We start from the raw sequence: 144,179 nt of genomic DNA on the forward strand, positions 1-144,179 counted from the left end.
TTGTGAAGACTCTCCTTGAAGTATAGTTGAAAACTTTGAAGGACCCTCTTCTCAATGTAATATTAATAAAAGATCTAACTTGCTTGTGGGAGCTTGGGATTTCTCCCATGGTATCCTATCTCCCCATTTAGAAGGATGCTTCTCTTGGGTGGATTGACATTTGCATGGTTTAAGCTTTCATACTTCATTCACTTGCATGCTTTAATTTGGAATTAACACAACTTCACTATCACATTTCATTAAGTTAAAGTTTTTTACAATTTCATTTGAGCTTTGCATTATCTATCTCATTGTTGCTTGAAGCTACAAGCTTACACTTTACTTTGGGCAATTCATCCTTTACATGCAAGCATTTTATATTCTTAACAAACTTTGATTCGTTTCCATTTACCTTCGTAAATTGTTTCATGAGCACTTGAATACATGCTTCAATTTTATGCTACATTGTTATCTTGAATATTGGAGCAATTTATTGTCATTGTCTATTTGAAACAAATTTTACTTTCAAGCAAATTACTTGTATCATTTTAATTCATTGATGAAACACATGCCACACTTGTAAGCTAATTTTATTCCTCTAGTTGGAGTTATAATTGCAACTTATGTTGAACACTATTTCATTCTCAAGCCTTGCAAATCAATCTTTTTGAAGCATTTGCATGTATCATTATTTTAATTTGAGGAATTAACACAATTTGCATTTCATCTAGGCATTTTAGTGTAGGAAGGCCCCAAGCCTCATTAAAATTTTACCTCCAACATAAGTTGGTTGAAGTAGACATCTTAAGGATCCTCTACTCGTCTATTGACTCCTCACTGTGAGATCCATATCATTGAACGAGGATGATGTTTGAGGATTGAAGAGTTAAATTGTAATCTTGTTGTAGAGCTAATTAATAAAATTAACCAAAAGCACTTTCCATTACATTTACTTTACTTGTTTCTTGATGGTTTGAGTTTTCATATGCAAAGTCTATTCCAAAAGCAAGTATTGTAATCATTTCAAACAAGTGTTTTCTTTTCATGTTTCGAGTCTAATTGCATATTGATGTCTTGGTTTAGCACTTCCTTTCTTTTACATTTCCAAGTTAATCACTAATTTTTGTATTTTGGCAAGATATGTTTCACATGTTTTGATTTATAAAGTTGATTATCTCAAAAACATTTTGTATCTTACATATCTTGTGCTAATAATTCTTATTTACATTTCAGGGTGACTTTGTTTTCTCCTTTGAGAGCATTGCATTTTACTTTGAGCAAATATAACTTTAAACTGTTGCGCAAATTCCTTATAAGGCACTGGTTTTATGGTTTTTAATCAGATTAATGTTTGTCATTGTTATTTCAAGTTGCTCACTTCATATTTGTTCATTAATCTTTAAAAGTAATCCATTTTCACTATAACACTCTCCCAGAAACTCACATCTGTTAACTTAACTTTTCATTAGGGACCACCCCCTTAGTTAACCTAGGAAATAACTCAAACGGAGAGAGTCAGGATTAGTGTGACAGCCCCTTCTCTGAGTTCTCTACCACCAACCACACCTTGTGGGGTTGAAGGCTTTTCTCACTGACTTGTAGGTAGGTGTAGGCGACAGGGTCAACATCTTTGGCGTCACTGCTGGGGACAAGCTTTCTTGTACCTAGGAAATACGACTAACTTTTGGTTTTTGTATGTTTGATTTTAGAGTTAGATTCTTGTTCAAGTGGCGACTCCACTTATTTCATTTTCTGCAAAGCTTTCTACTTGAAGCTTGTTTCTTGTAGATTTCTTGCTAATCTTGGACAGGAGCCTCTCTCTAGTATCCATTTTCTCTTTTTAGGGTCAAGTGAGTATGACATCATGAATAATTTTTTCACCCCTTATGAATTTACTAACATTTTAGGCTATCCGAATTTCATTCTAGATGAAGCCATTGAGGCTATTGAAAAGTTGCCTAGTTTTGTAGGTGACAATGCCATCAGTATTGAAACTCACCTTAGGAATTTTCACCTTTGTGAGAGCAAATGGTTCCATGATACTAACCATAAGGATGTTAAAATGAGACTTTTCATTTTTTTCATTAGATGGCGATGCTATGGATTGGTTCATAGACTTACCTGCTAATAGTTTTGATTCTCTAGAATCAATCCTTGGCACTTTTGAAGAAAAATATGGAGATGAAAGGAAGATCAAAGTGAAAGCTAATGAGAATGATAAGGATCTCATCAAGGGGTTGACTCAAATGATTAAAAATATGCAACTCAACCAAATTCAATTCATTAAGACCATGGAAGAAAATCATGCACAAGCAATAAAAGCCATGGAAGTCAATCATTCTAATTAAATGGCCAGTTTTCAAAATAGGTTGCTCACCATGGAAGAAAACAAGTGCAAGTAATCAACACTATGGAAATGAATCATACCAAGGAAATAAGTGTTATTAAGGTTGATCAAATCACTTTTCAGAGTAGGTTACATGAAACGGAAAGATTACGAGTACAACAATTCCAACTTAGGTTAACTGACGAATGGGAAGAGAACAAAGAAACAAATCATAAGCCTCCTGGTCCACTAAAGCAATCTTCATCTCATTATGAGGAGTTCATTTACTCCATTGAAAAATGGCTAATTGATGGAGACTTGGATAGCAAGGAAACTAAGGGGAATCAAGTTTATACTTGTGAGATTGATCTATCACCCATGTCAGAGCAAAAGTAGAATAGAGAAAAGAAGGTCAAAGAAGTCTTAGATGCTTCGAATTTTCCATTTGAGTGTCTTCAAGGTCGGGCAGAATGGTCTACTTTGATCACATCAACATCAACATCACAATCTGTTAAGAAGAAAATAAAAAAGCGAAAAGGATTTGGTAAATCTAATGGCCATGTACAACACAATGTTGGGATTGATCAAAGTCCTCAAATATTTAGAATTGGACAAGACACATCATAAAATCGACCTATGGATCTGCCTGAAAGTAAGCAGGTTCTCAGCGTGAACTTAATTAAGGACATCTGATGCTATGGGGCATCTTTCTATATCATATTTCTAATTTAACCCCTTGTCATTTTATTTCATGAATAAATTGTCATTTATGCTTTTAGAATAGATTTTCATTTCTTCGTTTCTGTAATTGATTCTTTTCATGATATTTTTTAATGGATACTGCCGATATATCTTTCGTCAATAGATGCAGATTCCAGGTTCTTGCACACTATTACATTGTATCTATCGTGCATCCCCGTATGGAGCCAAATGTTGACCACTAGAGTGGCACCTGATGATTATATGAAAGCTCCATGCCCAAGGATGATCCAGAGGACACTTATACCATCAGATATCATCAATCAACAAAGTTTTTTAGCTCTACTTCTATCTTCTCATCATCTTTCTTGTACCTAGATTCCACACTCTACGGGAAATTGTAATAAGTGATACTAGTAATGATGAGTTTTGAGTTTGCAGCAGGCCTAGGATGTTGGGACTCGATCAACAAACGAGTACACCTTGGAGTGTTTTTTTTATCTGGTTAATTATCCCTTCTTTTTCAGAGGCGGATAAGTTTTTAGGTTTTTTCACTCACGTTTTACCCCAAAGCCGAGGTGACGGTTTGAAGGTTGAGCCCCTGACACATCTTAGTGTCTAGAACCGATGTATATTACCATACTAGATCACACAAAAAAATTCGTGGAATTTGGTTAGGCCTAGGTAATCATTTTTAATATTTTAGATTTTCCGCATGTCAAAAATTGCATATAAAATTGTATTTAAATTGTAATAAGTGTAGTCTATAGAAGTTGTATGGGGTATGAGTAATCAAATTTACACATCTCACCCTCACCTTTCTACTATGACACACTTTGAGGGGTTAATAATGTGTTTTGGACGCTCAAAACCCTCTTTTCTTAAGTTTAGTGGAAATTCTGGCAATTAATTAAGTCAGAGATTAAATAAATGGAGATAAATAAATATCCACACACACTAAATGTTGTGGAAATGAAGTGGAAAATTACGCGGGAGTTAAAGTGAAGTCCCAAGGTGATGTGGACTCCTAAAATCAAGGAAAGGACGTGCTCAAATAAAATCAAATTTAAATAAAAAAAATTGTTTGGAAATTCGAATTTGTGAAGTTAATGCACATTTGGAAAGATTTGGGAGAATATTTGGTGGAGATTTTTGTGGGAAATTATCCCCACCTCGGTTACCACCCCTATACACTTGTCATTCCACCATAAAATTCAATCTTGGCACATAAGGGAAGAAGAAAATGATGTCCACTTGCCAGAATTCGATTTTTACACTTGGCATTGGAGCTCCATTCAAAAAATTTGAATTTCTCTTTGGGATTGTCACATCATGCCACTTGTTTAATCACTTTTACATTGGTATTGGCTCCAATACCATTTGTCAATGTTATTCTTCATTGGGATTTGCTTCCAAATCTCTATATAATAGAGTCATGGGCTCTCACATTGTAATAAGGTTGTTACTAGTTATTGTGCTTATAGAAGAGTTGTTGCCTTGTACACTTTCAGAAATATCAATAAAGACTTTGGGGTTACATTCATGAGGTGTTCCTCCTTTTCGAGTGTGATGAATTGTTGAGCATTGATATAATTCCTTTTACTCATGCTTTGATCTAATTTGCTTCCTTATGCTCTTGTAAATTTATTAATGTAGAGCTATCTTGCATTGACATTTGATTTAGAAGTATGCTCTAAGTATAGAATGCTCTAGTTGGTTTTAAATAAATCTCTAGAGTTTCTTATCATTGTTTATTGCTAAATCTATATGGAATTAATTCTTGATTGAAGTTTTGTAGAGAGAACATCTTGTTGGGATTATAGAATCAAGCGCGAGGGGAAGTCTTTGGAGAGACCAACCCACTCTTGATACATTCTTAAAAGAGCTCTCATTTGTTCTTTGAACCTTCATAGTCTTATCTTATAAAGTGGTTTTGCAAGGATTTCGGCACATAGCTTGTACACAAGCCGAGAACTTCTAAATTTAAATACCTTTTAGAAAACATTGTACTTCATTTCTTTCATTTGTTATCTAAGAGCTTGAAGATGGCTAAGCAAAAACGAGAGTTTACTCTCATTCTTTAGCTTAGTCTTTTTGTAAATTATAATTGTACATATACATTTTATCTTGTTGATTTATCCATTAATACTTAACTTTTTTTGCAGTCATTATTTGGATTGTTTGCTGACCCTTGTGTCGTAGATTTTGAAGAGCAACTTCCCACAACATCTAACAAGTGTTTGCAAGACCTTTGGCAAGTGTTGGAGGTTCGATTTCCAAGGATGTTGTGAACCCTTTTGAGGCTTATTTTGGCCAAGTCGAGTTCACTAGAGGGTTGCCCATTTTCCTCTTTAAGTCGTAGGCATTTGGAGGAAACTACACCTTGTTTCCCTTGCATAAGTTTTGTGAGATCTTGTCACTACTTTCTCAAGAAATGGGGTCTAGTGTCCAAGTTTCAAACAATTATTGTGAGGACTCTCCTTGAAGTATAGTTGAGAACTTTGAAGAGCCCTCTTCTCATTGTCATATTTATAAAAGATCTAATTTGCTTGTGGGAGCTTGGGATTTTTCCCATGGTATCCTATCTCCCCATTTAGAGGGAGGCTTCTCTTGGGTGGATTGACATTTGCATGGTTTAAACTTTCATACTTCATTCACTTACATGCATGTTTTAATTGGGAATTAACACAACCTCACTATCACATTTCATTAAATTAAAGTTTGTTACAATTTCATTTGAGCTTTGCATTATCTATCTCATTGTTTTTTGAAGCTACAAGCTTACAATTTACTTTGGGCAATTCATCCTTTACATGCAAGCATTTTATATTCTTAACAAACTTTGATTCGTTTCCATTTACTTTCGTAAATTGTTTCATGAGCACTTGAATAAATGCTTCAATTTTATGAAACATTGTTATCTTGAATATTGGAGCAATTTATTGTCATTGTCTATTTGAATCAGATTTTATTTTCAAGCAAATTACTTGTATCATTTTAATTCATTGATGAAACACATGCAACACTTGTAAGCTAATTTTATTCATCTAGTTGAAGTTATAATTGCAACTTATGTTGAACACTATTTCATTATCAAGCATTGCAAATAAATATCTTTGAAGCATTTGCATATATCATTATTTTAATTTGGAGAATTAACACAATTTGCATTTCATCTAGACATTTTAGTGTAAGAAGGCCCCAAACCTCATTAAAATTTTACCTCCAACATAAGTTGGTTGAAGTAGACATCTTAAATATCCTCTACTCGTCTATTGACTCCTCACTGTAAGATCCATATCATTGGGCGAGGGTGAGGTCTAAGGATTAAAGAGTTAAATTGTAATCTTGTTGTAGAGCTAATTAATAAAATTAACCAAGAGCACTTCCCATTACATTTACTTGTCTCTTGATGGTTTGAGTTTTCATATGCAAAGTCTATTCCAAAAGCAAGTATTGTAACCATTTTAAACAAGTGTTTTCTTTTCATGTTTCGAGTCTAATTGCATATTGATGTCTTGGTTTAGCACTTCCTTTATTTTACATTTCCAAGTTAATTACTAATTTTTGTGTTTTGGCAAGATATGTTTCACATGTTTTGATTTATAAAGTTGATTGCTCAAAAGTATTTTGTATCTTACATATCTTGTGCTAACAATTCTTATTTACTTTTCAAGGTGACTTTGTTTTCTCTTTTGAAAGCATTGCATTTTTCTTTGAGCAAATATATATTTAAATTGTTGAGCAAATTCCTTATAAGGCACTGGTTTTATGGTTTTTAATCATATTAATGATTGGCATTGTCATTTCAAGTTGTTCACTTCATATTTTCTCATTAATTTTTAAAAGTAATTCATTTTCACTATAACACTCTCCTAGAAACTCACATTTTTTAACTTAACTTTCATTAGAGACCACCCCCCTTAGCTAACCTAAGAGATAGCTCAAACAGAGAGAGTCGGGATTAGTGTGACAACCCCTTCTTTGAGTTCCCTGTCACCAAGCACACCTTGTGGGGTTGAAGGCTTTTCTCACTAACTTGTAGGTAGGTGTAGGCAGCAAGGTCAACACTTCCAAAAGTTGAAATTGAAGATAAAATGACCTCAACAAAAGGGATCAAAACTAAAATTCAAAATATCATCAATCATGAAGTCTTATTAATGAGCTTCCAAAAGTTAAAGTTCAAACAACAATCCAATGATAAGGAAGCATCCATAGACTTAGTGAAAGTTGACCTACCATTATAAATTCATATCAATTTGAAAGATGATGTCACCCACAAATATTAGATGATGGACTCAGTAACTTACTTGAACCTCTGAAGTGGACGCTAAGGCGAAAGCTTCCTCACATCAACCTGAGATATACGCGGACTAACGAGACTCTTTCGCTTCTCCAACGCACTTTACAATCTCACTCCTTAAGATGATCTTGGAACAGAACTGTCCTCAGACAGGCGGCCCAGCAGGCTTCAAAATTAATTCAAGCAAAATGTTACATACCAAGTTAAGCCTCAAGATTAGAGCTTGCTAGTCTCTGGTCTTTGAGAGCTCAGATTACAACACACACTCACACTCAAACACTCGATGCCTAAACTATCTACAACACACTTATTTATAAGACATATGAGAATAATTGAGGGTCCTTGTCTGACATTACTTAGTCATGACGGTGTCTACCCAATATTCTCGAGTACAAATAAAGCAAACGCACTCATAAAAAGAAAACACACTACCAAGGTCCTTTCGGACTTCGGTCACTATCATAATCTGAAGCAAACTCGGAATCTGGCGGGGTCCTTTGTCTTTCCCAAGATGATGTAAGCCACGATAAGTAATCTTTTTCCCAAGTGGGGTCATTTGGTACATGTCTACGAACATGGTTTCTTTTTCCTTGGATACTTTCTCTTTACCTTTTGAGCTGGTTATGACTATTGAAGATTCCTCTTTGAGTGGTGCCCGTGATGATTGTCCTGTGTCAAAATTTACCGTATCTGTCGTGACTCTTAGATTCTTTTGAGGAAAGAGATAATCATCTTTATTCCATCTGTTAACATAAGCAAATGGATCAATTTCGATATTAAGAAAAGAATCTTTTTTACTTTTCCGAAAGTCGGGCAAGGACTGAACTGACAACTCCACTCCATCCAACAATTCCCATTTAAAGATCTGGAACATGCTGACTGATTGCTCGATGGCTACTTGTACCCATAATTTGCAATGATGACTGATATTCCCTCGTTCTTGCCAATTTACTTCAAACATCATGGATGAACATACCCTATTAGATAATAACATATTGATCAGGCATACTACATCATCAGACCAATTACCTGAAGAAATACTAATCGTGATTAGTGCCTTTTGATTGATTATCAGTCTCATTACTCCATGTCTGCCTTGCAATGGTTCTAATGTTTTGATTAATGAGACTTTCTCTGATAGTTTCAAAGTATGAAACTCTTTAAGCCAACTTGACACTTTCTTGATTTCTTATGAATTAGTAGCAAGAGTATTTTCCCCCATACTGTCAGATCCATAGACTTCTGAAAAAGGATTAGGAATTATGGGATTTCTGAATTCCATGCTTTGATAATCCCATGGTGATGAAAAGGTTCTCAAATATTGAAGTGTTCTCTCAATACATTGAGAGGCTCGAACCTGGATCTTCTTCTGACACCGTCCCTCTTTAAATTCCCAATCAGCAAAGGGTGCAAACAATTTGTATTGTGGAAAAGAATCAATACCTGCAAAATTCTCATCATTTCGTTGCAGAAAAGCAGCTTCCAATTCTTCAAATAAATCAGGGATTCTTAAGGACTTTAAGAATCTTTCAACTTGTTCATGCATATTTATCTCTTCCAGATCTAGCATTTTTGCAGTAACATAAACAGCAACAGAAAAATCAACTCCACCAATGATTTGATAATAATTCAAAATTTTCAAAATTCTGATCATCTCATCTGTGTAGTGCCTGGTCCAAGAATCATCTAAGGTTTTAAAATATAGTTTTACCTTCATGTTTGGTAGAGGATAAACCTTTACCAATTCTTCATCCAGATTTAGAAAAACACCAACATTTTTATGTTGCCATGCTTGGCATCTTTGGATCCATTGGTTTCTTCTTAACCGTAGACCAACAATCTTTTTAATTTCTTGAACCACATCGCCTAAAATAAAATCAAGAAGGCAGAATCTTTGAACAAATGTTTCAAAACTGTCATCGGCAGGGGTCTTACCAGGAAGACGGAAAATATCATCTTTGTGAACATGAACCTTGTTCATTTCTCTAGTAAGAGAATCAGCTAAAACATTGGAAATACCAGGAACCCATTCAACTTCAAAATTGTGCATCTGAAACCACATTTTCCATGCTAAAAGTCTTCCACGCGCAAGCTGTTTTGAGATCTTTGCTGTCAAAAAATACTTGAAATTCATAGAATTAGTTCTTATTAAAAACTTGGCGGGAGCTAAATAAATTTCAAACTTTTGAATACCATTAAAAATGGCGAGGGTTTCTTTTTCTGCGGGAAAATAGTTTTTCTGGAGTTTCAAGAATTCACCAGAAGCATAAGCACATAGGACTTCTTCAATCTTTTCTCCTTCTCCCTTTCTTTCAAAAAGGACTGCTGCCCAAAAATTATCAGAAGCATTAGCCTGTAAAATGAGAAAACCATTTCCTGGGGGTTTGAGTTTCGAGAGGTGCTGACATTCTGCTTTAAGGAGCTGAACTGCTTTGGTAGCTTCAGATGACCAACCAGAATGAAGATGTTGACGAATAGGAGCAGTTTTTTCAGAAAGCCTAGGAATATACTTATGTACATAATTCAAAATTCCTAGAAAGCGTTGAATCATCTTCACATCGTTCAATTGATCAGGAAATTCAGAGAGTTTAGTTAGCACATGCGGCTGCATCTGAATTTTTCCACAACTAATATGAATTCCAAGAAAATCTATGCTATCTTGAAAAAGACACATCTTCTTTTCTGACAAAACAAGACCATGAGTTCTTGCTTCTTCAAGAAACACTTGTAGATGTTTTAGATGTGTTTCAAGATCCATGCTATGTACAAGAATATCATCAATATATACAACAATAAAATCATATTTACCGAAGATATGATCCATCCTTCTTTGAAAGAACGCAGGAGCATTCTTTAATCCAAATGGAACAACTCTCCATTGAAAGAAACCGACAGGACAAGTGAAAGCAGTTTTATGGCGATCTTCTTCCTTGATCTGAATCTGATAATAACCAGATTTCATATCAAACTTACTAAAGATCTTACTGTTTTGAATCTTCTGCATTATTGTTTCTTGACGAGGCAGAGGATAATTAAAACTTTTAGTGATCGCATTCAATGGTTTATAATTAATAACCATCCTGTCTTTTCCTCTGACTATTTCGGAATGATTTCGAACTAGGAATGCAGAACAAGAGTAGTGAGATCCACTGCGTTCAATGAGTTGAAGATCTAGCAATTCTTCAATCTGCTTTCTAATTTCTTTTTCTTCAGCTGGAGTACAGGGTATTAGCTTTCCAGTTACCCCATTGTCATGTAGAGTAATAATCTCTTGTTGCGGACTTTCGATACTCCAGAATGCTTTAGGATTTTCAGAACAACATTTTAATAATTCTTCATACAAACTCAACTGTTCTGGGGACCAATCAAGATTTCTATTGGCTTTCTGTGTAGGCTGGTTTTTCTCATATATCTGCAAAACTTCTTTCCAGTCATGAGATTCATTCTTTGATTTTCTGATACCTATTTTCTTTTGACTCTGTTCTTTTCTTGCTTCAGAGTTTGCCATAACTAGCCTTGGAACTGCTATTGCCTTCTTCTTAATGTTACAGATAATTTTATCGTTTCTGATAGTCACAGGCAATACTGAATTGATAAATGGCATTCCTAAGAACAGATTTGCAGAGGCATCATAATGTTGTATTTCAGACATTTTGACAATATTCCCCCCAATTTTTAAAGAAACATTATCAACATAATGGGTGAGATTGACTGAACCACCAATAGTTTCAGATACCAAAATATGCTGTAAAGGTTTCCATAAACCTTTAAACAAAAGATGGACAAGAAAGATTTTTAGATCCACCCGTGTCTATGAACGCATCAACAAATATCCATTCACCTCTTACTTGGACTTCGACTGGGATATACAGGAGATTGTTAGACTTGACAATCTTTTTAAGAAAAGCATTTTCTTCAGCAAGAGCAGTAGTATTTACAGGCAGTGATGAAGAGGATGACGCGACTGTTTTTGGATATGGACAAAAAGAATTCAGCATTGGTTGTGGAGGCAAGGAATCTAAAACTGGAATTGAATTCTTAGAGTCTATCGTGGTCACAGTGTCGACTGAGGAGTCATCTGAGTATTCTTCTGTATAATCTTCTGAATCATATTCATCACTATAATGAAGCTCTTGATCACTAAGTTCACTAGGTTCACTTTCCCATGTTGAATAACAAAGATTCATTTTTTGACTGACTTCAGGGATAGATTCATTATCAGACAAGGAAGCATTTGTCAAAATATATACATCAGACACTTCATCCTGAGAATCAACAACTGACCAGTTATCTACAAAATCTTCAAACTCTATACAAGCTTTTACCTTATGTGACGAACTCTTTGGACACGAGCAAAATGTCCTTCTTGCTTACAGATAAAGCAAGCATTGTCTCTTTTGGGTTGCTTTCTCTTTTTCAGATATTTGAATTTTTTGAATGGTCGCCTTGGATTTGCAACGCGCTTTGGTCTGTATTTTCCATATTTTTTAGATCTTCTCTTCTTAAAAGGAGTCAATGGAAGTACAGAACGACATACATTTAGATTTGGAGAAACATCATGGATTTGTTTTTGCCAACATAAATATTTGACCTTTTCCTGACACCTGAATAAAAGATCTATCCAATAGGTTTGTTCTATCTTTTTACCCTGGGTTTCAAGATCTTTCATTATCATGTCACCTAAATTTCCTGGCAACTTAGACAAGAAGGAAATCTTTTGAGTAGAATCATTGGTAAGATTTGCTTTATACACCTTTGACATATAATCATTCCCAAAATGATCCAAATCCTTTAAATCTTTTAATTCCATTCTTGTTAAATCTGTAATAAGTTGCTTTTTCTCATCTATAGGTTCAGGAACAAATTGTGTCAGCAATAAAACTTCTAATGTGGCTAAACCCGAGGCTGCAACATTTCTCCTTTCTTCTTCTGTTCCACCCATCCACCAATCATACACAATACCGGCCATTCTTTTTTCAGCTAAAAGAAAGATAGAATAATTATCCAATTTTGAAACCACTTGCATCTGGTAAAGAGCACCAATCCAAACTCTAATGGATTCTGCTGGATTTTTGGATTTATCCAAATCTAAAACATATCCAGATGAATTGGTAGGGAATAAATCTTCTTCTACCCTTGGATATTTGGCTTCATTAAACACATTAGCTTTCTGGAGGGACGGCATAATAAAGGATGGAAACAAAGTAGCAGCATTTTCAAGAGTGGCTAATTCACTTTTGTTTTTATGGACAATAACCGGTTTTGGCATTTCTAGCTTATGTCCAACTTGACTACTTGATTCAGCAATATTTTCATCTTGAGATTCACTGGTATCCCAACTTTGAGGAATTTCCAAGTTTTTTGAAAACTTTGGAGGTTGGGATTCTCTTTTCTTCTTTTCTCTCCTTCTTCTTTCTTTAGCTTCTCTCTTTTGTTTGTCTGCTTGTTCATCTTGCAATAATTTGAGATTTGCAAGAATTAATTCACTTTGGCAACCTAAATCATCAAGCACTTCTTCAGCATGTGCACACCATGTTGTCAGATAATTACCGATCTGGTAAGTCTGATCCAAATCATTGGGATTCTGTGCATTGTGTTCTATGAGAGGAGCACAGTCAGCTCGTGTGGCTGGTTGCTTGGATAACGAAGAGGTTGTGCAGAACTTGGTTCGAGGAGGCCACTTGCCACCTTTAACAAAACGATGATTGGCATACTGCCATTCTTCAACAGGAGGAAAATAACCTATTCTATGCATTTTATTTACAGGCAAAAAAGGTTTTGACTCAGGTATATACAACTCAGTAGAGGACAACTGAGGCTCAGAAGGACTGTCTTCTTCAACTGTGGATAAATTAGAACTACTGGAAGGAACTTCATTGGGAGCAATTGGAAATACATATCGACGAGGTCTGGTTACTGGTTTAGGTATCTTTGGCTTGGCAGGAATCAACTTTACTTGACCATTATCTATTGATACCCTTTTAAGCTTAGATTCAGGCTTTCTGTCATCAGCAATTGATTTATATTGAAAATACCAATTATTTGGCAATTCAGAAGGATCATATAACACACCTTCAACCTGTGCATTTGATAATCCGACTGTAACACAGTCTTTTAAAACAGGTTGTTTCAGTTTAGGATGTGCAGTGTTAGTCAACTGAAACGAGGCTTGGACAATTGCAGAAAGGTATTCACTATCTTCAGCCATATCAAGACCTTGAACTCCAGTCAATAGTTTCCAGCAGTCTTTTAAATGTGCATCATTCAGGCTAATGGAATAGTCAGGAAATATGGTTCCATATTGGCATCCAGTGGACAAATTTCCCATAATGGTTCCTATTCTTGCACTGTCATAGGTTTGATGACGGGTATCAAACAACTCAGCAATACAAGGGGTGTTTATACCATGACGAAACAGAGGTGCAAGACCTATCCTTATCCCCCCAAAATGAAGATAAGAGTACTTCTTTTCTTTGACATACTGACGGAATTTCTTTATCTCGTCATCAGAGAATAAATTCAAAGCAAGAATTTGAACAGCAGGGCCTGAAATCTTTATAGTAACCTCAACTTCTTTTAGGAAAGATTTTCTTTTCAAAACAAAAGACATTGGAAGTTTATATACATCAGTTGCATGCAGTGCAGGAGGATTCCAATTTGCAGGAGTTTCAACTACTTCATGATTTTCAGTATTATCTATTTCAGATTCATGAGAGCGAGAAGAGACTTCTGTTATGACTTTACGATCAATAGTAGAGAATGAGCGTAAGAGATTAGCCATAGTTGACAAACTGAACCAGAGATAGACTAAAGCAGCGTTTATCTACTCAGCAATTGCAAAACAAAAGCTTTTCGAAGGCTTCCTGGCTGGCTTTAGGCTCTGTCTACAGTTTATAACTTCTGATTTTACACACAAGATGAAGAGCAGGACTAGAACAGGGCTTTGATACCAAATATTAGATGATGGACTCAATAACTTACTTGAACCTTTGAAGTGGACGCTAAGGCGAAAGCTTCCTCACATCCACCAGTAAATATAAAAAAAATATCAGAATCCGTCATGTTGACTCAAATAAATCACCACAACATTAAAACATAGAAATATCATAATCCGTCATGTTGACTCAAATAAATCACCATAGGATTACAACATAGATTACAAATGATTAGTTTATTAGGATATTGTATTGACACCTAAAACACAAAATTGAGTATGCAAGAATCAACATACCAATATCCCAAGGCAACTAACCAAAGTTAATGGTGTTTTTACATATGGAAGCATCTGAAAATCTATGCACCTTGAAGTCAACAACAAAAAAGATCAAATTATAAATATTATTATCAAAGAGTACCAAAAAGAATCCACCTTGGATGAATTAACCCCTTTTCGATGCAAAAATATGGTTCAAAGTTTTGAAGGTCTCATCACCTTATGTCCTCAAACTTATCAAGTAGGTGAAAATTACAAAAAGATGATTCATTATTCTCAGAAGTTGTTTTCATTTTCCATGCTTTCAGGACACAGTGTTTTTAAGAAGAAAAGACTTTAAATATACCTAAGACATATTACAACTAAGATTACAATGTAATGATTATTATGTAATAAATAACAATGTAATGTTTAATGCAGAATAATAATAGTTTTATGTCCTTTGCTAAAGACAACCTATCACCCACCATGTATATTTATATATATTTTTATAATAAATATTTGTTATTTAATATGGAATACTCTATGTATTCATGATTATATTTTTATAATAAATATTTAATATGAATTATTTTATGTATTTATGATGTTCTTGTGAAGTGAACTATCAAATTAACTTCAAATAACAGTGAAAATAAAGAGAACTAATTGTAATTTACTTTTAAGCTTATCTTCTAATATTCATGAGTGATAAAGATGGAACACAAAATAGGCAACTTTGTCATCATAAGAACCTCAAAAAAGGAGACAATTACTTGGGCCAAGGTGATGCCCTGGATGCTTTGCTTTGCCTTGGCAAGCGCAACACCAACACGAAAAGCAAGGTTCACTTCCATCTTATAAAAATACAAATCTACAATGAAATGGTGAGCACACAAATAGAAGCTATTTTGAGTTTCTGGCTCAAGGTCCAAATACAAAAGCCTGTTAGCAGCAAAATATATTCAGCGGCAACCGCCAAGTGGAATAATTTGACTCTGAAGCCTGAAACACCATTTTGAGCTTGCAAATCAACTCCATCACAGTTAAAAAAAAAAACCAGAAATCCAGGATGATCTGGTATGGAAAGCGTGTCCATCAGTTCTCAACGCCTAGAAAGCCTCTTTAGTTACCGACTCTTGTAAAGAATGCACGTTGCTGAATAGCATGCAACAACTTGTCAGGCAATTCTCATCTGTACATGCTTACACAAGCTTTATAAAAATAAGCAATCAATTTAATGAAACTTTGTCTCAACATCAACTGTGAATGAGATCCAGTTTGCTTTCTGAAGTGCAAATGATTTGATTGGAATTGACACAACATATTCAACAGATCTCTTTCTTTATCAATTAGAGACACAGGGATCACACACCATGAAAACCAAAATTTCCTTCAAAATAAGTTAGATGGACCAGTGCTTGATCTGCTCATGTTTGGAGTGACATTTTTTGGCTTGTTCAGAATCCCCCTCCCAAAGTAATTCGCAATCACAGAAAAACCATCATTAGAATTTCGAACAAGTTGGAAAAATCTGTCATGGTCCTTGGCATTTTGTTCCAAGTTCCTCTTCATTTCAAGCAATGTTCTGTTCTGAGGAGCACAAACAGGACATTCCTTCTCATTGTCACCAAGACAACGTTGATGAAATGAATGCATGCACATAAAATGTACTGCTGGAAGATCAAGCGTAAATGTACATGCAGTGCATTTGCTCAGCTGAAAAATCCTTGCATTTGTACGGAGTTCCTGTACCTCTCTACGCATAGCTGCAGTCTCCTCCTGTATCAAATATATGAAAAAGGACACCTTGTGAGAAAGCAAAAAGGCATTTAATGTTTACTCACTTCTTGCATCTTCAAAAATTTCCGCTGTTTGGATGGAGAATTTGGATTGCGTCAGTGCAAAAAGCCATGTGTCGCAAGCAAATATAAATAATTGTGGAAAGGAAAAATTATATGGCAAACTGCTAATCTCTAGAATGGCTTTTGTACTGGAATCTTTACAGAAAATATGAAGGCATCAAGGTTTAGCAATGATAGGAATGACACTAGAGAATGACTGAATTATTATCAGCTGACGCACCAACATTCAACTCCCTGTAAGTTACTATGCCATTAATTATGCTATTTGTAGAACTAAAGGTAGAAACCCCAGAAGAAAAACAATCTCTGGACATTTGTTCAGGCAAAAGAATGAACAGAGAACCTCATACAAATGTAGACCTCAATGTCCTTTAAGGATAAGATGACATAAGAATGAATAACTGAACCTGTTCTAGATAATATTAGTAGTTAGGATTGTTGTTGAATGGGAATGGTCGTTGTTGATCTAGTAATTCTGGCATAGTTGCTTCAGGGTGATAAACTACGTTTGTTAAGAGATGGAAAAGTAGGTTGAGGAAACAATTGAGGTTACTGTGATTAGGAGATTCATATTAGATGCATTATAGGGCCTTATGGGGCTACATTTACTGTCTAAGTACTTGGTGCTTAGTAAGTTACCTAGTTCAATTGCCTAATAGATGGCCCTAAAAAATGTTTTAAAAGGTCTTGTTCCTGCTAAAGATACAGAAGTTATTTAGCAGATTAAACTATGGTTCACAGGTTCAGAAACTACCCATGCAAAAATGTAGTGTTGAGGTTGAACAAAAAACTCTAGCATATCTGACTAAAAAGATTAAAGAAGATGGCCCTGGGTCAACCCCGGATTTTTGTATTCCTTCATCTTATAGCTTTTCTAATTGTTATATTGTAATTAGCCTGTGTCAGCCATGGATGTTGGTATTCTTTCATCTTATGACTTTTCTAATTTTTTATATTGTAATTAGGTATTATTGGTTTACTGAATCTGCCATTTTACTTGAACCTCGAGATTGGTACTGGGGAATAGTTTCTAATGTAAAAGTTTGGGCAGCACTAAGCAACTTCAACACAAATCATTATAGATAAAGTCAACAGGTAGAAATGTTAGAAAACCAGAAAGGCAGAAAGATTTTCTTGTCTTGACAATTACTTGTGATATACTTATGTTCTTATTTACTTTCTTTATATTCTTCTTCTCATCAAGCAATCATCAAAATAAAACATGAAGACCAAGGACACCAAATATAGACACTCAGCCAAAGCTAAAACCCCTAAGAAGGGGAAAACCAAATCAAACTCTTCCACTAGTAGATTCAAATCAAACTTAAGACAATCCAAGACCTTAGACCAGACCAAAAGACCTTTCCCCTCCACCAAGTCAACCTTTCAAGATGATGAACCAAACACTAGAAGTCAATTTTTATCAAACTCCTTCAACCCAGCTTCAAGTCAGAATTTCAGTCCCCAGCTTCAGAATTTCGTCCCCCAACTTCAAAAATTCAGCTCTACTGTAGCCCTGCAACTTTGGCCCTCCTACAGCTTCAGATTTTTGCACCTGTGAGACAAGAGAGAGAACAAAGTTCTTCCTTCTTCGCTTAGGGTTTGTTCTTCTTCTAGGCTTCTTCACTCCTTCCTATTTCACACTTCTTTTGTCCTCCTGCAACTGCAGATCGAATTGTTTGGATGTGTGTTCCAAATGAGGTCGAGTTGCTACCTTTATATAGTGGATTCTGCCTCCCAATTAGGCCGACTTGGTGGAGGAGGCCTAAATAACTTAGTTTACATAAAAATAAATTTATTTCTTGATAAACAAAGCCCAAGAAGGGTCTATTAGATGATGACATAGACAAAGACTCTTGACATAAACCCTCGAAACCTACAATTGAGGATTTGACCTATTAATCCTTGACCCAAGCATGAAACCCATGCTTTAATAAGTCAATTTCTTTTACAATAAAATTTATTTTTCTTTCTTTTGACAAATACATTACATTATAACTCAAATACAATTATGAAGACCGACACTAGTTACATTCTTCAACACTCCCTCTTAACTAGGGAGGTATTCATAATTACATATATACAAGGGTACATGGAAGATCTCACAATGATATACTCTATGAAGAGTCGTAGCACACGCAAATGCTACAGATTAGATACCTAACCAGGGTATCTAACTGTGTGTGACTAAGGTGTGTTCCAAGCATTAGCCACTCTAGGTACCATCAAGCTTTAGCTCAAACACCAACCCAAGGATCTAGGTGTGTATCCAAGGTTGGAGCTCCAAGACCAATGCCACCCTCCCTACTTTAGAATCTAGACATCATCACAAGCCACCCAGATGTCCTCCCAAGCATCTTGTCGCCCCAAGATGCTTCAACTCTCCTTATTAACTAAACTAGATATATCCACCAATCCAAGCATGCTTCAAACATTCAATTTTCTTATGGAGAGATCTTGTACAATCACAATCTCAATTAGCAACAAACTTTTAAATATATATGTAAGTTAACACAAACCTCTGGGATCTTCAAATGAAAAAATGTTGCTTAGGTTATCATCATATTATCCAAACATATCTTCATCAGAAACTATCTTCTTTAACTTCTTCATCAGCACCCAACTCAGCTTCAGCACTTCTTTCAAAAACATCTAGCTTTATTGATTATGAATAACCATTAATAGCGCTTCAGCTGTTCTCCGATTTCAAACATCCTCATGGACTTTTCATCAAGTCGTTCATTTCTCTTCAAGCTCCCTCCCAACTAGGGAGATACACACTATCTTTTATCCAAGTAACTAGGGGACAAGTCCATCAATTATCTTATACTTCTAGTCACACAGACTCTTCCCTTTTGCATCAATAATTTATCGGAGAATTTAGACCTTCCAAAACTTCATCATTCCTTCACATGGCAACAAGATCATCTATCAAAGTTTAATGTCATCGAGGTTCTCACAGCTCCCTCTTTTCATCATCTTGAAGATTATGTACCTATAAACTTTCAACAAGTACGACCAAACACAAATATATATGTGCAAGGGCATGAAGTCAACTTTATCAATATAGGGTTGGCATGTCATTATAATAAATCATATTTTAGACATTCTAAACCTAAACCTAAACCTAGTTAGGTTTTATAATCAATCAACAGTTTTAGACTTCTTGCAACAATATTTACTAGGGTTTCATCATCAAAACTAAATCATATCAATGATCGAAAACATTATACTTCTAGAGTTTCATTATCATGCCCTAGAAAATCAACTACTAGGGTTTTATTACAAATTCTAGATTTCAAAAACTAAAACATGAATATCAACAATCAAGTTATCATATTATCATTTCATCTCTAGGGTTCCATCAATACTTTCTAGAAACTTATATCGGTATTGTAATCCCATCAAACTCCAAAAAATTAGACATACAATAAATCTTAACCAGGGTAGGGTTTAAATCATACAGAAGTACAGACGCCCTGGATTTTCATTCCTAGGATTGACTATTGCAAGGGTTTAGTCATAATCCCTAATATACCAAACCCTAAGAAAACTAGGGTTTCTAGATATCAACAACAAACCCTAAAAGGATAGGGTTTTACCATAACATTACCAAAACCCTAAACATTAAGAGGGTAGGATTTTGACAAGAGATCTAAATGTTATCAATAAACCTTAAGAAGATTAGGGTTTCATCCTAAGCATCAAAAGGTTAGGGTTTTATAGTGAACCCTAAGGGTTAGGGTTTCACCAAAATGAGCAAATAGCAAGACATAGAGTGGTAATAGTAGATTCAATCTAAAGATTAATCACCCAAACCAAAATCCTTCTGATTCAAAAACCATAGACATAAGAAAGTAATATATAAAGCAAATTTCAAAATGAAGATTAGTCATACCTTCTTCTACAACAAGTTAAATCAAATCAAATTATCAAACATACCTTCATTTGTTATTTAACAAACCTTGTAGAGTTTCTTTAGCAACAAGCCTACTTTCATGACACATGTCCTTTCTTGAAGTTTCCTCCACAACCTTCATGTATTCCTGCAAGCTTTTCTACCAAGGAAAATACAATGAAATGAATCATGATTATGAGTATACAATACAAATCAGTGTTGCGAACATCTCGATTTTATCTCGAAATCACGTTTTTTGTCCTAGCTGATCTTTGCCGATTTTTACCGATATTTGATGGTATCTTGATTTCCCGGTGTTTGCCAACTTTTACTGATATTTTCCCAATTTTTACGATTTTTTGGTTATCCGGACCTTTGCCAATTTTATCTTGATGTCAATGTTCGCAACATTGATACAAATAAATCTAAGTGTATGGAGGAAATCAAACACGAAAAAGGAAACAAAGAACAATATACTTATCTTTTGGTAAATTGGTGAAGGCTCCCTTTTAATCCAATCTTTCTGAGGGATGCCTATAACTTAACAAAACAAATCAAGAATTTATAACAAGACATATAAAGGCAAACTTTACAAAACTTAAAATAGGGATCTAGAAGGATATGCAAGGAAAGACTTAATAGTATAAATCTTTGACTTCAAATTCTTCAGTCTTGTTCTTCTTTGGTGGAGATTTATCAACAACATTTGCATGTTCTCTTTCTCTCTTTATATTCCTTGGATTTTCAGGACATTGACTCTTGTAATGTCCCATATTATGACAATTGTAACATTCAATCTTTGATAGATCAACCTTATTCTTTGGTCCTATGAATTTCTTGTATCCCCCCTTCATCTTGTGATTAGCAGCATAGTATTAAAAACCGGATCCAGTGATCAGACAAGTCCACCTAATAAACCATGTTTCAAACCGGAACCAGTCAAACTGGAACCAATCAGATCTCAATGAACCGATTTAAAAAAAAATACATGAAATAATTAATTTTTAATGTAAAAAACTATTTTTAAGATTTAAAAGCATGATTCCAAACCAATAGAGACAAAATATGCAAAGTTCTCTCATCTATATACCATGTAAAGGTGAATATATCAAAATGGCACCGAGTGCAATACATATCATCGACAAAACATAAGCAATGAGGCTCCAAATGGCCTATAAAGTCCAAAACCAATGCTACAAGGTATAGGGCCATTGGCCGACTACAAGACCACAAGTCTAGACTCTACAGGTACATATCACTATATGAAGGATCAACATGATCATTCCTCATCATGATCAAAATCATCACCACTACTAGACATGGGATCATCAACAGGAGCTACATAAACATCATCTAGATCAAAGTCTGAGGATGCCTCAGCGTCAGCTGGAACCTCAGTAGTAGCACCAATAACAATAGAAGTGGACCTAATGGAAGCACGAGTTGGTCGAGTTGCATGACTAGTGCCTTCCTTTGGTTGTTTTCCTTTGCTTGATGCGGCTACTAATTCTGGTTCCAATGGCGCTACCAAATCTTCATTGGGATCATCCCCCCCAACACCATGTCAATATCAAAATTAGAATCAAACTCGGGATCTTCAGTCTCCTCCACCATTCTGATATTGGATCAATATTGTCCAACACAATGGGATCTAGATCAGGTCTTTTGTTCATCAATTGGTTGCGCCTTAGTCAAAGGCTGTATTGCACAAAGACAAGATCATTTAATCGTTTTTGTTCCAAGCGGGTTCTCTTCTTCGTGTGTATGCGCTCAAAAAAAGACCAATTGCGCTCACAACCTAAAGCGTTGCAAGTTTGGCTAAGGACTCTAAGTACAAACTTTTGCAATTGAGGACATTAGAAGACAAATGACTCCCACCAATCTACTGCAAAGAAAAATACATTAATTAGTAACTTAGTTCATTTCATTAGTTATTTACAAGTATTTACAGACAATTTGAATTGTAAATTTGTAAACAATTGAACTTTAAAAGAGAAAAAAATTGGAATTGCTTACCTGGTTGATCCACATCTCTTGCCATCTTTCCCTATTTTTTGCCAACGGTACCTGCTGCCATACTGAAAAGAGAAAGTTGTTTATGTATTCCCAACTGGTCTGAGTGGTTAGGGACCTTGCGCTCCAAAGCAATCATATAATCCATCTTTGACCTCCCCAATCTGTAGATCTCCTAACCGAGCTTTATAACGATACTTTGGGTTCAAAAAATACCCAACGGCATGTATAGGATGATGGAGTTGATTGTTCCATTTGTTATCAATGATCTCCCATATATGCCCATATTTAGCTAACTTATCCTTGTAAGTTGCCCATATCTGCTCCTTTGCCTGATCCATAGCCTCATAAATGTAGCCCATGGCCAATTTTTCCCCATCCACCATTTGTAGCACCTTAATAAGGGGCTTGGTAATTTTCACAAGCTCTGCAGACCTTTTCCAAAAATAATTGTCAAAAACTTTATTTTTGGTGTCTTTGCCATCTTGTCTACAAGCCCACTGAGATGAAGTCCAATCATCAGAAGAAAACATTTTCTACAAGTCTTTTTGCTTAGAATTGAGACATTGCAACGTGAGTAAGTGAGTTGCAAATCTCGTAATTGCAGGCCTAACAAGCTCTTTGCTCCCAGTGTTTTTCCTCATTAGGCTCAATACACATGAGCGGTTGTAGATGTATTTTGTAATGTACTTGGCATGCTCTACAATGTTTTTTACCCACTCCAATTTGGCTATTTCCTCAAGCATAAGGTCTATGCAATGTGCAACACATGGAGTCCAAAATTTGGTCTTATATTGGACTCAAGCATCTTTCCAGCATGAACATAGTTTAAGGAATTATTTGTGATGACCTGCACAACATTCTGCTCCCCCACTTGTTGAATAATTTCATCCAAAAGCTCAAATAGAAGGGTTGCATCCTTCACCTTATCAGATGCATCAACTGATCTCAAAAACATGGTTCCTTGAGGGCAAGAAACAAGGAAATTAGTAATAGTATGGTTCTTTCCATTGGTCCAACCATTTGACATGATGGAACAACTTGTTTTGAGCCATGACTCTTTATACTCAACCAAATGCTCATCAATGGAACAAATCTCTTTTTGCAAAAGCGCTCCCCTCAAGTCATGCACAGTAAACCCTTTGAATCCCTTTCCTATAGCTATAACGGAGTCCCACATAGCTTGGTAATAAAGTGAGCAAGCAACATTAAATGGGATATCTGCATCATACCACCATCTTGCGATGTATTGAAAAGAAGATTCCTTGCCTTATTGTTTCCAATGTTCATCCAAAGTGGGTTGACGACTTGGTTGGGAGGAAGTGGGATTAGTAGAGGTAGTGGTGGCAAAGGATGAGAAATAACTTGGGATGTTCGTACTCTTCGTTCCTCTAGATTGTTGGCCTTGATCATAAGACCCAAGAGCAGGAGGAACATAGTGAAAGGGGTCATTGGTGGAAGGGATAAAAGAGGAGTCTTGAATCTCAAAATCATCATACCCACTCTCTTTCATGGCTTGTAAAATTTCCTTCTTCCTTGCAATTTCTTCTTGGATAGCCTTCTCCCTAGCCTTATTCTCCTCAAACTTCTCAAACTTGGCAAGGTAATTTGCCTTAACAGGACCAGGCACTTCGTTTGGTGCATCACGTGGCTTTACTTGGCCTCTTATCTTAGCCAAGTGTTGTTTCAACTTGAGAATACCCCAACCTCCAATATATTTATTGCAAAATTTGCATATCATTTTTCCATCAATCACATCACAATGAGCCCATGCACTATCCTTGGCTTTTGGAGGCATGGTGGCTAGAAATATTTGAAATTTGCAAAGAAATTTACCATTAAAAAAAAATGCAGCTAAGAAAAATGGAAAACCTAAGATAAATTTGGGAAAAAAATGGGCATATTTAGCCTACAAAATTTGATAGCATAGAACTAGAGATTTGATAACAATGTAGCATTGAACACATTAAAAAAATTAAATACATGGACAGCAGTGAAATATGGATTTTGCAAGTGAAAATCCTTACCTGGAAATGAAAACTAGCTTCCTTAGCCTCCTCTTGAAGATGCCAACTCTACTAACAGCTCCAAACTATCTCCAAAATAGCTCCAAGTCCAACTCCAAGCCACCAAAAAGCCGCCTGATGGGTTCGCGGTCGACGTGGCAATGAACCGGTCGGTTTACACATAAATCGGTCAGTTTCGTCATAAACCGACCAGTTAGGCATTTTTTTTGTGAAAAAAAGGCGAAATGGCCCCTCAGTCTGTGTTTTGCCCGGTCCGATTGGTTTAGCCAGTGAACCGGTCGGTTTTTAATACTGTGATTAGCATAGTATGCATTGGAGGTGTTGTCCTCATCTTCTTCCTTCTTATCGTTTGCTAATGAGATGTGGGCTTCTTCTTGACTGCAACCATTCCACATTTGTTCAAAAGATGGTGTGTCCTTCCAACTACTAATACTTGATGCAAAAGAGCTCCATGATTTTGGTAGTCCTAACCAGTGTTGAAAATATCGCCGATATTTCGGCGAAAATCGTAAATATCGCGAGATTTTTACCAAAACGAAATTTCGGCTGTAATTTCTCGCGATTTTTTCTAGTTTTGAATTTCTCGCGATATATCCGAAATCTCGGCGATTTTTTTACAAATATCGCGCGACGACCATAAAAATCGCCGGCAGCATTTATAAATTGGGGTTTGGCCGTAAATGATCCATTTCTGTTTCGAGTTTTCGTTAGAGCTGGAGCCTGGAGACGCTGCGAAGTTCGAACGGTGGCTGCGGAGGGTTTTGGCTGCGGAGGGTTCCAGTTTATGTGTTTACAACTTTCCAGGTATGCGTAATACGTATTCCCCAACCGTTAAAACTTAATACTTTGGCTGCGGAGGGTTTAATATCATGTCTGAATATCATGTCTGTCTGAATACCAAAGAAAAATTTTCAACACTGCTGGGAATAGAAGAAAAGGTTAACAACTTAACATTACTCACAGTCCCAAAGAAAAATTTTGGTACTATTATTATCTCCCACAGAAAAATAATTCGTTAAAATTACAGTGTCCGAGAAAAACGTTGGCATCAATTTTTAGTCCCGGACATGAGAAATCAGAGTTGGTTGTCTCGGATGGGAATTCGATACTGTCCAAAGTCCTTAATGATACATAGACAAAATGTATAACTTATGTGTGAATGTTAAATAATAAAAACTTAAAACCATGTGTCTTTGTCACTGCCATATGAGACTATGCCACCACATGTTATCGAACCCAATGCCACAGTATAATGCAGAGTATAGTGACACCATTAAAGATGCAAACCAGAGCCATTGTAAGAACAAGTCATGAGCTGCAGTCAAGCGATCCTTCACATTGTTTATACTGAAATAGAGAGCTTTTGAGATGTGTGTCAAGTTACCACAGAGATTGTCACTGTGTTAATGAGAATCATTGTGTCACCACTGTAATGGAGTGCAAGCCTAATTCTATGTCACTGTCATGTCACAAGTTACAACAACTATCATTACAGTCATCAGGTCACTATGTCAAGAATCAAGATTACTGCTGTCATGCTGCCATTAATTAGTAGCAATTTGGAATTATAGACCTGTAGCATTTGTAGAAAAATTTGGAATTATAGACCTGTAGCATTTGTAGAAAAATTTGGACCTGTGTTAAATTGTTAATTACCAAATTCAGTGAAGACCTTTTAGAGCTCAGACCTGTGAGACAATGTACATTGTAAACATTAACTTAGCCACATCATTGGCTAATTTTTTAAAGATGTTATTTTATTTTGGTCAGAAAATTCAAAAAACAGCAGTCCATCTTTCGATAAGTGTCAATAGCCCGTTCGATTCCCTTGAGAACTTCAGTCTATGGGCCCAGGTCTGCAGTGTTTTATTCACAGAATTGCCCAGAATTTTGATTTTATGCTTGACATTTCTTCTGGGTAGTTCGATGATCGATCTGAGCTTTTCTTCAGAATTTTATAAATTTAAATTTTATATATTAAAAAAACAAGGGTTATATATTGCTTAATAACTTATTAAGTTACTAATTCTAAATTTTTTTTGGTGCTGTAGGTTTCCTTTTGAGTTAGCCGGAGCCCACTACAAAATACAAATATGCCAAAAAACTTGGACCCATTTTGGGAGTATGGGATCCCTGATGGTGGGACAAATCGTGCATATCTTTCATGCAAATTGTGTGGGGACAAGATGACAGGTGGGGTTACACGACTGAAATACCATCTTGCTAGACTCCCTGGACATGATGTTGGCATTTGTAGAGTTTCTAGTCCGGAGCTTATACGAAAAGCTCTTGAGGCAATTGAAGAAAAGGATAGAAAGAAGGAAGAGGCGGAAAGAAACAAAGCTGAACGTGCAGGTAGATCCTTTGGGATATCTTCTCATGATTTTGATGTTCAGGGTAGTGGCCCTACTGGCGCTAGTGGGAGGGGCTCCACAACTGGCACACCATCACATGCTAGTGTGAATGCGAGGTCATCATTTTTTGTTCCACGAACAGGAGCTGGAGCACAACCTGGCATAAAATCGCTTGTCAAAAAAAAGGAGAAGGAAGAAGCAGATAGAGTCATGGGGAGGTGTATTTATTGGAGCGACTTACCTCTCAGCATCACAAAAACCAATCCATTTTGGCAACCAATGTGTGATGCTATTGCTGTTGTGGGCCCAGGGTACAAAAGTGCCACATATGAGGAGTTGCGGGGGCCAATTCTTCAAGCAGAAAAAGAGGACATCAACTCTAGATTGGCGGAGTTGAAACAGACATGGGAAGTCACTGGATGCACAGTGATGTCTGATGGTTGGACAGATAGGAAGGGTAGGACCCTTCTAAATTTCTTGGTACATTGTCCTAAAGGTACCATGTTTATTAAATCGTTGGATGCATCAGAACATATCAAAGATGCAGCAACAATATGTGAGTTGTTAGATGGGTTCATTCAGGAGATTGGTGTGCAGAATGTGGTGCAAGTCGTAACAGACAATGCAGCTAATTATGTGTCTGCCGGCAGAATGCTTATGGAGAGGCATCCCACATTGTTCTGGACTCCATGTGCAGCGCATTGTCTTGATTTGTTGCTTGAGGATATGGGGAAACTCTCCTTCATCAAGGAGGCAGTTCATATGGCTAGGAGCATCCCCAAGTTTATTTATAACCATGCTATTGTTCTTAGCCTTAGGAGGAGGTTCACAGGAAACAAGGAGTTGCGGCGTCCTGCCATCACACGTTTTGCCACAACCTTTATTACTCTTCAGTCTTTGCTTCGATGTCAGTACGAGTTGAAGCAAATGTTTGTGTCTAATGATTGGCGTGGTTGTAGATACAGCAGGAGACCTGATGGGAAAGCCATTGAAAAAATGGTGTACTCTGAGACATTTTGGCGTGGAGTAGAAGAAGCATGTGCAGTTAGCGAACCTATAGTAAAGGTTCTTAGATTGGTGGATGGAGAGAAGCCTGCAATGCCTTATTTGTATGAGGGCATGGATAGGGCCAAGGAGGCCATTCGTTCCTATTATGCAGACAAGGGTTCTGCTGGCCTTAATAGGCAGATGATGTTATGGGATGTGATCGATAGTCGGTGGACAGGGATGCTTCATCGACCCATTCATGCAGCAGCACTCTTCCTCAACCCTGCATTTGCATACAAATGCAATTTTCGTTTTGATGGCGAGGTGATTGAAGGGCTCCATTCCTGTATTGAGAGGATGGTACCTGATTCTGAGCTTCGTCTCAAAATCAGCCGCGAGATACATAATTATCAGGATTGTGTTGGCCTATTTGGCTTTGATGATGCCATTAAGGAAAGGGCCCTCTTCATGCCACGTAAGTGACAAGTCATCACTCATTAGAAATTATAAATTTGAATTTAATTATGTTTTAACTTTTAAGTTTTTGAATTTTTTATTTCATTATTTTGTTGTAGATCTTTGGTGGCGAAGCTATGGTGCAAGGGTACCAAATTTGCAAAATTTGGCTATGCGAATCTTGAGTCAAACATGTAGCTCTTCAGGGTGTGAGCGCAATTGGAGTGTATTTGAGAAAATACACGCCAAAAAGCGCAACAGGTATAACTTTGAACTCAAGCCTTCAGTTGAGCAATTACACTTATTGTAATTTTTAATTTTTAATTTATGACCTTCAAGTGTCAAGACTCAAGAGTCAAGAGTCAAGACTCATTACTTTTTTTGACACTCTTACAGGTTGGAGTTCGCACGCCTCAACGATTTGGTGTATGTGCATTACAACATCCGACTTCGAGTGAGGCAAATAGAATCACCAGTGGATCCAGATGCCATTTCCTTAGACAATATTGATGTATTGTCTCCGTGGAGGGTGGAGTCTCAGGAGCCCATATTGGAGGAGTCACCTTCATGGTTGGAGGAGCCAGTGGCAGATGATCCATTAGAGCAGGGGCAGCAAGAGGAGGACTCGGAGTCAGAGGAGCAGCAGCACTTAGAGGAGGAGCAGGAGGAGCTGGAGGAGGACACTGCGGGAGCATCAGCATCAACACCATCTGCTATAGATATAGGAGAGCATAGCTCCATGCCTATCACTCATTATTTGACATTAGGTGCAGAGGCAGTGTCAGGGCCTTCTACTACTAGGGGCAGGCCTGACAAACAGCCCATCATGTTTTCCCGTAAAAGGGGGAGAGGGCAGTAGATAGATAGCTGCTAGTTTTATTTGTTATGCTACATGTAACTCATGATGATGAGATACTTTTATTATTATATGTGATGTTATTTTGTATTGGTTCTCCACATTTGAGTCCTTGAATGGACAATTATCAGGGATTAGCACGATTTGGTATCGCCTTTGATATATCATTTCTATTTGACATCATATATATCAGTGTTTTCTTCATATTTATGTGCCAATGTGTTTAGTTCATGTTGTTATTGCTTTATATGTTTAGAAATCTGAAAAAAAATGAATATATTATGCATTTTTTATGCTTGCCGATATTTGCCGATATTTTGCCGATATTTTCGCCGATATTTCCGATAAGATATTTTCCGGACCCTCGCCGATATTTTCCCGATACCGATATTATCAACACTGGTCCTAACAGTGCAGCAATCACAAGTTCTTTTTCTGGCATAGCTTCATCAATGGCTTGGAGCTCATCTCTCACTCCAGAGATCCTCACAAAATATGAAGAAACAATATCATCTTTTGTCATCTTCATTATTCTTAGTTCATTCTTGAGACTAGCTATTTGTCCAATGTTCTTGATGGTGAATAGTTTGGAGAGAGTTTCATACATTCCTTGTGCAGTATCTATGTTGGATATGTAGGGGATTAGATTGTCCTTTACTCCATCCACAATTAGATTCATGGCCAAGATGTCAGTGTCCTTGTACTTTTCTTTTCTTGCATCATCTGTTGGTTTTTAAACTTTCCCTTGAACAAATTCTAATACTTTAAGTTTTTCAAGGATGAGATCCATCCTTTTCTTCCATCCTCTTTGGTAGTTCCTTCTAACTTATTCTCTGTCTTCATAGATTTTATAATGTTTTCCTTACTAGATAATAGGTCTTCCTCTTCTTATATTATCCTTCTCTCTAACCCTTTTCAATAGATCTTCAAGCTGCCTTTTTCTTTCCTCCTTCACCTTAGCTCTAAAACCATGTTAGAAATCCAGAAAGGAAGAAAGATTTTTTTGTCTTAACAATTACTTGTGATATATTTATGTTCTTATTTACTTTCTTTATATTCTTCTTCTCATCAAGCAATCATCAAAATAAAAAATGAAGACCAAGGACACCAGATATAGGCACTCAACCAGGGCTAAAACCCCTAAGATGGGGAAAACCCAGTCAAACTCTTCCACTAGTATATTCAAATCCAACTTGAGACAATCCAAGAAGACCTTCATCCTCCACCAAGTCATCCTCTCAAGATGATGAACCAAACACTAGAAGTCAACTTTTGTCAAATTGCTTCAACCCGGCTTCAAGTCATAATTTCGGTCCCCGACTACAAAATTTTGATCCTTGGCTATAGAATTTCGGCCCCCATCTTCAAAATTTTGGCCCTACTGCAACCCTACAACTTTGGCCCTCCTAGAGCTTCATATTTTTGAACGTGAGACACAAGAGAGAAAAAATAAGGTTCTTCTTTCTTCATTTAGGGTTTGTTCTTCTTCTAGGCTTCTTCTCTCCTCCTTCCTATTTTGCACTTCTTTTGTGCTCCTGCAACTGAGATCAAACTGTTTGGATGTGTGTTCCAAATGAAGTCACATTGTTGCCTTTATATAATGGATTCTGCCTCCCAAGTAGGCCGACTTGTCTAGGTTGAGGCCAAATTGGTGGAGGCGGCCTAAATAACTTAGGTTACATAAAAATAAATTTCTTTCTTGATAAACAAAGCCCAAGAAGGGTCTACTACATGATGACATGGACAAGGACTCTTGACATAAACCCTAGAAGCCTACAATGGAGGCTTTGACCTATTAATTATTGACCCAATCATGAAACCCATGCTTTAATAAGTCAATTTCTTTTACAATAAAATTTATTTTCTTTCTTTTGACAAATACATTACATTATGACTCAAATACAATTATGAAGACCGACACTAGTTACATTCTTCAACAAGAAACACATGAAACAAATTGTCTTGTCCTTAAAATTCAAGAATTGAAAATTAGGACACAACTAAGATAAAGACTCAAGGCCATATTTCTTTGTCAATTTTAAGAATTGCAAAAATGTGAAAAACAAAATACTAGTGATAATGTATATAGTTATTCTAGAAATACCTATGGAAAAGAAGTTTTTTATAAACATACAAATATAAGCATCATCCTAAGCTATAATTTATTTTACTCATTACATATCAAATTACAGAATTGAGTTTAGCACTCCCATCTTCCCAACAAAACATAATATATGGATGATGGTGTGAAGTTGTTAAAGTTGAATTCATTTTTATTTTTGAAAGGGTGGTAGCCCTCAAGAATCAAAACATCATTTTCACACAATATTTCATAAATAAATTTTGTTGGGTGGATGATTATTTTATGTATTATATGACACAAATGCATGTCTCTACTTCGCTTACCAAACAAACATAGATGATCATCCTAAGAAAATAACATTTTAAAATTTGTGTTATCCAAAAAGGATAAGGAAAGCACTCAGCTTAACAAAGTCGAACTTGAAATAGCTGATAGCTAAAGGCAATTCAGCGTAGGGGTCTCGGAAGAAGAAATAATGTGGTTAAGAAAAAGGCTATAAATATTTATAGTTCAGGTTCAAGCTCTGCCCTAGCTCATTTATATTGTTGCTTGTTTAATGTTTGCGGCGACAGAAGCCAAAAGAGGTAGTAGGAATAAAAGAGAGTTGCAAAAACTTAATCAACTAATTAAAGATATCTAAAACTCATGCCCCACATCAGGTGATAGGGGAGCCAAATAGCACTATCAGTTGAGGGGCCAAGGACATGAGAAAGTTAGAGGATGAAAAAGGTACCATGGCAAGGGTGGCAAGTTCTTTATGGCTATGTTGCACAAAACGCCTCCCTGGGTAGCATACTGGTACTAGAAATGTACGAAAACTTTGAAACTTCCCCAAAATGTCGTCGGCCACACCCTATGGCATTTTGCAATTTTGAAATGTTGTACAGTGCAGCTCATGATGCTTTGGGACCGTTTCGGCAAAAAACTATGGTGTTTTTACGAGTTAAGTGGTTGTTTTAGGCCTGCTCAAGCAGCTAAGAAGGGCGTGGGTCCCTTATATGGCCCAAAAATGCTTAATTAAACATTTTCGTAAAGTTTATTTCACTCTTGAACTAATTTCAGAAAATAAAATAAAAAAAAGACTTAGAGCTCTCTCTTCTTGCTCTCTGGATGGCAGTTGATTCCAAACCAGGGTTGCAGGAATCGCCCCCCCCCCCGGAGGATCCAAACCCGGAACCGCGGATCGGAGCGAACCGTCCCGGAATCCAAGTCGGAAGCGCGGTTCCGATTTTAAGGTTGCGCGGATCCTATTTAAAAAGGCGATTCCTGCCTTTTGGGTTGCGGCCACCCCGGAACCGCGGATCGGAGGGCGGTTCGGGCACGGGGTGGCGCCACGCTTCCGGCCCGGAACCGCACGCCACCCGCACGCCACCCAGGCGATTCCGCAAGCAACCCCGCGGCCTCCTTTTTTTTAATTTATTTTTTTTAAATTTGTTTTAATATGTGACTTAACTAGCATGAGGGGGTGGGTTAGGTTAGTTTAGGGTGAGTCTAGGGTGACTTTAGAAAAGAATAAAGCCCCCATTCTCTTCTCATTTTCTCACTTTGAGTTTATGAGAGTTGGAGAAGAGAAGAGAGGAGAGGAGAAGAGAAGAGAGGAAAGGAGAGGAGAAGAGAGGAGAGCTTGGAGGAGTGAAGGAGGAGGAGCTAGGAGAAGGAGGAGGAGCTAGGAGAAGGAGGAGGAGCTTGGAGCAAGAGCTTGGAGGACTTCATCTACAAGAGCTAAAGAGGTAAGTTCAAACCCCAAACTCCCTTGTTTTTTTGAAAAAAAAATTGTATTTTTCTCCTCCCTCTCCTACTCTTTCCCATTGTTTCTACTTGCTCCTTTATTTACAGGTTGTCCACCACCTATATCCATATTCCAAGATGGTGTTCTTTTGGCTTCTATGTATCATTCCACTCTTGGTTTTAATGATGGCAAGGGTGAGGAATAGAGGGGAAGAGGAAGGGGATGAACTTGGTCCTAATAGTAGTGACCCAATGTATGATGAGGAGGAAGGGTTTGAAGAGGAAGGGGATGAACTTGAAGAGGACACTGAAGCACAAGATGGGAAAGGTACATCAAATCCCTTGTGGAACTATGTGACCAAACTTGAAGGGGGAAAGGGTGGTGGATCTTACAAATGGATGTGCCCTCATGATTGTCATGGAGGAAAACCATATACGGGTTCATATACCCGTCTGAGGAGGCATTTTTGTGGGGTGCTAGAGAGTGATGAAAAAAAGGGTTCTGTGGGGGTAGCCATTTGCCCAAAAATTTCAAGTGAACAAAGACAAAAATACATCAAAATAGAGATGGCTGCACAACAAAAAAACAAGAAACAAAAAACTCATTCAGAATCAAGTGCAACCTCTAAATTTGGTAGTTGCCCATCTCCTTATGGTACTTCTGCAACCTCTGGAGGTAGAAAAACAATAGGGGATTTCCTTAATGTTACTGGGAGGGATGATGTGGATGGAAAGGTAGTCCGTTTTCTTTGTGCTTGCGGTGTACCATTCAATGTGCTTCGCTCTCCCTATTGGCATGACATGGTAAAGGCCATCAATGAAGCCCCAAAAGGATACAAGGCCCCCAACTATGAGAAAGCTAGAACAGTGTTATTAGAAAGAGAAAAAGCTAAGGTTCAAAGAGCTGTGACACGTTTTACACATGAGTGGGTGGATTATGGGGTATCCATTGTATCAGATGGGTGGACAAATATTAGAAACCAACATTTGATAAATGTTCTTGGTGTTTCTTCTAAGGGTGCAGTATTTATTGCATGTCATGACTCCTCCTCCATCAGTGCAACTGCACAAAACATTGCAGATCTCCTATTGAAATCAATCAAAGATGTTGGTCCGAATAATGTGGTTCAAGTGATCACAGATAATGCAGCAAATTGTAAGGCAGCAGGAAAAATTATTGAGCGTACTCATCCACACATCTTTTGGTCTGGGTGCCTGGTTCACACATTGAACCTTTTGATGCATGATATTGTGAAACACAAAGAATGTGGGTGGATTGCTGAGGTTTACAGGAAAGGGAAGCAGCTCATTAAATTCATCACAGGGCATACAAGGGTAAACTACTTCTATGGCACTTACTCCAAGTTGCAATTGCTTAAAATTGCAAAGACAAGATTTGCTAGTTATTACCTCACCTTTAGGCGGCTAGTGAAGGTGAGACAAGCTTTAACTAATCTGGTGTGTGCTGAAACATGGGATGAAATTAACCAGTGTACAGATGGTGCTACTGCTAATGTAGTCAAGGACACTGTTCTTGACACTTACTTTTGGTCACAGGTTAAATATGTTTTGCAATTCACCAAACCAATTTATTACATGATCAAGTTTGCAGATTCAGATCGACCAGTAATTGGGGAGGTGTATGAGCAAATGGATAGCATGTTGGGGCAGATTAAAGACATTGTTGAGCCTAGAGATACCACCTTGTACAATTATATTCGTGAAGAGGTGGAAAAGCGATGGGATATGCTAAATGTTCCATTGCATGCATTAGCATATGTTTTGACACCTAGGTACTATCATCCATCATGGCTTTCAAAACCAGCACCTGGGGGGGGAAGCAGGAAAAAACCACACCAAGATAAAGAGGTTCACGAAAAATATATGGCTGCATTGAGTAGATTAATCCCTGATAATGAGGAGGCTGCATTGGTACGGAGACAGGTGAGCAACTATACGCTCAACACTGGTCCATTTGGGAGCATGCATTCAATTGAAGATCGAGAGCATTTTTCTGCTCTTGAGTGGTGGAACATGCATGGAGGGCCTACTCCACTTCTACAGAGTTTGGCATTGCGGGTGCTATCACAGGTGGTAAACACTTCTTCTGCAGAGAGGTGTTGGAGCTCTTATTCTTTCATCCACAGTGTTAAAAGGAACAGGTTGAGTTTAGATCGGGCAGAGAGCTTGGTTTATGTTCATTACAACTTGCGATTGTTGTCCCATTACTGTGAAGATGCAAAGTCTAATAAAGACTTGTTGACTTGGGACAAGCATCCAGAGGAGCCCAATTTGGAGGATGGAGTGTTGCAACTAGAGCAATTAGAGGATGCTCTTATCCAGGTATGTCCATTGTGGTATGAATTTTCCAATTTTCCCTTATAAAGCATTTCTCTAATTCATGTTTTTAATTTTTTTGTTAACTAGTGTTTTTTTTTTTTTGCATGAATTTTTTGAGCGATTCTAGGATGATGATGACCGTGTTGATATGCCACCACCCCCACCCCCATCTGGTCCTAGGTTCCATGGTTCAACACCAACAGCAGGGGGTTCTTCTTCATCAGTTCCAGTGCCACGACTTACACAGGGACCATCTTCTTCATTGCCACCACGTGGAGGCACGCCATCACGTTCTATTCGTGGTGGAAGGAGGAGAGATTAGTAGATATATTCACAATCTACTTCTTTTTGTCATAGTCTATAGATTACTCATTAGACTTGTAGACTTGTGAATTTGAATTTTGAACCTTTTTGGCTTGGCGGTGACCAAGTGACATATTTTGTAAACATTATTATTTGAATTTTGGACATGACAAATGTTGACAGTTGCTCACTTGCTAGATAAATCATAATATGCTCTATGTTTTATGTTTTATAATATGCTTAAATGTTTTATGTTTTATAATATGCTTAAAAATTTGATGTATGTTTGTAATAGCTAGAATATAGATGATTGTTGTACATACTAGTAACTACAATGGAATCATGGATGCCATATCTATCTTGATTTATGCAAAAATATGCATGTTTTCATGTCTTCTACAATTAATTTGGTATTTGGGATGTTTGTTTTGAGTATAAATGCAAAAAAATATATAAAAATATATATATATATAGCAGACGCTTCCGCGGACGCTTCGCTCCCTAGATTTTTGGAAAATGACGCTTCCGCGCTTCGCGCTTCCGCTTCGCGCTTCCGCTTCGCTCCCGCTTCGTGCAACATTGTTCCAAACCCAAATGAGGTTGGTCTCACCATGAGAGACTAGGGAGGGTTTGTTGCACTTGAGAAACCCTCAACGTTGAAGCAAAGGAGGCCACTTTGAGTGGTTGAAGACCACTATGTGGTGCCCCCATCTGGATCTTGGGAAAGAGGCAATGAGGCGGATTTGAGGGCCGACCCTCAGATCATGGACTTGGCATGCTTCTACACCACCTTGGACATGCCATTTAGGGCCACTTTTCATTGGATGATGTCAGCGCTAGAGAGCTTACAGCTCACAACTGTGGGCTAATTAGGGCATATTTGTTTAAAGTTAGTGGGTTGGCTTGTAACCCAAATACATTGTGGCATCAAACTTGTTTTAGGGGTGTTATTAGGCTAATTAGTAGTCATCCTCCTCATATAAATAGAGGAGAGGATCATTGTATCTCATCATCATCACTTGTGACATAATTTCGGCCTCTTAGAGATTTCGACCTCTTGGATTCTTGTGGAGATGTGACTTTATGGAGTATTTTGCTATTTGGAGCTATTTCTTGGCATTGGAGATGTTACTTTGGATCAATAAAGAATTGATCATGCATTTCATCTTATAAGTAAGCCTTGTATTTGAGAAATCTTTGTTCTTGTGTCTAATGTATGGAATGAATTGTTATCTAAGGTTTTTCTATTGTGCCATTTATTATTGAAGATCAATTGTATAGAATCTAGATAATGACATTGTATGCATTACTCATGTATGAAATGTGAATGGCAATCCCCTTGGTGTATCTTTGGAATAGCTCTCCCAAGTGACCTTGATCCCTCACAAAGGTAATAGCTAGGGTTTTGAGCTAGGGCTTCAAAATTCCCTTTCTCCTTACCGAAATTTAGCCAATCTTTCACCTCCATAAACTCCATCATCCTAAGGACTAGGCATTGGCCTTGTCATTTTGGTGATCACTCACAAATTTAACCCTAACTCAATTTCGCTCTCTTTTTTTGAATTTTGGCCCTCTTAAGGTAAAGTCGCTAACTAGAGGTAGGGTGTGAGTTTTGCGAGTTGACCTAGAGCGGGAATTTGGTCTTGTGGAAGGACTCAAAATTAGGAGTCTTGATTGCCTCAAAAACAACTCCCTTTAGTGGCCAATGTATCCATTTTAAGGTTGATTTCTCTTTCCCTAGGTAGATTTTGCCATAAGAAACCCTCGCTTGCTCTAGGCTTCAACTTGGGGACTTACTGAAGGTTTTTTAGTCTATTTGATAGCTATTATTCATTGTTCGGAAACCTTTTCTTGGCCTCTTGATTCTAGGCTAATCCATTTGGCTTACTATCTCTCAAGCCCTAAGTCAATTGTGCCCCAAATAGGCTTTATTAGAGGATGTGAGCTGCCTTTCCTAGCTTATTGAGCCATGTCCTTAAGAAGAGTTATCCTTTATAAGCCTCTCTTGTCACCATGATTCTTGAACTTAGCATATCTCTCATAGGTGACCTATCTAAAGGGAAGCCTCCCAAAGGTGAAAGACCACAAAAAGCAAGGGGTAGTGGTTGTGGTGACAGTGGATCACACCTCATTGTTGTCCCTTAGTCTAGTTTTTGCCTTGTAGGTTATCCCTTACAAGGCCTGCTAGATTTTGAGGCAACGCAGACATAGCTCAATGTAAATTTATAAAGCAAAGTAAGAAGGGGAGAATGACACACCATATAGCAACACAAGCCATTGAGAAAGGTATTTTCTCAACCTAGGAGTGTGTTACTCAAGTGTGTTGATTCCAATGAAGGTGTAGGGGTGCACCATAGAGGATCCATATCACCCAAGTAGATATATTATAGATTAATCAGCAAGATCAGATCCAGCGTATGTTGTAACTGTAAATTTCTCAGTTGGACCATTATCCCAAGGCAAGAGCCCATGTAGGTTCTAATTAAGATTTAATAAAGCACTGATTTGATTGGGTGGAATTTGTATGTGTCATATGTGATTGAAATTGGTTGTATTTAACTTTCCCTGAATAATTGTTTAAATACATAGTTGCAATTTTATTTAGTAAATCTATGATAAATCTACTAGGAACTAATGGTCAGACGCTAGGTTTAGGATCTAAACATGATATCAGAGCAAAAACTTTGAGAATTTGATCTCAAGGTGCAAGGTTGGTATAGAGATCATCGGGGCTAGGTTCGGTCGCAACCATACAAGCAACCAGGTTTATTTTTGCAAGCATAGTGACATACAGATCAAATCTATACATTGCAAAAGGGGGTAAGGGAAAAAAAAATTGGGTGAAGATTAAAAAAGAACAATTAAAAAAAGCATGTTTGGGTGGGCTACGAAGTGATCTACAAAACCAACCACTAACTACGGATCTATGGTTTCCATCCACAGTTGTCAGACTAGCATCAGAATGCAATGGCAGAGCTTTGAACCAATAGGTCATTGTGACATTGGAAAAGCCGCAAACAAAGGTCGCAAGACATGAGGCCAAAGTGCCAAGGTTGTTGTGGACTGAAGGCATAGGCAACAGCCAAGACTATAGTCGGGGTCAACCCAACTAGACGCAAAAGATAGTCAACAGGGTGTCCAGCAAGGAGCTGCTGACCCAGTCGAGGGAGGCAGTTGCCACTAAATTCAAGGTTCGGAAGTGATCACCAGTAACTAGACAGGGTCGCATGGGGGAACAACAGTAGAGTCGTAGATAAAGGCAAACAAACAGTTACTACAAAGGGATTCGAGCTGCGAGGCAAAGAGCCAGAAGAGGAAAACATGTTACAAGGTGGTAGGATTTCGTCGAATAGTGAGACAAGGCCGCCTATAGATGCAAATAGTTTGAACCCCTGTCGAGCCAACTAACAATGAATATGGTTGAACGATTGAATGGAAGTTGCCACAACCACCAACATTCAAAGCCAGCACATTCCGACACAGGCAAAGACAATTTGGGGTCTACAGCAAAGGTCAAAACGAAAGTGCAAATGAAGGGTGTTATCGGGGGACACATGAGAGGTAGTCGATACAAGTGAACAGTGGGATAGGGTTGCGTAGCAACGCACACAAGAGGCACACTCGAGTAAGAGGGAGTTGTATGGAGGTAGAATTAGTGCATCTAGCATGATTAGCGGAGCCCAGCCCCTAGAGGGAGAGAGGGAGATCATATCAATAAGGGGTGTGATAACAAATTAATTGACAAATGCCTAAAGGACCAAGAAGAACCTTTCAGTTAAGTTTTTGATTTGGAGATGACCGCAATCGATTTCAGGTTTGAGGATAGGTTGGACGGTGCCTATAACATTATTCCCTAGAAGGCAAGGGTTTCACTGATTCTCATGGAGAATGGCATGTGGGAGTTTGCTAACACCAAACTCACCCCGCTTATAGATGTTACATATTTGGCCATCCACTGTCAAAAAAACATGAAATCCAGAAGGATTATCTTAGATGCAGTGAAGGATCATGTGATTCCTCCCCTATTCGAGAAGAATACAACAAGGGAGATGTGGGAGGATCTAACAAAGTTATACCAGAGTGATAATACCAACAAGAAGATGGTGTTGAGCGAAAAGCTCAAGAAGATGGTGTTGAGCGAAAAGCTCAAAAACACCAAGATGACCAAATTAGATACAGTGATTTCTTATCTCACCAGGACCATACATGTTCGAGATGAATTAGACGCAATTGGAAAGGTCGTGACAGATGGAGAGACAGTAAGGATGACCCTAAATGACTTAACCAAGCCATGGACTTCTTTCATCAAGGGAATGGTGGCACGAGAGAAACTTCTTGATTGGGATAGACTGTGGGATGATTTCATGCAGGAGGAGATTCAAGAAGAATCTCTATCAAGAGGAAATCATAAGAGGGATGATGAGAAACTTTCTCATGCCAATCCAGCAATGAAGAGCAAAGGAAAAGGGTTGAGCAGCAAGAGTGAGAAGTCAACCTCACAACCAAAGAAGAAGAAGACTTGACTAAGGTCAAGTGCTTTGCCTGTCATAAGACAAAACATATGCTTCATAGTGTCCACAGAGGAAGAAGGGCAAAAAGGAAATGCAATCAATTGTAGTTGCATCAATAGAAGTTCGAGTGGAAGAGTTTTACTAGAAGTTTCAAAACTAAATTTTTACTTGTTTCCTACCTTTCCCCATGCACCTTACTAGTCGGTGTATGGCTACTAAATAGTGGAGCCACACCATAGTACTAAAAACCGGAACTGGTGACCGGATCGGTCCACCTAAGAAACTGGGTTTCAAACCGAAACCAGTCAAACCGAGACTGGTCAGATCTCAATGAACCGGTTTTAAAAAAATGAAATAATTAATTTTTAATTAAAAAAATACTTTTAAGATTTAAAACCATGATTCCAAACCAATAGAGACAAAATATGCAAAGTTTGTTCATCTATATACCATGTAAAGGTGAAAATATCAAAATGGCACCGAGTGCAATACATATCATTGACAAAATACATAAGCAATGAGGCTCTAAACGACTTATAAAGTCCAAAAGCAATGCTGCAAGCTATGGGGCCATTGGCCTACTACAAGACTACAAGTCTAGACTCTATAGGTACATATCACTATATCAGTGGTCAACATGATCATTCCTCATCATGATCAAACTCATCACCACTACTAGACACAGGATCATCAACAGCAGCTATAGAAATATCATTTCAATCAAACTTTGAGGATGCCTTAGACTCATCTACAACCTCAATAATAGCACCGATAACAATAGAAGTGGACCTAATGGAAGCACGAGTTTGTAGATCTGCATGACTAGTGCCTTCCGTTAGTTGTTTGCCTTTGCTTGATGCAGCTACTAATTCTGGTTATGATGGCGCTACCACATCTGAAATGGGATCAACCCCCTAACACCATGTCAATATCAAACTCAGTATCTTCAGCCTCCTCCACCCATTCTGATGTTGGATCAATATTGTCTAACACAATGGGATCTAGATCAGGGCTTGTTAGGTCCCTATAATACTAGTGATTCCCCCATTACTATTGTCACTGTATTCCTTATTATTATTGTTGTGGCCCTATTGTCCCCATATTGTTATTATTGTGCCCTATAGAATCCCTCTATTGTTATTTTTGTGCCTTTATATTATTATTGTTAGGTCGGCTTGGTTATATTGTGACCCCTTAGACTCCTATATATAGAAAGGAGGTTTTGTCATTTGAATCATCTAAGAATTGTTCATTTGTGTAATGTAAAGGAGGTTGCCCCCTCAAAGAGGCTTATTTCTAAGGCATTGATCTATCTTTTCTATCCTTTTGTGAGTTGGTTTCATAACATTTGGTATCAGAGATTTGGATTCTAGGGTTTCGCTGCTCCAAACAGGTCATCGTGGCATTTTCGCTATAACATTTTTCTGCGACGTTTCAGAAGCTAAAAAAAACCCATTTGAGCCGAAATCATTCTGAACTGAGTCTGAATTTTAGAGCTTGTCTCGCTATATTTGCGGAGATATGATCTGAGGAAGTTAGGGTTTTTGCAGACTCTCGAATTACATTCCAAACAGGTGACTTGGGGAAAATCGTCATAACTTTTGTTTTGAGCATCAGATTGAAATTTCGTAAGAAGTTTCAGAAAGAGGACGGCCTGTAGTTTTCTATGTATCAGTTTCAGGTACTAAGGTCGAAACAGTGACACGTGGCACGTCATACAAGTTCGCTCTACTGAACTAGTCTATAATCAAGTCACCGTGGGAGATTTGGCATAACTCTTCCTTGGAGAATCCAATCTTGATCAGAATTGTGGGGTTAGAAAGAGGACTCAAAGGGCTACCGCAAGACGCAATTTCAGATATTCAAGATCCGCAGTTACAGAAATACAACAGATTCAATATTGAGATCTTACAACGTGAAAAAAAAGGTGTGTAGTTTTTTTTAATTTTGCATAAGATTGGTTTGAAAAATTAGTTTGAAGGAATTCAAAGGGAATAGTGAAGAATTGTTAGCATTAATTAATGCTCCAAAGAAAGAAAATGGAAACACCTAGTAAGCAACCTGAAAGCTCTAGCATGACTTGTGAAGAAGAGGAAGAAATGCAGCATGATATATCAAAATTACAAGACCAAGTACAACAAATTTCACTCTCACTAAAGGTAAATGAAGCCAAGATGAATGGCTTGGAAGTTAAGATGAATGGCGTGGAAGCTAAAATGAATGGCATGGACACTAAGATGGAAGCTAAGATGAATGGCATGGACGATAAGATGGAAGAATTGAAGATAAATTTGAATAAGTTGCTACAAGAAATGGTCACTAATGATGAAAGGGTAGTAAAGGAAACTCGTGATGAGAACAAAATAAATGTTAATCATGATTTCATAGACTTTAATGTTGGATTGAAGACCCACCATGTTCCAAAAATTGATATGAGGAAGTTTGATGGCAAGGATCCCAGAATATGGATACTACAGATGGAGCAATTTTTTGATCTCCATAATGTGCAAAACTCACAAAAGGTACATATTGCAACTTTATATTTTGAACCAAATCAGTTTGTATGGTATCGATGGATTTGCTCTCGTAAACAAATTGTCACTTGGGCAATTTTTATGGAAGAAATGATAGCACATTATGAGGATACAAAAAGCAACACCTTTTTTAGCCAATTGATAAATCTCAAACAAAAAATTTCAATGATGGAGCACATTGAGGACTTCCAAAAATTGAACATAAGGGTAAAAGATATTCTAGAGGAGCATAAGATTGATGTGTTCATAGGGACTTTAAAGGATAATATCCAACATGAGGTTCGCCTTTGGGAACCTGATTCATTGGAGAAGGCATTCAAGTTAGCAAGAAAAATGGAAAGCAAAATTATGGCAACCAGGAAGCCTACCACTCACAACTATAAAGATGGAAGTGTTGTTACCCCTAGCCTTCCACAAACTACAAGGTTGACACCACAACAATTGGAAGAAAAAAGAGCAAAAGGGCTTTGTTACAGTTGTGATAGCAAATACACTAAAGGTCATAAGTGTGCTGAGAAGAAATTATTCTACATAGATTGTGAAAAGGAAGAAGAAAAGGAACAAGAAATGTCAAAAGAAGAGGATATATTCCAAGAACAAACCCTAGATAAAGAAGAAATGAATCCGGCCATATCTTGTAATGCATTGGCTGGAATTACCACTCCTCAAACTATCAAGATAGAAGGACATATCAAGAAGAAAAAGGTAATAGTGTTGATTGATTTGGGAAGTACCCATAATTTTATTCATTGTAAGATAGCAAAGGAATTGAATTGCTTCCTATATCCAGCACCAGAGTGTCAAGTGATGGTTGCAAGTGGAGGAACCATAAATTGCTCTAGAAAGTGCCATAATATCAAGCTATCCATGGGAGAATATGTATTGAATAGCCCAATGCTTTCCATTCCAATGGGTGGTGCTAATGTTGTACTAGGAGTCCAATGGCTACAATCCTTGGGTACAATAGCTTTTAATTTTCAAGAACTTTTCATGAAATTTTTTGCAAAAGGAAACGAAGTTGAATTAAGGGGTATTGCAGGAAAACCGAGAAAGATAATCAGCTCTAACAATATGACAAAGCTTCTAAATAAGGAACAACGAGGTGTAATTGCACAATTATGTTCACTAGAGGTTCCCACATCGAAATCATCTATTTCTCCAGATCTCCAAAAAGTCTTGGACAATCATTCCAAGGTATTTGAGACTCCCAAAGGTCTCCCACCTATTCGTGATCATGATCATGCTATTCATTTGATTCCAGGAAGTGTTCCACCAAACATCAGGCCGTACAAATATCCCTATGCCCAAAAGAGTGAAATTGAACATATGGTTGCAGAAATGCTAGAGGCTGGTATAATTCAACCTAGTCAAAGTTCTTTCTCTGCTCCAGTAGTATTGGTGCACAAGAAGGATGGATCATGGAGGATGTGTCCGGATTATTGGGAGCTCAACACGCTCACTATTAAAGATAAATTTCCCATTCCTGTCATTGATGAATTATTGGATGAATTGCATGGATCAATCTATTTCACCAAGTTGGCTCTTTGTTCAAAATATCATCAAATCATAATGAAAACGGAAGACATTCTGAAAACAGCATTTAAAACTCATGAGGGTCATTATGAATTTTTGGTCATGCCTTTTGGCCTTACCAATGCACCTTCCACATTTCAAGGTTTGATGAATTCCATATTCAAACCCTTCCTTAGAAAATTTATGTTAGTATTTTTTGATGATATGCTAATCTACAACAAGTTTTGGAAGGATCATGTTGAACATGTTGACAAGGTGCTCAAACTATTGGAGGAGAAACAATTATATGCAAAAAGCTCCAAATGTTTCTTTGGAGTACAAGAGGTGGAATATCTGGATCATATTTTATCTCATGAAGGTCTTAAGGTAGACCCTAGCAAAATTAAAGCCATTAAGGAATGGAAAATCCCCACATCCATAAAGCATCTACGAGGATTTCTCGGGTTGACAGGGTATTATCGCAAGTTTGTTAAGAATTATGGGAGAATAGCAGCACCTCTAACAACATTATTGAAGAAAGATGCATTTTCATGGACTCCAGAAGCAAGAAAGGCCTTCGAACATCTTAAAGAGGCAATGTGCCAAGCACCGGTCTTAGCTACGTCGAACTTCACAAAAACCTTTATTATGGAATGTGATGCTTCAGGAAATGGAATTGGTGTTGTTTTAATGCAAGATGAAAGACCCATTGCTTTTGAAAGTCGTCCAATCAAGGGAAAGTATTTACAAAAAGCTATTTATGAGAAGGAAATGTTAGCACTACTACATGCACTTAAGAAATGGCGACCCTACTTAATGGGAAGACACTTCAAGGTAAAAACGGATCATGATAGTCTTAAATACATTTTAGAACAAAGATTATCCTCTGAAGAGCAACAAAAATGGGTCACAAAGATGTTGGATTATGACTTTGAAATCATCTACAAAAAAGGGAAACAAAATGTTGTGGCAGATGCACTCTCAAGAAAGGACGAAGATGTGGAAGCATTGTTGTGCGCCATTTCTATTATCCAACCAGATTGGATAAACGAAACAAGGGAGGAATGGAATAATCACGAAGAAGTGTGGGCACTCATTCAAAAGTTACAACAAGATTCTAGTACATCTGATACATTCAGCTAGAAAAATGATTCGTTATGGTACAAAGATCGCTTATACTTATGTAAGAATTCCCAACTCAAACAAAAGATTATTATGGAATTGCAAACAACTCCCTTGGGAGGGCACTCGGGATTTTTAAAAACTTACCACAGGGTTAAGAAGGAATTTTTTTGGGATGGCCTTAAATCGAATATTCAAAAGTTTGTGGCGGAATGTTTGGTTTTCCAACAAAATAAAATTGAAACAATTAAGACGTCAGGTCTATTGCAACCTTTATCCATTCCAAGCCAATGTTGAGAGGAGGTTTCAATGGATTTTATCACAAGTTTACCCAAGTCCGAAGGAAAGAGTGTCATCATGGTGGTAGTTGACAGACTTACCAAGTATGCACACTTTTGTGCATTATCACATCCATTTAAAGCCAATACAGTTTCTATTGCATTTAGGAAACAATTCAAAAGCTACACGGAAACCCAAACATTATTGTAAGCGACAGAGATCCCATTTTCACTAGAATTTTTTGGACAGAATTATTTTCTTGTCTCTGTACTCAGTTAGCTCATAGCTCATCTTATCATCCTCAATATGATGGGCAAACTAAGATAGTAAACAAATGTTTGGAATGATATCTTCATTGCTTTGTATCTGATAAACAGACACAATGGGTCAAATGGTTGCCTCTGGCTGAATGGTGGTATAACACTTCCTTCCATACTGCCGCAAAAATGACCCCATTTATGGCACTTTATGGATATCATCCACCATCCATCACATCATATTTAAGAGAAAAATCTAAGGTTCAAGCAGTGGAACATCACATCGAGCATCAAAAACAAGTTCTCCAACTCTTAAAGGATAACCTCACGTTGGCGCAAAATAGAATGAAACAACAAGTAGATCAACATCGCAGCAAAAGAAGTTTTGATGTAGGTGACTGGGTATTCCTATGACTACAACCATATAAACAAATGTCCCTCAAGCAAGCTAAGAAGGATAATAAATTATCACCAAAGTATTATGGTTCGTACAAGGTGTTACAAAAGATTGGTACTATGGCATACAAATTGGAGCTTCCTGCAGCTTCTCAAGTGCACCCAGTTTTCCATGTTTCATGTTTAAAGAAGGTTATAGGTGACAAGCTCCCAGTTCAAACAATATTGCCAGAACTTGATGAGGAAGGAAAAATTATATTGGAACCAAAGGCAGTCACAGAAACAATAACTCGACAGCTACGAAATCGATCAATTTCAGAGTACCTCATCAAGTGGAAGAACTTATCCGCTAAAGATTCCACATGGGAGGATGAGAATTTTATACAGAAGCATCCAGAACTACTCAAGCGTTGAGGACAACACTTTTTTGAAGGAGGGGCATGTTAGGTCCCTATAATACCAGTGATTCCCCCATTACTATTGTCGTTGTATCTCTTATTATTATTGTTTTGCCCCTATTGTCCCCATATTGTTATTATTGTGCCCCATAGAATCCCTCTATTGTTATTTTTGTGCCTTTATATTATTATTGTTAGGTCAACTTGGCTATATTGTGACCCTTAGACTCCTATATATATAAAGGAGGTTTTTTCATTTGAATCATCTAAGAATTGTTCTTTTGTGTAATGTAAAGAAGGTTGCCCCCTCGAGGAGGCTTATTTCTAAGGCGTTAATCTATCTTTTCTATCCTTTTGTGAGCTGGTTTCATAACAGGTCTATTGTTCATCATTTGGTTGCTCCTTAGTCGAAGGTTGTATTGCACGAAGACAAGATCATTTAACCGTTTTTGTTCTAAATGGTTTCTCTTCTTGTTGTGTATGCACTCAAAAACAGACCAATTGCGCTCACAACCTGAAGCACTGCAAGTTTGGCTAAGGACTCTAACTGCAAACTTTTGCAATTGAGGACACTAGCCGCCAAATGATTCCCACCAATCTGCTACAAAGAAAAAGACATTAATTATTAACTTAATTCATTTCATACTTATTTACAAGTACTTAGAGACAATTTGAATTGAAAATTTATAAACAATTGAACTTTAAAAGAAAAACACATTGGAATTGCTTACTTGGTTGATCCACGTCCCTTGCCATCTTTGCCAAGTTTTTGCCAAAAGTACCTATTGCATACTGAAAAGAGTAAGTTGTCTATGTATTTCCAACCGGTCTGAATGGTTAAGGACCATGCACTCCAAGCAATCATACAATCCATATCTGATCTCCCCAACCTGCAGATCTCCTAGTCGAGCTTTATAATGATACTTTGGGTTAAAAAAATACCCAACTGCATGTCTAAGACAATGGAGTTGATTGTTCCATCTGTTATCAATGATCTCCCATATACGCCCATATTTAGCTAACTTTTCATTGTAAGTTGTCTGTATCTGCTCCTTTGCCTGATCAATAGCCTCATAAATGTAGCCCATGGCCAAATTTTCCCCATCAACCATCCGTAACACCTTAACAAGGGGCTTGGTAATTTTCACAAGCTCTGCAGACCTTTTCCAAAAATAATAGTCAAAACTTTCCTTTTGGTGTCTTTGTCATCTTGTATATGAACCCACAGAGATGAAGTCCATCCTCAAAAGAAAACATTTTCTGCAAGTATTTTTGTTGAGAATTGAGATATCGCAATGTGAGGAAGTGAGTTGCAAATCTTGTAATTGCAAGCCTAACAAGCTCTTTGCCCACAGTGTTTTTCCTCATTAGGCTCAATACCCATGAGTGGTTGTAGATGTATTTTATAATGCACTTGGTATGCTCTACAGTGTTTTTTACCCACTCCACTTTGCCGATATCCTCAAGCATGAGGTCTATGCAATGTGCAACACATAGAGTCCAAAACATGGTCTTATATTTGGTCTCAAGCATCTTTCCAGCAAGAATATAGTTTGAGGCATTATCTATGATGACCTGCACAACAATCTGCTCAGTGTTGCAGGAAACGTCCCCCCCCCCCCGGGTCAAATGCGCAATCCGTGTCCTGTACGGATCCGTGGAGGATCTGCCCTCCGAAACGCGTTTCACCGAAATGTGGATCGGGTTGAAGAATGCGGTTCCTACCATTTCGGAACCTTATGGCCCGATCCGTGTTTCGGTTTTTTCTGAAATGTGTTTCGATTTTTTCCAATCCCGTTTCGGTTTTTTGGATCCATGTTTCGGTTTTTCCGAAATGCGTTTCGTATGGAGATAATTAAGCAACTATATGCTTAGCACTGGTCCATTTGGGAGCATGCATGCAATTAGCGATTCCAGGATGATGATGATCAAGTTAAGAAGCAACCCCCATCTGGTCCCTTGGTTCCTAGGTTCCATGGTTCAACACCGACAGCACGCGGTTCATCTTCATCAATTTCAGTGCCACAACTTCCACATGCACCATCTTCTTCATTGCCACCACATGGAGGCCCACCGCCACGTTCTCTTCATGGTGGAAGGAGGAGAGATTAGTAGATATATTCACAATTTACTACTTTTGTCATAGATTAATCATTAGACTTGTAGGCTTGTGAATTTGAACCCTTTTGTCTTGGCAGCGACCAAGTGACCTATTTTGTAAACATTATTATTTGAATTTTGGACATGAAAAATGTTGACAATTGTTCACTTGCTAGATAAATCATAATATGCTCTATGTTTTATGTTTTATGTTTTATAATATGCTTAAAATTTAAATGTTTTATGTTTTATAATATGCTTAAAAATTTGATGTATGTTTGTAATTGCTAGAATATAGATGGTTGATGCTCGAATAATTAATCATTGATGTACATACTAGTAACTACAATGGAATCATGGATGCCATATCTATCTTGATTTATGCAAAAATATGCATGTTTTCATGTCTTCTACAACTAATTTGGTATTTGGGATGTTTATTTTGAATATAAATGCAAAAAAATAAAAAATATATATATTCCGCAGACGCTTCGCTTCCTAGATTTTTGGAAAATGACGCTTCCACGTCCCCGCTTTCAAAAAACATCCCCGCTTCGTGCAACATTGATTCTGCTCACCCACTTGTTGAATAATGTCATCCAAAAGCTCAAATAGAAGGGTTGCATTCTTCACCTTATCAAATGCATCAACCAGTGTTGTGAAAATCGCAATAATATCGCGATATTATCGTTTTATCGCGATTTTTTCCCGAAGCCAATATTATCGCGAGTAATAATCGCGGATTTTTTTTATATGCGATTTTTTCCCAATTTATCGCGGATAGTCCGAGCAGCGCGGTTTTTATAAGGCAAAAGTCGATTTTTTTAATTTCATTTGCACAGTTAGGCGCGCGAAGGGCAGTGGAGTGTTGGAGAGGGCTTGGAGATTTTGCTTGGAGAGGATTGGAGCTATTTGAAGTGCGTGGAGGAGAAAATCAAGAGGAGGAGACCGATTATCTCCATAGAAACGGTATGGGCACCAATTTTTTTTGTTTTTATTGTTTTAAAACATTGTTTATGTGTTTTTCATTGTTTTTGGTTGGGTAACTTGGGTTTGGAATGGGGTTTATGAAATTTGCCCAATGTAAATTTTTTTTAGTTTTTTTGGTTGGGTTTGGAATGGGGTTTTTGATGTATTGTTTTTTTAGTTTTTTTGGTTGGGTTTGGAATGGGGTTTCTTAAAAGTTAAAATGTATGTAATTTTTTTAGTTTTTGTACAATGTAAAAATTAAAATACTAAATTGTAAGTTTGTAACTTGTAAATACTAAATTGTAATCCTTATTTTCCCATAGGTTCACAACTTCACCAAAACACCATTCAAGTTTTCAACTTCAAAGTTCAAAAACAAACATGCCAAGGAAATTGGACCCTTTCTGGGAATTTGGTGAACCTAAAGCTCCAAATGATAGACTAAACTTGAATTGCAAGTTGTGTGGCCACCCTATGTCTAAGGGGGTGTACAAATTGAAGTATCACCTTGCACAAATCCCTGGATTTAATGTGGGGCCTTGCACAAATACAAATCCTGAACTCATCCGAAGAGCCATGAAAGCATTGGAAAATTTAGACCAGAATAGAGAGGCCAAAGAAGAAATGAAAAGGCAACTAAAAAAGTCAACTGAAACAAATGGCATTGGTTCTACTGCAACATCAACCAATCTGGTAGCTGCCACATCATTTTTTGTTCCTCGAACCACACCTAGTTCACAGCCATCTATCAGTTCAATGCTAAAAAGAACTGAGAAAGAACAAGCTGACAAGTTGCTGGCAAAATTTCTCCTCTGGAGTGATATTCCTTTCAGTGTTGTAAGGAATAATCCATTTTTCCAACCTGCTATTGATGCTATTGCAATTGTTGGCCCAGGGTACAAAATCCCTTCTTATCATGATTTCAGAGGACGGATTCTTCAAAATGAAAAGCTTGACTGCACCCAAAGATTGGAGGATTTTAGGGCATCATGGGCACAAACAGGATGCACTGTTATGTCAGATGGTTGGACTGACCAAAGAGGAGAACCCTTATAAACTTCTTGGTTAGTTGTCCCAAGGGGACTATGTTTATCAAATCTGTTGATGCATCTGCACAAATCAAAGATGCAAGAAATTTATGTGATTTGCTAGATGTGTTTATTTTGAAGGTGGGTGCAGAAAATGTTGTCCAAGTCATAACAGACAATGCTGCAAATTATGTTGCTGCTGGCAGAATTCTTATGGATAGGCATCCTCGTTTATTTTGGACACCTTGTGTTGCACACTGTATTGATTCGATGTTGGAGAACATAGGGAAAATTCCCTTTGTCAAAGATATTGTTGATTCATCCAAAAGCATTACAAAATTTATATATAACCATACATCTGTGCTTAGCTTGATGAGAAGATTCACCAACAACAAAGAATTGGTGCGCCCCACCATTCAACGGTTTGCCACCAGTTTCATATCTCTTCAATCTCTCTTGAATTCTATGTGGGATGTGAAGAGAATGTTTCTTTCAGAGGAGTGGCGTGCTTTGCCAATGACCCGCAAACCAGAGGGAGAGATCTGCAAGGGAGAGGTCGTATGCAGATTAGTTTCATACCAGGAAGACTTCTGGGTGGGAGTGCAGGAGGTGTGTGTCGTTACTGAACCTTTGGTAAAGGTTTTTTGGTTGGTTGATGGTGAGAAGCCCGCAATGGGCTATTTATATGAGGCCATGGACAGGGCCAAAGAAGCCATTCGGACCTACTATGATGATAAGGGAGATGATGGGTTTCAGAGACAACTCCTCCTATGGGGAGTGATTGATGAGCGAGGGAACAACACACTCCATCGTCCCATTCAAGCCATTGGGCTTTTCTTGAACCCCGCATTTTCTTACGCATGTGGGTTTGTATTTGATGCTGAGGTCATGGATGGATTCTTATCCTGTGTCCAGAAGATGGTGCGATCTCCAACAGAACGTATAGAGATCTCTAAAGAAATTGAGACATATAGGATGGCAGGTGGTACATTTGGCTTTGAGATGGTTGTCATTGATAGGATGATTAAAATGCTAGGTATTTTTTAGTTTGTAACTTTGTTTCAAATTTCATTGTCTCTTCAAATTCCATTTTTTCTTATGTTTATTTAAAATTTTATTTCTAATTTTGTTGTAGATGCATGGTGGAGAATGTATGGTGGCAAGGTACCCCTTCTGCAAAAGCTTGCCATTTGCATCCTCAGCCAAACATGTAGCTCCTCAGGATGTGAGCGCAACTAGAGTGTATTTGAAAAAAATACACAACAAGAAGCGCAACAGGTTAACATTTAACATTTAAAATATTGCAAATTTCCAAATAATTTTTTGAACTCATTAAACAATATTTTTTTGATACTTATTAATTATTATTTCATGATCTTTGTACAGGTTGGAGTCCCAGCGACTTAATGACATGGTCTACGTCTACTACAATCTTCGATTGTGGGTGAGGCAACTTCAGAGGCCACCTGATGTGGAGGCCATCTCATTGGATGGGATTGACACCACTGCTGCATGGAGGGTTGAGGCCGAGAGGCCTCTCATGGAATCTGCTGATGATTGGTTAGTGCAAGATGTAGTGGAGGGGGAGGAGGAGCAGGAGCAGGAGGAGGAGAAGGAACAGGAGGAGGAGGTGACACCACCTGCCCGAGCTACCCCTGCCACCAATAGAGGATGTGGTCTACCTCCTATAGCTCCTACTTCTAGTTCTTCAGCTTCTAGAGCACAGCAAACTCCACTACCAACTCCACCAGCGCCAACATCTACATCTAGAGGGAAAGGGAAAGTTGTGGCATTTTCTCGCAAGAGGGGTAGAGGAAATCAATAGGATTAGACTTTAGTTATTTTCTTCATTTTATTGTATATGACATTATGACATGATGAGATACACTATTATATTTTTTGTTGATATTTTGAGGCTGAGTTGGGACTCGGGAGTCAGGACTTACTATTCAAGACATGATTCAATGTTATGTGTGATTTTAGCACTAGAAATGATATTAAACATCTTATATATTAGTTCTTTTATCATATTTATGTGTCAATGTATTTATTTTATGTTGTAGATGGTTTAGATATTAAAAAAAATTGGAAAAAAAAATGAAAAAAAAATGAATATTTTTGTACCAAATGATTTTTTCCCGATAATTACGATTTTTTCCGATTTTTTCCTCGTGCCGATATTATCCCAATAACGATTAATGCAACATTGGCATCAACTGATCTCAAAAACATGGTTCCTTGAGGGCAAAAAACAAGGAACAACCTGTTTTGAGCCATGACTCTTTATACTCAGCCAAATACTCATCAATGGAACAAATCTCTTTTTGCAAAAGAGCCCCCTCAAGTCATGCACAGTAGGGCCTTTGAAGCCCTTTCCTGTAGCTATAATAGAGTCCCACATAGATTGGTAATAAGGTGAGCAAGCAACATTAAATGGGATATATGCATCATACCACCATCTATTAATGTTTTGAAAAGAAGATTCTTTGCATTGTTTTTTCCAATGGCCATCCAAAGTGGGATGACCTTATAACTCTGGATGTTCGTCCTCTTTGTTCCTTTAGATTATTGGCCTTGATGATAATACCCAAGCACAAGAGGAACATAGTGAAAGGGGTCATTGGTGGAAGGGATAGAAGAGGAGTCTTGAATCTCAAAATCATCACACCCACTTTCTTTCATGGCTTATAAAATTTCCTTCTTGCAATTTTTTCTTAGATAGCCTTCTCGCTAGCCTTATTCTCCTCAAACTTCTCAAACTTGGCAAGGTATCCTACCCTAACAGGACCTATCACTTTCTTTGGTGCATCACATAGTTTTACTTGGCCTCTTATCCCAGCCAAGTGTTGTTTGAATCTGAGAATACCCCCACCCCAATAGATTTATCACAGAATTTGCATATCATTTTTCCATCAATCACATCACAATAAGCCCATGCACTGTCCTTGGCTTTTGGAGGCACAGTGGCTAGAAATATTTGAAATTTGCAAAGAAATCTGCCAAATAAAAAAATTTGCAGCTAAGAAAAATGGAAAATATAAGATAAATTTGGGAAAAAATTGGGAATATTTAGCGTACAAAATTTGATAGCATAGAACTAAAGATTTGATAACAATGTAGCATTGAACACAAAAAAATTAAATACATGGACAACAGTGAAATGTGGATTTTTTCAAGTGAAAAATTTTTACCTTGAAATGCAAACTAGCTTCCTTAGCCTCCTCTTGAAGATGTCAACTCTACTAACAAATACAAACTATCTCCAAAATAGTTCCAAGTCCAACTCCAAGCCTCCAAGATGACTATTCCAGCAAAAAATCAACACTCTCCAAGCTCCCAATGAAACTCACAAACACTCCAAATGAGATGTGTGAGGCAAATGAGAGGGGAGACCTCCTTTATTGGCTTGGAGGGGATGTTTTTGGAGGGAAACAACCCTTAGTTTCCCTGCAAACCACCTCACAAGCTTCCAAAAAACTGCCCAGTGACTTCACAGCTGGCGTGGCCATGAACCGGCCGGTTTATGATGGAGCCGGCTGGTTTACCCATAAACCGATCAGTTCTGTCATAAACCAGTCGGTTAGGCCTGGTTTTTCTAAAAAAAGCCGAAATGGTGGCTCTGACTGGGTTTTTTGGCCTATCTGGATGGTTAAGCCAGTGAACCGGCTGGTTTGACCAGTTTCCGGTTCAGACCGACCGGTTTTTAATACTATGAGCCACATGACATATGATAAAAGTAAAAGAGCTGTTTGATAGCCTAACCCAATGGGACTGAGAATTGCATGTGGAGTTTGGTGTTGATACCAAACATGTAGTGAAGGAGGTTGTGTTAAACTTTGGATAACATGTTCTTTGCTTAGGTCAGATACTTCAAATGGCTCATTGAAGAGCTTCCTTATCCAATTGTCTTCATAGTAAGGCATACCTGTTGCTACATGCATTCAGCTCAATAGTGCTTCTAGAGCAACCGAATTAAGAGATATAGCATTAGATGTGTTTTTTTTCATCCATCACACTGCCAACAGAGCCAGCATGGAATCTTAGATTCCAGCAGTAGAATCACAGAGATATTTCAATGAGCAGTTATCCAATATGAGAGGCCCATCCATAGATCGATTCATAGCGATACATATGACTGATAGGGTGTTTAATCAAGAACAACAGGGATCCCACAAGGAATGCATATGCAGACCAGTGGCTCCTCCATCTCATCAGGCCTTTAAGTGTAGAAAACAAGACTAGGTCTTTCTAAAAAGTCAATTAATAAATGAGAGGGTCATAAATCGGCATCTTTATATTACAATTTACATGTCTTGTCGATAACTCCCTTTGAATATAGAGACAGTGACCTTGCCAAAACATGAGCCACCTGAAACTTGTCTTTTTCCTGCTACAGTCTCTTAGGTCCATGTGCCAAAGTCATCAATCATGATTATGCAGCTTTTCAACTAAAAGGGATATATCAAAGGCATCATCAGAATCATAATCAGTGCTCATGTATCGCCTTTATCGGGAAAGAAGAGTCGTCGTGCTATTTTATAGCTCCCTCTGAAGTCTTACTTCAATTGATCATTTATCTTTAAGACAAGACTTTATCATGTTGCAACTATATCAGCTAACTTGTCCTGACCCCTCTGAAGTCTTACTTCAATTGATCATTTATCTTTAAGACAAGACTTTATCATGTTGCAACTATATCATCTAACTTGTCCTGACCGTCCCTTTCAACAATGAATTCAACTTAGCAGAATCATACAAGAACTTCTATCTATATGAAGACACAAAGAGATTTGCTCTGAATTTTACCTAACTGTCTTGGATACAATGCTTTCCAACACTGGTCCTTTATTATTATGTAAAGGATGAATCTCGACAATAATTAAAAGCTTCACAAGTTGGGTATATGTCCTATCCCCGGACTTCTTGTAATAATATCCCATTTTTCAAGAGTGGTTACAATATCTGTGATTCCTCTATCTGTTGATGGGCATTGATTGATCTCCTGAAAGTTCTTTGACAGATATTCCATAAGACTGCAGTCGATTAGACAAGATCCCAACCATTTCTGCAATCAGTGCATTCATAGGTGCAATATAAACAGCTTTGAACTTTATTCAAATCAATAGAACCATCTGCGCCTCTATTGAGAGCAATCTGTTGAAGTATGGTTAACATGGCAACATTGGTTTTCCCAGCACCAGTGGGTGCACACAAGAGCAAATTCTCAGGCGTAAACAGGGCAATTTCGTATACTTTGCTCTGCACTCTGTTCAGTTGCTTCATTCCAGAAAAAACGGGTTGTGCCCAATCCAGCATATCTGATATGTTCACAAGTTCCTCTCCTTCAGCAAATGGTTTCGGCTTCTGCGCAGGGACATGAACTTCCTCATAACCCTTCCTTGTGGTCCTATATGAACCCGGAGGTAGCTCACACCTCTTGTTTGCCATCAACAAACCTCCTTGATGGAATGAAATGCTCTTAAGATCTGGCATCTACCTCTGTCCCTTTAACCAACTATTCTCCATAGCACCACTGCCTCCATCTCGATCCATAAAAAGTTAGCAGATAGACCATATAAAACTGGATTACGTAACATACGAATATAAAGATAGGTGTAGCATAGCCATGTGCATGCCTCCCTTGCATTTTGGACTGTTCTCAGTACAATCTCTGCATTTAAATTATCTACTAGCTTTGACACAAACCAGCACTCAATTGGCAATTGCCGATTCATAATATTGTCCTGTGATTATTATTCCTTCTCCATAGGAATCATACTATGGCCTTCCGGCACGACCAAGCATCTGCATAATATCTAACGAACTGAGTTCAGTTCATGCACCTTTCTTAGGATTGTAAATTTGAGTTCCTTTTTTCACTGGTTCGGTCTTTGTTTGGAGAATCCCCAGGCTAGCTCTGTCTTCCTTCAGAAAACATCCAAGTGTGTCATTTGCAAGGGCTGCATCTCTAATAGCACGAGTTGTCTTTGCTGTTTCTTTTCCGAAATGCACAAAGACCAAAACTTAATGGTTGCCAGCAATAGCCATCACCTTTTTGTAACACACATCATTCATTAACTGAAATTCTGGAGTGGCTTCTTGACAGTGATTCCAATATATTGTTGAGCCAACGGGCAAGGCCTGTAACTGTCAAAATTTTATAACCCATCTTACTTGACCCTCAAAAACAGGGCCACATCCTCATAATTTTGAAGTGTTGCAGCCAATCCCTCCAATAGAATCATTTCCTGAGTATTCTCGATTGCCAGCTAAATCAGCCTTGGACTAGCAGGTCTCACCAACAGAAAATAAATTGCAGCATCACGTGACATCTGGATCTATATATATGTATATATATATGCCTTCATAGACTTAGCTGTCAAATTGCTGCATGGAGGTGGGTCCCTTGTCCCACAAACAAGGGGGTCTCATACACCAATTTGGTGTCTGGCTTGGCCGTGACTTTAAAATTCGATAATATATATATATATATATATATATTGCAGCATCACGTGACATCTGGATCTATATATATATGTATATATATATGCCTTCATAGACTTAGCTGTCAAATTGCTGCATGGAGGTGGGTCCCTTGTCCCACAAACAAGGGGGTCTCATACACCAATTTGGTGTCTGGCTTGGCCGTGACTTTAAAATTCGATAATATATATATATATATATATATATATTTCACCCTATTCTCATATCAATGACATACTAACTACCTCTGGCCAACGTGGGGGGTGTTACAATATGGTACCATGTCAGATGTCAGAGAAAGTCCTTCGAGCTTAAGCTGTTAAATGTACGCTTGAAGCAAATCATTAATCTTTGCACTGGGCTCTTCCAAACTCTCCTTAACCAGAATTGGTACTTGATCTAACAGCTTTGCAAGTTCCATCTTTTCTTCTTCACTTATTGATACATACTTAAACTCTTCACTTGAAGAAAATAATCGGCATAGCTCAATGTCACCCATTGTCGGCTTCAGATGTTAATTATAAGTAGCCATTGTACCATTAGTTATGCGTCCTAGATCAGTAACTTGAAAATATCCACTCTTTCAATCATATTCCACCAGATTGGTTTTGTCCAAGATTGTTGCCGAATGAATCAAATCTTCTCTCCTCTCTTCCACAGTATTGTCTTTCTGTTTTACTCCAGCTTGGGCTTGTCCTCACCTGAGCTTTGATACCATGTTAAATTTCCGAGATAACATGTTCTTTGATTAGGTCAGATACATCATTATATTATAAACCCATTAGCAATTCTTATTCCATTAGTAATCATAGTAACTGAAGAAAGAACAGAAGACAAGCCAAGACAAGAGAACACAGGAATTGGCTCAAGCTAAGGAAAAACCCCAAGACGGGAAACCCTTTATCAGTTCTTCTTATTATTAATATCAAAAATTCAGCAGAGAGAGAGACAGTACAATAACATCGACTCGCCGTTTGACAATCTAATCACAATGTACTTAGACAAGAAGATGGCCCAATCAATCCTCAGTTTTGACAAAACATGCTTCAGGAGCTACTACAATACTGATCACTGGTTGGGGTTTACTGTTAACCTGCGATACCTTCTTTCCTCCTCTTTCAGACTTCCACAATCACTGCGGTTGAGCCTCTAATCCTCTCTACTCTTCTTTGCTGTCAATATAGGCTGGTGATTAGTGCTTTGGCTAGACATCCACCGTCCTGAGCAAGAGAAATAGACCAGCTGCCTATTCTGTAGCACTGAAATACCTCTCGGCCTTGTGGCTCCAAGACAAATAGGGCTGCAACCTACCTGTGACACCATATAAAGAGAGCAGTCTGCTGAAGGAGAGATCCATACCCAGAAGTCATGCCAAAACATCATTCAGAATAGCCCTAAAGCATGCAGATAGCTGCCTTCTATTAACTCGGACTTGAGGGAGACAAATTAACCAAGGAACAAACCCAAACAATTTGTCCTCCTGCTTCTCCAAGCTGCAGCTCCCTCATAAGTATCACACAAGATGTTGGATGTGTGTAACGAGGTTGGAGAATGCTCATATATATACAATTTGACAAGACGGTTTGTCCTTATGGAGGTGAAGCCGACCTTGACAATTGTGGAGGCAAATTCAAATTTCAAATTTCAAATTTTCCCGCCTTGATAAGGTCATGCCTTATAGAATTCCTTTTGAATAAATAAATATTTTTCCTTATCCAAATTTGGAGATCTTTAGATCGATTTTGATCCCTCTCGAAAAGAGGATTTTAATGCAATAATCATCTCCATCAAATGAGTTATCCCAAGGTGGAATTTGGCCCTAGTTGCCAATTTTAACAGGTTGGAACAGTGATATTCCAATGCGAGTCAAGAGGCAGGTTGGAAGTGAAGGACGTGCTATGGGTCCCGAAGCTCAGGTGGAGTCTGCTCTCAGTCTCTATGATAGAGAAATGGGTTTGGTATAGTGTTCCAAGATGGACAGGCACTAATCAAACCCATGGGATCTAGCTCAGACAATGGCCACACCATTGGAGTTAGACAGAGTAACTTGTACAGGATAAAGGGCCAGCCTATTCGAGCAACGGCAAGACGCAGAATAGTGACAGACAACAAGGAGCAGGTAGCCCCAAAGGTTGAGCAGTTTAGAGGGAGTGGACCTTCAAGTTCAAGTGGGGAGGAGCAATCAAGGGATCCTACCAAGTCTATCAAGAAGGTCTCTTGCTATGAGATGACCTTACAGGATATTCAGGAGCAAGAGGCTTCTAGAAACAAGTCTTTGAGGATGATTCGAAACTAGGTGGCAGGGAGGATTTCAACTTAGAAGGAGCAGCCATGGCAGCGAGATTGGAGCTAGTCTTAGCCTCTAGGTCGCATATGTACCTCCCTCGCTAAGAGGGAGTGTTGATGTTTACAGCTTGGGAAATGGGTAGGTACTTCTACAGATGCCTAAGTGTCTAAGTGTGTAGAAGTTGCCCAAAGTCTCCTTAAGACACTTGCTCAAGTATGAGTAAGTTGTTATTGTAACTTAGCTTAAGTCTAACTTAGGAAAAGCACATAATTGATTATGTTGCCTATTGAGCTAAAAAAGCTTAGGAGAAAGAAAGCATTTACTTTAGTGATTATGCTTTACTCTCAATCGTTGACCTCAACTGAGGCGAGATCTAATCCCAATTGTCAATCACTTTGGAGGTTAGGGTTAGAGATTTAGCTCAATGTAAAGTTATAAAAGGCTAAAGCAAGGTTGTGGAGAGAAGGACACACCATACAGCAACACAAGCCATTAAGAGGGATGTTCTCAAGTGATGAGTGTGATACTGAAGTGTGTTGGGTCCGAGGAAGGTGCAGGGGTTCAGCATAGGAGATCAAGATCAGCCAAGCAGATTAGGACAGAGCTTGGGCCTGATCAGCAGGATCAAATACAGGGTATGTTGTAACCGTAAATTTCTCAACTGGGCCACTATCCCTAGATGGGAGCATTCTAATTAAGATTTAATGAACTGATTTGATTTGACAGAATTTGTATGTGTCACATGCGATTGAGCTTGGTTGTATTTTTCTTCCACTGAACTATCGTGTTAAAAACCTAGTTGTGCTTTTATTCAGTAGATCTATGATAAATCTGCTAGGAACTAACCAATATACTACCCCTGTAATATGGTTTACATACTCCTCTCTTACTTCCCCTGAACCTAATCTCTATATCACTCTTCAGCATGTGATCTATGGTTTTGCATGCCTGTAGCCTTACAGGTTAATGGTTTTCCAGTTATACTCATGCTCTGTCCTGTTCAGAATTTTGTACACTACTGTATTGACCTCCTTTTAAATATATTAAAACAAAAAATCTTCACTGATCAAAAAACTAAAAAGATATCAAGAGCTCATGACAAGAAGAGTGCTTAGCAGAGACTCACTCAATGCAACTACAAAGTAACATTATTGAAGCTGCAGACAGAACAATCTACATCCTGATGGCGAATCCTCAATAGTGAAAGACGACTTGAAAGAATTAATTGAGAAAGCATTCAAAGAACTTGCAAAGAAAGATGGGGAATACAATGTTGCCATTTCTGAAGCTTCAAAACAATTGCAGGAAACTGAAGAAAGCTTCAAAAAGGAAATTTTTTAGAAAGAAGAGAACTGGAGAGCAGTGCTTTCTGATAAAAAAAATCTTGAAGCTAGTGTTATGAAGATGAATAATGAAATTCAGGTGATAAACGTAGAAATACAGGCAGTTTGTAGAGCTTGTAATTTGGAAAGGATGAGATTTTATCACAAATTGTAGCAGCAAGAAAAGAAACTGGCGAGATCAGTAAAGGTAGCCAAATGGCAAAACAGGCATGGAATTCTATTAAGGAGAACCTATTTTTATCCATTGGCAATATATGAGAAAAAAAAATCGACAAGACGTCTATGCAAATGAGAGAAATTTACTTCAATATAGAGAAGAAAAAGTTTAGTTGGAATCTGAATTTAACGAATCCAAGGCAATGTGTGTGAAAATACTTTAGAAAACTGCAGACAGACATTTGTGGCATTCTGAAACAAGAAATTTGGAAAGCAATCTAGGAGAGATGCAAACAAGGCTTGACTCGATGGCTAGTGAAAGGGAATTGTTGAGTCAAAAAAATAGAGAGCTAAGCACTGAAGCAGAGTCCTTCAGGGCCCAGCTCAATGAAAATAATGATAAAATGGATCATCTGTAAGATCAGCCTTCATCATTTGCTGCTGCAAAAATGTTCCTTGATGCAGAAAACGGCTCTTTACAAGCTGAATAATAGAAGAATGTTGGTTCCAGAAGAAGAAGATGTAAGCCTCAAGGGCCAGATTGCCAATTAAGGGGGTTGGAAACAACCTTGGATTCTCTCAATGAGAATAAGGACCACAGCAGTGAAGAAAGAGAGTCGGATAGTTGATTTACATTATAAGTTTTCACATTAAGCATCTGCCAGCTTTTATCAACAAAAAGTGCCCTTCCTAAGTGGGAATATTTCCATCGAAATGACATCAAATATACCAAAACTGTTATTAAGAAAAGGATAGTGTTAATTTCAGAGCTAGTCACCAAATTTATAGATATTAGCAGGCTACAGAACAGTACAGTTTTACCAATTCTGCTTCAGACTGTCATTCCAAGGTAGATACTCCACTCAACTATGCAAAAGTCAAGAAATACACATAGGGGACGTTTTTCTTCCATCTCTTCATTTACTACATGAGCATGAGGAGAACAGATGACAAGTTTGAACATTCAGACAACATGAATAATTACCTGATACTTCTCAATAGCTTTCCGATCTTCTTCAATATGTTTGGACTCTTGCTCTAACTTCCGTGCAACATAATCCTTAACAACAGAAAGTGTGAGATATGGATTCTTAGCAAGAATCTGCAAAACAATAATAGGTGGTAAGATATCATCCCTTTCAATGTACACCAGCACTTCTTTAACTTCTTTTGAACAATCTTCACCAAGCTCTCCAAAGTACTTGAGCACATCAGCCCAAAGAGATGGATCTCCACCCCTGCTTGAATCACCCAGCCTCTTGCAACAAGCAATCAATCCTTCATAGTCTGAATCTTGCATATAACAAGATATAACTTCTTTGTAAAGTTTCATTTTCTCATATAGAAATAATCGACCTTCCTTAAACTGATGCATTTCAGAAAGAACAACTGCAAGATCAACATCATAACGAGGATGATCCTCATGAGAAGGCCATGCACTCTTAAGCAAGGCCAATCCCTTTTTCAGCCTTTCTGTACGTTCATCTGTATCTACAGGTTCATGTCCCTTTCCATTCATGTCCTTACCCCTATTTCCACTACTTGGCAATCCAAAAATGTTCCTGCTTGAACCAACTGCAGAAGTGTCCATACTCCGGACAATAGATCGGGAAAACGATGGGGCACAAAGATCATCAGACAAGTACAGCTCCAAAAGAGTGTTATGGATTTCAACATGGGAAGGGGAGTCCTTGACCTTACTGATGTATTTCTCGAGGAAAATCATGAGATATAAGGGATGGTCAAGAAAAATATTTATAAAATCAATTGGTGAAGGCAACTTTCCAGGAATGAGATTGTCAGAAACATTGGTGGCTGATCCACCATCACCAGTGCAAAGTTTCATAAGAATGGCAATAGTCTGATCTGATTTGTGCTCAACAAGAATCTTACCATATTCCTTGACTGTAATTGCAGCTTGAATTGTTTCAAGGCTTGAGATATACTCCAAAGCCTCATCATAACTCCCAAGATCCTCTAATAGTATCTTTAAATACCATTCATGCTTCCCAGCCTTTTTTGCAACATACATTGCATGTTCATGATATCCTGCCCCACGACAAACTTTTACAGCTGTTTCAACATCGAACCGGTGCTCACCTTCACCTTTAATAAACTCATCCAACTTTGCCACATCCTTGAGTTTTGTGTAACAATTCAAGAGAAGAGTCGTATGATCTTTGGAGGCCAAACCTTTCTCATGTAATTTTTCCAAGTAACTAGTAAGATTATAAATGCGCTGGGCATCAAGAAACTTTTGAATGACATATGAAGGTTCTAGTTGACCAATAGTACGAATGTATTGTGCCATGGCTTCATCATAGTCTTGTTTGCTATACAAGTGATCTGCATATTTGCGCAGTACTTCAGCTGTGGCTGCTGCATCTGCTTGTTGACTTTGGACAAGATTTATGGCAACAGTATATAAATTCTTTTTGAAAAGCATGTCCAGTTTACTTTCCATGTCTTTCTCTCCTATGCATAAAACCTTATGATCTCTTGTTAAGAGGATAATATTACCCCACTCACAAAGCATGTGTGTCACTTCTTCAACTGGTAAGCTGTAGGCAATCAAACGATTTTTCAGGTCATAAATATTGAAAACATTCCTACTTGTCCTTTGATCTGCAATAACAGACAAGAGGTATCCACGAAACCATCCAAGAAAGAGCTTTTCTCCCTCAAACGCCCAGCAAGGGCCTCGCCCATCAACTTCATAAAAATACACAGCCTCAGTCCGCCCAATAACCAGTTCCTGATAGACAGCAGAAAATTCCATGTTATTAAAAAATATTTTTTATCCTAAGAAAACAATAATGTTTAGACATTCAATGATTTGTTTTACAATTTACCTTCTATCTAAATTGACCTTGAGAATATAGAAGGACAAACTGTGTTAGTGGATTACCTGGTTATCACTCATGCTAACACTATTACTTCCACATCCAATCTGATCTAAGACGTGCCTCCTGGGTGGCTGGTGATGCATATCAAAAAGGCTCACTGAAGTTGTTGTTACAACAAAAAGCTGAAGAGCTGGGCCTTCAACTCGGAATCCTAGTCCTGTCACAGGAGATCGACTGCCATTTGAAGATTCTTCAACTTCTAGCTTTGTTCGTACAATACGTTCACGAGCAACATCTCCTTTTATACAATAAATATAACCGGTCTCTAGTCCTATTGAGATCATTAATATTGGAGGTGCCTCTTCAAATACTAGAAATGATGTAATCTGCAAAAGATGAAGATAATACATCAAAGCTGTACCAGAATATTTGCAAACTATAGACAAGCTTCCATCACATCAACTTTATTTGTTTTTCTGTGTAACACACATTCCAAATTTGCAAGGAGAAGCTGCCATTAGAAACCAAATTTGTTCTGTTGGGACTTCAACTAAAAGCAAAAACAATTACAAGAAAACAAAATACAAGTACTTTAAAAAGAATATTTCAAATTGACATTAATGATACCTTTGCTTCAGGAAATTGGTTGGTAAAAATTCGCAGAATTTGGATGCAAGTAGGGCCTGTGGTACTTGATCCCTCTGACTGCATTTTATCCAGGTCAAAGACCTTGAGACACATTGCTGAAAGCTGAGGTGATGCTGTTTCATCTTCTCCTATAGTTACCAGTATATTCCGTTGCTGCATGGTCCAAAAAACACATCAAACATATCCACATGGCTTTGTTACCCTTGAGGTTTCTGGGAATAGCACGATGCAATACAAACCTAGAGATTCCAGTTTCAACTTGCTTTGTACATATCATATTAAGAAGAAAATGTATCCTCGGATAAAGAGACTACTATAGATATGTTCAGCAATAAAATGAAGCAAACATTATAAAACACTACATCAATTTGAACTCAATCTGACCTAGTAGTACCTTAATGCAGTAGCCATGCATAAAATTAGAAGATGCCCATGCAAATAAAGTTCATACAGTTATCATGTAAATTTAAATTAGTTATAACGCCTCCTACAACTAGAAATTCGAATTACAAAATATTTGCTCAGCTTTGAAATTATAGTAAACACAAGAAGCCTACTTGTGTCCAATGATATTTGAAAAATAAACAAATGCCTACTTACATAAAGCTCAACTCTACAAGTCATAATTTAACAGAAGTGCCAACAAAGGGTGAAGGAAAGAAACACTTCCTAGAGATGATACCAAATCCATGTCTGCATTAACAGTCTAATTCATAAGAGACAGATTCATAGAATCAAGATAAGACCTAAAAGGGAAATGTCTGTAGAAAATCTTTAAGAAATGTTCAATGCATATCTGTTTAAACAATGGAAGAGGGTAAGTGCACCCTAAATTTACAAATGAGAAATGAAAACCATGGCTGGTGCTCAATGGTAACACTTAATAGCAATTATTCAATTGCTACATATCCTGTTACAGAGAAAAAATTGCAGACCATCACAAACATAGAGCTCAGATGAAGGATTCCCACCTGTAAGATTTTTTATGAAACTAGATAAACACTCGAGAAATTTCTACATAGTATGCATAGACAATAATGTCCTATAGTCAGGTCAAGTGTCACAGATCTGCCACACAACAGTACATGCCTATTTATAACAAGCCCAACATAACTCTTAGAGTGACCTGGATGATATATGTTATAAAATATGGCCTGTGTGGCAATTGACCTGTCAATGAAAGAAAAGAGGTCTAAAACCCTCAGAGCTAATGCTCAAGAGCAAATGAATTGATCCACACTTGATGATCCAAAATGAATTCATCCCTCTCATATTTATAGATTTCCTAGAAGGGATCTTCTTTTAAAATGATTGGGTAATCTTTAACCCAAGCCCCAATTTTGGGTCCCTTTGTCCAGTTGCCCCAAAACTTGCCCAACAATGGTAATTTTTGGGGGTTTTCCCCTTTTTGGAGGACTATAACGTGTGGGGATATCACATGTAGGCCTACCTCCGATGCGATATATCGGAGATCACTGATCGGGGGTCCGTCCGGCCTTTGGTCTAAGTCCGCCCTTTGCACCTCTTCTGATGCGATTTCCTTAAGGAGCCTTTAAGTCCATTTTCTAAGAAATGCCTCCTTTTCTAAGGATAATGGGAATCTTCTTATTGCGATAACTTCTTCATCCGAAGTCCATTTTAGCCCATTCAAATTGCATTAGATTCAGATTGAAGAGATCTATGCAATGGGACTATTCCCAAGAGCATCCTTTGACTTTCATCTGACCCGGATTTACAAAGGGTTTGTGCCATTTGGCACCTTTTACCTCTTATATGAAGTCTTTTATTCTTAGAGGTTTATCCAAGTCCCATTTTGGATCAGTAGGTAAGCACCCATTGAGTGCTTCTAGGTTTGTCATAGAATTATGAAGTCAAAAGAGTCACTGTCTTACATGTAAGACACCTTTGAGCATGTTGTATCTTGTAAAGAATTTTTTTGTAAAGTCAAAAGTGTCATAAAGACCCTCCAAGACCTTGTCAAACCAGCAACACCAACTTGGCTCACATGAAAGAGCAAGTCGGCCTCATGAAGGGCTATTCGACCACCTTGTGAAGCCTACCTATATATAAGAACTCGACCTCACCAAAGGGACACTCATCAAGTTCGTTGAAGCACAAGAGAAGCCTCATACCTAGCGAAGAAAGGAAGAGATAAAAGGAAGCAAAAACTGAATTTGAAAGGGACTGTTTTAGGGCCAGATTTCCCACATGTGCGAAAGAACTAGGGCAACCATTATTGTAGCAAGGCCGAAAATTACAGTCATACTAGAGGGCCGAAATCAAGAAGAAAAGGGATCTTATTGCAAGCCAAGTAGCAAAGGAAGAAGCAACTCCTCAAGTGAAGGAAGAAAATGATGTATTTCACCATCTTATACCCACACGTGCCAATCTAGGGTTTCTGTAGTAAGGCCAAGTTGCAGTCAAAAATTTGTTGGAGAAGTTGTTGGGGAAGTTACTAGGGTCAAAATTGCTGGGAAATTGTTGTGGACGAAGTTGCTGGAAAAGTTGTTGTAGTCGAAATTGCTAGAAGGAAAGCTCATCCAGGAGGAAGGATTGACTTGGTCTTGGAGGGGTCTTTGACAAGGGTCTTAGGTCTTGGAATTCGTCATTTGAAGTTCTATAAGAAGAGAAGAGTTCTTGTGGGTTTTCCTCTCAAGGGAAGAGGTTTTGGCCTTGGCTTATAGCCTATATCTTGTGTCCTCTTGTCTTATTATTTCATTGTTTGTTCGATGTCTGATGATAGAGAACACTAATAATAATCAAGGGAAAGAAGAATCTAATCAAGTTAAGTAAAAATACATCACAAGCAGTTATCAAAGTAAGAGAAATCACCTAATATTGCTGCCCCTAGATTTCTCAACATGGTATCAAAGCTAAGGTGAAAAGACAAGAAGAGGCTGCTTGAAGATCATCCACTTGAAAGAAGGATACATAAGGGCCAAGCAAACTAAGGAGCATCAAGGAGGACAATCCATCACATCACAAGGATCGCGTCATCACAAAAGAAAGAAGACCTCAAAAACCCCTACCTCATTCAAATAAGGACTCTACACTTAAGCATTCCTGGGAAGCTCTCATCATTTAAAGGAAGCTAGAAGTAGCATTGCCATCATCATCAAAGAAGTCAAGGCCATCTCCCTCACATTGAAGAAAGAATCTCATCTTCAACATCTTTGAAGAAGGGAATCTCTCTTGAAGAAGAAGTATTGTCATCTTTGAAGAAGTAAGACATCATCAAGGAAACAATCATCATCAAGAAGACATCCTCAATAATCAACATTATCAAGAAGGCATCAAGTTGAATATATTATCATGAAGGAACATCTTCACTTGACAAGTAAGTATCTTTATATTTATGTCTGAATCTACTATCAACATGACTTCATTCTGCAAGGAAAGCAACAAATTGGTTGGGTCATCAAATTTCCTTGCATGGAAGAAGAGGATAGATTTGATCCTCATAGAGAATGAAGTTATTGAATATATTAAGGGTTCAGTCGCCAAGCCTTCTCAAGAGCAATCTCAAGCACTGTCAAAGTATATGAAAGGGGAAGTAAGGGCTCAAAGAATCCTTATAGAATCAATCAAGGATTCCCTCATCACTTATGTAGCAAAGTTAGAGAAATTGAAAGGTATCTATGAAAAGTTGGTAGAATTGTTTTCTGTAAGTATTGCGGGAGAAGTCATATAATTGAGAACTGAATTATACAAAATGAAGGTGTTTAAGGATGAAGGAGTAGTGTCATACCTTATGAGGGTATCTCAAATAAGAGATCAACCACAAGAATTAGGAGAAATAATGACCACCGTTGTGCTCAATGCACTACCTGATGAATGGGGCAACTTTGTATCAAGTATCTATGGAAAGAAGGAATCCACTCCATTCAGTGAACTATGGTCATTATGTAAGATTGAAGAAACTAGGTTGAAGGCAAAGAGTGATGTTGGATCAAGTGAACAAACTCAAGCATATGCAGCTATGACTAGAAAGAAAGGAAAGTTTGGAAAGTTTGATCCCCCGAAAAAGAAGAAGCTCGACTTGTCAAAGATTCAATGCTATGAATGTAATGAATATGGGCATTTCAAGAGGAATTGTCCTAAACTCAAGAAGGACAACAAGAAGAGAAAGGAAAGAAATGAAGCCCATATCACTGCAGAAGTAGAATAGTTTGAAAAGAAGAAGACAAAGGATGAAGTGAAAGAACTCTACTATGACTGAGATAACCTTCTACATTTAATTTTTTTCAAGTTTATAAAAGATAGTGGTCATGATGGAAAGCATCACAAGTATGATAGGATGCATTATATCTGAGATAGAGATGGCATCATCATAGAGGCATGGAAGGATAGCCGAAGTAGAAGTTCATATAGTTGAAATTGTCATCATGATGAAGAGAAAGTAGCTCATTGGAAGAATATAAGGGCAACCGAAGTAGCAATCTATATGGTTGGAGAAAGTCATCTAGCAAGATAGAAGATAAAGAGATCACGACACATCATCATCATTAAAAAGGAGCATTTGGAGAATGAGGATCATTAAGATCCTCCATTGGAATCTTTGTTAGAAGATTCACCTCTACTTAAGAAGAAGCAAGTGTCTCGCAAATGGTCTACATTCCACATTATGTGGGATCTACAAGTTAAAAGGATGATGGTATGATGACAAAGATGTGTAGCATGACAAGTTGGTTGAAGTACTTTCATCTTCAAGCAAGGAAAGGAAGCTGCCCGAAGGAAGTCTAGATGGCCACATGAAGGAAGAGGTATGTATATATTTGATAGATAGATAAAGTCATGTCATCATATGGTTGCAGATAGAATGGGTAGAATGCTCTATCTCTTGAGCATGATAAAAGAAGAAGAAACTCTTCCTTTAGAAAGATACATGAAGGCATGTAGACAATATGCCTTGAACTCTTCTACATATTGACGTGATATGACCTCATGGAGAATATGAGGTGGTTGGCATTCATAGTTCCTATGATGAAGGAACTATGTATAGACGATCTTGTGGAAGCAATATGTGAAGAGAAGGTGAAAGAAGAGTTTGTGAAAGATGTATCTATAGTCACATAAGATAAGATAAGTGATCAACATCTAAGAACAAGAAGGATTAGCTATGACATCTCCATGAAGAAGGTATGAAGACCTTGATAGGTATGTTGGAAAAGGAAAACCTTGGTAATGTGTGTCTTGGAGATGGATTCATACATGTGCAGGATGTTGATGTTGCAAGAAGCTGATGTCATGACGAAAGACCATCATAAAAAGGTAACTTTGATTTGATGTTCATTTGGATTTTTGAAAACATCTGGTTGGGTTGTTAATAGTTATAGGGCTACTGAAAGAAGGTTGTAGAAGTCACCTACAACTAATACTCATGTGATTGGATGGAAGATCCTGAAAGAAACATGACTTGGAAGAGGTAGTTGTATGAAGAAAAGCTAGATGTGGACTAGAAGATCACTTTCCGATGAAGAGAAGGATGACATGACTATTGGTTCAACACTATGGTTCGTTGAAGGGAAAGTGATGGAGAAGATGGCCGATGCCCTACGATAAAGTAATGATGAAGAAGGCTCCATGATGAAGAAGATGAAGTTCATGACATGATGCAGAAAGAGGAGCCCTACAAGCAGCTGATAGTACCATGATCTCCACCAAAGAGTAGATAGTTGTTGTTGGAAACAAGTCCCTAGTTGAGAGGGAGCTTGGGCAAGTCCCTTGTTAAAAGGGAGCTTGGGAATATTCCTTTTATAGGAATGTGTAGATCCTCCCTAGTTGAGAGGGAGAGATAGACACATCATTCTTGTCTTCATGTTATGAAGAAAGAATGGAGGATTGGGTAAGCATCTGAGATTGATTTTGATACTCTTTGAGGATGTGGTAGGGCATCCAATAGGCAAGAGTAGTCGAAGAGGAAATTCCTTGAGGATGTGTTATTCCAAGACATGAATGGTCCTAAAAGGACATACCTTGTGAACATCTGGATGGGGTATGTGCTTTGAGAGATAATGATGAAAGGTATCTATTAGTAATTGGTCTCATCAACATTGTGCTTTTATCTTGTGGAGAGATAGAGCTGTTAGTGAAGGCCTTTCTATATGACAGTTCTGGTTGATATGATGAGATGCACTGATATAAGTTGACATGATAGCTTATGAGATGGCTTACCAATTTGACTCTTCTTATTAGAATTGTTCAGTATGAGAATGTCCAAGTACCGTGTATGGATTATGAATACCTCCCTAGTTAAGAGGGAGTGTTGAAATGTGTAACTAGGTTCGGTCTTCTTTATGTTTATTAATCATGATTTTATATATCTGATATTAAAGAGAAAAGAAATTTATTATTTTCATTCTTGATGCATGGGCTTCATGCTCAAGGTAAATTTATTTGTAGGTTAAGGACCCATTGAGTGTTTCTAGGTTTGAAATAGAATTATGAAGTCAAAAGAGTCATTATCATACATGTAAGACCCCTTTGAGCATGTTGTATCTTGTAAATAAAATTTTTGTAAAGTCAAAAGTGTCATAAAGACCCTCCAAGACCTTATCAAACCAACAACACCAAGTTGGCCTACATGAAAGAACAAGTCGGCCTCATGAAGGGCTATTCAACCACCTTGTGAAGCCTATATATGAGAAGAACTCGACCTCACCAAAGGGACAATCATCAAGTTCATTGAAGTACAAGAGAAGCCTCATACCTATTGAAGAAAGGAAGAGATAAACGAAACAAAAACCAAAATTGAAAGGGACTATTTTAGGGCCATATTTCCCACACATGCGAAAGGATTAGGGTAACCATTATTGCAGCAAGGCCGAAAATTACAGTCATACTAGAGGGTCGAAATCAAGAAGAAAAGGGATCATCTTGCAAGCCAAGTTCCAAAGGAAGAAGCAACTCCTCAAGCAAAGGAAGAAAAGGATATATTTCACCATCTTATACCCACACGTGCCAATCTAGGGTTTTTGCAGTAAGGTCGAGTTATAGTCAAAAAGTTGTTGGGGTTGAAGTTGCTGGAAAATTTGCTAGCATCGAAGGTGCTAGAAGGAAAGCTCATCTAGGAGGAAGGATTGACTTGGTCTTGGAGGGGTCTTTGACAAGGGTCTTAGGTCTTGGAATTTGTTATTTGAGGTTCTATAAGAAGAGAATAATTCTTGTGGGTTTTCCTCTCAAGAGGAGAGGTTTTGGCCCTGGCTTATAGCCTATATCTTGTGTCCCCTTGTCTCATTGTTTCATTGTTTGGTAGCTGTTTGGGGATAGAGAACACTAATAATAATCGAGTGAAAGAAGAAGCTAACAAGTGAAGTAAAAATACATCACAAGCAGTTATCAAAGTAAGAGAAATCACCTAATATAGTTGCCCGTAGATTTCTCAACACGGATTACTTTATATGGTCCACAGAACCTAGTCTTCAACTTTTCGACGCCACTCTTCTTAAGGGTAGACTGTCGATATGGTTGCGATCTCAAGAAGACGAGGTCTCTTACCTCAAAGTTGTGTTATGTTTGATGATGATCTGTGTACAAATTTTGTCGATTTCGAGCACTACATGTTTTCCTTGAGTACTTTGAGAATGTTTTGACTTTCCTGTATCCAATCCTTTGCAATAGGCACCTTGTTGTCTCCAAAAATCTTGTCGATAAAGGATGGTGCATCATACCCATATAGAGCTTTGAATGGTGACATCCCAATAGATAAGTGGTAGGTGGTGTTGTAACAATGCTCCCCAAGGTACAACCACTTGATCCATGCTTTTTGCTGACTCGTCACATAGTTGCGTAGGTACCCTTCAATCCACTTATTCATGATTTCTATCTGACCATTTGTCTGCAGATGATGGCTAGTGCTAGGGGTAAACTCAATCCCCACTAGCCTGAAAAGCTCCCATAAACCTGTTGTCGCAGTCGCTAACTATATTCTTTGGCAGTCCATGCAGTCTGAAGACTTCTTGGAAAAGCAGTTCCGCTACTTGTTTTGCCAAGTAATCAATTGAGATTGCAAAGAAATGTGCAAATTTGGTTAACTTGTCCACCACAGTGTAAATGCAATCTTTACCTTGCGCTTTGGGCAACTCTGTAACAAAATCAATCGACGTACTCTCCAATTTCTATTCGGGAATAGGTAGAGGTTGGAGAATACCTGCCGGATGCGTATGTTCGACCTTATTTTGTTGGCATGTCATGCATTCCTTAACGTATTTCATCACATATTTATTTAGACCCTTCCAAGAAAACCTTTCCCGAATTTGTCGGTATGTCTTGAAAAAACCCTAATGTCTAATTGATGGAATGTCATGTGAGATCTTCAAAATCTTCTCTGTGAGTGCAAACTTGGGAATCAAGTACATTATGTCCTTATAATAAATAACCCGACAGAATTTATAACTATCGTCTTGAATGATTCGGTCGATAATTGCACAAGCAAACTTGTTCCTAGCATACTCTGCTGAGAGGTGAGCCTTCCAATATTCAGTAAGTTCTATGAGGGCACATGCTGCTGGTTTCGCGTAGAGTGCATTGACCACAATATTCTTCTTTCCCTTCACATATTCAATATCAAAATCATAAGCTTGAATCTTGCTCACCCATTTCTGTTGTCGCTCGTTCAGGTCCTTTTGTCCTAGAAAATGTTGCATGCTATTGTGATTTGTCCTGACTATGAACATGTTTCCTACCAAATATTGCCTAAACTCTTTCAACACATGCATGATAGCTAGCATCTTGTTGTTGTATATGGAATAGATCTTCTCTATGTCCTGAAGCTTCCGGCTTTTGAATGCGATAGGGTGATCCTTTTGCATTAAGATGGCTGCCATGCCTTCTCCTGATGCATCACACTCCAATATAAATGGTTGACTAAAGTCAGGGAGGGCCAACATAGGACATGAGCTCATCACTTCTTTGAGCTTGTTAAATGTTTTGTCTGATTTGTCTGTCCACCATAATGCCCTATTTTGGCTTAAATCTATCAAGGGTGTGCTTAATTGAGAGAAACCTTTGACAAACTGTCAATAATAATTGCAAATTCTGAAGAATCCCCGCAATTCTGTCAGGTTCTTGGGTGTGGGCCAATCCAATATGGCTTGAATCTTTTCTTGATGGACCTATACTCCCTTTGCATTGATTATGTGTCCCAAATAAAGAATCTCCATCAACCCAAACTTGCACTTTGATGCTTTGGCATAGAGAGATTGCTCTTGCATAATGCTCAAAATTGTATCCAAATGCCCCAAATGATCATCCCATGTTTTGCTATAAATGAAGAGGTTGTCAAAGAATACCAATAAAAACTTCCTTAGTTGCTTGCTGAAAATACTATTCATAATTTCATACCGGATTGAAAAGTAGCAGGGGCGTTGGTTACACCAAACGAAATGACCAAAAATTCAAAGTGTCCATAATGGCATCAAAATGTTGTTTTCGGCACATCCTCTTCTCAAACTCGGATTTGATGGTACCCTGATCTCAAATCAATCTTTGAAAAGTAAACTGCTCCATGAAGTTCATCCATTAATTTGCCAATCCTCGGGATAGGGTACCTATTTTTGATAATTTTCTTGTTGTAGCCCAATAGTCAATGCACATTCTCCATGTGCCATCCTTCTTTTTCACCAATACCATGGATGAGGCGAAGGGACTTGAGCTAGGTCTGATGTGGCCCATTTCTAACAACTCCTGGATGGTCTTTTGTATTTCGTCCTTGAATTTCTTTGAATGTCGGTAGGGCGTGGTGGTCATAGGCTTAGCTCCTTAGGAGGCAATCCTGGAGGAATGTCACCAAACACTGAAACATGCTTGTCTATTATTTGTTGAATATCTGCCTGTTGATGGTGTTGGACCTGCCAACATGTCAGGGGATCTCCCTGGTAAGAAGCCCCAACTAGACCTTAGACCATTTGGAGTAGGAGTCCTAGTAGTGAGTAGTAAAGCTATGCCTTGATTGCGATAGCACACAGAGGTAAGTGTGATATCTTTGTCGGAAGCAAGTGTGTGACCTTGCAGCGAGTCAAGTGAGATGCATGGGGGTTCTAACACATGGAGGGGGAAAAGGAAGTGTATCCCTTAGAAGCCTATAATAGTACGCAACCTGAAAGGAACACACGAGCTGAATGACATCACAACTTGGAAAGCAGAATAGTCCACAATCCAAAGTGATGGGTTAAACCAACAACACGACTTCAACAAGATTCATATAATTGTATACAAAATAGTTCATACACAAATGTGTAAGTTAAACAACATACATTGCTAAAGTAACCAGAATAGTCGAACTACAATAACAACATATGCATGAAGATGTGTTGGCTCTGTTATATATATATATATATATATATATATATATATATATAAAGTGAAAGTTCCATCCATACATACACCATTGACAGCCACTAGCCCCAATAGTAGAACATTACAGTCAACACTACCTACTCCTCCAAAGAGATGTACTCGCCTTACGCTGTGGAGAATCTAAGGCTCGTCACGATACTCTCCAAGCTTTCTCTAAGCAATGCCTAGCCAAACGCTTGGCTCCCAAAAGCTTGTTCTATGAGTTATGAGGTTCTATATATAGAAAAGGGTGGGGTGACCCTTGACATTCCCCTTTGACTCTTAAACTGCCCTCATGACTCTTTAACTTCATTACATATAACTCTTTACGATGTTTACATTACATATATGATATGACTGTTTTCATTCCACTAATAACACTTGGAATTTCACTTTACAACATATTTACAATAATGATACAATTTCCACCTATACCCGTGTGGGACAAAAATAGGCTTGAGTCAGCTAGACAAGACAACACTAAGACTCAAACGACTGTGGAAAAACAAACTCGGCAACATATTCCTGGTGATGTTTGGTGATGAACTGATGCCAAGCTTGGAAGTGCGCAATGGTGTCCGCGTACTGTTTGGCGACTTCTTTCTGGAAACAAACTCTTGCCTCCATCGCTTCATGGTATATCGAGCTGGAACCTCTGTCCAACTTGTCTTGTAACATGCATAACATAGTCTTGAGTGTAGCCAGACCGACAACATACCTCTACATGTTCTCTGTGTTGATCTGCAAGTCTGCGCTGGTGACCATGCGCATCAACTGCTTGAAGTACATGTCAATCTCCAGTCGGACTTGGTTCTTCTCTTTGGCCTTGGTGAATGTTCCTATGGATGGGATCCTGTGCGTCCACACGATGACATCCAAACTCTTGAACAACTGTGCATATGAAGCCTCAACACTGGTGATGAGTAGTGGGAGTTCCTCATAGTTCTGGATCTAACTCTGGATGCGTGCTTTGTCCAACTCTGCCTACGGCTTCATCATCTTGTGCAAGTAAAGCGGGGCTCCCTTATACCTCATTGTCCATGTTTATACGTGATCAACAACGACATGTATGTCTGTGAGCATGCACACAATCTTGATGCAGTGCTACTGAAAGCCATGTAAATGGACAACTGCCTTGTGCATGGTGACAAGCCTGTCATACAGTCTCTGCATGACTGTCTCAAGAGCCGATACTTCAACGAGTATCACTTTCTTCATTTCTGCTCTGGCGGATCTTGTTGATTGTTCTTCCCTCTGCTTGGCCGCTTGCAAGTCCTTAGCAATGCGCTCATTTTTTGCTATCGAGAACTTCGCACTTGAACTTGTGGCTTCGCATAAGCCTTCATTTCATCGACCAAGGCAGTTGGATGTCTTCTCACATCAGACAAAATCACATGTTCTTCAAAGTGTGCAGGAGATGTATGATCATCCGGGGTGTGCGCTTTGCGCGCCTGTACAACCCTGTGCCATGACTCGTCAAAGGCTATGATGTACACATCTGTTCCCGGAATATCCTTAAGGAGAACAGTCTCCCCTTGTTCACTTGGGACTTGCTCTGTTTCTAGAGCTGGTGAAGCCTATGGAGTGACCTCGGTTGCTTTTGGCATGAGGTCTGTGTCCTGCTCCTATTCTCACTGTACCATCTCTGTGTCCATTTGTTCATCTCGTTGAGCAAGTTCCTGCTCTTGCAGCCGCTCATCTTGTTCATCATCTGTTGCTGGTGGATCTGAGTCTTCAACCTATATCGACGCAGTTTGCTCTGTCTGTGCGCCTTGCACTTCCTCCTGTTCTTGTTCTTGTTCCTGTTGCGCTTCCTTCTCTCTTCTGCGCAACTCTCGTTTTTTGAGCCTTTGCTCTGCTTCCCGCAACTTTCTCTCTGCTTGTTCCAGTCTTTGCTTCTCCCTCTTTCTTTGTGCTACTCTCCTTTCACGTTGTCACCTCTTCGCCTCAATCTCCAAAGCTACTTTCTCCACAAATGGATCTTCCTTAAACTTGTAGCTTTGCTCTGCCTCTGCGCTCTCGACAATCTTCCTCTTGCCTTTGTCTTGCGCAGGTTTGCTGCTCACTGTTGTTGTTCCTTGTGGTGCTTGGAGACAAAGAGACACTCATGGAAAGCAAATGTTAGTTGAAAAACATAAAGCAACTCAAGGATCGGTCATGCAACAAACCAGGTGACTACTGGGCAAGATTGCGCAGTTATGACTTTGAGAGGTGGGGAGATTGTTAGCTGGAATTGCGCATTGCGCAATCCCAGCTACCAGTGAGCAGGCTGCTGTTGAAACTATGCAAAGCACAGTCCAACTTGGCTTGCTGAGGATTGGAACTGTGCAATGCACAGTTTAGTCCGGCTTGATTGCTGGTTGGGACTGCGCATTGCGCAATCCTAGGGGCAAGATTGGGCATTGTCTCCCAGAATTGCTAGAGCACAATTGGGAAGCCAGTGATGGGCAACCTCTGTGCAATTCCTGGAGCCAAGGCAGAGCCTTGAGTCCTAGGAATGCGCAGTGTATGCCGGGCAAGGCAAGATTTGGGCCAAGGCAACCCAGATCTGCCCAAGGGCGACTTGAAAACAAGTAGGACTGAATGCATGTGCAAATATGGTGCAGATATGAGTTAATGGACATGCATGCAATCAGAGCAATTGCAAGAATCAATAAAACAGAAGAACAACGAAGCTCATGAAGCGAGTCGCCGCAACAACGACCGTTAGTGCAAAAATAGGGTCATGCATGCGACACTAAGGAAATACAATCCAAAATTTGAAACAACACCTCTACAAGTTAAAATACATTAAAACGCCAATGGTCATTCAATAAAGCAAGGAAAACAACACTCACATAGGCTAAGGAAAGAAAAGCGACAAAAAAAGCAGCATAAGACATGAAAAGCAAAACTTACTCGAAAAAGTCGTGAAGATTGTGCCAAAGATTCCTAGATGCCTCGGGAATGCTAGAGCTCCAAGATCGAATGAGCTTTGGGGCGTCCATTGAATAGATTTGGTAGATTAAGGGTTTATGACGCGCATGCCACAAATCTAGGAAAAAACGACACTTTGCAGGAAGTTTCTAAAATCAACTTGAGTGTAACTCCCGCTTGCTAAAAATAGATCCCTATTTTCCAAGGGTGCTTTTCGTTTTTTGCTTTTCGGGAAACGCTGTCATGCATGCAAGGAAGAATTGCATAGTTTTGGAGGGAACCGGGCAACCTACCGACATATACAGCGGGCAACAACTAAAGAAATGCTTCTGCGCTATTTCTAGGCTGAGTTGCTTCGGCTATCTCTCAAGTTCTGTGCAATTTCCCAGAGCAAGGTTGGCTGCCTGCTGGATCAGCACAATTTTTAGCCTCAACTCACTGCCGGGATGGTCTGCGCAGTTTTCCATAGCAAGGTTGGGTTGCCTGATCTGTGCAATTTCTGAGTGCAAGGTAGCTTCTGGGCTGTTTTGTGCAATTTTTGATGTCAAGACAGACTGCCTTCTAGGATTGCGCAGTTTCCTAGACAACACAAAGACTGGATGTGAACCAAGTTGCTGGGTCAGTGTGTAGTTAGTCGACAAAACAAGTAAGTGAATACAAGTTGTTAAGCAAAAGATAAAATCAAATGAAACATAAGTACGTGAGAAGTACAAGATGGCTGCTAAGATTTCGAGGAGGGAGGCTCCAAAATGAAGCAAAGGCAAAATTTTGGAGGGTGGTTATAGTCGCTACAACATTGGTGACACACTGGTAGAACTCCAACTCTCTGTATGGACCTTGTTTCGTGTAAAACGAGTCTAACTCCTCCAGAAGTATTGTTTGATTCTTTGATCGCCATGGCTTCAACACTAAGCTTGAGTTAAAGATAGTACCTGTCGTTCTCTTGATCGGTCAGCGCACATACCAAGCCAAGTCAATTGAGTTGTTTCGATTGGGGATGAGGGGTATATTGATGCACAAGTAATATAAATGTCAGAGTCTTAGTTTCATCTCTGGTGTTGCTCCGCTGCCAGCAGGCCTGGACAGTGCCCCGACAGAGTCACGCAGGGACACAAGCATCGCTCTGCTGCCAACGAGCCTCGTCAGTACCTCAGCGAAGTTACTTGAGTCACCTCTTTGCGCAAAAAGCCTTTCTCTTCTTTTGCCTTATTTTCATTTTTTTCATTTTCAAAGAACTATGCATAGGCACTTATTTATTTTTCATGAGGCAAAAGAGTGATCTCGACTTATTGAGAGCATAAGAGGTTGTCCCTTCAGAGAAGTATGTTATATATACCTCTGACATACTTGTTAAGGTTTTCCCCCTCACCTTATTCTACTTGATTGAGCTGACAAGGGTTAACCCAGAAAATCGATTAGAGTAGGCGGTATTAGTTAAAAGTGCAAGCGTTGTGTTTTCAGCAAGACACGCTCTGAATAAAACATATTTTCCATCAGGGTATCATCGATTGAAGAAAACAAGCTCTTCGTAAAGGGAGAGGACAACAGATAACCAAGTGTTGATAGTTGTACAAGTCCTCTTGTACTTAACCTTGCTTGTCTCGAGAGCCACACGGTTTCATGCGATACTAAACCTCTGGGTGCATAACAAGAAAACAAACAAACAAGCAAAGAGAAAAAGTAAAAGAAAGCAAACCAAGCAAGCAAGCAAGCAATGCAAACAAGAAAGCAAAGCAAACATGCAAACAAAGCAAAACAAAAGCAAACACTACTCCTACTCCTAAACTAAACAGCGCATGGGCCCACTTAAGTGATATTTCCAATGCAAACACTGACGTATTGGTTGACCCATGTTGGTGAAGGCCTGGTTAACAAGAAAGATAAGCAAGTAAACCAACAAACAAGAAAGATAAAACAGTGAAGATCAACACGCCCCGAGTTTAAAAGTGTCCACAGAAAAGAAACGAGTAAAAGCGCAGGATAAGCATTCTGCAGACATATCATAGTGATGCAACACATTGTGCGCAAACGATAAGCACACATTGTGCGCAGACGATAAGCACACACTGTGTGCAGACGATAAGCACGCACACTCTTTTGACCGTGACAAATGAGAAAACATGAAAAAGGAAGACAACTTACGTTTCGCAAGAGTGCTCGTTGTGTATGATTCCTCCAATGCATGAGCGATGGGATCATGTGATTCAGGTGGAGGATGTGAAATTTGTGAACTAGATTGATCTTCAATGTAAACAAGAGAGTGATGAGGAGCCTTGGGTGTTTCAACAAATTTCTGATTTGAAGTGGAATTGACCTCAAGACAGCGAGGACCTGACATAACCATCAGCTCGGGCTGAAGTGCCTCGACAACTTGAGGGGTTTCCACTTCATCATCAGGTAGATCATCAAATATCGGTGGCTTAGAAAGATCAACAACGAATGAATCAACATTGTGATTGAATGAAGGAGTAAAGAGATCACGACAACCACGATTAGAAAATTCGATATGTTCATCGGCATCCTCATGATCTGACGAATCATACAGAGGGGTTGATGAGAAACAAGAATGTTCACCCTCTGTGTTTCCGGAAATAAAAGATGATAGATTGGGTGGATTTGGAAAGAAAGATGTGTCCTCTCCGCAATGCAATGACGTACTAACATCTGGTGTGTTCTGTGAATGATGGGAAGTAAACACATCCAAGGATGGATTTTCACAAGACAAATCAGAAATGGCAGATCACAAAAGATGTCAGGGAAAAGTGGATGAGGCGCAGACCAAAGGAGGTCATCCTTCACTGTAGGTTCTTCTTCAAGCTCCCACACATAATCATTGTAAATGACAGTGCAAGTTTGTTGCTCAACACCAACTCCGTTAACAACTTCATCCTCGTGAACAACAAGTGTGGAGTCCGGAACGAGAGAACACAACACAATACAATCCAGCGGATCAACAGAACGAGAGGACGAAGGTGGAGAGAACAAGTTCACGTGACAACCAACAGGCTTGTAAGCCAATCTGCACAAATATCCGGAGCAGTTGAGGTGGGAGGATGTGACAATTCAACAGATGTGCGCACACCTTCTCCCACCTCGCACTGTGGAGCTAGAGTTGTTTGATGAGAAGCAGGCGGAGGGTCACTTGTGACAACAACCTTGTCCATCTTAGATTTGGCAGCGTTAACACCGAGGTATGTTGGGAGGGGCTCGAATGATTCTAAGATATGCGGATTTGTAGATATGTTAACACCGAGGTATGTTGGGAGGGGTTCGAATGATTCTAAGATATGCGGATTTTTAGATATGTGAAGAAGATACTGAAATCTTTCATTGAGAAATTTCCAATCAATTTCATCTTCAGGAATTTGAAATGCAAGATTATGAAAGCATTTGTGAAATTGCTCAACAGATTCATCAGGTGCTTTCCGTAATTCCAGAAATTTTTTTATTGAGTGCTCTACGATTATATCGATAGAAAGCACATGCCAATTCTCCGATCATTTGATCAAAAGAGTGAATAGATGCTGTGGGAAATGTGACACACCATTGCAGTGCGTGCCCTTGAAACGTGAATGCGAACAACGAGCAGGCAATGTGATCCTCATGGATTTCATTTCTTTCACAGAAACCCATGAAGGCAACACCGTGACTAAGCAAAGCTACTCTGCCTTCACCATCATACAAGTTACATGACAAGTCATTGAAGACATCCTCCGACACTTCAAAATCACGTCTGTGAGACAAACATGTCGGAGGTTGGATTGTAATGTTAGTCATGAAAGATGTGCAAAGATTCAAAATAGACTTTGAGGACTCAACTTGTCATCTGGTCCTCCTAGCGCCAAAAATATTGACGGTGTTGGACCCGCTAACATGTCAGGGGATCTTCCCGGAAAGAAGTCCCAACTAGACTTCAGACCGTTTGGAGTAGGAGTCCCAGCAGTGGGTAGTAAAGCTATGCCTTGATTGCGATAGCGCACAGAGGTAAGTGTGATATCTTTGTCGAAAGCAAGTGTGTGACCTTGCAGCGAGTCAAGTGAGATGCATGGGGGTTCTAACACATGGAGGGGGAAAAGGAAGTGTATCCCTTAGAAGCCTGTAATAGTACGCAACCTGAAAGGAACACACGAGTTGAATGACATCACAAGTTGGAAAGCAGAATAGTCCACAATCCAAAGTGACGGGTTAAACCAACAACACGACTTCAACAAGATTCATACAATCGTATACAAAATAGTTCATACACAAATGCGTAAGTTAAACAACATACATTGCTAAAGTAACCAGAATAATCGAACTACAATAACAACATATGCATGAAGATGAGCTGGCTCTGTTATATATATATATATATATATAAAGTGAAAGTTCCATCCATCCATACACCATTGACAACCATTAGCCCCAATAGTGGAACATTACAGTCAACACCGCATGCTCCTCCAAAGAGATGTACTTGCTCTACGCTGCGGAGAAGCCAAGGCTCGTCACCAACTTGCACACAAACTCGTTCTTGCACATGGCTCTCTCACAAGCTCACACACAAACTCATGCTCAATAATTGTGATTGCAATTGTGCATTCACTCCTCTTTATAAGTAATTCAAATGGCTGAATTTGGCAAGTTATATTTTAGAAAATTGATTTTGTGATTGATGAGTTAATCGAGTTGAACTAACTCATGCAACTTGACTCATCTCAATTCTAGAACTTGAGATTCAGTCACTTGTTCTTTTCCCATATTAACTCGCACTAGAAGACAATAAATTCATCCTTCCACTTCTACTCATAAGTTAACTGCCTCATAACTCGTCCTAACTTTTAGGAACGAATCCTAAATTTTAGGAATTTGTCCTATCTTATAGGGAACTCGAGCATGCTAAGGAGAAACTTGTTGTGGTCCCTTTGATTAAGGCACAAATCAAGGAACCCTTTCTTGCTATCATTTTCAGCAAACTAATCATCATCCATAAAATAACCCCCGAAATCTGTATAAAAATAAGTTGAATGGATTTTTTCGATATGTAACTTTCTCAAGATGATGGATGGGCTCGCAACATGGCTTGTAGAAAGAAGCCAGGGTTTGCACTAGCCATCATGGACGAAGCTACCTTGCTCCCTCTACAATCTTCAGGTAATAATTCTACTCTACAAACACTCCACGACCAGCTCACGGGCATTCATCACAGCTACCTTGTAATGTACTCTTCAAATTAAATTGTCCAAGGGAGGACATAGTAGCCTATTTAACCATGTAGGCTATAGTCATTTGTAAAGGGGGAAACCATTATTTGATGTTGCTTAGGTTACATTAGATAATGATAGTTAATTTGGGGCAAATGGAGGGAAGCTTGTTAGCCACTTAAAATTAAAATTAGGAAGGAAAAACCCCAAAGGCAATCTATGAAAAGGAGAGAGGAGATTCATTGTGAACATCATGGTTTTGTTATCTTTCTGATTTTTGAGCTGAGGCTCTTGGGGGCTTTAAGACACCTTTCTCCTTGATTAGTTTTGGTGGATTCCACCCTAGCCAATCCCTCTGTCATTGCTAAAGGACCCAATACTAGTTGGAGGATCATCTTTTTGTGGCAACAAACTATCTTTCTAAGGCAAGTACAGGCTAGTATCTTAATTCTGTGGCAACGAGGGATAAGACCTAATTTCTATCGCAGCAAGGGCAGGATAAACAGTAGTGAGTTGTTGTCTACGTTAGCGAAGGGCAGGATCCCAGGATAAGACCTAGTTTCCGTGGCAGCTAGGGCAGGGCAAAGAGTAGTGAGTTGTTGTCTATGGTAGCAAAGGGCAGTCAGCTACCTGTGGCTGGGCATTAAACTACAGCAAATCTGGAACCAACCCTTTGTGGCAGTGACTGGCATAAGACCAACTTCTCGAGGCAACCGAAGGCTGAAACCCTAAGTTGCACGAAACAGGGAAATGGGTACGAGTTTCCGAAACGGGCACGGGTACAAAACGTGACCCCCCCAAATTTTGGAAATGGGGAAACGCGAATATATATATATTAGGACATTTAAGAAATATGTGCAATCATAAAACATATATGATACATTCTAATTTATTACATTATGATAAAATTGTCAATTGTCAATGCATAGACTATAAGTCACTAAATTTACATCACATTTACTCATGAATGATCACATAATGAAAATAGAAATATCCAAAATCAGCCACAAGAAATTTCTAATTTCTTGTCTCGTGCTTGATCGGGAGTCTCCTACATAGTCGAACGACCTTAGTGCTCTTGATTAAATTCAAGTTTCATACCCTAGTACCCTACATGCTCTTGATTATTGGGAGTCTCCCCTGCATAGAGGGTTTGGTTCTCTTGATTAAATACAAGTTCCATACCCTAGTACATGATAAAATCCAATGGAAACATTGCAATCCCCCCAATCCTAAAATCCTGAAAAACATCTAAGTCTGCTAGATCTTAAGTGAGATCTAAAATTCTACTTTCTCCATATGAAATCCAATGAGGGCGAAACCACTCTCAAACATCCTAAGTCATTTCATGGTAATGTTAAAAATTTAAGTAAAAGTGATGCACTTTTACTTTAGAAATTAACATTACCATGAAGTTCATTTTAATAACCTAATTAAAAATTAGAAGACAAAATAATTAAAAAAAAAAGTCAAACTGCATGTGGAAACGGCGTCGTACGGCCTAGAAACACGTTTTCGGCTGTACTTGCCACATTTCCGCCTCGAGAAACGTGCCAGTACGGCTGGAAACGCGTTTCTGGGTCGTACCATACGCATTTCTGAGTTTCGTTTCCTTTGTACGGAAACTCCTCCCCTGCCCACGTTTCCTGCAACTTAGCTGGAACCGAGTGTCAGAGAGGGCTGAAAGGAAGGTTGTGGGTTAAGTAGCAAAGAGCAGCGGATTGCTTGAGACTGGATTAACCTACAGCGAGTGGGCATAGGGAAAATTCGTGATGGCCAGTCGCCTAAGAGGCTAAGCTCAAGGGTCAAAGATTGCAGCTGGCTGAAAACAAGAATCTATGGGTGAATTTAGGGTGCCGATTGAGACAGAAAGTGCGAACTGATGTTGTAGGATAACAGCAAGGTCTGTCGGTGTGATTTTTGGGGCAACAGGGGATAGCTACAATTATTTAAGTCTAGACACTACATTGATGTTGATATCCTTGTTGGGAAACTGTGGAATTTGCAAGTTTGTTATTTGTTGATGAATTGGACCTACTTCATAGTGTTTGCTGGTGGAATTAACTGTTGTTTGAGTTCTTGTTTATACTTCTTGTGCAATCAATAAAAGATCATCACTATTTTATAGACTGAAGAAGCATTATAATACTGTTATAACATATAAATCTATCACAAGCTTATTGTAACCCTAACCCAGGATTTCATCCCAAGGGTAATCTTTTTGAGAGGGATATTACAGCGGTATCAGAGTTGGTTTTCCTGCTAGCCTGGAGGGTAGTAATTTTCCTTGGGAATTGCGCTAAGAAATAAGAGGAAATTTCTATTTATAGGAGCAGCATATGTGCTAGGATTTAGGAGGATTTGCGCTAGGAAATAGGCCTCCAGGTGTGCGTAAAGGAGAAGGAAAGGAGATTAGAGTCTTGCAACATGTTCTTAGTTAAAGCAGGGACATCATTGTATTCTATATTGAGACAAAGTTGTATTTGTAAGAGATCTATTGCTCAGTCTTCTATCAATAAAATTCTCAAGCAAACAAAGGGTTTTCCTAGTTGGGTTCCCTAGAAAATTTGTGTTTTTGAATTGTGTGATTGTGTATAGATTTTTGTTCCTATTCTGCTACAAAATAAGTAGAGAAATTCTGTCTATATGAAAATAAACTAGTTTTTTAGATTGTTTATATTAGTAGCTGCAAAATTTCGTGGATTTTCTACATGGCAGCAAAGTAATGAGTAGAATCGACCACCACACAGACCTCAAATTTGGGAGAAATCCTAACAGGAGAAGAAGATTTCAAGATTTTAGTTTTCACTGAGATGGTCACAACAAGTCTCAGAGATTAGGATAGACTACTTTGGTGTTTGGAAGGCTAGGGTGCTCTTTTGATTGGATGAGCTTGGTTTGAAGGAGTTCGTGACAACTGCCATAGCTCTACTGGCAGATCCTATCCATTTCCATGAGTACAAGAAGGATATGTCCAAGGCGAAGAGGATGATCCTCGATGGAGTTCGAGATCATATAGTTCCACATATTGCAGATAAGAATACAACAAAGGACATGTGGGATGCCGTTGTGAAGCTATACTAGGATCCATCTGAGAATCATAAAATGATTCTCAAGGAGAAGTTGAGGCTCACCAAGATGCAAAAGGGTGAGAACATAGCTTCCTATCTCACTAGGATTCAAGGAGTCTGAGATGAGCTTGCAACTGTAGGAGAGAAACCAAAAGACAATGAGTTGGTGCAGACAACTATAAATGAGTTTACCAAGGAATGGTGAACTTTTGTTCAGGGAATAACTGGACGAGACAAGCTACCAGATTGGGAACACCTGTGGAGTGATTTCACTCGGGAGCAACTCAAGCTCAGTCTTGTCAAGGGCAGTAGTGGCAAGGGTTGAAGGTTGAGAATGAAGAGGAGAATTTTTCTCTTGTAGGTAAAAACAAGGGCAAGAAAGGCAAAGGGAAGGGTGAGACCAATCAGAAGAGTGACAAGAAGAAGAAGGATCTAAGTAAGATCAAGTGCTTCCATTGCCATGAGTTTGGGCACTATGCTACTAAGTGTCCAAATAAGAAGAAGAAGGGGTCGAATAAGGAGCATGTGGCTGCATCAACTGAGGTAGATGGGTTTGCTTCTTAGTTTGAGAAAGATTTCTCATTGATAGCTTGCATGGCAAGCTTAGTAAGCAGCAACACGTGGTATATTGATTCAGGTGCCTCTTTCCACATGACTGGGAATAGGGAGTATTTCAGCCAACTAGAGGAGAAGGATATGTAGGTTCATATCGAGCTTGGAGATAATGGCAAGTATGCAACCAAGGGAGTTGGTACTGTTAGCTTTGAGAGGGAGTCTGGGAGCTTTCTCCATCTCAGAGATGTTCTCTATGTTCCAAGGCTAAAGAAGAACCTGGTTTCAGTAGCAACCCTTGAGGACAAGGGATATGATGTCATCTTCAACAGAGGTAAGGCGTACCTCAAGCATCTAGCTTCTAGGATAGTGAAGCAGATAGGTGTGAGGATGAGGAACCTTTACAAGTTGCAGGTAGAGACTTGCACAACCTTGAGCAGCAAGGCAGGATGTGAGCAAAGTAGGGATGTTGGAGAGCTTTGGCATAGGCGCATGGGACACTTGCATCATGGGGCGTTGAAAATTCTTTAGTAGATTGTTATAGGATTATCAACATGCAATTTTGAAAAGAGTGGAGTGTGTAAGGGGTGCACACTTGGCAAGTATGCCAAGTCTTCCTTCCAGGGTCAAGACAACAGAGCCAAAGGGATTTTGGAGCGGGTGCATTCAGATGTGTGCAGGCCCTTCTCTTCTCCATCACTCATGAGACATAGGTATTATGTTACTTTCATTGATGATTATTCTTGTAAAACTTGGATATTCTTTATGAAAAAGAAAGATGAGTTCTTTGTGAAAATTCCTAAACTGAAATTCTATCACTGCAGCGACTAATTTATGTCACCTACTTATTATTCTCAATAAGTTATTTACGAAATTCCTTCGGCAAATATTAAAATAAATTTGGCTGTTGTTATCACACAATTACCCAGAGAAAAAATACATGCATAAGAATCAATCACATCGACACAGTTATTTTTTGGACAATTGTCCCCAGAAAAACCCAATGCAGGAAAATCGGTGAGGGATTTATTAATCTTTTGTAGCAATTTCTTTTACAAGGAATGATTTTACAGAGAAACTAAAAGAAAACACGTGAAACTTTTCCTCTGAGACCATCTGACACTTTGGAGACCCTGCTCCCACTTCTACATCACCCCCGCGTCAATCTGATTGACCCAGTGTGGCTATGAGTGGCTCTGCGTCCCTCTGTGTCAGCCTGCTTAGGCTCTATGTCTCTCCTCTGGACTGTGTCTCTCTTTCTGCGCTGTCTTCCACTGACCTTGCATCACCTCCTCCTCGATCACTTCCTATTGCTGAAGCCCTCCTCTTCCTCCACCCTGCAACTCCCTCTGAAATCGATCTCCTCTTCCTTGAGAATCGAATTTCGTTGAGATACTGAGTATCTGCCGGTGTATCTTCAAATGACCCTCGAGTCTTCCCTTATACTTTTCCTGTTGATGAATCAACGACTGAGATTAAGTCCCTAATCAATGGCTAAGATTAAAACAGACTTGATCCTCGTCTCTTAGAAGCTTCTCATCCTTATATTTATTAATACCCATTAATATTTTTATTTTCCTAAGTTTAGACTTAGGAACCCATTAAAAATATTAATTATTTTAATAATTCCTCATCCGGATGGAATTTCTCAAAACGGTTTCTGGGTCTTGGAGATCTCATGCGCCTTAGCCTCGCCTCCAAATTTGAAGGCTTGAACACATCCAATGCTACCAAAAAAAAAAAAAAAATCAACACTCCTTAGCAAGGAATGTGCTCTAGTAATGTTTCACTATAGAAACATCACATTGATCTTCCACATCAGTACCTGTGTTGATGCTTGGCTTGCTGCCTCAGATCCCCTACACTGCTGCTTCTTGTACTGCTGCCCATGACATTGTCACTGCCACTTCTGCTCCTATACTGCAACTCACTCTCAACCTGCGGCATCATGCTGCCCATAGCACTGCCACTGCCACTGCTAACTGTTGCACTGCAACTTCTGATACTTGTCCATTATTGAAAATAATTCTTTACCATCCCCATCTTTTCCCTGAAATGAACAAACTTTGTTCTTCCTAGAGCCTTGGTGAGGATTTCTGCCACTTGTTCTCATGTGGGAGTGTATCCCAACTGTATTGCCCCTCATTGGACACAGTCTCTGACAAAGTGACATCTGATATCAATGTGCTTTGACTGATCATGAAATACTAGATTCTCAGAGAGTTTGATGCAACTCTAATTATCACACATGATCTTAGTCGCTTCCAACCTTCTCCTGAATAGATTCACAAGCAATTTCTTAAGCCATATGGCTTCGTACAAAGTTATGATAGTTGCCATATATTCTGTTTCAGCTGAGCTTAGAGCCACAAATTTCTGTTTCCTATTGCACCAGGAGGTCATTCTTGATCCAATGTTGAAACAATACGCAGTTGTACTTTTCCGATCTATTGAACTGCAGCCCAATCTGCGTCAGTGAATTCACTCAGCCTGATGTCATTGCCTTTGGTGTACAATAGTCCATGCTCAACTGTTCCTTGTATATTCCTGAGAACATGTTTGGCTGGTGCCCAGTGTGCCCTCTTAGGTTCTACCATGAACTGACTGAGGGTGTTGACAGTGTTACAAATGTCCGATCTGGTTGACAGCGTTACAAATGTCTGGTAGGGTTGACAACGTTACCCTATAAGTTGCCTGTACAAGGTGGGATCAACATCTTTATCTTCTGATGCATCAATCTTCTTCCAATTGGTGATCATTGGAGTAGCCATAGGTCTATAGTCCTGCATCCTGAATCTCTTCAAGATTTCTGTAGGATATCTCCCTTGTCCTAGGAAGATCTCACCCTTCTGTTGCCAAACTTCCAACCCCAAAAAATAATGCATCTGTCCCAAATCCTTCATGTCGAATTTTGTGGCTAGGTTCTTCTTGCAGTCTTTGATGAGCCTGGATGATCCTGTCAAGAAGAGATCATCCAGATATAACACTAGAATTAGAGGCTCATTCTCTACAACTAGATAGTAGAGATTAGGGTCTGCGTCACTCTTGACGAACCCCATCTTCTGCAAGTAGCCATCAATTCGACTGTACCATGCCCTAGGTGCCTGTTTCAACCCATACAAGGCTTTCTTTAATCTGCATACATGAGATTTCTTCTCATGTGTCTCAAAACCTTCTGGTTGTTCAATGTATACTTCCTCTTCTATTACCCCATTCAAGAATTCCGTTTTGACATCCATCTGATGAATCTCCCACCCCATCTGTGCCGCAAGAGATTATCACGGTTCTGATAGAAGTATACCTGGCTACTGGGGCGAAGGTTTCTTCGTAGTCTATCCCTTCCTTCTAAGCATACCCCTTAGCCACGAACCTGGCTTTGTATTTCTCCACTGCCACCCATAGCATATTTGACCTTGTAGATCCATCTCGAACCTACCACTGATCTGTCCTGAGGCCTAGGTACCACTTCCCAGGCATCATTGACCATTATAGAGATGTATTCCCCTGCCATAGCATCCACCCATACTTGATGTTGAACGACCTCCTGAAAACTAGAAGGTTCCCCAACTTGAGCTAATAAGGCTTGGTATCTGTCTGGCTGTCTTCGCTCCCTTTTACTATTCTGGGGTGCACCAATGAAGTCTTCTGCATCTCGTAGAATCTGTCGGAGTTCCCGGCTCGTTCTTCCACTGGTAGTAGGTACATCTATCAAGTCCTCTTCTTCCTGAGATTCCTCCTATTCTGAAGCCTTGTCTTCAGGAGGATTTCTGGTACCAATTTCAGCTGGTTGAAGTTGTTTGACCAGCGGTTCGTCTTTCGACTGCTCCTCGAAAGGCATTTCTTAGGATTTTCTGAAAGCTCTATCCTCCATGAACTTTACATCTTTCTGAACTCCTACCTTCCTACTCCCTAGAAGATAGACTCTATATGCCTTAGCATTCTCGCTATATCCCACAAGATATCCTTTCTCAGCACTTTGATCTAATTTCTTTCTCTTCTTTTCAGGTATACGACAATATGCTAAACTCCTGAATATCCTGAAATAACTGACTTCATGTGTCTTCCCAGTGAAGACCTTCTCCAGAATGATTTTTCCCAATGCCCTATGAGGAGTCTTGTTCTGGACATACATTGTCGTGCTGCATGCTTCTGCCCACAGGAATTTAGGCATATCCTGATCATACAACATTGCCCTAGATGCTTCCACAATAGTTCTGTTTTTCCTTTCTGCTATTCCATTCTGCTACTTCATTCTGCTCCGTATTGTAGGGAGTTGTCCACTCTATTCTAATGCCTTCCTTAGCACAAAAATCGGTGAAGACCTTGTCAACATACTCTCCACCATTGTCCGAGCGCAACACTTTTATCTTTTTTCCTGTTAGATTCTCCACTAGAGCCTTGAACTCTTTGAATCGACCGAAAACCTCATCCTTAGTTTCTAGAAAGTATATCCAAGTCTTCCTTGAATGGTCCTCGATGAAGGTGACGAAGTATTCAACACCACTAAGAGCTTTTGTGGACATCGGTCCGCAGATGTTTGAGTGTATCAATCCTAGCACACTCTTCGCCCTATTGTTACTTGTAGAAAACGTAGCTTTGGCATACTTGCCCAGAGCACACCCTCTGCATACATCATCCCGTTCAGTACTTAGTTTTGGAACTCCTGATACTGTTTTCTTGAGAATTCTCAGAGCCCCATGGTGTAAGTGTCCCATCCTCCTGTGCCATAGCTCATTCAAGTCTTTGTCTCCATTACTGCCTATCAGTGCCATTGGTGATTCTAGCTGTAACCTGTACAACCTCTTACTTCTGATTCCAATCTGAGCCTTCTTTTTCCAACTTGGGTGTTTGACATATACTTTCTCTTTAATGAAGAAAACGCCATAGCCCTTGTTTTGAAGTTGAGAAAAGGAAAGTAAGTTCATCCCCAATCCCGACACATGCAGCACATTGGTTGCTGGAAGTCACTCTCCTGCTTCGGTTTGAAAAACTATGGTACCTCTTCCTACTAGAGTACACTTTGCCTTATTCCCCATGGTGATTTGAAAATTCATTCTTTCTTCCTGATAATCTGAAAACATTCTTGGATCCTGTCATATGCCAAGAAGCTCTGTTATCTATATACCAAACCTTTGAGGAGGCAGAGCTTGCAAGGCAAGCAACTTCTCCTTCCAATCTGGAAGCTAACATCGAATATTCGTCCCTTGTGCATTCTTTTGGAAATCTGCGCGAGCCCCCTTGAGTGGATGCCTCTACATCATGCTCTTGACCCATAATCGATTTTCCATTCCTGTTGTTGTATCTCTCTTCTGATACCATGTGAAAATTCCTAAACTGAAATTCTATCACTGCAACAACTGATTTATTTAACCTACTTATTATTCTCAATAAGTTATTTACGAAATTCCTCCGGCAAATATTAAAATAAATTCTACTGCAGTTATCACACAATTACGTAGCAAAAAAATACATGCACAAGAATCAATCACATTGACACAGTTATTATTTGGACAATTGTCCTCGGAAAAACCCAATGCAGGAAAACCGGTGCAACAGATGAGAGCTTTATTAATCTTCAACAACAATTGCTTTTACAAGGAATGATTTTACAGAGAAACTGAAAGAAAACACCTGAGACTTTTCCACTGAGACCATTTGACACTCTGGAGACCCTGCTCCCACTTCTGCGTCACCCTTGTGCCACTCTGATTGACACAGTGTGGCTTTGAGTGGCTCTGCGTCCCTTTGTGTCAGCCTGTGTGGGCTCCACTGCCCCTGCATCACCTCCTCCTCGATCACTTCCTGCTACTGAAGCCCTCCTCTTCCTCCCCCTGCAACTCCCTCTAAAATTGATCTCCTCTTCCTTGAGAATCGAATTTCCTTGAGATATTGAGTATCTGTCGATGTATCTCCAAATAACCCTAGAGTCTTGTCTTATACTTTTCTTGTTGATGAATCAACGGTCGAGATTAAGTCCCTAATCAACGGCTAAGATTAAAACAGACTTGATCCTCGTCTCTTAGAAGCTTCTCATCCTTATATTTATTAATACCCATTAATATTTTTATTTTCCTAAGTTTAGACTTAGGAACCCATTAAAAATATTAATTATTTTAATAACTCCTCATCCGGATGGAATTTCTCAAAACGATTTATGGGTCTTGGAGATCTCATGTGTCTTAGCGTCTCCTCCAAATTTCAAGGCTAGAGCACAACCAATGCTACCAAAAAAAAAAAAAAAATATCAATAGTCTTAAGCAAGTTCTCAGAGTTTAAGGCCTTAGTTGAAAATTAAACATGGAAGAAGATCAAGGCAATGAGAAGTGACAATGGTGGAGGATATGTCTTCAACGCCTTCAAGGAGTTGTGTGCGAAGGAACGCATTGGGAGAGAGTTGATAACACCTCATAACCCTCAACAGAATGGGGTGGTTGAGAGACCGAGTCGCAGATTCTTGGACTAGTTACACCAAAGGAGGCTTTCACAGGTAAGAAGCTTGATGTTTCACACTTTTGGATCTTTGGCACAAAAGTTTACTGCCATGTGCCCAAAGATAGCAAGAAAAAGCTAGAGCCCACTACAAAAAAGGGTATTTCCGTGGGATATAGTGAGACAACTTAGGCATATAGGGTGTATCTTCCAAGACTCAGGAAGATAGTTCTCAAGCGGATGTGAGATTCCAAGAGGATTGAGCTCTGAGAAATTCCTTGGAGCACAAGAATATTGCAGTACCTGAGGAGGAGTTACTCGCTCCCAAGCATGAGCCAAAACTAGAACCACAGAGCGAGCCTCATCCAGGTGACAAGAGGGCCACATAGCAAGATCTATAGTATGATGAAGAAGAGAGACTAGGTTAAGAGCAGGCAACTACTCAGCGAGAGACTTCCACCATAGGGAGGAAGAAGGCCAAGTGGGCTGAGAGCTAAGTTGCAGGAAACGTGGCCCTAGGGGTCGTTTCCTCCCGGGAAACGAAACGAAACGCGTTTCTGCGTACCGTACGGCCTGGAAATGCGTTTCCAGCCGTACGGCCGAAAACGCGTTTCCAGGCCGTACAGCCCGCGTTTCCCAATTGAATTGTGTTTTTTTTTTGTTTTTTGTTTTTTTCAAATTTGTTTTTTAATTTTCTAGATGTGTGTCTAAAGTTATAAAAGTGAATTTTTGCCCTAGTGTTGACATGCAGTTCATGGGAATGTTAAATTCTTAAAGTAAAAGTGATATTCTCCTTTATTTTTCATTTTCATCTTTTACTTAAATTTTTAACATTACCATGAAATGACTCAGGATGTTTGAGAGTGGTTTCGCCCTCATTGGATTTCATATGGAGAAAGTAGAATTTTAGATCTCACTCAAAATCCAGCAGACTTATTTGTTTTTCAGGATTTCAGGATTGAGGGGGTTGCAATGTTTCCATTGGATTTTATCATGTACTAGGGTATGGAACTTCTATTTAATCAAGAGAACCAAGCCCTCTATGCAGGGGAAACTCCCAATAATCAAAATCATGTAGGGTACTAGGGTATAAAACGTGTATTTAATCAAGAGCACTAAGGTCGTTCGACTATGTAGAAGGAGACTCCCAATACAACAGTGGTCCTTCTAAAGAATGGGATGTGGATGCAGAAAATCCTGATTTGGATCTCTCTCTTGCAGCCTTATAGTCTTTATTGTACTTGCAGCCTCATATATTAATATAAATAAAGGCTGATTTTGAGATTTGGATATCTAATAAAGGTTGCTTTTGGATATTCCGATATTTTTATTTTCATTATGTGATCATTCATGAGTAAATGTGATGTAAATTAAATCTTAATGTTTAAGTGTAATAAATTATAATGTATCATTTATGCTTTATGATTGCACACACACACACACACACACACATATATATATATATATATATATATTTTCTATATATATATATATATATATATATATATAGAAAATATATATATATATATATATATATATATATATATATATATATTTTCTATATATATATATATATATATATATATATTCGCGTTTCCCCGTTTCCAAAATTTGGGGAGGTCGCATTTCGTATCGCTTCCCGTTTTGGAAACTCGTACCCGTTTCCCCGTTTCGTGCAACTTAGGCTGAGAGGTTGATTCAGGAGGCCCGGGAGTAGGTTGAAGCTCCTAGCACCATGTTCAAGCAGAACAGGAAGCCATAGAGGAACACAGGTTATATGGCACTGATGATAGAGTTGGTGGACACTAAGCCTTCTTCTTACAAGGAGGCAACTTCTTAGCAGGTTTGGCAAGATGCCATGGTGGAGGAATATTCCTCCATCGTGAAGAATGATGTCTGGGAGATTGTGCCACGACCTGAGGGCAAGTCAATTGTTGGATCGAGATGGTTGTACAAGGTGAAGCATGACGTAGATGGGAGTGTGGAGAAGTACAAGGTCAGGTTTGTGGCGAAGGGATTCTCATGGATTGAGGGCATATATTATGATGAGACTTTTGCCCCAGTAGCATGGTATTCATCCATCAGGACTATTTTGGCACTTGCAGAACAGATGTGGTGGAAGATCCATCGGATGGACGTGAAGACAACATTCCTCAATGGAGTAGTTGAGGAGGAGATTTATATGGAGCAGCCAGAGGGGTTTGAGCATTTAAGCAAAGACACACGTGTGCAGGCTTAAGAGAGCTCTTTAATGGCTCACCCAGGCTCCGAGAGCATGGTACACTCGTATTGATATCTACCTTCTAGGATTGGGCTTCACTAAGAGTGACGTCGATGCCAACCTATACTACATCATGGTTGGAGGGCTTCCGCTCATTCTAGTGCTCTATTTTGATGACCGTATATTGACAAGAGCAACCAACTTTATCTAGGATTGCGAGGACCTTGCAAAGGAGTTTGAGATGAAGGATGTGGGGCATATGCACTATTTTCTTGGCTTGGAGGTTTGGCAGGTTGATGATCTTCGTGGGACAGGGGAAGTACACTGTAGAGATTCTCCGAAGATTTCATATGCAGGATTGCAAACCCATGGCCACGCCTCTAGTCACAAACTGGAGGAAGATGGATGCTAGTAGAGCAAAGCGAGTAAATGCTACAATATATAGGCAACTCATTGGGTCGTTGATGTACTTGGTCAACACACAACTTGATATTTGTTTTGCAGTCAACCAACTGAGTTAGTTCATGTTGGAACCGACCAGAGTTCATTAGGTTGCTACGAAGCATGTGTTGAGATATCTCAGAGGCACAACGGATTATGGATTGTGGTATAGACAGGTTGATGGAGTGAGGCTTGAGGGCTTCATAGATGCAGATTGGGCAGGGTGCTCCACAGATAGGAAGAGTACTTCAGGTGGCGTCTTCAGCATTGGGTCAACAATTGTTTCTTGGTACAGTAGGAAGCAGAGATCAGTTGCACTCAGCTCAGCAGAGGCTGAGTACATGGCTACTAATTTGGCAGCATGCAAGGCTATTTGGATGAGGAAGTTGCTTGTGGGACTTTTCAGATAGAGGATGGAGCCTAGCATAATACATTGTGATAATCAGAGTTGCATCAAACTCTCTGAGAACCCAGTGTTCCATGATTGCTCAAAGCATATCAAGATCAGGGATCACCATCTCAGAGATTGTGTGCAAAAAGGGATAGTCAAGCTACCATACATTCCAGCAGGGGAGTAGACAACAAATATCTTGACCGAGGGACTAGCAAGAAGCAAGTTTTGTTCATTTCAAAGATAAGTTGGGGGCTGTACAAAATCCCTTCCTTGCTAAGAGGGAGTGTTGAAAATGATAGCGAGAAAAGGTTCCTTGATTTGTGCCTTAATCAAAGGGACCACAACGGGTTTCTCCTTAGCATGCTTGAGTTTTCTATAAGTTAGGATGAAATCCTATAATTTAGGATTCATTCCTAAAAGTTAGGACACATTATGAGGCAGTTAATTTATTAGCATAAGTGGAAGACCGAGTTTATTGTCTTCTAGTGCAAGTTAATTTGGGAAAAGGACAAGTGACTGAATCTCAAGTTCTAGAATTGAGATAAGACAAGTTGCATGAGTTAGTTCAACTCAGTTAACTCATCAATCTCAAAATCAATTTCCTAAATTATAATTTGCTAGATTTAGCCATTCGAATTGCTTATAAGGAGGAGCAAAGGCACAATTGTAATCATAATTATTGAGCACGAGTTTGTGTGTGAGCTTGTGAGAGAGTGTGTGCAAGAAGGAGCTTGTGTGCGAGTTGGTAGAGAGCAATTTTCCTTGGGAATTGTGCTAAGAAATAGGAGGAAATTCCTATTTTATAGGAGCAGCCTATGCGCTAGGATTTAGGAGGATTTGCGCTAGGAAATAGGCCTCCAGGTGTGCGCAAAGGAGAAGGAAAGGAAATCAGGGTCTTGCAGATTGTTTCAAGCTTAGTTAAAGCAGGGAGATCATTGTATTCTCTATTGAAACAAAGTTGTATTTGTAAGAGATCTATTGCTCAATCTTCTATCAATAAAATTCTCAAGCAACCAGAGGGTTTTCCCAGTTGGGTTCCCTAGAAAAATTGGGTTGTTGAAATCTGTGATTGTGTATTGATTTCTGTACCTATTCCTCTGCAAAATAAGTAGAGAAATTCTGTGTCTGTATAAAAGAAACTAGTTTTTCAGATTGTTCATATTAGCAGTTGCAGAATTTCATGGATTTTCAACAGTTTTCATTATTTTTGGGTGTGGTTGCTTTTGAGATCAGAATTGTTATTAATGTTGAAGGTTCTAGGATTCAGGAAGATTATGATAAGTTTTATGATGGATTGATGGGATGGGCTTAAAATTTTTTCAAGTCAAATTCTGATTAAATTTGACTCTCCATTTTGTTTCAAAGAAAAGAGATCCTATAGACTATCAGGTATCGAAGGTTATTATAAGAAAAACAAAACATAACAGAAAGAATGGTTTATTTTTCCTTAAACTTCTTTAACTGACAGAAATTCTGGGGTGAACATTTCCTGTTACAAAATTGTATTGCAATAGTTAGTTTTTTCTTTTTCTTGGTGGAGGTCCAATTTAGAGTTTGTGTTGTTTATGTCAGTTCTGCTATTTTGCATGGGGCAAAGGGGACATGGTAACAAGAAAAACCCTATGTGGTAGATTCCCACATCATACTGAGAGTCTAATGCTTTCTGGACTGGAGTTGGCTGTTGGCAAAATTGCTTGCATTCTATGACAGTTCCATTGACTTTAATTTATGACACCCTATTGGCAAATGCTGCTAGTGGGACAGCAAAATCTTTAAACTGTCTCACTTTCATGTGCCACAACTTGGAGGTGTATGGACGCTTGGGGAACATTGTTTTGGGCTTGTTCCCTTTGTTTGAGCTAATCATTGAGTCAGATTTTATGTAGGCAAACAATATTATTTTTGCTATGCTTCAAATAGTAATGTAGCTATTTGTCAAGTTTTACCAATTGCATAAACGAGGAATAATTTGCTACTAATGTTTCTATGGATGCTGTGCGTCATGAGAATGTTGGTACAGAAGAATGACAGTCAATGGCTCTGTTTCTCATTGGGTTAGTTCATATTGGTTTGAATAAACGCAGCACTTGGAATAGCCCTACCCCTACTGGTTAATCTAGTTCAATTATAAAGTGGATTATCTCCAAGATACATTTGGAACACATAGATAGGAAGATCATGGCCAGAAGAAGATTATCTAGGATGTATCTGTCCAGCAGAAGATTCTGTGGGATGCATCCATCACATATGCTTTCATAGCTTTTAAAATATGCTGTTGGGGATGCATGCTGTCAATTTCAGTGGTGAAAGATTCCACCCTAATGACATTCTCTTATCATTTCATCTCTTTGTTTGGGTACAAGGGTTCTATGGCTGGGCAGCGATTTCTGTTGGGTATCGGTCTCTTGTTTTTCTTTTGGGCACAGGATTTTCGGTTGAAGCTAGCAAATCTTTGTTGAGGTCAAGATATTTTGTTGGTGCAGGTGAATTAATTGAGAGGACAACGCAGCTCTGTTTGGCCATAAACCTCACCTGAAGGAAGAAATGAAAGTTCTCGATTGATCTTTTATTCTAGGCCCGCGCGATTTGATCTAGAGTTTTGGATAGTCAATATTAAGGCAGTTACATTGCTCTCTCCCTATTGAAACTAAATTGAGAATCGAACGTATAACCCTATGGCAGAACGGGAATTGTGATAAGTTTTTTGTAGTGGTCGCACAACATCCTGGGCGAAGCTTTGTCTTTCTGTGATTGAAGCGAGCCCTATGTAGTCATTTTGTGGAGTTTTAAGGGGAGTGGACCCCATCTCTGCAACGAATAGGGATTAATTTTGCATTTCTGGTGTAGTGTTTTTCAGCGGTCAAGAGTGGATGAGCGGATCCAACGTAGGCATCATATGAAGATGCTCGGTTCGTGATTGAAAAAATAAACAAGTTCAATGCTCTCAGAATAGACGACATCACAAAGGGCCAATACATGGTTGTTCCAAAGCACGAAATCTAAGAACAAAGACTCGTGTCGGGAATCATAATCAGGGTATCCATATAGTTATTGTCTTGAATTATATTGCACAGTATTGACTCCCTGTTATTGTGGGAGACAGGACATTGTTTATATGGTATTATTATTATTGTGGACTATGAACTAAATTCATATAGCTCTATTCATTATGTCGTATTATTAAGGGGTTTGATTCAATCTGTCGCGTTATTAATAGGATTGACTGAAGATTTTAATCACATTAAATTATTGTGAAGATTCTCTTAATTGCATTAGAAAGGTTTTGTGAAAACCTTAGTATCCTTGTGTAGAAAAAAAAGGGAAAAAAAGAAAAAATTGCCCTAGGATATTACAAAAAATTAAAACCTCTAGTGATTAAATAAGGCTAGAGATTTGAGACTCCAAGAATGCACGTATAGTGCATAGCATTTTTTAAGTTTATGATCCTGAATTGACATTTAAAGTATGTTAAGTCTATACATTGCTAGAACCTATCACATTTCAACCTACAAAACCTGTCATGTGGTGAAAATCACAATTTACCACTCATGTAAATATGTGGGATAACGGTGACCCATGCAAAAATGTCTAGAATCTAGATGTAATTCCCATAAAAGAATCTAAGGAGCAGAAAAGGACCTAAGAACAAACCCTAACTTTGGATGAGTTGACAAATGCCCTCAAAGAAATTTCAGATGACCACAGTTTCGATGGCCTTCCGTGTGAGTTTTACATGGCCACATGGTGATCCTTTCGATTGAACATTCTACATGTATACAAAGGACTTTGAACAAGCAATTTTGGCAACCGGTATTAATCAAGGTTCCATCAAATTCATTCCCACAGGGGTTTAACCCTGAGTTGATCACTAACTAGAAGCTATTTAACCTTTCAAATACTACTTACAAAATCATGGCAAAGCCTAAATGTTTCCTTTGAAACACATCTTGCCTAAAGCAATGTGGCCAACAGACAAGGTTCATCAGGGAGCACTTTATTCTAGATAATGACATTGTTGTCTCGTAAGGGATGGAATAGGCATGGGTATTATAGCTTCTCACTCTTTTCATCAAAATCAACTTTGAATAAGCATATGGCAATATTCATTTAATGGAATTCATATCAGCACTACTTTTATAGACGATATACACAATATACATTATTATTTTGTTGAGCGTTGCATTAGACAAAGCTGTCTTCATTAGAGCATCTGCTGGATATATTCTATTTAATTTGCACTCAAACCAGATGACCCTAGCCGATTTTTCCCCTGCCCTAGTTTACAAGTGCTGAACTTGCATGGGCTTGGATTTCCCATGCAGTTGCTTGGGTGGCCTACACTGATAAAATTAAAATAAAATAAAAATAATATCCCACTTGTTAGAAATAATACCAGTGTACAAACCCAGCCCTGGGATCTACTTCTTGACATAACAAAATAGTAAACCAATTTCTATCACCACTCTTGTCATCATCAAACATGGCATGAGAAAGATGCGGTACTTAACCAGCCTCATAGTCATCTTCCACGCCACTCTCTTTAGTTGTGCCCACAACTAACTTTCCAGGGGAGTTATAGGATCAGTCCAGAGGAAGCCCATAAGTGCACACTCCTAGGGAAACTCACTGGGTGTTGGGGTTCTTCACTTTCAGAGGGAAGCCAGAGATCTACCTCGTCCAAGTCCTGAGGACAATGGAAACCCCTTTCTATCCCTCCCTTAAATGCCTGGACTAGTGGCTTAAAAGAAATAACAGTATCAGGCAGATTATTAAACACTCTTCCTCATGCTATGGGATTGTATCTCTCACAAGAAGGTCTGAACGTTAAGGCTCATAGACAATGTGAGAAGCAAAGTGGTCGCTGCAAAAGTCTCAACTCCACTTGCTGGCTGGGCCAAGACAGCAGGTTTGCTCAGTAACACTTTCCTGGAAGTGATGTTTGTGGACTAAATACCATAAGTATAATAACATGAAAAGATAATAGACCAGTGGCTTTAAAAAAAGTAACAGTACCAGGAAGATTACTAAACACTCTTCCTCATGCTACATGATTGCATTCCTCGAAAGAAGGCGACACTTAAAGGCTCATAGACAACATGGGAAACAAAGGGGCCACTGCAAAAGTCTCAACTCAACTTACTGGTTGGACCAAGAAAATAGGTTTGATCAGTGATACTTGCCAAGAAGTGAAGTTTGTAGCTCTAAGGAGTCAGGACCATAATTATAATAACATGAAAAGATAACAGAGCATATATCCCCATAAAAACATGTTATAATGGGCCTACAAAAACAAAAATATCATTTATAAATTATAATGGGCTATGGTGTTGAAGGTTCAGATGCTATTATTAATTTTCTGCAGCTGAAAGTTGCAATTGGTAGAATGATATAGAAGCCAAATATTATTTGCTTATTTAATTGTTGCAAATTAAGCCATAAAATCGACAGTGATTACAACAGGAAACTAATTGGTATTGAATCACGGATTCCTTGTACATTCTTAAAATTTAAATTTTATATTGTTAGAGAAACAGGTACGACTGCCGAGAAAAATGCTTCAATGGGAGCAGCAGTTGCCTCGACAAGCTCTCTTTGGCGTAGACAATGCAATGCTTCACAGCCATCCAAATTCCTTAGTACTAACACAGGTCGCCGTTATCCAATGACCAGAGGGCAAAATTATGCAAATGCAACTTGGCAGTATTGCTGTTGATGGCAGATGCAACCAGAAGATTAGGATTGGATGGACAATTGTATTTATTCAATGATCAACTTGCAACGCCTCAGCACTCAAGTGCGACCAGGACTTTTTAAAAGTTGATATCAGACAAGGTATATTAAATTGTTATTGCCTTGCTGTCGGTTATCAGTGTCTCGGAAGTTCGGAAATTCGACTCCACTGATGAAATGGCCATCCCCGTATATCCGTGGCCAATGTAATTTTCTCTATAATTTGATATAAACCTCATTTTAGTAGTTTAATACGAAGGAGAAGAAAACCCTTTGGCCAAATTTGATTAAAATCGATGTTTATCAGGACAGTTAATTTTCAACAAAACCAGCAAATCCTTGTAATTTAAAGATATAAACGACGATCACCGAAACTTTAATAATCCTAATATGAAAGCTCTTCAAGCACATTCAAATGAACCGCACCTTCAGCTGTTGAATGAACTGGACGCTCCCGCTATGAGCCTGGAAGCTGTAATTGAGCTTTAAACCCCGATCCAGCACGTGCACCATCCCATCTTCTGATCCGACCACCATGCGGCCTCGCCCACTCGAGCAGCACACCACCTTCTCTTTCAGCTCCTCTGCAACAGAAGTCCCAGGGACCTTCTCTTCAAAAAACTGAAATTTTCTCCACTGATACATGTTTAATGGCTCGTTCAAACCCTAAAATCCGTTCTGCGATCAAACCCTTGTCTGCATCTTTTTTCGTGGTAAATTGAAATGTACTTGAACTGATAATTTTTGCTCTAATTTGCTTAAATTTATGATCGGTATTCTTACAGACAAACTACGATCTCCATCACCATAAGGATTTCGTATTTAGAACCTCTGTCGCCTGGGCGTTGTTTATTCCGCAGATTTAGGGTCTGTGTATTAATCATGAAGACCAATCAGATGCATCACTTTCCCTTCTTTAAGATGTTACGTCGTTAAATTGTGCCATGAAGCGTCAAATAATTCATGCCAAATCGTTCCTCTGTGATGAATAATCGTTCCTCTGTGATTAATTATAGATTGTTTTTAATTTCTTATTTTTCATGTGTTGTCCTGCCATATCTTTTCACTATTATATATTTGTGTTTAAATTTAATTTCAGATTAAAACTTGTTTTGTGGAAAGCTTAATAAGCCTTTTTATTGTATAATTATTACCCGTCCGATTCATTTTAACTTTGACTTTGGATTTATTAAGTGAGGAGAAGGATAGATCTTTTTGGGGAGAGATAAGAATTTAAGTTGTTTTTTCCTTTCTGCTTTAAATAATTATATTTTACACAGAAATAATTATATTTTACATCAATGTCATAGGTTACTACAATGGGTGAATATAAATTCTTATTTTAATATATGGTTATTTTTATTTTTGTTATTTTATTACTTTTGTTTACAAGATACGATAAGACATTATAAAGTCTTTTCCATATTGGGCTAGAGAGCGTCTCTGCTCCTAGATCCATTTTAACTATGAATCTACTAAATATCTAGAAGTATCAAAATGTAATGAAATGAAATGATATTTTAAGGTCCACGAGACTAAAAATAGTCTATGAGACCATTAGTTCCCTATTTTTCGTTCTTTGCAATTTAGTCCTTTTCCGATTCAAATTGGTGATGAGCTGACCCAACCTTCCAACAATCCCCTTGCCAAAAAGACAATGCCAAAAAATTGCTGCTAACATGTTCTCATAACTTTCTCTGATGTCTTTGAATGCATCACATTCCAAAATGAAATGTTTTTCTAATTCCACGGCCCCAGACGTGCAAAATGTATACACTCGTTCTTCCCATTCTTCTTTAGGTCTTTTCCACCATCTTGTTTTTCACCGGAGTTGATATGAGTTGGTCCTTAATTGAGCAATAAGAACGTTTGCCCTCCACGAAATGCTAGCTCCAATGAACTCTTTTTGTTGTAAATCACACGTAGGGTTGAATTCATCAATGTAATATTTCTTCTTTCTACCCAACTCTTTTCCCCATACCTTTTTACAAAACTTCTCCATAACAAAATCCTTTAGCTCCTTGTTATTTGTGGGACAGGCATTGAGGTAGATATTCCATTTTTGCATCCATGTGTAGTTTTGTTTCATCCATGTTTTCTTTCTTTCACTCATGCCTTCATTGAAGATAACATTAAGCCATCTACTTACTCTCATTTGTTCAGTTCTTTTTAGGTATCTTATGAGCCGCACCATAGCAATTGCTTCAATGGAAGTTGCTCCCGTTTCACTCAACATTATCTCATAAGGTACCGAACCTTTTATTTTGAACTTGCTCATGATCAAGTGTTTTTGGATTTTCTCAATTTGTTTCCATTTTGAGACGGGAATGCTGCTAGCCCACAGTTCACATCCATATGTCCAAAAATCACTTTAATCATTTTCCAATCCCATAACTCTGCCTCTCTACATCTATTTTGACGAGCGTATAATGCTTTCCACCCTCCTAAAATTCTCTTCTTTCTGCAGTTCTCCCAATTGAGTTTGTTGTTGAAATAAATCCCAAGGTACTTGTTCTCATTTACTTCTTCAAGAATGTTGTCTTCAAAGAAGAGAGTATGTTGGCTCTGCTTCCTTTTATTAGAAAAAATCATTATTTTGGTCTTGCTAGTATTGACTTGCATCCCCACTGCTCTACAAAAATGCTCAAGGGCATTTAAGTGCTTTGCAATCCATGGGTCGATTTAGAAATGAATACAATATCATCGGCATGTAAAAGAATCTTTATTACAAACTCCCCCAACCGAACACCATCTCCACCTTACAGATTTAGCCACTCTTCCAATTTATCAATATATAGACCAAAAAGAGTGGGGGATAGAGGGCAACCTTGCTTGACTCCAATGTCACTTCTAAAGCATTCTGAAATACCTGTTGAGGTTCAAATGTTGACTTTCACTTCTTCATAGAGTTTATGGACAACGACTCTATAATGCACAAGAATTTCAAGTTCTTCCATTCTATGCCACAAATTATCCCTAGTGACTGTGTCAAATGCTTTTTTGAAGTCAACGAAGCAGCAAAATACTTATTCTTTGCCTCCCAAACCTTTTCAACAATGTGTCTCAATGTGGTGCCATGATCCACTGTAAAAAATTTAGACCTAAAACCCACTTGTCCTCTTGCCCTCTTTTCTTTTACTTCTACCCACTTGCTAATTTTGTCTTCTACCATGCTGCCAAAAAGCTTTGCAAACAAAGGATTGATCATAATTGTTCTATAGTTGGATGGATTATTAATGTCTCCACTTTTAAAAAGGAGTATTGCTAGGCTAGTTGTCCAGTCTCTTGGAAATCCTTGCTAAATGATGTTGTTAAATATTTTCATGATGTGTGGTGCAAGAGCGTTCATTCCCCATTTTAGACACTCTGCTTGAAGCTCAACCAAGTCCTTTAACTTTCATGTTTTCAGCTTCTTAATTCCATTCTCCACCTCTTGTAATGTGAAGAGCTTTGAATTTGTGTTGATCCTAGGGGGACTTCGCCTCATATTCTTTCTCATAGATTTGTCTTGCATATTCAAACCATTGATTGGCTGTAATATTATTTTCAATTTACTTCTTCCTTGGTTGCAGTTCCTGCCAGAAAAGCTTTGGATTATTCTTGCTTAAATATATTAACTCTTCTCTCCTTGTTTGCATGAACTCATCTTTTTTCCTTTTTAGTATTTGCTTATATAACTTTACGTTCATCTTCTCTTTTCCTGCCTTTTTCAAGGTTCTCCTTGCCATTTTGCATTCCTCATCAAACCAAGCATTTACAGGAAAGCAATTTGATTCTGATTTCCTATTTTTTGCTCTTTTTCACTTCTCAAGTGCACTTTGAATTATATTTGTTAACTCATGGTTGTTGAAGCATTTGAAACCAATTTTCTCCTTTTGAATTAATCTCTCTAACATTGTCTTGAAGTTAGTACCATTTTCTTGTGTTAGAAGAATTTTTCCCCTTGATAGTGATCGTCGAGAACATTCGGTTTTCCTCCTATGTTGCCTTTCTTCTAACCATGATAACCTTATAAAAATTGGGTTATGGTATGATTTTAAGTCCCAAATGTGCTCTCCAATACTAACTTCATCTATCTTTTCTATTAAGCTTTGTGAACACATCACATAGTCAATGACACTTGCCCCATTGTATGTGTTGCAAGTGAAGTTCCCAGACCTTTTCCATTTATCTAGACCGTTGCAAATAATTAAGTTGAAAGCCCCACACAGTGTAAGCAACTCACGTAATTACGTATATAAGACACTCTGCTTTGACTCATTCCCTCCTAATTGATAGCTCGACCATAAGGGAGAGGATCGGTAGGGTGAGCCAGTCGAACTCTCGACTAAAAGGCCGCCATTGATGGAGTCACTCATTCCGATGGGTGAGGGGCTCAACTGTTAAGGAGAGGGAGAGGATGCCCCCGGCAGGGTGAGGGTGAGCCTGTCAAACTCTCGACCTATGGGAGAGGTACGAACGCTCGACTAATAAGGCCGCCATCGTTCGATCTCCAAAATGATTGCTAACTTTGTCATCTTCTGAACACCTCACCCATTGGGGATTCTCCTCTTCAGTGAGCCAAATAGGATTGTTATCATCTTTGCAACAAAGGATGCTAGCTTGATTATTTGTTGTTCTAGCATTGAAATCTCCCACTAAAAGAACTTCTCCCTGTTGAGAGTACATGGAAATATCTTGTTTTAAAGTTGCATATGGATCCTTAATGTCAAGCCCCTTATTTTTGTAAGTTTTTGAGACTTGAGGGGCAAAATAGCATGCTGCAATTCTTATGTGATTCTCATTCTCTGATATTTTCAACCATAAATATTGTTTATTTGCATCTTCTTTAATTAACTGAATGTGACAGCCTTCTTTTTCTTTCACTAAAACTAGTATTCCCCCATACCCTTTGCCATTTTCTGCTACCTTGTTCCAAACTGCCAACTTCAAATAACCGTCAAACATAGGAGTTTTGCAACCATCATGCTCATGAGTTTCCGTGAGACAAATTATGTCTCTACCTTCCGCAATAGGCCCTAACCCAGGTCCCCTCCTCCAAGGGTAACCTCTACAATTCCAACAAACTAAACTTAGGTAGACCTGGGTAGGATTTGACTGCTACGCAGTTTGGCACATAAGACTCAAATTTGAGTCTTCACCCCTTTTTGTCCATGTTGCTCTTGTTGTTTTTGTCTCTATTATTGAATTCTCTATTTTTTCTTTACTGTTAGCTTGCTGCCCTGATTTGCCTGGAGACCCAAACACTGCAATAACGACTTTCCCATTGTACAACCATGCCCTTTTCCCTTCATTTCTTGTTGTTCTAATTTTCTCCACTTCCTCCCTTCTCTCCTCTTGTTGTTTTTTGGTTAAATATTCATCGAGGAAGAAGTATGAGCCTTTCAAGAGTTTCTTTTTGCCCAAAAGTTGTCGTTTTTCTTGTACGCTTGCCATGGTGACTTTCATGGGTCGAGGCCTCTCTTTACATATCCTCCCAACCCTTCTTGCTTGGAAAATTTGCCCTTTCCAATGTAGTTTCTCTTTCAGAAAGCCTCTTGTCAAACTGAGAGTACTTTCATTCTTCCCATAATCTCTTATTCCCTTGATAATAAAGTTTGTTTTCTTGTCCTGTCTTTCTTTTTGTTCTATCTCATGTGCTTTGTGATCATTTGCATCTTCTTCTTCCTCTATCCTTATGTAACCATTAGCGTCTTCAGCTCTAGCTTTGATTTCTTTTGGACTATCTTTCCCACTGTTCATTTTTGCCTTCTCTTTGGAAATGTCTGTTTGCTGAGATACATGTGTATCTACCTGAGTTTGTTTAGAAATTATCACATCTTTGTTTGTTGTTATTACTTCCTTCATGTTTTTCCATTCTTGTTTTCTTGTCTCTAGAACCTCTTGTAACATTGTTACCCGTTATTTTAAAATTTTATTACCTTCCATTAGACATTGGTTTGCAATTGTGATCTCTGAAATTTTGCAGTCCCTTTCCTGTTCTCTGGCTTCCAAAATCTCTAGCCTTGTCCTAACCTTCATCAGTTCTTGGACATATAGATCTGATGAGATACAAACCTCTTTTAAAGTGAAAAGAGATTTGATATTTTATCCCTCTTGGCACTTGGTAGATCCAGAGTTAAGATGGATCTACGCTGATAATAAAAGAATTAAATATATATAAATAAATAAATAAATACATACACACACACACACACACACACACACATATATATATATATTGCTTTTTACATAAGAATACTATTAGCAAAACTTTGGGTTCTTAATCCTAGCCCAACAATTATCAATGGTAAATTGGTTATTTTACCTCGAATTTATTTTTTTTGTTAAGTTGTATGAGTGTTGAGATGACTGCACGCTTAACTTTTGGCTTAAGAAACCATGACCCAGGGAAATTTACGCTGTCAAAATCACCTGTAAATTGCACCTTGTTTGGGCCACAACAACCCTTAACATGGTTGGATTTTTGCCCACGAAGTTTCAAACCAGTGACTTTCACATCGCAGAGTGCCTTAACAGTACACTCCATCACTACCTATTCTACGCTCATGGATGAGTATTTTACCTCAATTCTATTTTAATTATATGTGTGTGTGTGTGAGTGATATTGTAACGTCCACGAGACTAAAAATAGTCTATTGGACTACTAACCTCCCTGTTTTTTGGCTTTTGCAATTCAATCATTTTCTTACTCAAATTGATGATGAGCTGACCCAACCTTCTAAGAGTCCCCTCACTGAAAAGGCAGTGTCAAGGAATTGATGCTAACATATTGTCATAACTCTCCCTGATGTCTCTGAAGCATCACATTCCAAAATGAAATACTTTTCTAATTCCACTGCCCCATAAGTGCAAAATGCACACACCCATTCTTCCCAAGCTTTTTTAGGTTTCTTCCACCTTCCCATTTCACACCGAAGTTGATGCGAGTTAGTTCTTAATTGAGCAATAAGAATCTTTTCTCTCCACGGGATGCTAGATCCAATGTACTCTTTTTATTGGAGATCACAAGTGGGGTTGAATTCCTAAACATACTACTTTCTTCTTTCTACCCAACCCTTTTCTCCATATACGCTTACGGAACTTCTCCATAACAAAATTATAATTCCTTGCTATTTGTGGGACGTGCATTGAGGTAAATATTCCATTTTTGCATCCATTTGTTGTTTTCTCTCATCCATGATTTCTTTCTTTCACTCATGCCTTCATTGAAGATAACTTCCAGCCATCTACCTACTCCCATTTGCTCAATTATTTTTAGATACCTTATAAGACGCACCATAACAATTGCTTCGATGGGAGCCACTCATGTTTCATTCAACATTATCTCATAAGAAACCAAACTTTTTATTTTAAACTTGCTCATGATCTAGCATTTTTGGATTTTCTCAATTTGTTTCCATTTTGAAACATGGATGTTGCTAGCCCACAATTCACACCCATATACTATCACTCAAAAAACTAGGAGTCCAAAAAACACTTTAATCGTTTTTCAATCCCATAACTCTCTCTCTATATATATGTGTGTGTGTGTGTGTGTGTGTGTAGATATATAATGTAATTTGATCAAGTCAAAATGTTTACATAATAGAATAGGACGAAGAGGACAGGATGGGACATTACAACATCTCTTCCATATTGAATTGAGTAACACTTCTCAACGCAATAAATTTGAAAATAAAATTTAATAATATTAATTTAAATTGCAAAAAATATTATTTTATAAAATGTGAAAGAGTTTTGATTCAATATTATGGAGAGTTACTAAGCAAAAAGCAACACCATCCTTCAATTTGTACTCAACCATCCTAGATCCACCTTAACTCCGGATCTACCAAGCGTCAAGAGGGATCAAATCTCTTTGCATCTTAAGATATTTGTATCTCAAGAGATTTGATCCCTCTGCGGTCGATAGATCCAGAGTTAAGTTGGATCTAGGCTAGTTTAATTCTTGCATTGAAATAGACTAAATTCCATATGAATCCCATGGGCAATACCATGAGTTTTCATAAATGTGGAGCTCAAAAATCACTGGTAACTAAAACAAGTCAAGTTTGCCTAAACTACCCCACAAAAATTAATAAAAAAGTTAATAATGTAGAATTTTTATTTTAACATAAAGTTATTTTATTTTTATTTGTATTTCAAACTTTACGTTAACTACCAAACAAAAATTGATACAAAGAATAATAATGTAGAATTTTTATTTTAACGCGTGGTTATTTTTATTTTTATTTTTATTTTATTTTGACTGAGTCAAAATGCTTACAGGAAAAGACATTACAACATCTCTTACATACTTAATTAGAGAGCACCTCTTGGCACAATTACGAGGGGTGATGATACAAAAATCAACATATGAAAAATAAGTGGATAATAAAAGCCTCACATAAAAGGGAGAATACAATGGAGGTGAGACGTGATAGGAGTTCCTGTGTTGCTTCTTTTGATGCCACAGAGCTGGCGTTCACCTCTCGTTCTCACTCAAAACCCCAAATCCATTTATGTGCAGAAAGATGGGTTTCAAACAACATGTTTTTTTCCTTTGCGACAGATTATGCTTCTGCAATTGCAGATCCCTGGTTAAGCCATTGTTTAATGTTACATCCAAAGCGAAAATCCAACAGCCACTTGTGCAGTTCAATGGAACCGTCCAACCTCACGACGCTTAAATCTGAGGCTGAAGGAATTGAAATCGGGGTGGGAGGTCTATCGATCAGCATCATTGCAGATGTGACTAAAGGCAATGGTAGCGCCAAGGCCGAGAAGCGCAATGTCCCATGCAATTTGGGGTTTTTTTCACAATCGTACTCAACCAGCTTAGATCCACCTTAACTCTGGATCTACCAACCGTCGAGAGGGATCAAATCTCTTTGCATCTTAAGATATTTGTATCTCAAGAGATTTTGAGATTCTCAAGTGGTCGGTAGATCCAGAGTTAAGATAGATCTAGGCTAGTTTAATTCTTGCCTTTAAATAGGTTAAATTCCACATGAATCCCATGGGAAATACCATGGATTATCATAAATGTGGATCTCAAAAACCATCGGTAACTAAAACAAGTCAAGTTTACCTAAACTACCCAAAAAAAAAAAAAAATTAATAATGTAGAATTTTTATTTTAACATAAAATTATTTTTATTTTTATTTCAAACTTTATGTTAACTACCAAACAAAAATTGATACAAAGAATAATAATGTAGAATTTTTATTTTAACGCAGGGTTACTTTTATTTGTATTTGTATTTTATTTTGACCAAGTCAAAATGTTTACATGACAAGACTTTACAACATCTATTTCATACTTAATTGGAGACCGCCTCTCGACACAATTATGAAGGGTGATGATACAAACATCAGCATGTGAAAAATAAGTGCATAATGAAAGCCTCACATAAAAGGGAGAATGCGATGGAGGTGCGACACGTTAAGAGTTCCTGTGTTGCTTCTTTCGATGCCACAGATCCAGCGTTCACCTTTCGTTCTCACTCAAAAACCCAGATATGTTTATGTGCAGAGAGACGGGTTTCAGACAACGTGTTTTTTCCCTTTATGATAGAATACGCTTCTGCAATGGCAAATTCATGGTTAAGCCATTGTTTTGTGCTGCATCCAAATAGAAAATCCAACATCCACTTGTGCAGTTTAATGGAACTCTCCAACCTCACGGTGCTTAGATCTGAGGCTGAAGGAATTGAAATTGGGGGTGGGAGGTGCATCAATCAGCATTGTTGCAGATGTGACTAAAGGCAATGGTAGCGCCAAGGCCGAGAAGCACAATTTCCCTTGCAATTTGGGGTTTTGTTCATAGTCATCAAAGGGAGTGCAAATCCCTATTAAGTTAAACTAGGGACTAAATTCCAGGGGTCACAACAGAGGGGGAGCCCTAGGTGCTCACATGATGGCCGCCTCTCTCACCAACATGCCTCGGCGCATCGATTTCAAAACTGATGTCTTCAAGAAAGAGAAGATCATGCTTGCTGGCCAAGATGAGTATATTGTTAAAGGAGGGAGATATATGTTTGAGATGCCCCCCAAGGCTTCCAAAGGCATCAAACAAAGCGGAGACATCGATTGGGGTTCTCAGGCGGAAGTCATTCAAATGATGGGGATCTGGTTTTGGGTTGTTTTCTTGGACACCGAAGGTAGCTATGAAAACCCTTTGCAATTGTCTCCCATACCTACGGTGGTTTCTTGATGGATACATACATGCATTAAATATCTGAAACATCTTTCATGGCGAAGATCCCTCTATTCTCATAAAAAAACCCAGATCTATCGTTTAGGTCCAGATCCAAATGAGAGACAAGTAGAAGGGAGATCACAAGATGCAGATCCAAATTCAAAGGATTTGTTTCAGGTTTTTATCAAAACCATTACTGGAAAATTGATATTGCTAATGGTCCAGGGAACAGATCTAGTGACAGATCTGAAGCAAAATGCCCAAAATATCACAAGTATTCCTGCTTCATTACAAAGTTTGATTTTTTCCAGGAAAGTGTTGCAGGATGTGGTCCATTTGAAAGACTATGGTATTCAAAGGAACTCTACCATTATCCTGAATTTAAGACTACAAGGTGGTGCCCCAAGAGCAAGCATACCACCTAGATCATCTTCGACTGGCAAGGGTCCGACTTCGTTCAAGGATGCATTAAGAGGGAAAGCTTGCACACAAGACAAACAAAACCCAAATTTGACAATCTCAGGTCCATACATTGTAGAGAAAATGGAGAAAGCCCTAGATATGTCCATAGAATTACCAGAAGTAAGTGGTCCCTTCAATACTTTGCAAGCAAAAGATATCATATATCGATCTAATGGTTTTTGGCCCAAATTTGAAGATTTAAATGAGTGGATCTACCTCGGCTAGACCAGAGATTTGACATTTATCTGTGTGCAAAATATTTTTTTGTGGTTTAGTTTAGTACTCAAAAAGACTTTGGTTATGTCATAAATGAAGGACAATGGTTTTGGGGAAAGGAAGTTCTCTTCGTAACCCCATGGTTTCCTCGTTTTGATGCAAACTCAATGGTGGTTACAAATTGTCGGTTTGGCTAAGGCTACATAATCTTCCGCTCCCCTTCTGGAACCACCAGGTCCTAGAAGGCATTGGAAACTCTTTGGGAAGGTTCCTAAAGATAGATTGGGAAAGAATGGACAAAGGTATCTTCACTTTTTCCCGTATATGTGTGGAGATGGATTTAATCAAAGGCCTTCCGGATTGTATTCACCTGACACATCAAGACTTCAAGTGGACATAATGGTTATATTTTGAAAACACTGCCTTTAGATGTTGGATTTGCCATCAAACAGGGCACTTGCAGAACACTTGCAAACAAGTAAAGAAAAGAGAAAAGAAGAGACCGCAAAAGCAAAAATGATGTCAATTCCCAGACCCTCCTTCATCATATGATGAGGATGAAGAAATGGATGAGACCCAACAACATCTAGAGACACAAAATCAACAAGGTTTTCAAAAGGAGGGAGAAGAGAAGCAGGAGGATTAGAACAAACAAGCAGAGAATCCAAATAACTCAGTAGTGGTTCCAATCCTTGAGAACCAACACGAGGAAAAGAGAAACAATCAAGGCACAGGTGGAACTAAGCGATCTCATGTCTCTAAGAGCTCAAATTTAGATAAAGAAGCCCCAAACATTTCAAGAAATAATGGATTGGCAATTGTTACTACTACTCCATCACTTGGGGTTTAGCAAAAAGTCCAAAAGAAAAAAGGCAAAAAAGAAAAAACCAATTTATGTGGCTAAATGTAATTTTGAATTTTGATTTTTTATTTTTTGTAGGTTAGCTAATATGAGTGCTTTAAGCACATACACTAGTCCCCTAGGACAATTTTTGAATGCACTTATGCATCTACTCTCTGTATATATATATATATATATATATATATATATATATATATATATATATATATATATATATATATATATATATATATGATGATGATGATGGTTAACGTCCGCTGAGACCAAACATTGGTCTATCAGACCTAAAGAAACAAATTATTTATTTTGATTTAAGATTTTATTCCTATGCTCAAAAAGCTTGGAGAGAAGTCTCCCGAGCTCACTATAATTTTGACATTGGAAAAGGCTAGGAAGGTAAATATTGTAACAAAGATTGTGAAACTAAGATCTAATGTGGTTGTACGCGGGGCACACTAAGAGGAAGTGGTTTTCACCCTCAACGTTCCTATTCTCACATATATGGCAGATGATCCGGATTTAGACAGGAACGCAATAGATTACAGAGATAACCATAAATACAGAGATGCAATAACCATAAACACATAGATGCAGCGGAAATAATGCTTCATTTCATTAATGGAAAATACCGAAATATGCTTACAACCAGAAATGGAAATAAACCAGCTAGGGCGATGGTAGCTTATCTCTGAGAAGAGATGTGCGGCTACATGCCTCTGAACTGTTCCGAACTGTATTACAATGAGGCTCGAAGGCCTATTTATTGTTGAGAAACAATGGAAAACCCTTCACATCCCAAAACCTAACCCTAGAAGATGAAACGCCAAATTGTGGGCCCCGTTTGGGTAAATTGGTACATCAATTTCCCGGGGTCGTAACTTTGGCATACGATCTTCGTTTGTCGCGTACAATAGCTCGTTAGAAAGATCTATCCGAGCACTACCACTTTGGGAAGGGCAACATCGGTCTATAGACCCATGTTGCCCCCAGATTCCCAAAAAAACGTCGTTTAGGGCCTCAAAACGGCTCCGGAAGTTCAGGACCCGAAAAAACTGCTAAAAATAGTAAGTTGTGCTACAATTTAGGAAACTGAAAAAGCTGAAAGAGACAGTTGTGGGGGTCCAAATGGGATAGGTGGGTGGCCACCAACATCCACCTGGATCATTCCTCCCCCCTTAGGAAGCAATGGTCCCCATTGCGTTGAGTTCCTCCATCTGCTGAACTTGTCCTGCAATCTCTGATGTGTCCAGTGATGGTGGGAAGCATGGTCGACGACGGTCCACATTGAACACTCGGTGCAAGCCAAGGAATGGAGGAATGCTGTGCTTCGAAGCATTGTTGCCCGTAGCCTTTGTATTGGTGTACGGACCATGTCGGAGTTGCCTGAGTTTCTGATGGGTTCTGGTAAGGCGTTCTCTCTGCAGATGTAACCAAACTTTGTCGCCCACCTGAAACTTGTGTGGTACCCCTGTGGATGAGGAGAAGTTGTTCCTGTGTTTTGTCATGACCGTATCCCTTTGCTGTTGCTGCTGCGTGGAGGAACCCTTTGCAGGGGTCATGGATGTAGCAACGATCTTCCCCTTACTTTGGGAGTGAACCAGACAGATGAATTTCCTGGTCTGTGATATGAGCTTGCTGCCTTTCTTGGTAGTGATCAAGGATGTGGCAGTAGGTGGGGCTACCTCTGGTATCCTGTATAATGAATTATTCAAAGAAATAATGACAGCACGAGGCCTTGACTCATACACAGCATGTCGCCTCCACAAGTATGGTTGGCCTAATAATACATCACAAACATCCAGAGGTGTAACATCACACAATACCTCGTCTGTGAAGGGCTTGATGCTGTAGGGAAGGCGGCACTGCTGGCGAACTTTCAAATCTCGCCCTTCATGAAGCCACCCGATACTGTACGGCTGCGGGTGCGGTGTAGTCGGTAGGCCCAACCGCTTCACGACCTCTGCTGAAATGAGGTTCTTTTGGCTGCCACTGTCGACAATGAATTGTAGCGGCGAACCCTTCACCCACATCTGTGAGTGGAAAAGACGCTCCCCCTCTTCTGGATCTGTGGGCTCATCTTTCTGGATCTTGGCAGTGGCAACAGTGGCGCTGGGATCTGCATCAATGATCTGCTTCCCTTTGCCATTCCCCTTGTCGGGTTCTGGCTCAGGATCAGAACATGCATCTGATTCGGAAGCCTTCAACTCGGCCACCAGCGACTGCTTGGTCCGACACTCACTTGTGTTATGAGTGGGACTCTTATGGAACTCACACCACTTTCCTGTGTCCTTCTTCGGCTTCGTGGTGTTGTTCTTTTCTTGTGGCTTCGACGGGTTATCTTGGGTCACCCCGCCTTGGCTTTGTCCTTTGGGCTTCGGGTTTGCAGATCCAAAGTCTCGCTTCTTCTGTTTGAACTTTTGCTCGATTTTGACAGCGTATCGGTATGCTGTGCCGAGTGAGGGGATGTTCAAGAATCCCATCTCTTCCTGGATGTATCTGTGTAGGCAGCCGCGGTATTTGAGTACCAGATGCAGCTCAGAATCTTTGATACCTAACTGTGTGCGAAGGGTATGAAAAATGTTTGTGAACTCCGATACATCTTGGTCTCGTCCCTGCCGCAGTGTGGTCCATTTGATGTATTTGTCCTCATAGCTTCCGACAGGGTAGTATTGTTCCTTGATGGCATCCCGAAAGTCATTCCAAGTGGGTGCGGCTGAAAATAGTGAGCCTGTACTTTCATCCTTCTGCTCGCAGTACGTTTCCCACCAGTCCTTGACGTGGGGGGCTGCTTTGAGAAGAGCGAAAACAATCTTTTCCCGACTTGAAAATTCGTGAACAGAAAAATACCCATCTAGCAGATTTAACCATTTATCTACGGCATCTGCGTCTATTTGTCCCTCGAAGATGGGGATTTCAAAATTAACTAGTACCTTAAACGGTGTGGCGTTTCCAGAGTCGCTGTTGGAAGTCGATGCGTCGCCTTTGGGTAGCCGCTGAAGGATCTGCGCAAAGCTATCCATCATCGCGTTCCTTTACCGCTCGAGTGCTTCTTCGAGCAAGATTTTGATAGGATCTCCTACCCCCTCGTCTTTCTTCTCATCCGCCATGGGAGGCCGTCGGGATTTGCGAGGCTGGTCTTGCAAAGGTTCGACCAGTTCAAGCCCTAACTCCTTATATCCCGACCTCGTTGGGGACATGCAAAGAAAAACAGAGAAAAAGCAGACCGCTCTGATACCACTGATCCGGATTTAGACAGGAACGCAATAGATTACAGAGATAACCATAAATACAGAGATGCAATAACCATAAACACATAGATGCAGCGGAAATAATGCTTCATTTCATTAATGGAAAATACCGAAATATGCTTACAACCAGAAATGGAAATAAACCAGCTAGGGCGATGGTAGCTTATCTCTGAGAAGAGATGTGCGGCTACATGCCTCTGAACTGTTCCGAACTGTATTACAATGAGGCTCGAAGGCCTATTTATTGTTGAGAAACAATGGAAAACCCTTCACATCCCAAAACCTAACCCTAGAAGATGAAACGCCAAATTGTGGGCCCCGTTTGGGTAAATTGGTACATCAATTTCCCGGGGTCGTAACTTTGGCATACGATCTTCGTTTGTCACGTACAATAGCTCGTTAGAAAGATCTATCCGAGCACTACCACTTTGGGAAGGGCAACATCGGTCTATAGACCCATGTTGCCCCCAGATTCCCAAAAAAACGTCGTTTAGGGCCTCAAAACGGCTCCGGAAGTTCAGGACCCGAAAAAACTGCTAAAAATAGTAAGTTGTGCTACAATTTAGGAAACTGAAAAAGCTGAAAGAGACAGTTGTGGGGGTCCAAATGGGATAGGTGGGTGGCCACCAACATCCACCTGGATCAGCAGATCCTTTCCATCCATGGTGTTTTAGGAACTGCCCAACGACCTGTTTCACTATGGAGCTCATGAGAATTCATTCTAATCTTTGCTATATTAATTTTCTTCTTTGAGCTAGTTAAAATAGAGAGATACTTTTGATCTTCTAGGGTGGGTTGATGACCTTCTTATAATAACTTAATTTTCTTTTAGCCGCTAAATCTTTCTCACACCACATTTTTTCTTTGAACCTAAAAGTAGCAATATCTTTAATGTTATTTATGTTTTGCAATGCATCATTCTCGTTGATCTCCCAATAGTTTAACCAGGCCCTTGTGTCTTTATGCCACCCCCGATTGAGCCTTAGGTGGTTTTGGCTGGAATTTAAAGCTAGTTTAGGAAGTCTATGATTGTCTATGTTATTGAGTTTGTGCTTGTACAACAAAAACCAAATCATAGCCAGGCTCTCAATACGGGAAAGACCTGCTTCTATAAGGAGAATAGGATAGGGTGTATTACTTTTAATTTTCAGGTTATAAGTTATAAAACGCTTCTGGATTTTCTCAATATTTCTCCATAATTCTCTGGAGATGCTGCAACCCCAAACCTCACAGCCATATAAGATAACAGGAGTGACTAAAGTTTCAAAGAGGAACTTCTTTTTATCCCACATTACGAGGTTCGCTGTTTTACAATTATTTTCAAGACCAAAATAAGCTTTCCATCCCCCATTAATCCTTTTCTCAATGCTATGGTTCCAGTTGAGCTTGTGATGAATATCAATTCCTAGGTACTTGTAAGAATACACTTCCTCCAAGTTATTATTGTCATACATAAAATTAGCATAAGTGTCCTTCTTGGATTTGATAATCATAACTTTTGTTTTATTAATGTTAACAATCATACCCATGGTAGAGCAGAAATCCTTAAGAACCCTGAGTTGCTTATCAAGATCAGATGGGCACCTTGCCAAAAGAACAATATCGTTAGCATAGAGAAGAAGGATGACGACTATCCAAGCTAAGATCGTGCCATCACATCCTGCTTCCTCTAAATAGCCTTGAAGCTTATCAATGTAAATGCCAAATAGGGTGGGGAGAGGGGCAAACCTTGTTTAACTCCGATGTTACACTCAATATCTTTCGACCACCCCTCATTGCTCTTTAGCTTGGCAATTACATGCTCATATATATATATTCATCTAACTAGAGGGAAGAGAAAGAAATACAACATAAATCCATGGGCTACTATTGATTCCTACCCAAAGAATCTCCTAAAATAACATAAAATGTTTATTTTATATTTTGTTAAATATTCTTAATAGGGGAAGTTTATTTTATGATAATATTTTGTATAGCTTACAATAACAAGTAATTATGGGAAAAAAAATGGATGAATTAAAAGGATGGTTTTTATCATCAATTTTAAAACAACGTTTAATTTTAATGGAAATGTTTTACTCTTCAGTTTAATTTCAAAATGGAGAAAGTTTGTTTTATGATAATATTATTGAGCCGAGAGGCTCATTCTACAGCCGAGTATGATGTGTAATGTTGTCTGTTCATCATCAAAGTTGAAATTTTGCTTATCTCGGTCAAAATAAAAAATCTAAAAAAAAAAATTAAAAAATTAAATAACTATACAAAACATTTAAATAATGTCGACTCATAAAAAATATTGCACGTGAAGAAATTAGCCAAGTATGATGTGTAACTTTGTCTGTTCGTCATCAAAGTTGAAATTTTGCTCATCTCGGTCAAAATAAAAAATCTAAAAATTAAATAACTATATAAAACATTTAAATAATGTTGACTCATTAAAAAAATTGCATGTGAAGAAATTAGATCCCTCTTGGCTCATGTTAGATCTGTATTTAAAATGGATTTATGCTATTATATAGTTTTACAATAAGAAATACTCATAAAAATAAATTTAGATAAATTAAGCCGATGTTTTTGAAGGAAGAAAAAACGACGAAATTTATATTATAAGAAAATTGATTACATATGTCATATCGTATAAAAAACAAAAAATTGTATGTAGCTAAAATTCTATATGTGGTTCTCCATCCTTTCAATTACAAACAATGAGACCAAATATTAGGAAGAAGCTCACAATAGAAAATATAAATGGTTTAAACAAAAAAGACTAAATTGGAAATATGCAAAACAATAAAAAAGAACAATAAATTTTGGACATGTCAAGAGGAATTAGGAGATTGAGAACGTCTTGGAGTTGTGAAGCGCGTCCAAAACCATTACTTTGAAATGCATGATTCCCACTTTGCATTGTAGTCCCTGCTTGAAGAGATCGTTTGCCACAATATTTTGAGGCCTGTACATATGAGAAAAGCTAATCTCTTTGAACCCAAACTTCAATACTTTAACATGATGCATCCAATCAGATCATTGTGGTGGGGTGCAAATGGAGCGATCATTGATCCATTTTATCGCAACTTCTGAGTCTCCAAACACTGACCAGCAGTTAGAGCCCAATCTTTTTGGCGCAATGCAATAATCCCCACAAAGCAGTGATCTCAGCCCATGTGTTGGAACCAGGACCAAAATAAAAATATATTTATGTGTCCCTGTAGGATGATGTGCGCCCCACATCCACTAACCGTTGCATTTGCTACTCCATCAAAATATCCATCAGGAAGACAAAAATTAGAACAAAGAGACTCATGTACACTGCATCGAGGTTTGATAGTTGCTTGACCATATTCCATGAAATGTGCACAGATCTTGTGGCAAATTCTATCAATGTCGATTGTTCGGTCCTCAACGATAGCAGCGTTGTGTGAGTACCAAATAGCCCAGAATATGAAAAAGGGGCTATTTTGTATGATTTTTAATTGTGCTGCCATTCGTTGTTGCAAGTTTCGATCGAAGGAAAAAGTTGAGATGATGTAATGGAGAAGAGAAAAGTGACCTTAAGCAATATTATGGAGCTCTCGCTCTATCTGGTGTTGTTGGTTACACATGGTTCATATGGAGATTTCTTAGTTTATTGGTCTCTTTCTGCTGTGAGACTAACTGCTCCACCTGTCTGATCATCTGTAAACCTTGCACATTTCTCTCATACATGGTTTTTATCTGTTTTTGCCGTGGGTCTCCAGGCAATTCGGTTATGCTGTATTCATGGACATTATATTTCCCGTAATATAATATATATGGTTTTTTCCTTCTGAAAAAAAAAAAACTCCAGTGATCGAGAAGGTGATGAAAAGGTGATAAACATCTTCACCAGAATTCTTGCAAAGACAACACCTGCCAAGTCCCATGAAAACCTCTTCGGTGAAGGTTGTCCAGGAAAGAATTTAGTCCTTCAACACGAGCGAGTCGAAGACCTTAATTTTAAGTGGCATGTTCCACTTCCAAAAAGACCTGTCAAAACATGAGGATGGAGATGAAAGTGGCAATGCGAGATGTAGTTATAAATTTCTTTGATGAGGATCTTGGAATGAATGGATTGTCCACCCCTACCGAAGGGAGTCAGAAATCCTCTGAAATTGAATACCGACTATATATAGTTTTCGAATTTAGGCTTTTGTGATCCATATTTTGTTTCTCATAAATTTTTCGGTGATAATCACATCAAAATTTATTTGTCGACGTGTTTCGAACCAACCAATGTGGTTCATCAGCCAGACAATATAAAGAATCAAATCATGGCGATAGGTGAAATAGAGAGATTGGGAGGGGAGACAGATCATTCCAATAGTTAGAATGTAATAGTAACTTTTCATTGGACCAAAAGTTAAGAGAAAAAATATTTTCTTTTAAATTTAAAAATATAAACACACACACGTATTATTTATTTATATATAATCTTGGAATTATGATCATTTTTTACCCCATCCATAATATGAGGTCTTGGATTCTTTTTTGTATGATAAAAAAATATGAGGAATAGTATTAAAAATAGTATGAATATTGTTGAAATATTATTTTTATTACACAGTGTAATTAATAAGAATTTCAAAAAGCCCACGGGGCTTTGGATTGACGGTGAATGGGTGCGCTGTTAAGGCACTCCTTGCGATAGGTCACTGGTTCAATTCTCCGTGGGTACTTAGTTTAGTCTTAGCCTAGAAAAAAAAAAAAGAATTTCAAAAATATATTATAAATTACCAAAGTCAAATGGATGAATAAAAATACAAAAAATAGAATAAATTAAATTAAATACCTAAAAATAAAAGGGAATCAACTAAAGGGTAAAAATTAACAAACAAAAAAATAAGGGAACAAATGAGGAGGGACTAAACAATAACCAAGGGGGGAGAAATCATAAGAGACAAATTTCAAGAAATTTGAAGATACTTTAGGAAACAAGGGGATAAATAAAAATAAAAATAATATAATAGAAATAAATACAACCAAATGAATCAAGAAAGGAAATAAAAAGCTAAGAGGAAAGGGCAAGGATCCAACAACTGCTAATTTTCCAGTCATCGTCCTTGTTTAGATTACTAGGCCTCCTTTCAATTTATATTGCCTCCCTAAACTTATGGTGATGAAATTGATCAATCCTTGCAATGACCTGGGCCTCCTCAATGCATATGTAATACTTTGTATTTTCCGCATGTTCCGCCAAAGCTGAAGAGTGGGTCCTCCCATGCTTGATGTCGGTTGTGTGCTCATGAATCCTCTGATTTATTGATAAGCGAGTTTCACCAATGTAGGGGGTTCCACAAGAACAGGGGATAACATAAACACTTTCATATCCTTGGGGTCCACTAGGTCTTTTACAAATTTTAAGGAGCTTCGAAAGGTGTTAAGGGGTCTAAAGGTTGAGGGAACCCTATGCTTCCTCAAGATTCACACAATCTTGTCTGTGGTCCCTTGGATGAAAAGGAGATGCACCCCTAAAATCCAATATTTGGGGTCTTTTTTAACCTTATGACCTTTGCTAGCTTTTAGGAAATCTTTAGGACATTGGTGCCTACTATATCCATTATTAACTAAAACATTAAGGAGATGGGTTTTCTCTTTAGAAATGTGGTTTTTGTCAGCAATTCTCAGTACTCGAGTATCTAACATGTTGAGAACACTTGGCTTTTGAGCAGGGAAATAATGTGACTTGGCATGAAGATACTGCTCAATATGAGTTTTCTTCCAAAATACCTGGTGGGAGAAAGAACCATCATCCTTCTTCGAAATAAGGACATCAAGGAAAGGCAGGAAACCATCAACTTCTTGCTCTATAGTAAACTTTATGGAGTTAGACTGATTGTTAAAATGCTAGAAAAAGAGATCCAACTTTTCTTAAACGCGAGGCCAGATGACGCAAGTGTCATCTACAGATATTTTCCATTGCTTAGGCTTGAATCGAGTTGAAGCCAAATCTTTGGATTCAAAGTCTTACATAAATAGATTAGCTATAATAGGGGACAGGGAGGTTCCCATCATAACACCACATGTATGTTCATAGAATTCCCCTTCAAAGCAGAAAAAAGTAGAAGTAAGACAAATTTCAACTAATTTTGTAGTATCGGGATCAATGAGGTGATTGATGACCTCAATCGCCTCCTTAATAGGGATGTTAGTGTAAAGGGAAACCACATTGAAACTAACAAGATTGTCTCCAAGATCAAACCTCATGTCCTTCAACTCATTGACAAATGATGAATAATCTTTGACAAATGACTTGTAGAAATTTTGAATAATATAACACTTATTCACAGAGATTATCCTGATTATACACTATTTGTGGAATGCATGCATAATACATTACCTCCTCTACCATTGATCATCAATTTGCGGAATTAAGAAACAATCGCATGCGCACATTGAAATATCAATCACACATATCAACACAGTATGTACTGGGGAAAGCATACAACTGAAAACCCCCAACTATCTGTATATTATAATGATAGAGAACATGTAACAATACATAGTACAATACTCCTCACAAGTACTCAATACTATCTCCACCTGCTACACACAAACTAGCTCAGATCTGAACAAGTCACGGGTTCAAATCTCCTCCACTGTTTGCCTGCCTCTACTGCGCAATCCAAGTTGAGAATAGGAATGACCCAAGTTCGTTTTCCCTTGGCCTGGTACTGCGCAATCCTCATTGGCAATCTCAATCAATGATTGTGCAAATCTCATGCACAGCTATAGTCACAATTGATAGTAGTCTTACCCTTTCACCCACCTCTAACACTTGTCTCCACTGAACTGTGCATGCACTGAGTTAACTGATGTATTCTTTAGTTGATTTATGAGTTAATAATTAGTGAATTAATTAATAATTAATTCACATCACTCATCACTAGTGTATTTGGCAATTAGACTAAATACAACTAGTTCAACTAAGTCAAACTGAACACAACTCCATCAACTCCTCAATCAACTCCACCAAACTCAATCACTTGAGTTCTAACTGAAGTCCATCACGCAATAGCTCAACTAACCCATAAGAAAAGTGTATTTCCTTTTGGCAGTTTCATGTGCCACATCTGTAGCTCGAACTGAAGTGCTGCAAGAGGATAAGATAATGTTTATAGTCCAAATATTATTAAGAGCTAATAATATTCGACTGTTCTATTTTTAGACTGGCAGTCTAAAAATAGACTCCACCCATATGTCTAAAAATAGAGGTCCATCTATTTTTACCAACATGACCAATCATCCATAAATAGCATCCTGCAACTCATAGACCATGATCCATATGTCTAAAAATAGACATAGTCTAAAAATAGACTTTGCGCCAAAAATAGCCAGCGGGCCCACTTAGTAAAGGTGACTTCTTTTCACTAAGCTCCATCATCTTGTTGCATTTTCAACACTCCCTCTCAACAAGATATGGATTATCTGCAACCCCTATCCTGCCTCTGTGGTATTCGAATTTGCTCCTGGTGAGTGCCTTCGTCAAGATATCAGCATCTTGATCCTCCGTGGGAATGTATGAAAGTAACATGATTCTCCGCTGCACACAATCTCTGATATGATGGTACCTGATGTCGATGTGCTTGGATCTATCATGAAATGTTGGATTAGCTGAGAGTTTAATGTAACTCTGGTTATCACAATAAATCACAGTAGGCTCCAAGTGTGACCCGAACAACCCGACCAGGATCTTCCTCATCCATATAGCCTCGCATGTAGCCAAACTTGCTGCCATATACTCGGCCTTTGCTGAACTGAGTGCCACGGATCTCTGCTTCCTGCTGTACCAAGAAACTGTTGTCGGCCCGATACTGAAGATCCCTCCAGATGTGCTCTTTCTGTCCGTTTGGCTCCCTGCCCAATCTGCATCCGTGAAGCCACATAGCTTCACCTCATCCTCCTGTCTGTACCACAATCCATATCCCGATGTGCCTCTGAGATAACGCAATACATGCTTGCATGCCTTCCAGAAGAGCTTGGTTGGCTTAACCATAGCTTGTGAAAGTTGGTTAACAGCATAGCATATATCGGGTTGTGTATTGACTAGATACATAAGCGACCCCACCAACTGTCGATAAACAGTGGAATCCACTACCTCTGCTGAAGTAGCATCCTCCTTCCTCCAACCTCCAGGAAGAGGAGTATCAACAGGCTTGCAGCCATGCATGTTGAACTTCTCCAGTATCTCTCGGGCATACTTACCCTGAGAAACAAATAATCCATCACTGCACTGCCAAATTTCCAATCCCAAGAAATAATGAAGGAGGCCCAAGTCCTTCATCTCAAACTCTCTAGCAAGATCCTCCTTGCATGAAAGTATCAACAGCTCATCTCCTGTAAAAATCAAATCATCTACATAAAGTACAATGATCAACAACTTACCCTCCACCACAAATTGGTATAGGTTAGGATCCGCCTCACTCTTGGAGAATCCAAGTCCGGTGAAATAATTGTCTATCCGTGTGTACCAAGCAGGAGGTGCTTGTTTCAACCCATACAACGCTCTCTTGAGCCTGCACACATGTGACTCGCTGCTGAAGATCTCGAAACCTTCAGGCTGCTCTATGTACACCTCCTCCTCAATGACTCCGTTGAGGAACACAGTCTTCACATCCATCTGATGGATGTGCCACCCCATCTGCTCAGCTTCTGTAGTGCGTTTTCGCCCTCTGATGGTTGGCGCTGCATGAGTGGTCTCTTCCACTCCATGAACTTCATCTTGTGGTCGATCCACATCCTGAAGCTCATCCTTAGGAACTAATAGCTCCTCATCTGCATGCAAGTGTGGCTCCCTCTCAAGCGAACACTTCATGGCTTTCTCCTCCTGAAATTTTATATCCTTTCGCACAATAGTCTTGCGACTGTCTGGCAAATACACATGATAGTTGTGGGGTGTATCAGTGTACCCCACAAATATCCCAACCTTTGTGGTCGGCTCCAGCTTCTTCCTGGCATCCTTCGTCACATGCATGTAAACAGGAGAACCAAAAATCCTCAAATGGGAAATATCAGGCCTCTTACCAGAACAAGCCTCCTCGGGTGTACTCATGCCGAGTATCTTGTGAGGACAACGGTTATGCACATATACTGCAGTATTGCATGCCTCCGCCCACAAGTGAAGGGGTAGGCCCTGATCATGCAACATCGCTCGTGCAGCACCCACGATCGTTCTGTTCTTCTGCTCAGCAACCCCGTTCTGCTGTGGGTTATGGGGAGTTATGAGCTCTCTTCGAATCCCTTCTGCGCTGCAGAAGTCCTTGAACTCGCCAGAGATGAATTCACCACCATTGTCGCTCCTAAGAGCCTTCACCTTCTTCCCCAATTCCTTCTCGACCAGTGCTTTGAACTCACAGAACTTTGAGTATGTCTCACTCTTCTTCTGCATGAAGAAGATCCAGCACTTTCGAGAGAAATCATCAACAGAGATCACCTAGTACTTATGCTTTGCTGTTGAAGCTACTGAGAAAGGTCCACACACGTCTGTGTGAATTCTCTTAAGGATCGTCGTGGCGCAACTATCCTTCTTGTAAAAGGTGGCTTTCACAAATTTTCCCAAAGTACACCCCTTACACTGATCTGACTGTGCAAGAGTGCCTTTAGGAAGCCTAGTAGAAATCTGTTGCAGTATCTTCAAGGCTCCATGGTGAAGGTGGCCCAATCTTCAGTGCCATAGCTCGCCATCATCCCGGCTCACCAATCCTCCTACCTTGCATGTTGCTACGTAGCCATCTACATGCAATTGATAAAGGTTCTTGACTTGAACCCCTATCTTCCGGGTTTCTCCAGTTGTCTTACTGCGCAGGAAAGCCTTTCCCTCGCTGAAGACAACATCATATCCCTTGTCTTCTAACATCACCACAGAGATAAGATTCTTCTTCAATCTTGGAACATGCATCACTTCCTTCAATACGAAGGGTTTACCAGACTCCCTCTCAAAGGAAATGGTACCGATACCGGTCGCACTGTATCTACCATCATCGCCCATCTCGATGTGCACACCAAGATCTTTCTCATCCAGATCAGAAAACAAATCTCGATCTCCTGTCATGCGAAAAGACGCACTACTGTCCAAAAACCATACCGATCCCATCACACTTGATACCGAGCATGCGATCAGCGAAAAATCTAGCTCAAACTGCGAGGCTAAGGCCTCTCCCGCTGCAGATCCAGCAACTTGCTTATTTTTCTTCTTCTGCGGACAATTTGTGGCATAATGTCCGTGCTGACAGTGAAAGCACTTCACCTTGGACATGTCCTGCTTCTTGCCTTTCGCACCGGAATGAGAAGCTTTCTTGTTCTTCCCCTTCTTTGCTTTGGCAGCCAAAGCGCAATTTTTGTCATCAAATGCCTTTGATGAAGATCCATCCCTGGTATTCTGCCTGATCTCCTCTTGCACAAGATCAGACCAAAGTCTCTCCCATCCTGGCAATTTCTCCCGACCATTGAGAGAGTCCTGATAGGAATTTCAACTATTTGGAAGACCAAGGAGAGCCAAGCTTACCAAGTCCTCATCATCGACAGTCACCCCCACACTTCCCAGCTCATCCCGGCATTGGGTGAACTTCGTGAGATACTTGGGCATACTGTCTTCTTTCTCATACTTAATGTTTCTGAGTTTATCCTTGAGCGCCAACTTCCTTTGGTCCCTCTTGCTTTGGAATAAATTTGTCAATGCTTTCCACATCAAGTATGGAGAAGCCTTTCCATGCAGGCTGGATACAATGTGATCCTTCACGCCCTCCAACAGAATCCTTCGACACTTTGTTGTCTTCTTTTGCCAAGCCTCAACGTGAACAACATCAGTAGGCTTTGGGACCTCAGCCTCTATGAACTCCTTCAACCCATTGTCATCTCACACCGCCTCCATCCTGTCTTTCCATGCAATATAATTGAAGTTGCCTTCAAGAGCATACTCCAATCGCAATCCGTTGAAAGACATTTCAACTTCGACACCAAGAAAACACTGCTGCAAATTCGAATTCCACCAGCTCAAAACTCAACCGCTTCTGATCTAAAATTCGTGAGAACAAAGTATTTCTCGTACAAAGATTGATTGTATGGGCATTTACCGGATATCTCACCTTCCAAAAGAAGGATGAATCCAGAGGCTACCTGGTCTGATTACAGACTCTGCTTGAAGAAATAAAATGTAATCACTTTCTGAATAATAGATCTGATGATCAACTTCGCTCCGATACCATGTAGAAATTTTTCTACAAATCAGCTAGCTCCGATACCATGTAGAAATTTTGAATAATATAACACTTATTCATAGAGATTATCCTGATTATACACTATTTGCGGAATGCATGCATAATACATAACCTCCTCTACCATTGATCATCAATTTGCGGAATTAAGAAACAATCGCATGCGCACATTGAAACATCAATCACACATATCAACACAGTATGTACTGGGGAAAGCATACAGCTGAAAACCCCCAACTATCTGTATATTATAATGATAGAGAACATGTAACAATACATAGTATAATACTCCTCACAAGTACTTAGTACTATCTCCACCTACTACACACAAACTAGCTCAGATCTGAACAAGTCACGGGTTCAAGTCTCCTCCATTGTTTGCCTGCCTCTACTGCGCAATCCAAGTTGAGAATAGGAATGATCCAAGTTCGTTTTCCCTTGGCCTAGTACTGCGCAATCCTCATTGGCAATCTCAATCAATGATTGTTCAAATCTCATGCACAACTATAGTCACAACCGATAGTAGTCTTACCCTTTCACCCACCTCTAACACTTGTCTCCACTGAACTGTCCATGCACTGAGTTAACTAATATATTCTTTAGTTGATATATGAGTTAATAATTAGTGAATTAATTAATAATTAATTCACATCACTCATCACTAGTGTATTTGGCAGTTAGACTAAATACAACTAGTTCAACTAAGTCAAACTGAACACAACTCCATCAACTCCTCAATCAACTCCACCAAACTCAATCACTTGAGTTCTAACTGAAGTCCATCATGCAATAGCTCAACTAACCCATAGGAAAAGTGTATTTCCTTCTGGCAGTTTCATGTGCCATATCCGTAGCTCGAACTGAAGTGCTGCAAGAGGATAAGATAATGTTTCTAGTCCAAAAATTATTAAGAGCTAATAATATTCGACTGTTCTATTTTTAGACTGGCAGTCTATAATAGACTCTGCCCATATGTCTAAAAATAGAGGTCCATCTATTTTTACCAACATGACCAATCATCCATAAATAGCATCCTGCAACTCATAGACCATGATCCATATGTCTAAAAATAGGCATAGTCTAAAAATAGACTTTGCGCCAAAAATAGCTAGTGGGCCCACTTAGTGAAGGCGACTTCTTTTCACTAAGCTCCATCATCTTGTTGCATTTTCAACATGACTTTGTAAGGCCAACAAAGGGTTTAAGCTTCAGGAATAAATATTTAGCTGGAATATAGGTTGATCCTCCTATGGTGTTGATAATGGGTCTCAGTGGGGTCCCATCCTTATGGATCTTTGGAAGCCCATAGATCTTGGGAGTGATAAGGATACTCTCAATGAGTTTGTGGGTGAAGGTGCCAACAATGCTACTAGACTTTATAGCCAGAGGAATTGCTCTGGAGATCCTCTTCAAGTGATTCTTATTGAGTTTTTTGTAGCTCATGTTGTTATGAAGGTGATCCAACATCTTCTTACGGTAATCCTCCTTATCCAGGATAACTGCGGCCCCACCCTTATTGTAACAACCCTGGTTAAAAATCCATGTAAAAATATAAAGGCCACGGTTGATGGGACACGTATTCCAAGTCGAATGGTGGGCAAAAATATCCTAGTGGGTGTTCATTCAGTTTATTATGGCTAAAGGAAATTGGCAAAGGCAATGGAAAAGGCTTTGGAAAGGCATGAGGCATTTATTGGCATTTTATTTATGAAAATAAAGGAAATTACGAGAAAAGGAAGGTGAAGAGTCACAGGTTGCATGTGAGGAGGAAAATGAAGGAAAATAATGGAAAATGAATAAAATAAAGGCCTCACTGATAAAAAGGCTTATGAGGATCAGTGGGTGAGCTTGGTTAGTTCATTTTTGGTGGCACTCACTTCTATTCTCTCTCTCACACACTCTTGGACACTTAGAGTTTTATTGGACCACTCTTGGAGAGAGTGGCATACTTGGAGTTTTGGATAAAGAAGGAAAATAAAGAGTAGGAAAGCGTAAGAGGACATCGGGATCAGTAGCTACAATGGGTTTTTCTTGCAGGTACCGAGTTGCATGTATGTTTCCCTCACTAGTTTTGGCATGCATGGTGCATGCATGTGGTCTATTGGTCATGATATGTCATTGGCATCTAGGATTGCCTGAATTGACAATGGATTTGCCTAGCCTTGCCATTCCCTTGATATCCGTGGTGTTGTGGGTTTATTTGTTCGCTTTTGGTTGGTTCTCATTTTTCCTTTAGCTTGGGTTGAGTAATTTGTTCCTGGAGCTTTGGTTGGACAAACACTCTAGAAAACCTGTAACGACTTGGTTTGAGTTACTAGTCTTGGAAGCCTTGGTTGGACAAACACTCTAGAAGCCCTGTAACATCTTAGGTTGAGTTACTAGTTCTGGAAGCCTTAGTTGGACAAATGTTATATAATTGAGTTACTAGTCCTAGAAGCCCTAGTTGGACAAACACTCTGGAAGCCCAGAAAAAGTTGTGGGTTGAGTTACTAGTCTTGGAAGCCCTCATTGGACAAACACTCTGGAAGCCCAGAATAAGCTGTGGGTTGAGCTACTAGTCCTGGAAGCCTTGGTTGGAACAAACACTTTGGAGCCCTAGAAGGCTTGGGTAGAGACCAATTTGATGATGGTTTTGTGATGTCCAACCGTGAGGTGGAATCATTGTTTGATGGGTTGAGGTGGATGGCCTCTAGAAGCCCTGGATGGTTTTGGATTGATGTGTTCTATGAGATCCCACATTCATGCTTGGAATATGGCATAGGGGTGAATGGATGAAGAGAGATTTGGCTCAACCACTCTACGGTCGGGTGAAATGTGGTAGTCCCGTACTGGGTTGGCTTTTGCATCATTAATATGAGGTTATTTCTCCTTTTTGTCTCATGACTATTATACTGGATTCTATGGCTATTGTATCCTTGGTATTTTTGTTGTTATTATGCTGGTTATGAATATGTATTATGACAGTGGCTATGTATGGCTCCCATCATGTTTTTACTTGTATATGATTGAACAATGTATATATGGCTTAATGGATGAAACTGCAACTAAAGTGATAAGGAAACAATGCCTCATAGCAAATCTTAGTGTTACATGTCAATTTGTCGCCATGACAATTGATTAGTTTATGGATCCTTTTATCCTGCATGAACATGTTTGAACCAGCTTCCTCATAAGTCAAACAACCCAAAATATTTTGAAGTAGATGAGAAATTTGGGGAAAATAGTTGTCACACCTTGTTAAGTTCCACATACGCTTCTTTTCTAGAGTTTCCTGCACATTTGCTGGAATTAACTCTGAGAACAGCGCAAAGTTGTGCTTTGTCTACCACTATAAACCCACGCAGGTGAATTCAAGAAAGTAAAAATAAAAACTACATTCTAGAAACATAGTTTGTCGAATATTTCCCAACTAAAAGCTTCCAGGTGATGACTATTTGAACTATAACCCTCAGATGATGCATCTTCGTCCCTTTTCTCATGGTAATCTAATCCCTCAATGAAGGAGTATCATCCTCCTCTTTTGGATCTGAAACTTCTTCCTCTTGGCCTATAAAATGACTAGAGGGTAGAGGGATTGAGGAGTTCAGAACTAAGAGAAGACAAACTTATGTTGTTGGTTTGAGATTGGAAATCTTATCATCTAAGGAGGAGATTGAGGGCATTTGGGAGGGACCTCACGTCATCAAAGCGAAGGCTGTAAGGCTTCTCTTAATCTTTGATTAATACAAATGAACACTTTCTCCCATTGATTTGTCTTATTGGAATAATGAATGGTTTACAATTGTTTATAATGTTTATTAAGGCAAATTCAATTCCTAATCTCCTTGATCATTAGGTTAAGTTGTTTGGATTATTATATCATCTATGCTTTTGATCCTTTTATGGTCGATGTTTGCAGGTATTATCAAGCATTGAAGAGTTGCATTGAATCATAATAAGGGATCTTCATTGAGCATTTCGTGAAATAGGTAAGAGGCTCATCCATTAGCTACAATTCTTATAATTCAAACAAGTTCAACTTAGGGAAAGGGTCAGTTCAATTGTCTTGCTTGTTTCTAGTTTCCATCAAGGATCTAGGGAGATCACTCTTGTCTGCAAGAGGGATTTGTCTGGTGTAACAAATTGGCGACTTCCCTGGGGAACGTCTCTATTGTCCTCTTTTTTCGTAGTTTTGCTTTCTGATTCTTCTGATTTATCCAGACCTGAGTCTTTATAAATTAATGACCTTTTAGATTTGTGTGGTTGATTTTTCGAATTTTTATTTTTTCTTAAGTTTTTACCCCTGTGTTGTTTCTGTTTGCTAACAGAGTGCAGTTTTGCGCCATTTTTTCCTTAGAAATAGAGTGCATGCGCTCTGTTTGCCACTATAAACCCACGCAGGCCTTGAGAATTTTTGAAAATATAGCTTTTGCTTCAACCCAAACCTGAGTTTGTTTTTCTGGAAGTGTCATTATCTTTGTTTGGACTGTGTTGTGTCTCTTCTAAACTCAATTGATTTCTTTGTTAATGATTTTTTAGAATTAGGTCTTTTTGAAGAAATTACTTAGGGTTTTGCCTAGTTGATTTGTTGATTGATCAAAACAAGATAGGTTGTCTTTTCTTATGATATTCTTATTTTGTTCTGTCAAATACATCGATTAAGCCTTAGTTGTTGCTTATTTGTAGTCAAACTCATTTTGAATTGCAAATTAGGGTTTCTTGAGACCTAGTGCTTTTGTGAAGGAATTGTGGTCATTTTTGCTTGATAAAGGAAATTGTTGCTTTCATCTTGGAAATTTCTCACAATTACATTGTTATTATCATTAAATCAAAGCATTCATAGGGAAAAATGTGTTTTCTCCAACTCTCTTGATTGATTTGTGTGTGCTTGAAAGTTTTGAGTGATTAGAGATAAAGAGTATTTTGGCTTATTTGATGTTTAGGGAAATCTGGAATTTGGTTTGTTGACTGCATTTTCATTACATTATAGTGAAATTGGTTGCTTTAGAAAAATTGGAAAAGTTGTGAGTTTTTGCATTTCATTTCTAAAAAATCAAAGAAACTCTTTCTTTTCTCTAAATAGGATTTCATCGAATTTGAAAGTTGTTATTGCATTTTTTAGTGCATTAAGATTTCGAGTCGTGTCATAACATCATAAGTTTCACCTTCATCACCTTTTGAGTAAAGAACAACTTAATAATACGACGTTAATTGAAATTCATCTATAATTTTACATTTTTGTAGGGCTCTTGTCACCTACAGTAGCTTAAGTGTAGGGATTTGGAATAGGGAAGGAAGTAAACTTTCCAAAGCTACAAACGAAAAATAGAATCTTGAGTTAGGGGGAGAAAATCCAATTATTTTTGTTTTGCTCTAGGAAGCTCTTCGTGTACATGAGTTAAGCACGATATCGTGTCGAATCTGGTGAATTGATCGTACCCACTTCATCGGCCTATATATAGTGATATGCACGGATTACAACGGTACCGAAAGGTACTTGGGGTCACTTGAAAGTAAACCTCTAATTGATGATGTGGAGAAGCCTTCAAGGGGGTTGATCTTGTTACTCTGCCCTTGCGTGTACGTTCGATCTACGACTGTTCCCCAAGGTAAAAATTGTTGTATTTGGTAAACTTCATGACTATAATCCTAGGGCTCTACCTAAGGTGACAACAGAGGGAAGGTCATGTTGTACCTGGAACATACTTTGACTAGAATCACTTGGAAGTTTTGGAGGGTAATCTTTGTTCAAGATGGTTTATAGCAGAGTTACTTGCACCAGACTGTTTCATTAAGCAGGTTGTCAGGGTAATTGGTTCCAAATGCTCATTTCTATAAAGCTTTTCACCTTGATCACTGCGACGTTGGATTTCATCACCAACTAGTATTTATTGATCTCTGTGAAGAGTAAGTTTGTATGGTTTGAGCTCCTAGATTTTTAGCGTTTGTTACTCTTTTTTTCTTTTCTTTTTTCATTTTTTTAGAGACTTTAGGTGTAATTTAGATATTGTGTAATTGATCAATTGAAAATTTTTCATTGTGGCAGAATTACCAAGACAATCACGTAGAATACTCGGGGACCCCTTTGAGTATACACTGAGTTTGTTAGAAAATATTAAAGCTGAAAAATCTAAATCATTAGGATCCAGAACTGCAGCAAAAACTGAAACTTCTACTATTATAGACTCTAATGTAAGAGGAATTGAAGTTAATCAACCGATAACATCTACTATTTTAGGCCTTGAAGTAACAAAAATTGAATTTGATCAAACTCAGAAATTAACATCACACTCAGAAGGAACTGATTTACAAATTATTGAACTTGTTCAAATTGAATCAGATACTGGAGACTTTTCAGATACAAATCCCATTTCTGAACCAGATATTGACGAACCTGAGTCTGATATTTCTGAGCTCGAGACTTATACATCTGATACAACGCATATTCCAGATCCTCCACATTCACCACGTGTGAAACTTATTTTTACTGATGGTCTCCCTCCTGGTCTCATTTCCATTAAAGAATTTGTTTCGGACGAAGAGGAAGAACAAATAGTTTCTACCCATGAACCTACAGATATCTCAGAGCTTTTGTTTAGATCTCTTCACCTTGACCCTTGGTATTTTACACCCTTGAACTTTTTAGGCCAAGGATTCCGCAATACACGAATCCTTATTCTACTGTACCAGGTTTTGACTGGTCTATGGTGGCTTCTAGTAGTACCTCATCAGACACATCTATGTTTTCTACTTCTTTTGAGCCAACATTGTATGGTGGTTTTCTGCCACCTGGATATCACTCTCTTGCGGGAGCTTATTGTTACACAGTATTTTGTCACGCCTCCTGCACTTCCCTGTGACATACCCTGAAGTGCCTGAAACATGATCATTATATAGTATACTCATCAATGTATACAGCTTAGATCCCTCCTTTAACTTTGCCTAGAAACTATCTAGAGATTTCCCTAAAGAAATAGCTCATGAAACCCTAAAATGAGAATCATCGCCCTTATGAAGCTCAAAACCACGATGATTGCCTATTGCACCTTGTTAAGCCAGTGATGGCATCGCTTTGTTCTCTCTCATACCTGTGATGGTCTAAAAAAGGAAGTTTTCCCAAAGAGGATGAGAAGCTTCGAGTGTGGCGAGCTGGAGGTGGTTTCACATAAATGAGGTCGAATCCTCCTAATTTGACTCTTGGTCTCATCCCTATGAGCTACCTCCTTAAGATGTGGGCCTAATCCTATCTTTGGAGGAGGCCTAACTCCCTCTCCCAGCCTATAAATTTCCCCTCTACCATTCCCAAATGGTTGATCTATGTCCATTTGCACCCCTATGCTGAGCTTGTGCTTAGAGGTTATCCATTAGACTTGGAGAAGTGTTGGAGAGTTTCTTGGCTTGGAATTGGATTACCACTCAAGGAGATCCTTTCAACATCAAGGCTATGGTTGTAAGCTTCCCCTTTATTCTTTAAATAATAATACAATGACTAGTTCATCTTCCCAATATATATGTTCATGTATGTATTTGTTTGGCATTCCTTGATCAACTAAATAGATTATTATTGGATTTGTTTGGTTTTGGCATGATTTGTTGTCTCTTGGTCATTTGTGCAGGTACATAAGTGCTGAAAGAAGCAGGAACAAGGCCGGGACACAAGCGGTTCAAGGATCTCAACAAAGGAAATCAGATTATCATCAGAGCAAGGTAGGCCTTCTCCCTTGTTCTATTTTTCAATCATAATCTAGGAAGATGTCTAGTTGATTGTCCTTTCAGTTGCTAGACCCACTCATTGGGCTAGAGGGATCGTCTCTGTCTGTAGAGAGGATTAGCTTTGTCAACACTTAATCAAGAGATTCTCCCTCGAATTCATCTTCAAACATGTCAACTGGTGTAATTAAACCTACCAATGAAGGTTTGACATCTGAACAATTTATTAATATGATTTCTGGTAATGTTGGTAATCCACAAATCAACCCAACATGTGGTTATTACTCACCTGGGGGGCAACCGTCATATCCTCCACCCGAAGGACAACCTTTTGGTGGATCTTACCCTACAACTGGGGGGAAACCCCCTGTCGGGAATTACCTTAATTATGCTCAAATGCCACAAACCAGTTTTGGTTAGCTTGTTATGCCTCAACCTGTCATTGGAATGCCTTACCCTGGAATGAATACAATCTGGAACCCTTTGTTAAATCAACAGTCAATTCTAGTTACTTCTCAAGTTCCTTTGTATCAACATGTTCAACCTATTGGACAACCTATACAACAAATACCTTTTCAAGGTATGCCTTTTCAAGTCCAACCAAATGTCCAGGTTAATCCATCGACACCTACCCAACAACCACTTTAGCATCATGTCCCGAGTACTCCTCAAACCTTGGTACAATATGCTATACCAATGACTGTTCAGAACCCAAGTTTAGGTTCACCTCAAACTCCCATTCCAGGAGTATCGCAGGTAACTGTCCCACTTATATCACAAGTTACGGTGCAACCCCTTGTTCAGTCTTTACCTCAGGTATCTGGTGTTCAATCCATTCCTACAATTCTGTCAATACCCCAAATACTTGTTTTATAGCCTAACGTCCCATATATGCAAATACCATTTCAAGGGCCACCTTTCCAAGGTTTACCCCAGAGTCAGTTTGTTCAAGGTCCACCTTTTCAAGCTCAATTTCTCCAAGGTCAACCTTTGCAAAATCAACCCTTTCAAGGATAGTTCGTTCAAGGTCAAATGGGTTAGAGTCTCCCTTTTCAGAATCAACCATACCTAGGTCATACGTTTCAACAACCTATACAACCGCAATACGGTATGGATCATCCTGGATATCCAAGAGGTATGCAGATTCCAACTGCTCAGGCTATCCCAAGATATCTTGGGTATCCTCCTCCTGGTACAGGACTCGTCCCTCAGGGTTATCAATATCCATCTCAGGATCCTAACTGCCAGTTTCCCTTCATTGCAACTTTGGATTTGCCTAACCTCTCTTGGTTAACTAATGATCCACTTCTTTATTTACCATTTTGGCCAGCCATTCCTACTAAGTTTCCTAGTGATATTCCTAAGTTTGAAGGTAAGTCGGGTGAAGATCCATCCAACCATGTTATGACCTATCATCTTTGGTGCGCGTCCAACTCATTAATCGACAATTCTATTAGATTACGACTTTTTCAATGGACCTTAATCGGTTCGGCAGCCAAATGGTATGTAGAATTATCACGCGCTTCCTTCAACACATTTAACGCCCTTGCTACAACTTTTTTGACCCATTTTCAGTTGCCCGTTCGATATGATAATGGAACCAAACTTTTAACTTCTTTGAAGCAGTCAACGTCAACCCATATCTCAAATCACATTCATGAATGGAGACGAAGATGTCACCTAGTTAAAGTTTACATTCCAGACCATATTTTGGCCGAATGGTTCATAAAATCTCTTTTACCAGTAATAACTGAAGATGTGGCCAAAGGAGGTGTTGTAACTAAAGAGCAAGTAATTGCTCGTGCTCAATACCTTGATCTTGTTTATACTCAGTCTGGTACTTTGTATGAAAATATCCCAGATTTACCCCGACCTAGTCAAACTAATCTAGCCCTTACAGGATCACATGCCGCAGATGGCATGATTGGTTATGTGAGCCAAAAATCTAAGAATAAAAAGAAAAATTCTAAGAAAACTCAGATTTCAGCTCTATCTGATTCACTTGAAGAAGATCCTTCTCCCAAAATTACTTCGGAAATTAACGTCGTAGAGTCATCTATCGGCAAGGGTAAGCAATCCGGAAATAAGAAAAAAGGAAAAGGCAAAGCTAAACAAGACACTCATTCTAAGGAGAAATCAAACAAGAATGAACCGTCTGATGAAAAGAAGAAACCTCGGTATCCTTGCCTAATTTGTGATGAAGATCATTACACCAAGGAGTGCCCACATCATGCCGAAGTTTCCAAATTTGTCAAAATTTCACCCACACACGTTGTTTTGAAGGATCCTTTTCCTCCCCAAGACAGTAAAATGATTTCTCATGACCAATCCTCCTCATCTGCATCGACATATATCATGATGATGTCTTCCAAAGTTATGGTAGCAACGAGATCTAAAGATTACACGTCAAAGAGTCTTGTTGAAGATGGAGATGACTCTAGTCCAGCTGGTCAAATTTCCACATCTACTCCTCATCCTTCTTAACCATTGCATATTGAAAACCAAACCCTGATCCTCATGCTAGGGCTGCTCAGAACTATAACATCATCGAAGATTTGGCTATGTCACCTTCAATAATGTCAGCTCTTGAAGTGCTCCAAACTTGTCCAGGACAAAGGAAGTTGTTGCTATCAGCCATAGGAGCAGTAGATCCTCATGACTCCAATTTGATTGTTTTCGATCTCGAAAATCATGTCCCATGTCTCCCACACCAACTGGATTTTCATATACCAGTTCATGTCAAAACTCGACAAGTTTTTCGAACAATGATTGACGAAGGAGCATTCACATGTATTATGTCCATTTCATATTGGAAAGCTTTGGGTGTTCCAACAATCAATCAATCTCCCATGACTTTGAAAGCCTTTGATGGAAGATGTTTTCTTCCATATGGACTTTTAAATAATTTTCCAATCGAATTAGAGGGAAAAACAATTGCAATAAATGTTGAGGTTGTTGATGCTCAACTTGACTATAACCTTTTGCTTGGTCGGAGCTGGACTTATGCCATGGCGACAGTAGTCTTGTCATATTTTAGGATGATCATGTTTCTTCACAAAGGAAGAATTGTGAAAGTAGACCGATTATCCTACTATACCTTAGACCCTAATTCCATTGGCAGTGTGCCTTTTGTTGGGAAATCAGCGACTCCATATGAAGAAGTTGGTGTTGGTCTTGTCAAAGACTCATATTTGATGGTAACTTTCACGTTCCCTCCACCCAATTTCCCTCATAATGATGCCCAGATTAGCATGATTACATCAAGTACTTTCGAATCGGGGGATCTGTGGAAAGTACCTTCAGAATAAAAAATGATTTTATATGGTAATGAAATGCCTCGTATCCCTTTTGAGTTAGCCTATGAGGTAATTCAGTCCTTTTCCAACTCATCAACATCTGAAGACAATCGAATGAATACAATTATTGATGAATATTCTCATTTGTCACGCTTGGAACCAATCTCTATGCCTGATCCTTTTAACACATTTTTTAACTAATGAAGGGATTATGGAAGTTATGACCTTGGACGAAATTCCATGGAATGATACTCATCATTGTTCAACCTTCTTTCCATCCTTTAACAAAATTGAGAATAATTTCTCGTCTATGTTTTCATCTGAGACCCTTAGTGATCCTCAATGTCTAATATCTACCCTTTCTTCCAGTTCTGAACAGAATTTAGGGAACATATCGGCAATGATACCCATAGATATCTCAGTGAAACCCGAGATAACTGAAAATATTCATATAGGAGCTTCTTGTTCTTTATAATAGATTCAAACTTACAAAGCCCTATTTCAGGAATTTTTCGACATCTTTGCTTGGTCATATGAAGAAATTCTAGGAATCGACCCTAGCATACTTGTACATGAAATAAAAACTTATGCGGATGCTAAGCATGTTAGACAATGATTACGTCCTATACATCCACGAAAAGTTGTTGCTATCAAGAGTGAGGTTGAAAAATCGTTGAAATCAGGATTCATCTACCCTGTTCCTTTGACTGATTGGGTATCAAATGTTGTGCCTGTTAATTAAAAAACAAGGAACTATTCAAGTATGTGTTGATTACCTAGATATTAATAAATCTTGTCCCAAGGACAATTATCCAACTCTGTATATCGACCAAATTGTCGATGACTATGTCGAGAATGAAATTTTTTCTTTCATGGATGGATTTTCTGGCTATAATAAGATAAACATACTCCCTGTCGATCAATATAAAATCACATTTATATGCCCATGGGGAAATTTTGCTTATCGCAAACTCCCATTTGGCCTAAAAAATGTTGGTGTGACTTTTCAGCGAGCAATGTCTTATGCATTCCACAATATCAAGCATATTGTTCAGCCTTATTTAGATGACGTACTGGCTCATTCAATGAAAAGGCAGGATCACCCATTGCACTTAAAAGAAATTTTCATTAGGTGCAGGCACTGCAATATTGGCTTGAATCCGAACAAATGCGTTTTTGTGTGTGCAATCAAGTCGGCTTCTAGGTTTTATCATTTCGAAAGAAGGAATTCGTGTCGACCCCCTCAAGGTAGGGGCAATTTTGAATTTTCCTGCTCCTTCTAGCCTTACTCAACTCCAAAGTTTGCAGGGGAAAGCAAAATTTTTGCGTAGATTCATCCACAATTATTCCGAACTAACCCAGGGTTTTACTTGACTGTTGAAAAAGGGCATTCCATTTCTCTAGGATGAGCTTGCTAATAAAGCTTTTGATGCGTTAAAACTTGCACTAAGCAATGCGCCATTACTGCATCCACCTAATTATCATCGAGATTACTTTTGTACTTAGCCACGTCCGGTGCCACCATTGGCATGGTGTTAGTCTAAGAGGATGATTCTAGCAGCGAACATGTGATTTACTATTTAAGTAGAAGTCTCACTAAAACTAAGATTATATACGCACATGTGGAGATGCTATCTTTGGCAACTGTACAAGTTGTTCAACGATTCCATCACTATATACTTCTCTGAAAAACAACTGTCATTTCATATTGCAACCCTATGATGTATATTCTCACTAAACAATTGCTAGGGGGCAAATACTCCAAGTGGATAGTTATCTTACAAGAGTTTGATTTGGAATTTGAAAAATCCAAATCAAAGAAATCTTTGATTTTCGCTGAACTATTGTGTGACTTTCCTCATACTGATATAGAAACTATAGCAGAAGATTCTTTTGCTGACAAATCTCTCTTTATTATTAGTACGTCAGATCCGTGGTATGGAGATATCATTATATATCTCCAAACACAAACTTTTAGGCCTGAGTTATCCAAAACTGATCATCGTCGAATCCGATACCAATCCCAACAATACAATATTATTAGTGACACTCTTTACCATCGTGGTATCAATTCTATATTCCAATGTTGTTTGACTCTCCAAGAAGCCGAAAAAACATTAAATGACTGTCACTCTGGAGCATATGGCAGTCACATGTCTGGGTATGCTACTTCCCAAAAGATATTACGTGCTGGTTATTTTTTGCTATCAATGTTTAAAGATTGCATTACTACAGTTCGCAAATGCCATAATTTCCAAATCTATGATCGCAAAATGCAAGCACCTCCAGCTCCTCTTCACCTTATCATAGTTATCAATCCTTTTGCCAAATGGGGCATTGACTTCATCACTTGTAACCCTCACTCGGCTGGGGGACATGGGTATATTATCCTTGTCGTCGATTACTTTACGAAATGGACTGAGGCGATGCCCACATATAAAGACGACGACGAAATTGCAGCAGTTTTCATTTTCAATCATGTGATTGCTCGATTTGGTGTCCCACAAGCTATTGTTACAGACCATGGTAGTCATTTTCGTAACTTTATGATGGTCAAACTATTCGCACAACTCGGCCTACGCCATGATAGCTCTACTTCGTACTATCCACAAGCTAATGGTCAGGTCGAAGCTGTCAATAAAGTTTTAACCAATATGATTAAACAGATAGTTGGTATTCATAAAGGAAATTGGCATTCTATGCTCTTTTTAGCACTGTGGGCTTATCGTACTACTGCAAAAACATCGATCGGTTTTACTCCTTTCCAACTTGTTTATGGTTTGGAAGCAGTATTACCCATTGAATGTGAAATCCCATCCCTAAAACTAGCTATCGAATTATTACCTGCTACCTCTGCAGATGAAGAATGCTTTGTACATTTAACACATTTAGATGAAAATCACTGTGATGCCACACTAACTAGTGAGGCTCACAAGAAACATGTCAAAGCTCAGTTTGATCAAAACGTTAATCCTTGTTCATTTTCAGAAGGTTACCTAGTCTTGGTTTATAATCAGGCTCATGACAAGTTAGGTGCAGGAAAGTTCAAACCCATGTGGAATAGCCCTTACATCATAAAACACATTAACAAAAGGCGCCTATGAGCTAGTTTATTATGATGGTATTCCTTTGGGAAAGCCCATAAATGGTCTTTACCTAAAGAAATATTATGCATACATTTTTTTGGTGGAGATCTGTACATTATTTACCATTTTTTTAGGTATGTGTGATAGTTAATGTTTTTCATATTTTCTACTACTTCTCTTGCTTATCTCATTTTTACACTTGATTTGCAGATGTCGACATTCTCTCATAATTACCTTGGCTTTACTGATGGCACTAGTCATAGTACTCAGAATTTATCTTTCACCCAGTGATGAGCTAGTCTCTATTCATGGAATATGTCTCGGTCAAACAACAAACAACATAGCGAAATATAGTGCAGTCATTGAGCAATTAGCTGATGCCATCGCATTTGGTATCTGGCATTTGACCATTAGGTTAGATTCACAGCTCGTGGTATTACATTTAAACGGTGTCTATACAGTAAGGAGTCTAACAATGTTAAGAGTATTTTTACAAGTTCGTCTTTTGGAAAGGCAATTTGATTATATTGAATATCAACACATTCTGAGATATTTAAACACATTGACAGATGCATTGGTGAATCATGTGTTAAATAGACATTTGCAACATTTGTAAATTAAAAGCAATATTCATTCATACATTGATCTAGATAAACAATAGGCAAAAGTAGTAGTTTTTCATTAAAATGGAGTTTGTATAAAATTATGTGTCTACAAAATATGTCATCTGAGGACATAAGGCCCTGTGGTCTTTTATTTTCCAAATAACACCAACCAAAAATCAAAATGTGGTCCTAGAAACTAGACCATCTAAGCATGATGATGCTCATGATAACAAACGATAGCACGAGAAACTCGACACAGCAAACATTTGAGGGGCCCTGGAACCCCAACTACATGTCTCTGATAGGCGCGAGGAATGTCATCTACACTTGATCAATTTATGGATATTTTTACCCTCCACGAACATGTTTGAACCAAATCCCATGGAAGTCAAACAACCCAAAATATTTTGAAGTAGATAAGAAATTTGGGAAAAATAATTGTCACACCTTGTTAAGTTACACCTGCGCTGATTTTTTTAGAGTTTCCCACACATTCGCTGGAATTAACTCTGAGAATAGCAAAGAGCTGCGCTCTGTCTGCCACTATAAACCTACGTAGGTGAATTCAAGAAAGTAAAAATAAAAAGTACATTCTAAAAACATAGTTGGTCGAATATTTCCCAACTGAAAGCTTCCAGGTGATGACTATTTGAACTATAACCCTCAGATGATGCATATTCATCCCTTTTCTCATGGTAACCTAATCCCTCAATGAAGGAGTCTCATCCTCCTCTTTTGGATCTGAAACTTCTTCCTCTTGGCCTATAAAATGACTAGAGGGTAAAGGGATTGAGGAGGTCAGAACTCAAAGAAGACAAACTTATGTTGTTGGTTTAAGATTGGAAAGCTTGTCATCTAAGGAGAAGATTGAGGGCATTTGGGAGGGACCTCACGGCATCAAGGTGAAGGTTGTAAGGCTCCTCTTAATCTTTGATTAATACAAATGAACACTTTATCCCATTGATTTGTCTTATTGGAATAATGAATGGTTTACAATTGTTTATAATATTTATTAAGGCAAATTCAATTCCTAATCTCCTTGATCATTAGGTTAAGTTGTTTGGATTATTACATCGCGTGTGCTTTCGATCCTTTTATGGTCGATGTTTGTAGGTATTATCAAGCATTGAAGAGTTGCATCGAATCACAACAAGGGATCTTCATCGATCATTTCATGAAATAGGTAAGAGGCTCATCCATTAGCTACAATTCTTATAATTCAAACAAGTTCAACTTAGGGAAAGCGTCAGTTCAATTGTCTTGCTTGTTTCTAGTTTTCTTGAAGGATCTATGGAGATCGCTCTTGTTTGCAAGAGGGATTTGTCTGATGTAACACTCAGATAAGTATGAGACCCATATCCTTACATATATCATTTATAATTGTAGATTACATTGATGCCAAGTGTTTGACAGAATGTCAGTCCTAGTTGGAGATGATCAGGCCTATTCGTGGAGTTAGTTTTTGGTTTATTAGTCTTGTCATCATGTGTTTAATGGATTCCAAAACTTACAACAAGTTATGGTCAGTGGCCAAAATTCTAGGCTAGAAAAGTGCCTTAAATTCCCCAGACTCTAGCACAAGTATGCTAGAAATAGTCCTTGGACGCAGGCATGCAGGCTTGCGGGAGCGTTCAACACTCTCTGGACGCTGGCATGCCCATAACATGGGAGAATACAGAGGTTTGATAGCTACCTCTTTGTCAATTTCCTCTTGACTCATCCTCTTGCCATTTGCCTTGGCATCCTCTTTCTTA

The 144,179-nt window shown here is 38.8% G+C and overlaps 3 protein-coding genes across 3 annotated transcripts; 2 read left to right on the plus strand and 1 right to left on the minus strand.

Moving 5' to 3' along the window:
- Window positions 1–15,386: 15,386 nt before the first annotated feature.
- VPS11 (vacuolar protein sorting 11) lies at window positions 15,387–102,595 on the minus strand. Its single transcript, XM_089377039.1, has 5 exons — window positions 101,977–102,595; window positions 64,258–64,431; window positions 63,693–64,016; window positions 61,770–63,539; window positions 15,387–16,281 (listed from the first exon to the last, which is right to left on the minus strand). The coding sequence occupies exons 1-5, from the start codon at window positions 102,193–102,195 to the stop codon at window positions 15,895–15,897; spliced, it is 2,874 nt and encodes a 957-aa protein (XP_089233165.1). The 5' UTR covers window positions 102,196–102,595; the 3' UTR covers window positions 15,387–15,894.
- Window positions 24,983–29,306, plus strand: LOC149225278 (uncharacterized). The gene is made up of 4 exons (XM_089376832.1): window positions 24,983–25,119; window positions 26,560–28,118; window positions 28,219–28,360; window positions 28,496–29,306. Exons 1-4 carry the CDS (start codon window positions 24,983–24,985, stop codon window positions 28,956–28,958), a joined length of 2,301 nt encoding a protein of 766 aa, XP_089232958.1. The 3' UTR covers window positions 28,959–29,306.
- On the plus strand, window positions 32,671–35,536 carry LOC149225279 (uncharacterized). Its single transcript, XM_089375056.1, has 2 exons — window positions 32,671–35,109; window positions 35,234–35,536. The coding sequence occupies exons 1-2, from the start codon at window positions 32,905–32,907 to the stop codon at window positions 35,426–35,428; spliced, it is 2,400 nt and encodes a 799-aa protein (XP_089231182.1). The 5' UTR covers window positions 32,671–32,904; the 3' UTR covers window positions 35,429–35,536.
- Window positions 102,596–144,179: the final 41,584 nt, after the last annotated feature.

The sequence above is a fragment of the Pinus tabuliformis genome, chromosome J (genome assembly GCF_031772625.1).
Source record: "Pinus tabuliformis cultivar Carrire ecotype Pingquan chromosome J, CPIR1, whole genome shotgun sequence".
Classification (NCBI taxonomy): Eukaryota; Viridiplantae; Streptophyta; class Pinopsida; order Pinales; family Pinaceae; genus Pinus; species Pinus tabuliformis.

What these genes read in the sequence shown, in the direction of transcription:
- LOC149225278 (XM_089376832.1), top strand. Translation starts at nt 24,983, where the DNA reads ATGATCCATTTCTGTTTCGAGTTTTCGTTAGAGCTGGAGCCTGGAGAC. An exon ending in AAGGGCCCTCTTCATGCCAC is followed by an intron (nt 28,119 to 28,218) that starts GTAAGTGACAAG and finishes ATTTTGTTGTAG; the next exon opens with ATCTTTGGTGGCGAAGCTAT. An exon ending in CACGCCAAAAAGCGCAACAG is followed by an intron (nt 28,361 to 28,495) that starts GTATAACTTTGA and finishes ACACTCTTACAG; the next exon opens with GTTGGAGTTCGCACGCCTCA.
- LOC149225279 (XM_089375056.1), top strand. Translation starts at nt 32,905, where the DNA reads ATGGTGTTCTTTTGGCTTCTATGTATCATTCCACTCTTGGTTTTAATG. An exon ending in TAGAGGATGCTCTTATCCAG is followed by an intron (nt 35,110 to 35,233) that starts GTATGTCCATTG and finishes GAGCGATTCTAG; the next exon opens with GATGATGATGACCGTGTTGA.
- VPS11 (XM_089377039.1), bottom strand. Translation starts at nt 102,195, where the DNA reads ATGTATCAGTGGAGAAAATTTCAGTTTTTTGAAGAGAAGGTCCCTGGG. An exon ending in ACCAATTTCCTGAAGCAAAG is followed by an intron (nt 64,017 to 64,257) that starts GTATCATTAATG and finishes CATCTTTTGCAG; the next exon opens with ATTACATCATTTCTAGTATT. An exon ending in AAGCTATTGAGAAGTATCAG is followed by an intron (nt 16,282 to 61,769) that starts GTAATTATTCAT and finishes TATTTGATACAG; the next exon opens with GAGGAGACTGCAGCTATGCG.